The sequence below is a fragment of the Pollicipes pollicipes genome, unplaced genomic scaffold, assembly GCF_011947565.3.
Source record: "Pollicipes pollicipes isolate AB1234 unplaced genomic scaffold, Ppol_2.1 Scaffold_4740;HRSCAF=5597_pilon_pilon_pilon, whole genome shotgun sequence".
Lineage (NCBI taxonomy): Eukaryota > Metazoa > Arthropoda > Thecostraca > Pollicipedomorpha > Pollicipedidae > Pollicipes > Pollicipes pollicipes.
Window position 1 is genome coordinate 12115230 of NW_023596545.1, and position 140749 is coordinate 12255978.

Consider the following 140749-nt stretch of genomic DNA (forward strand, 5'->3'; position numbering starts at 1 on the left):
ACCCTCTGTGACACTGCGTCTTGATCAACATTGTGCCGCACACTTGACGTTAGTCTCGAACTGGAATGAGATACGAAAAAAAACTAGCCACAAAACTCCCTTTGTTTAGGCAGATTATGCCCCTTCAGATGAGTTTAAAATTAAGATATCATGGTGGACAACAAAGCATAATACAAGGTCTAAAAAAAGGGTTTAAATTGGTTTATATCGAGACGTTCCAACAGATTGGTCCCCTAACCATTGCAACCATTTCACACTGTCTGAACAACAGGAATCTCGATGGGAGTGAACAGATGGCAATTCGAGAACGTGTTATATATATATATAACAAATATTTGGACAAATAAGATCAAACGGCACAAAATATGTGACGTGGAGTGGGTGCATTTGGTGAAATTTTTTAGGCTTATTCATTGCATTTCATTTCAGCTTGAGGCCGAAGTCAGGAGTCTGCCTGCGGTATGACAATTCATGCTGTCAGTTAAAGCATCCAGGCTCACACATAAAAACACGAAATTCGAGAGCATGATATGTTATTTCAAAACACCCAATTCGAGAGCATGCGATGTTGTTTTACAGCACCCAGGAAAATGCGTGCGCATGCGGCATGCTAAACTCGGTTTTTAGCAAATTTTTAATTGTGCCTCAACGACCCCCCCCCCCCCCCACCCGCTGTGAAACGCCCATTGTAGCTTCTCTGTGCGTCCGGCCACAGGAATGTTCGTTGGAATTTGAGGCCATCGTAAAACACTTCAGTAGCTGAAGGAACCGTTGGCTTCGCGCACACATAGCGGCGACTCGCCCTCGGACAAGAACAGCGCAGTGAGGGCGCCGCTGGCGAAGAGGCGCCAAGCCCGCCGCAACAGCAGCTGACGCGCCGGTGAATCCGGAGGGTCGCCGGGGTATCTCCCCGTCCTTGCGGTGAAGCAGGCCACCAGCCGCACGCTGGTCATGCCAGCCATTCCGCTGGTCATCATGACGGCCACTTCAGGCGGCCGGGGCACTGGCCACCCTCGCCATCGGTGGACGACTCGCGCCGTGTCACATTATGCAAGGTGGTCTCCTCTGGAACCGGCCACGTGGGGGGTATGGCTGCCAGCGCCAGTGACACGCTTCCACGCCGAGCGAGGCGATCACGCCGATGGCGCATCCCAGAACCGTTGTGCGGCATGACTTGGAGTTTTGCGGCCGGTGTATCTGAATGGGTGTTTCGCTAACGGAATCGGATGCAGACCGTCTGTCTGATGAAGATGGCGTGATAGCGTGAGCTGTCGCTGGCTTGTTAACACCTGGTTGCGTATCAAAGCTTATACACTCCACTGGACTTCCACATCATCCGGTACATGAAAATCCCGATTACATTTGCCGCCCGCTGCACCATCGTTGCAGCTGATTCGCCGAGAGCCTGCGGGCCACGTGCTTGCCAATACCCACTACCCAGTATCAGCAAATGTGGCTGGGGTCGGCGAGTGAAGGACTCGACCCATGCACTCAATCACGGCGGAGTGTACATAGGTCTACCGCCTTCAATACGGCGAGCACGTGCTCGGTACGCACTTAGCATTATAGCGCACGAAAGCTGGCAGCTTACACTCACATTGAACAGACGAAGCCAACTGTGAGCAAGACAAGACGTTGGGACAAGAAAACAGACGTTTTTGCGCAGAAGCTGCGACGTTAGGTCGAGCTTGCTCTCACACAGCTCCGTCCTACTTGCTCGGGACAAAGCTGGGCTCTGAGCTACGCTGGCTGAGCTTCACTGGCTGATCTCTGCCGGCTGATCTCTGCCGGCTGAACTCTACCGGCTGAGCTCCGCTCGCTGAGCTCAGCCGGCTGGTCTCTGCTGACTGAACTCCGCTGGCTGAGCTCTGCTGGCTGATCGTCGCTGGTTGACCTCCGCTGGCTGATCTCCGCCGGCTGATCTTCGTTGGCAGAGGTCCGCTGGCTGAGCTCCGGCCGGGGCTGGCCCGGCCGGCTCGGCCAGACGGCCGCGGACCGATGCTCGGGGCCGGTCGGAGCGGGCGGGCTCGGCCGGTCGCGCCGCCAGCCGGCCAAAGGTCGGGGGTGGCCGGCGCCGGCCCCGGTGCCGGCTACGTCACCGTCAAGGACAGAGCGCGGCGGCTGAGCCGAGCTGCCGGCCGACGGGCGTGGGCAGAGGCGGCGTCAGGCGTGCGCCGAGAGGAGCAGGGGCGCAGGCAGAGGCGGCGCCAGGCGTGCAGTGGGAGGGACGGCAGGAGGACGAAAGAGGCCGTGGGAGGGGTGTGGGTGTGGGCAGAGGCGACACCACGTACTCACTAAAAGGGGGCGTGGGCAAAGGCAGATATTTCAAAAAGTAGCTTTTCAGCTCAACCCATCTTCAGTAAGGAAAGTATTGCTGCTTTGGCACGTCTTGCTTGCCTTCACGAAGACGTAACGCGATGGCTTAAAGTACCTCTGATCTACAGATGATCCAGGCACAAACTCGCAAACTTGAAGGGTGTGTTCAACATTTGCATGGGGCTTTGAACTGAAATAGCCACCTTCAAGATCATTCGGTACAGTTCACCGCCCTGCCCTTCTTAATACCTGGACCCCTCTACTTTCTGAGCTTCACGCCCGCGAAAAGGTGCAGACCACTTCGGGGAGACTATTTCAAGGTCACCCACGCAGCCATCATGCCATAATGATGTTATTCAAATCGCGCCACCCCTTAGCTATGCAGCGATAAAGGCCAAAAATATATTTGTCGATTCGTTCATATCTGTCGTTTGTAAACACCATTTCCAGGTATAACGACCGTTAATTGGCTCGCAATCACTACAATACAAGGTACAATGATGTAATCAAACAATAACGTATTGAGAGCTATATTTAAGATTTAAGATATAATTTATTATTTTCACAAAGTGTATTGCCTCGAGCAGTCTTTTCCACTTACGAGCATACCAATAGCTATAAGTGAGCTCTTTTCATCATACCTGGTGCTTTCTTCCATGCCTTTAAATGTGGGACATTCCCTTTAAAAAGCGTGGACTTACTCGGACTTAGGCATTCGGACTTCAGGATTGTAGAAGCCAGGGAGCCGGGCTTAACCTAAGTCTTCATCCAAACTGCGACCATGATAAAATGGTACATCTAAATGGCAAAATACGTCTTGTGAAACAGCTAGACTGGCGTAGAGCATCGTTGTTGGCGCTTTTATACATCATGGGATGTGTCTGGGACGAATCAGTTTGGGCTATGCAGGATAAGATTCAGCGCACGCCCCTAAAGCACTGCAAACCCAGTCAGTAAATGCTTGTAATTCGTCAGTTGTTTCAATGCTGACACGACAAGAAGGTATCAAGTCAGGCTGTGGTTAACTTAAATTGAGGTTAGAGTGGTTTATCTATATTTCAACCTTGTTCCATTTATCAGCCTAGACAATCTCTGTAGCTGTAGCCGAGGCCGTTAAAGTCTAGATCTTTAAAAATGTCCTATCCGAAGATAATTTGATCAGTCTGTGAGGAAACAAGTATCGTTATAATATTCATATTGTGTCATGTGGCCAAATTACAAAGTATGTTGGACACTTCATCAAACCTTCAAATTAATGTTATACAAGTGTGTGTGTGTGTGTGTGTGTGTGTGTGTGGTGTGTGTGTGTGGTGTGTGTGTGTGTGTGTGTGATGTGTGTGTGTGTGTGTTGTGTGTGTGGGCGTGCGTGCGCGTGCTTGTGTGCGTGTGTGGTGTGTATTGTGTGTGTGTGTGTGTTGGTGATGTGTGGTGGTGAGTGTGTGTGAGGTGTGTTGTGTGTGTAGTGTGTGTGTGTGTGTGAGTTTTGTGTGTGTGTGTGTGTGGTGTGTGTGTTGTGGTGGGTGTGTGTGTGTGTGTGTGTGTGTGGTGGTGTGTGTGTGTGTGTTTGGTGTGGGTGTGGTGTGTGTGTGTGTGTGTGGTGTGTGTGTGTGTGTGTGTGTGGGTTGTGTAAGTGTGTGTGTGTGGTGGATGGTGGTGTGTGGTGTGTTGTGGTGTGGTGTGTGGTGAGTGTGTGTATACCATAAACCTATATACACATATATACACATACATATTATATATATATATAACATAACATATATAACATGCATATACACACACATATACACATAGAGATGCAGTCATGCAAGGCACTGATGGAATCGGACCCAGACTTGAGGGCTGGGACACGGGCTTGAAGTCTTAATTACCAAGACTCGGATTCACATTCAGTGCAATGACGCATCGACCCGACCGGACTCTGACTCCTACCTGGGATCCATGCAATGTGACAAGAGTGGACTCAGAACTCGGACTCGGGCCCGTGACACTGCGACGAAGGTCGTACCGGTCATCGTGGGCACAACCTTTAATCCACTTTTTTTTTAACTCGGCCCAAGCCCCGTAAAGAACGGACGGCAGGCTGAAGGAAGGAAGCCAAATAAACCAACAGGGGGTTACCGCTTTTTACGTACGTAACTAAACACAGTTGTTTGTCGAACACGATTCCCAAAACATGGTCTTTTTCTATCGTTGCGTACTCGGTACACAAAAAAGACTAGCTCGCGTCAGCTCAGTCATGGCCTACATGCGAATATTTTACCCACGTGCTAGTTGTGTTCGCAAACTGGTCAGGCGACAAATGACGCGGCGCCACAACTTTTATCAGATTCGTGCAAAAGATTATCTCCAAATAGAACGAGAAACGACGGTCATGCACCCGACTTTATCATGCACAGACGAAGTTTCGTGTCGAGTCCATTATAGTTCGACGGATGACTGGCTATCTCGCCACATTTTTTTAGAACCGTCCGTTTTTATTTGCCCCTCGGTTGCGCGCATTACCTGCCGACTGCCCGTGCAATGTCGTCACCACCATGTCCTCATCGCCCAAGAATCCGAGCTACGAGGAAAACCCTTCTTCTTCCACGGAAAGCCATTATGATCCGTCGCACCTGACATCACCTGTCTCTGGTCCAACAGTGCGCGGTCTAGATTTCAGCGCTGCATCGCACGTAAATCCCCATGTCACAGTACCGTTCATTTACCCAAATAACAATGCACTGCCGCTGGGGGTACTAAATCTTTATCTCAAGGCTGGAGTTTGCTGGTCTGACAAGCCGGTTGTCTTCGTATTTCAGAGCCGTCTTTAGATTTTCTCTGTGCCCGACCTTAACGAAGCTGGAAAGTCTGCCGTACTAAGATCTTAACTGAGCTACTTATATTAAGATCTCTTATCGTACCTGTTGGTTCATTGAACCGGACTGCCACCTGCCAAAGACAGGTGGGGTCTGCGCCGTATTAACCCCTCAACCATGGATGAAATGTATCCCGTCCTTGGGCCCTCAGTCTGCTGACGTGTCTGTGGAAGAGCACTTCTCCCCGCAGCCCGCTACCTGACACCTGTTACTGACTCCTCTCAAACCCTCTTGACCTGTCAGAGCAACAGAAGCCCTTCCAGCTGCCCCCCCCCCCCCCCTCCCTTGCCGCCACTCGGCCGAGACAGGTCGACCTCGGCGCCGCTGGCGGCCGGCCCCGGCTCCAGTCCAGGTGGCGAGCCCGATCAACAGCCGCAGGCTCCGGCTTTGTGCCGCCCCGGGCGCCAGCCATCACCGCCGGCCGGCTGGCGGCCCGCCAGAGGGCACCAGAGGGCGTCCGGGGGCCCCCGGGGGGCGAGCCCGCCGGCGCCGGCCGTCGGGCAGGCGGCGGTGAAGGCGGCTTTCGGCAGCCGCAGGCGCAGGGGAGGGCGGTCAGTGCAGACGGGGAGACGCAGGCAGAGGGAGGGGGGGGGGGGGGGGGGGGGGGGGAGGCGGATGTGGAAACGGCAGTTAAAACGGCGGCAAGCACTTATCGTTTTCTCGGGAGCGGGAACAACTTTGAGTGGCATGGGGAGGGTGCGGTGCGCATGCTCACAGCTGTACCTTGCAGGATGAGCCTGTGCCTTAGTCAGTATCAGGGTTGCATTTCGAATTGTTGCGTATGGCACTGGACAGCACCAACGATAGAAATACGCTCACGAGTCGAGTAAATCCGTGGGTAGACACTATACATACACACATTGCAGAATGGGTAACGGGCTGGGGTATTGCAACGTTCCTGGCCATAACAGCACCTCTAAATCCGAGATACAGAAGTGGCGACATTTCAAGTGTTGGGTAACTGTGAGCATTAAAAACACTTATGTTAAATAATCTTTCTTTTATTGATGCCAGGAGAAATAAACAAATATTCCTGGTAAGCCCTTTTCAGGACACAATTTGTGTGCACTTAGTATAGCGTGAAAAGAAAACTACCAGAAAAAACACAAAAAACAAACAAAACAAAACAAAACAAAATGTCTGGAAAGTGAGCAGCATCGCTCTGAATGCTTCACGTGCAGGGCGATATGTCTGCATGCCTGATCCCTTTAGATTGTCCATGCAGAATGAAACGCGGTCGGGCATATTTTTTTACGCCTCATCTGTTTCCATGGGTCTCCAGATAGCGGTAGGTCCTTGGTAACATCCGAAGCTTTGGCAGCATCTGTCCAGACCAAATGAACGATGGAACAGTCATTGGCTCGTGGCATCATGTCAGTACATCGCTTCGATTGCGATGCGACGAGCGGCAAGCTTATAGTGTCTTATACCGCTTACTTCATACCATAAGTAAACGTTACATCCTGTGCGATTCATATCACGGCAGAACTCCTGGAGCTTTCAAACAGCACGCCGTGTCCGCCGGTGCTTGGGTGCGGTCCTGGTGCTTGGGTCCGGTCCTGGTGCTTGGGTCAGGTCGTGGTGCTTGGGTCCGGTCCCGGAGCTTGGGTCCGGTCCTAGTGCTTGGGTCCGGTCCTGGTGGAGCCTCTCTGGAGCATCGGGGCGTCTCCATCTCCCTCCGTCTCCCTCTCGGAGACGCCGCCGACAGGACGTCCGAGCCGGGTCGCCAGAACAGCGGCCACGTGACCGGAGACTTTTTCAGCCGGATTCGGGACTATCGAGCGGGCTTCCTCCGCGGAACTGCCGCCACCGGCACCAACACAAGCAGGGCGCCCGCGGCGGCGGCGAACGGAGCGGCGTCGGTGGCCGGGACAGCTCCCATCAGCGCATTCTGCCATGCCGGTGCAATCGTTACGTAACGCATCAGTCAGCACACCTGTTATCTATCGGCCAGAGTCCACAAACAACGGGGATCATTCTCGGTGAAGCTTTCAGGGGTCAGTGAGCAGTGGCTATTTAGGCGCGTGTGGCAAGGTGTCGTGTGGAAGGATCCCCCGCGCGCGGTGCAGGGGACACATGAATGCCAACACGCTGTCAGCTCTTGTGATCACCTACCCGCGGAGGAGCTGAGCAGATGAAGAGAAGAAGATAATTACTCTTGAAAAGTAAATTCAGATATTTTTGGGAGAGTAGGGGATTTTGTTGCATGATATAATTATGCAACCGTGGCACCCCAGAATGCCCCATTTCGCTACTCGCGCCTGTGACGTCACAGGACCGGTTTCGGTTGCAGCGGTGCACCTGACCTGACGAGGCTGGAGGGGAGTTGGACCGGTCACGTGTCAAATCTCGAACGGCGCCGGGGGTAGGCTGGCCGCGGTGGCCGTGGGCGTAATGCGACACCGGAAGCGGCAGGCAGTGACCAAGGCGTGCGGGTCACGTGACATAGACGGATTGCGATTGGCTCAGAATTCCTCTGGAAAATCGCTATTGGTTGCTTCGGTGCTGGTGTTGATGGGTGCGGACTGAGGACTACCCAGCATCCTCAACATAAACGTACAGACTGTAAAAAAACGGACGTAGGATGGATTGAAAGACAGTTTAACAAGTGATGCCGCAATGCCTTAACATCAACTTACATGCGCTGGGCGTAGAAATCGTCATGCTTATTTGCCGACTTTCAGCTAATCAAATGCTAAATCGACTGCGACTGACAGACTGTCACTAAGAAATGGCCTGTAGCTATTAATAGGCACAGCGATGGCTCCACCGAACAAGTTCAAGCCTCGGTGACGTCATGTCACCGGCACGCCGCTATCTGCCGCGATTGAGCTAAGCTTGATGCACTGCCCCGCCCAGCCAAGATCCGGTTGCGTGCATGGCCAGTCTTAAGACGAAACGTCGGGTGCATGGACATAGTTATGCTCCTAAGACATCTGAGCAGCTTTGCAGGCCACGCAATCAGCTGCATACACGGCGTCTCGGTGACACGGCCAGAACCGGTGCGAGCTCCGCGACCGGTCCTGGTGGCGCAGAGGACCGTACCATGCGATGTCATGGCCAAGAGAACCCTTCAGCACGGCGCTCAGTTAAGTATGCACATGTCGTCATCAGACGGCGGACCAGCAGCACCCTGGCCCGCCGGAATCCTGCTGGTACTACCACCTCTCCATACGTGAAAAGATGGGTGTGGCTTTCCATGCACTTGGAGAGGTAGAGCCTCCCACGACGTGTCTGTGCAGTGTATGTGTGCACATTGTGCTTTCAGTGTGCACGTTCTGTGCAACTGAATAGCTGTGTGCCGTGTAATATGGCAGCTCCGGACGTTGGGTTGAAGGGTTGGTTTAAACCTTAACTGCGTCCGTACCGTAAAGAAAAGTTTCTGCTGTGGCAGAGAACGTGGTATGACAAGTTCGTCAGAGGCCACACCAATTCCCATCACATTTTCCGCGCCAGATTCAGCTCGTTCGGGCAGTTCTGCCGCACCACCCTCTCCCGACAGGCTTCGGCGGCGCGCGGTGGCCGGCCCGCCACCGCGGCTGGTACGGGGCCGGCGGCCGGCCGACCGGCACGGAACCGCCGGGTCCGGCTGACCGCCTGGCCAGTACCTGGCACCGCCACCGGATCCCGATCGCTTCCGGCGCCGCGGATCTGGGGACTTTCGCGGCGCGGCGCCGCGTCACGGCCCGGCAGACTGGTTCTGCAGGCCGCGGCGCGCCAGGCCGAGGTCGTCCTGCGCATCTCGCTGGGCACGTGAGCTGACTGCCGCGACGACCTGCGGTGCGCGGCCGCCGCGCCAGCGGTCGCCAGCCGGCGAACTGCCGTCTATATTTAGCTGAGTCGTTTTACACGATCGGGTGCGGATGACAGACGTGTGTGACATTCCCGCTGCGGTGACAGGCGCCGGCTTCATGTGTCGGACGGAGCGTCATGTTTGCAGTGGTTTAGGGATGTCGAGGATTGCCGTCAACTGCCGATACACAGCGGTGCCAGGCTCGGCACTGCTATCCGGGCAGGCCGTGACAGCCACGAGCATCGCCGGAGCTCTTCAAGGCAAAGTTTTGCGCGCTGGAGCTGCTCGGTCGGAATGCCTATATATTTGACCTTGACGAGAGTAATGCGAATCACGTAGTCCTGTTTGACATCCGGATGATGCTGCGATATCAGACGCAGTCAGCAGGTCGGAGTAGTCACGCGCAGATTAAGCATAACCACGCCCATGCACTTACGCAGGTAACCGCGCGAGAGGCTTCGAAAAGGTGCTTATCTATCTGCTTAAACACACTGGCCGAAGCAAGCATTTGCCCCGACACGGACCACTGCACGAGCGGTATCCGTACATGCAAGCTTCACATCAGTGCAGTGTTGTATTGGAAGTGACGAACAAGCACGACCTGCCAAACTCACACATTTCTTGAGACATTGGCATGCGTCAAGAACTCAGGCCTAATTCTGGAGAAAGAAGCTTATTCGCTCTTCCTCGCGGCGCTCCTGTCGACCGCGATAGCTTCTCGAATCGGTGCCCACGTTAAATGGTCGTAAAAATCTCGAAATGCAGTGTAACACAAGGGAACATGTGAAGAAATGACAGGAACACTTACCCAAAGCTGTCGGTGCATCTCATAGCAAACATACCGCACCGATCTGGTGCGAGGTGGATTCAGGGTTCAGGCTTCACTTTGCCTAGTGAGCGGGCGCGGAATGTGCTGCAGCTGTAGATATCTGCCTGTCAAAGTATGTCACCGGCCGTGCTGACAGTGTTCGATACAGCCGACTTTATTTTAAAAGGAACGATCCGTTACAGAGGCCTTTGCTTGAGCCATCATCCCTCAAAATTGTGGCAGATGTTTTCCTTCTTTAGACATGGTTTGCAGGGAATCTGTTTTAGCGATTTGCCTTATTTAGGTACTGCATATAGGTCATGTAGGGACTTTTACAATGCGGTTCAAGCAGTAGCCGGAAGTGATACCTTCTAAAATCAGTTCGGAGGCTGAGGCATTAAGGTGGACCCAATCTGCCCAAAACCTCATTTCCCTTCAGGTTTTGGCCATTTTAATTAGTGTCCCTGGTGTTTTTTGTAGCTGCCAATTTCAAATTTGCTTTGGCTGAATAGGAATGGCTTCCCATTTCAAGAAGATGTGAAGCCATATTTTTGTAAAAAGTTTAGAATGGGATGCAATTCGAAGAAACAAAACAATCCTAGGAACTCCAGTCCTTAGAGCCACCATTTTAACAGAGCCACATTGTTAAAAATAGGTCTTATAGTCGTTCATCGAGGGTGGCTCCAGCCGCGGGCGGTTTTATTTAAAATGGCGGGGCCTGGCACGTCCGGGCGAGGTCCCAAGCCTTTAGTATACTACCACGATGTACTTATATATAAAATCAAAACTGGTGCTTCCTTGTTCTTAAAACTGGTACATTTGTTGTCACGATTTGATGGGTGTGGAATTTTTCATAAATACCGCTGGCACTGACCGTGTTTTGTCATACAATTGGCAGCCGAATGCCACCACAGTCACGATTATGCAACAGATGGCTTTGCCACAGTAGGGGGGGGGGGAGGGAATGTGGGTTTACTTTAATCTGGGTCACCATTTTTTGTTGAAATGCTGCCGCATTTTGCAGTCAATTACTTGTTATACAAGTCCAGGTGTCATCATATGAAAGCTCATCAAGCATTTGCAGACTGGCTGTGATAACATAAAAAAGCATAAGAAACTTACAGGACGCCATTCGGTAAACAATTAACACGATACCAGCAATGATTCGTCTTGGTACTTCATATATTCTCGGATAAATTTCTTCACTTTCTGCCCAGTATTTCCTTTTTTGCCAAGTACATCGAAGGAGCTCAGAGGAGCATTGGGAGCTCAAGTCAGTAATATGACGGGGGAGGGGGGGGGGGGGGCTGAAACCCCGGTGCACAAAGTGGCGCCCTTACATACAATACAACCCGGTGCAATCATTTGTGGCACCAGCACAGCGCACGAAGCTGTTGAACGTAGCGAAGCTGCCCTGCGATTGGCCCAGGCAGCAGTGACGTCACAGGTGACCGCCGCGCGGACTGTCCGTCTCTGCCAGCCGGAGAGCGTTGTGGCGCCTGCCTCCTGTCGCGGTCCCACGCGTGACCCCCACAAGCCGCGCGGCGAGGCCCGCCGCCCCCACTGGCCAGCCTCGCTGGCGTGGGCGAGGTCAGCAGCGCAATTAGGGGGCTGCAACGCCCCCCCCCCCCAGCAGCATGTCTCTCATCAGCCCGTTCACCAACAGCTCTCTCTCTCTCTCTCTCTCTCTCTCCTCTCTCCTCTCTCTCTCTCTCTCTCTCTCTCTCTCTCTCTCTTCTCTCTCTCTCTCTCTCTTCTTCTCCTCTCTCTCTCTCTCTCTTCTCTTTCTCTATCTCTCTCTCTCTCTCCTCTTTCTCTCTCTTTTTACAGCCTTTCCCAAGATCTCGGCCTGTCGCCCGCCAACTTTGCTTACGTAACAAGTGAGATCCGATGATTTCCCAGTTTTGAGTGCACACTGAGTGGTAGGTGCGACCAGCTAGCGCACACCCAGCGATCAGCCGATCCCGAACAGACTGTCAGTGCCAGAGCCCGCTCGTGGGACCGGCTGGACCCATCCGGCGCTGCGTGGTCGCGGCGCCTGCGGGGCCGGCTGTGGGCGGCCTGCGCGCTCAGCTAACATCCTGCGTAGGCCGAGGACGCCGCGGGCCACGAGGGAGGGGGAGGGGGGGGGGGGGGGGCTGCATGCGCGGCGGCGATACCTGCGCGCCGCCGGCGTGTTTGACTGCTCCACATCGTGTCGGCGGCGGCGCCGCTTCACAGCTCTGGACAGCCGGCGGCCAAACAGGCCCCCAGCCAGCCCTCCCCCCCCCCCCCCCACAGCTCGGGACAAACACACACTCGCGACTCGTCAAACAAAGCAAGTCAGTTTATGGCCGTGCAGTGGATAGAGCGGCCGGGTCGCTTACCGGCGGGGCTTTTGTCGGGCCGTTTTATTGTCAGCGGCGGCACCTGTTGGGAGTGGTGGCCAATTACGCCCACCTGCAGCCTGGATGGCGGATACACAGCCGGCACTGCGCACTACGGCGCCGGCTGGGCATTGCAGTCCAGCCGCGGAGTCTCCAGCGTCCTGACAGCACGGTTTACAATACATTCGCACGGCGACTGGCTGGCGGTTGTGACGGCCGGTCTGGCACGTTCGTGACGCCCGACCGCCGAGCGGCTAACGTGCGGTGGACGCGCCACAGACGTCCACTGTGGTGATGGCACCTGCCTGATACGGCGGTCGGTCATCCTGAAGCATTCAGGCGTCTTTCGTCGGTCCTCGGTCCCACCCGGTCCGGCATTGTCCGCTGGTCTCACAGCATCCCGCCGCGGCCAGCAGCTGGCTCCGACGCTTCAAAAGAGCGTCAAGTCTTCACCGTCCGCCTAGCAATATATCGTCGGCCTGCGACCTCTCTCATCTTTCACTGCCTGTGCACCGCTCGCTCCTCCTCTCGTTGTTCTCCATTCTCCCTGATCCGAGCCCATTATCCTCGTTCTTGCTTTATCTTGAATCCTCGCGACGCCCCACTTGTCCGGGGCAGGCTGCATGCGCCAGCCACGAGTGGGCGGATAGGCCTACTGGTGACAGGAACCCGACCGGGTACCCGGCGCGGAGTAACCTGGAGGGGTCCCTGCACGGGATAAAGCCCGGCGATTGGCCCATCAGGCGCATGTAATCCTGCCTCATTGTTATCCATTCTCGTTCAGCCCATGGCCCTGAAATGATCATTGCCGGTCGAAAGGGCTGTAATCAAAATAACCAAACCAAATAACCATCCTCCCCATCTCCTCCGCCGTCCCTGGCCTCCCACTCCTCCTACCACCGTCATCCGATGCCTTACACATCATTCAGCGTCCTTCAACCCTCCACTACTACTCCCACAGTCTTCCCATCCTTCCCGCCTTCTCAACTCACTTTGACTTAAAAACTGCATTGATTCTGTGGCGTCAGGTCTATGGCGTACTGCGCCACCGCCGGCGCCCGTGTGCCGCCGGCCTCGCCGCAGCGCCCGGTCCCCCGCCCGGCACCGGGCGGCCGGGCGGGCCGGTGCACCGTTAGCCGCCGCCGGGGGACAGGTGCAGTCGATGGCGCTGGCGCCAGGTGAGCGATGGCGCCCGGCCGCCGCCACCGCACGGTCAGCGCGGCGCCGCCGGGACTGGGAGGGGGCCGCGGCGGCGCCGGCGGCGGCGCCGGCGGAGGGCCGCCGGCGCGCCGTGCACGCGACGTCAGCGCCGTGCTCAATACGGGAGCGAGGCTCGCCGCCGGCTTTATGGTCGGCGGGGGAAGTGGCAGCCTTAGCTGCACGTTCAGACTCCGGCCTTCGGTGGGAGTCCGTCGGGTTTCCCGAGCTCAGCTCCAGACTGGTCGGACAGCGCGGAGACGTGACGTGTGCGGGCGGCTGAGGTTTGATGTGATTGGCTTGGCGGCTGGTTTTGCCACTGTGAGGGCTGATGGCGGATCTGGTGGCAGCGGCGGTAGCTCGGTATCAGATGATCTGATCGCTGATGATCTGCAGGCCCGATGATCACGGCAGCAGCTGTCGGCTGCATCAGCAGATGATCAGCGGCATTAGCGGCTGCTGCGAGCGAGCTCTACAACGTGGCAACACGAGACCGCCAAATGCTGAACAGGTGCAGGGGGGGGGGGGGGGGACGTGACAGGCCCCTATCACCACATGTAGAGTCTTCAGGATAGGTGCAAGGAGGGCACACAGGTCGCTTCCGGGGTCTCCTGCAGTGATTATAAGCAATTAGAGAAGACAAAGACAAAGTTTGACAGCCCCTTGCAGCCCGTCCGGCGGCAAATACGTCCCGTTACAGAAACGGGCGAAACAGGTGCTGTACGGGATGGGCGTATTAGGACGTGAGAAATTTTGATTGCACATTCTGCGGTGTATAAGACTTGACGGGTTGGACAGGCACATGGGTACCCATTTGAAATGGGTAGTGGGTTGGGATGAGTACAAATTGTGGGCAAATTACGGGAATGCGTACGGGCACGTGTAGGACGGCTACACAATGTTGCGTAGGTACTCCAAGCAACACCACATGATGTTACTCGTCGCCTTTTTTTAATCACAATTAGCTACATTTACACTACTTTTGTAATTATCACCGCAAAAATGCATGCATTAGTGCAATCTTTTCTGAAACTTCCCATAATTCGGAACGAAAATGATGGTGAAATGCGAACCGGTGAGTAATCGTTGGGTACAGCCTATTATTAATTGGAAGCGGGTGATAATGGGCACCTCCGATGAAAAGCGGGTGGATTGGGTAAAGGAAACGCTCTCCGCGAAGAACTCGTCTGCCGTTCAATATTTTTTACCCGACCCCTCTTGTTCGCTATTTCCGCCGGCCAGAAAACAGCCGCCTTTTCCGCCACAAGTGCCGTAACGGATAGCTCCCAGGAGGTTTACACACTAGTGTGCTCGCGATGGGAATACATTCCTGTTTTGGGGGACGCGGGCCGTCAGATATCTCAGGAGCAATTCAAAACCTCGCCTGCAGGGCGCTCATTCTCGTCAAGTTAAGTTGAAATGTATCCTTTGCATCGACAGAATCGCGAAGTTTCGGGCCGCTAAAAGAGCATGGAATTATGCGTTATACTTCCGAACGATCATCCTCATTTCGCGGCAGCTCAACTAATCTTAACCATACGACACGAGGCATTCCGGCTGTCCAAGTTCTCACCTTTGCACGTTCCCTAGTAGACTGGCCACAACAATTTACCAGCTTCATTCACATCTTGACAGTGTATATGGATTGTACAATGCAAGTCATGGTTAATGCTTTTCGTAGGGTTATGTGTTCTGGGGTTATATAGAGTTATGTATGTAACGATAGTACCGGTAGTACAGAGCTGGGCGACATCGCTTTTTGTATAAGCCGCATCAAGCCATCAATAGAACTGAGGATGATGCGCGCCTACCTTACGAGAAAGATCGTAAATCGCATCACTCAACCGCTTTGCTTGGAGCCAAAATGCGCCGGACTAACATCGATTGGGAATGGGCCTTAGGCACAAAACAAGCCCTGGACAGCTTCATATTTTTAAGCGGCTTACAATTTTTCCATTCTGCTGATGGCAATGACAGATTCGAACCGATTTGCAGAGACAAGTCGTGTGGTGCCTTATAAAATATCTCGATATGAGAACTGGAAAAACGTTTCTCCATATTGTCCAGTAAAAGCATTCCGGTACGATTATGCTTGTTAAAGCTATGTAGAACTGGCAAAATGCTTACCTCCGACCGTGACCTAAAATGCTCGCAGACAGTCTCGCACAAACAGTTAATGGTTACTTGTATTGCCGCGGACGTGATCCGGGATAATCGCCTATTGGCCGAGACATGGGTAAATGTCTTCCCAACCCATCCCAGGGCTGCACCAATGTTAGAACAAGAACACTTCGGCTTTGACCATTTTATCATTTAAGACCGATGTTAAAGATCAATCCAGAGCAAGCCTGGAGTGCGTATAGCAAATACAGCATTGTTCTTTGCACAAGCCTTTTGCCAGTTGTCAGCAGCGCATTGCCTGGACTTTTGGCGTTAGTGGTTCCATAACTCATGCGCACCATATGACCCATGCAGTCGGCATGCCCAGAGTCACACCATCAACATCAAAGTTCCAAAAACCGAGCGTCTGTTAAGAACTTGGCGCGCGCGCTAACTTCCCTAACGCCCAGCCCAAAACCTGCCTCTGGTCCCCTTCAGCTTCGCCGGCATTCGACGCGGCCGCCCTGCGTCGCCGCGACGCAGGGCGGCGGCGAACGGCTGCCGGGGATGGCGATATCTGGTCTGCTGAAACCCGCGACATCGCGCCGCCTGTCTCAGGCCCGGCCCTGTGCCACTCAGCCCCGCCCCGACACAACTTCCAGAGCCGATAGCGCGCGCAAAAACCGCAGCCGAACGCGGCGCGGGCGTGCAAAACCGGCGCGCCGGCCGGTAAGTGGGTCGGCGCCGCGGCGCCCAGTGGCGCCTGGCGCCCCTCCCCACCCTCCCCCGCCACCGCCGCCGCCGCCGCCGCCGCCGCCGCCGGGCTGCCTTTTTACCACAACTCCGGCCTCTCGCTCCCCTCCCCAGCCAATTCAGGCAATTTATTGCAATAATCATGGCTTTATGTGCGCCGTATCATGGCCTGGGGGAGCGTGGGGGGCAATCAATACCAGGAAGGGGGCGCCGCCGCCACTGTCGCCGTCCCCTGCTCGCCCCTCCCCGTACCCCCTGTCAGCGAGCGTCGAGCCGCGACACTGCCGCAGTCCGGCGCGCGCCATATTTGGCCGTTGGGTCGCCGAACCCTGCCCAGCCCCGCCCCCTCCCCCCAGGCAATCACCAGCGCGGCGCGCTGCCTCGGGCGGTGCGGCGGTGCGCCCGTCGAAGGGGAGCCGGCGGGCCGAGGGGGCACGCGGCATCCCCCGCCGTATTGATCGGCAGGCTTTCATATGTTAATCCAGGGGTCCGGCGGGGAAGAGGGATTGATTAAAGTGCCCCCCCCCCCCCAGACCTGACAGCCCTATGTGGCGCCGACCACGGGGCGGGGCGGGGCGGGGCGGACAACGCCTTGAAGCTCTTGCTGCCGCGGGGTCGGCCCGGCCAGCAGCCGCCGTCAGCTGCCGGCGACACTGGGCGGCGGCGGAAGGTCGCTGGGGATGGCGATAGTGACCACGGCCCCGGCCGCTGTGTGGGAAGCTGTCTGGACGGACGCGGCGGGGTAGCAGCCGGCAGCAGCACAGGTGACGCCGCTGCCGGGCCCGCGACGGCACAGGCGCACCCGGCAAGTGACAACTGACTCGCGCCGAGTTCAGTGTCTGACACGGGCAATAACTTCGAACGAACATTTCAAACCCTTTTCTGGTTTGATCGTGTGTGTTGATCTAGATGACCCATTCTTCAGAGCACGCGACGTCTCCTGACGGGAGAGATCAGACCTGTGACCCTGCACACCCCCCCCCCCCCTCCCCATTGTGTGCAAGCATCGGTCACACATCACTTTATTTTGTTGAAATGCGGTTACGCCATGCACTGTTCTTTGCAGTCAGCCCGTGAAAGGCTCATAGCTATGGCGCATTGTCTGTAGATCCCTCCCACACAGGTGGCTAAAGGCCGGCTTGGAGCCTGGTCTCTCTCTGTCTCCCCCTCTCCCCCCTCTCTCTTTCTCCCTCTCCCCCCCCCCCCCCCTTCCTCTCTCTCTCTCTCTCTCTCTCTCTCTCTCTCTCTCTCTCTCTCCTATCTCTCTCTCTCTCTCTCTCTCTCTCTCTCTCTCTCTCTCTCTCTCTCTCTCTCTCTCTCTCTCTGCCCCCGGCATAAGCCATCGAGCAGAGCTGGGTGCGGCATGTGACCCCGAGCCAATCGCGGGCAGATCACGACAGCAGTAGAGTTACTGCCCGGACCGACCGACTCACGGCTTCTAGAAAACCGCAGCCACAGGTCGCATTACATTAGATACAGACTGGATAGGCCTGTCGCACTCCCCTTTGCACTCGCGTCTTAGGCCATTGCGTTCGACCCGCTTCCGTCGGCGCCACCACTCGGAAAGGATCCGCGTCGATCCGTGATGAAACGATTCGGCAATCAGTATCTATCCTTTGTAAGTGAACCAGGCGTGTTCGTGGCCGCCCAGCTTCACGATGCATGCACCTCGCATCACCCCCCACCAAAGCGTTCTTTCCGTTGTACGCAGCAGGGACGGGCTGGCCCCTGCGTCAGGGGCGCCCCGGCCCCCTGCACCGCAGCCTTGGAGGGTGGCACGGGCAACCACGGGCACGAGGACGGGGCAGGCACGGCCGACGTCGCTGCACCGTTGTGTAACGCTGACCTCCAGCAAGGAACGGAAAACCGGCTGCACGGGGACGGGCCGGACGGGCACCGTTCGGCGGCAGCTTCAAAGCGATCCAGGGGCACGAGCCGAAAAATGGGGGTCGACGCCCACTTGGCCCGGTTCTAGTGGAGGGAGAAGAGGGGGAGGGCAGGGGAGGCGGAGCCGTGGCCGGTATCAGAGCGGGCGCGGCGTTCACGTCAGGCGGAGGGAGCTTCGTCGGATTAAGATTTATCCAGGGTTTAGAACTGATCTCCGAGAACGTCGGCAACACGGAGCTCTCGGCGCGCGGTTCCGTCGGGCGGTACGGGATGGCCGGGAGATCAGCGCCTCGCGGTCTCACGACGGAGGAGGGGGCCGATACCAATCCCGGCGGTGCCGCGGCCCCTGCACGCTGGTGCGGCCATCGCTGTCGCTGCCAGCGATCAGCGAATCGCTGTCTCAAAAAAACGTCTACGTGCCGACGGGCATCACGCCGCCGCTAAAAAAACAAAAACATTCGGACCGTTGATAAACCTAGCTGTAAGCTCACCTTCGTGCGCCACAAATCATGTCATCCTGCCCTGGGCCAAGTGTGACAACAGCAGTGAGCCCGCTCATCACCATCGGCAATGCCATAGCACAGTGCGTCCTGCTGGCACTGTTAAGTGCATGATGAGAAGCCTCCGTAGGGAGCTGGCCAAACGTCGACCGGTTTTCGATCTAAATTGAGGCTTCGCAGACAGTCTTTGTCGACTTTGGAAAGTACCTAGCGAAGCGCGTGGGTGCTCTGAAATCCGATTCGAGACCGGCTTCCGGCTCCTCCACACTAGTTTCGCCACACTTGCATGCACCCTTTGTTCTCGATTGTACCGAGGTGCCTTAATTGGAGCACTGAGGTTGAAAACGTCTGTTTTGATGGCGGTTTTTGTCGGCAGAACGTCCCATAAACCCTCGTAATCGTACGTGCCGGCAGCCGTCAGGCGACAGCAGATGCGCCGCGCCTCAGAACGTCTCTGGCACCGACCTCAAAGTGCGATGAGAGGTACGACTGGTCCGGAAGCAGCAGCGGTTCTGGAGCCGGCGCCGGCGGTCGGGCCCGGTCTAAATTTGAGCCCACTCCCGCTGCCGAGCACGATCGGCCGGGGGGGGGGGGAGGGGGCCACGCTCCGGGCCCGGGCCGACTTCAGATCTCCGTGCCAAAACCGCTGTCAAACCGAGGGCGATGTATCGATCCAGCGCGGTGATGCAATGTAAACGGGGCACGCACCGTCGGCCTGACGAAATCGACCGCGACGTCCGGGCCGCGGCGGAGTGCGCATCGCCGCGGTGGGTGTACCCCTGTCCGGCGGCCGGACTTTGACGCCCCACGTGAGCAGCCTCACAGAACGGACGTTCGAAGCCACTGCCAGGCAAGGCGTCAGACGCGGGACTCGTCAGCTGCGTTTGCGACTGGCGAGGGCCGTTTTTCGGCGACGCAAGAAGAGTGAGTTGAACAAACGATCCTAGCTGGGGCCAAGGCCTCGGCGGCGGCGGTGGCTCCCTGCTCAAGTACGGCGCACTAGCGGCGCCCTGTATCCGCTCCCTTGCATCAGCGGGAGGACCATCTAATGCCTTCGCGTTCGGGCCGCTCGTGCACGGGGTTGGCCGTCTGCCAAACCGACCGGCGCCCGGCGCACTGGCGCGGCCCAAACAAACACGGTCACGTTCGCAGCCGCGCTGCTGTACACGGGGCCATTTCGGACAGAGTACCTGGTGCTGTTTCGTGCCGGCGTGGTCTGGCGAGCTCGAGGCGCGGCGAGGGGCATGCGGCTGTGGGCGAGGCTGCGACGTGAAAGGACCTCATTGATGTGTGGGACGGGGTGACGGAATCACAGGCGCGGCCGGGTGCCGGATCTGAGTCATGCGCAGTAGCCTGCATCCTGTCTGAGCGGCGCATCTTTCAGCACATGCAGACGCTGGGGTGACCCAACTGCCATGTTCCGAACATGATCCTCGTGGCCGAAGTGGGGTGGTGTCAGCACACGCTGCTGCCATCTATCGGCCGTCAAGCAACTAGCGGATTCGTGCTGAACGGCAGTTGCGAACTCCGGGCATTCTCGCGATGCAGCAGGTTCCGAGGAGCCTAGACGAATAGATGAAATGTGACATCCAGTGTAGATAGTTTAGTTATTTCCTATCGCTCGAAGTTCTTAATGATGGGCTCTGTCAGTGTGTGATGGGAAGACCTGATCCACGCATGGAGTGGGCTACGCGAAATAGTTTTCTGTTTCTGCATGTTGTTTTCTGCTGTAATTAGTGCACGATGTTAACGGAAGACCATTCCTTGGTTCAAAATGATATTTTGGACCTTCAGACCATGAACTGGTTGGACAAAACTGCCGGCAAAATTCGTCCTTTTACTTACCTCGCATATCCTAACACATGATAAATGTTTCACCGGTCTCATTCTTGTCCATATACGCTTCAACTCTATCGTTCTTTCCATTGCGTTATCAAAGCAGTGATGCACTACTATCCTGGCAGGCATCCGCCCGGGAAACCCGGACCATGGCGACCCCTTCACCCTAACGCGAAACTTCATGTCTGATTTTAGTAAATCGACTCGTTCCTAAGGGCTCACTTTTCCGAAACATTGCGGATCCTATGACACTTGCACCTTGACATGTTCACGTCACCCCAAATTTCCACAGGCGGTAGGGCTACACCTGCGAACATAATGAAAATAGGGCCATGGTTTTGCGAAGTACGGTTCCCAAAGAAACTTAACTCTGCAAAACCTATGTGCATTTAGTTCCCTTCATGCATTAGGGCACGCGCACGCGACAGGACTTCACGTATGCCTTCCGTTACGACACGGTAGGATGCCTTCCTCCGCCCCATCCCCTCCCACCTAATGCTCCTCGAGACGCTGCTGGTCCGGACCACCCACAGCAAACGACGGCAGCAACCGCACATCCAATGTCATCTGGTGAAAACGGCACTTGTCTTGAGTTTAATGCCTGCCTCATAGTAAAGTGGAGGCTGATTAAACTGCTCTAAATGCCCTTTTGGAGCACTAGGTAGAGTCGAGATGTTCGTCCATTGCATTCAGACATGTGGTTGTGGTTTCGAAGGGATTCCGGGTCACACGGTTTCTGTCAACAAAGTTGTAGGTCGGGCCAGACACTCGCTTGATTAGTGAATTCCAAAAACAATCCACGATCCTGGAGTAACTTTGGATAAAGCTTGAAAATTTATCAGGGACTTAAGAGGATGTTACTGGACGACTTCAAATGAGCCCTGGATCCTGGATCTCCAGAAAGAAGGGTGCAGCAATCCGATCACGTGATCCGGTTAGGCAATTTTTAGCACGCAAGCACATTACAATAGGGCAAAATGAATTGTGTAGGATCTTGAAAGGTAATTTGCTCACGCAATAGTTCACGTTACCCCGGGCCCTCCGATCTCTTGTCAAAGCAGGCAGCAAAATGGTTCATTGGAGGCGGCTTGTTTGATCTGACCAAGGCGCGAAATGCCGTTCATCGCGAAATTCTCAACTTTGTCTCACAAATTGAGGTATGAATACGCTTTTTCCATTGATTCATGACAGCCTCTGGCCTACGTTCCACTGCATCATGAGTGAGAGTGAGAGTCTCCCAAGTGAGAACAAGCAGCACAAGGTAGCGCACATGGCACGAGAACTTGCTTGTTGCCAACCCGTACTCTGCCGGCTGGATTACAAGACTATTCAGGCCTGAACAGATGACAGCAGGATTTGCAGCCATCCTGAAAGATCTCTAAATACGCGAAAGCTAGACGTCCTTGAATTATAATTCCTCAGCTCCAAGGACCACCCAGATTCCAGTGTGAATTGTGACACTGTTGGGACCTGTGGGGTCCGAATCTCAGTAACTCTTGGTCTCATTGAGCTATTTTTGTGTTGTGACCATGTAACATGACACCAAACCAGAACTAGACTCCCAGAACTTTTAAAACGTCTATGTTCCGGAGGAATGCTATCAGGGTACACACATCGTTACACGTGAATGCTTCCACTTAGATCTAAAACACCGATTCACATTTCACAGTACGGGAAGTCCGTCTGTAACTCAAGCAACGTTTTAAATAGCAGCAGTGCGAGTGACTTCAGCTACTTCGTTAGATTTTTGCACTTTTTTGCAGTCTGCAACGTGTTATCTCGAGTACGACATACCACAGGTACCTTCGTGCAACCTCATTCCATCGCAGATTATTTTTCATAGCCTACGCTGCTACTTCGCCGGCCATGACTAGTTTTTTGGCGAATATTTTTTCAGGAGTGTCGGAAAATATGTCAGTCCCGAAGTCGTTCTGATAATGCTTCGCTTTCTTGGGATATAGAACTTGAGCAGGACTGTTTGCACGCTCTGTTCACCGGCTGTTAACATTTTTTAATGAAAAATTTTAGGTTGCCCGGTGCCCGGACTGCTGATGGGAAGGAAATGCATCCAACCCCGACAAACAGTTGCAGGCGAACTGCTCCGCCTGAAAGATTTAATTTATGGTGATACAATTCGTACGTTTGTGCCACTCATCACTCCGCAAAGTGAATAATTTCGTTTTCCGTTTCGGCGAAGTCTGTAAACTGGTACGAGCCAGTTGTCTATGAGCCAGTGTGCAAAAGTGGTAAAATTTGACAAGGACAATGTTACGCTGAGGCAGACGCGGAGCAAGCAAAAACCGCGGAGCAAGGAGCAGCAAACACTTATTTGGATCCCCAAATATTGCCCCAGGTCCCAAATGATCCCTCCATAAAATAATAAGGATCTAAGATTCCGGAAGCTCCTTCGGCAAAACTTGCAATTTGCACCTTACACCCCAGGCGATGATTGGGAACATCAAAAAGGGATTCTGGATCCAGGAAAATTCTGAATTCAGGGCTCAGGGACCTGATGCGGGGACTTCCCTCCTGGGATCTACGGGCAAATGCATCTGCATGCTGCCACCGCTGCCGCAAATGTGGTCATGAAGGATAACAATGATGGCATATTCCGTTCCTTATGGGCGCATTGGCGGTGTCGTTCTTCGAGCTACTAGGCATGCCTCGGTAGCTATACTAACAATATCAGGAAGCAGTAACGGTGGCTTCATTGCCAACCGCACTCTACAGCCGGTAACCGAATGCAGCCCCACACTTCCGCAGCGGAGGCAGCGGCGGCGTGGCCCTGACTTTCCATTGCAATAGCAAAAGGTACCCGCTTTTGGCAGCCTCAAGTGCAACCACAGATGCTTAATTTATCACTGCGGTGCTTAATTAGCATCCAAACGACTTCGCCCTTCGCAATGTGAAAGCTGTTTAGGATGCAGGTTTTCTTTTGGGTTTCATAATTTTCGGTCGGACTGGTCACAGTCGTAGACACAAGAGCTGTAATTTGTGAGCCAGTGTGATCTAGCCGACAAAGAGCTCCACATTTCCCACTCTCCCGAACGGATTCTCCTTGCCGCCCGGTCTCGTGGTGTTCACAACCGCAACGCCTTTCGCAGCAAACATTTACAAAGCAGCCAGATCTATAGATCACTCACTTGCCCAGGGCTGACCGCAGTGAGTGCCTACGGCCCCCCTCCCCCGCCCCCTATTCTGACTAACACTGCCCATCCCTCCCCCGTTCACTGCTCGCGCTAGAAGCCCATCTGAGCCCCGCCACTCGCACATGACATCACTTGCGAGGTGGACGAGCGGGAAGGGGGGGGGGGGAGATGGGGAGGGGAGGGGCGAGCATCTGACCGGTCAGGTGGGCGTCCGAGCGACTCCATCCCCCGTCGACCAGAGCCGCGCACCGGTCCGCGCGCGTGACTCAGCGCACGGCCCGCCCCGAGTCGCCTGCGGTGGTTCGCGGTAATCGCGCCCGCGCAGCGAGAAGACGGAGGCGGCGCTGGCCGCGCGCGGACCGCAGCACCGCGGTCGGGGCGCCGGAGGGCGGCGGCGGCGTCCGCTGCGGTCAGCGACGGCTCGCCGGAATGGGACGGCGCCACCAGCGGTCAGCGTCGGAAATACCGACGCTCGTAACTCGTAAACAGGTAGCCGCACATCCAGCGTGACCCGTGGTGACCCTGCTCGTGACGAGAGGCGTCAGGCGCAGGACGACCGCGTGTTGAGTGGCAGCCGTAAAACGTCGATAGGCGACCGGATGTACTGCGAGATGGCTCATACGTGTGTAACGACAGTCATAACTCACAGACAAGCCGCCGGACGTATCGCGGTCTGTCGTAATTCGAGAAAGGGCCCAGCCATGCAACGACAGTCGTAACTCGCGATCAGGCGACCCCCAAACAAATCACCACACATCTCGCAGTTCACAACCTGCTGCACTGCATAGCGACAGTCGAAAGTTATCAAACGGCGACCACACATCCAACTAAAGTCGTACCTCACCAACAGGCGATCAAACTTCCAACGACAGCTGTAACTCACAACCATAAAGCAGCAGCCGCTGCTTACAACCAGGCACCGCACAACCACCGTCGATGACCCACCTCACCCTACAGACATGTGACCTCGCGGCTCAACGCCGCAGAACATTACGAACAGGGGCCATGCGACTGCTTCCCACGGATGAGGAATACTGAGAAACGCTAGCCGGACAGAGCTGTTAGAGTGAGCGGCTTTCGACGTGGGAAGTATGCTAAAGTGAGGCTTTTATGAGAACGCCTGCTGCGGCCACCATTATGCATGCCATCATTACCATGCCGCAATCTGCGCCTCGCCAGTGCCTGTCTTATCGTGCAGTCAAATGGCTGCTGAACGCGGCACTATGCTAACATCCGTCGTTACCACACTGCTCACGCACAGGCTTCATGTCACGGCTTCCACAGGTGCGGCCTTGCTAGCTGCCGATCTCGTCGCTTATAACCAATGCATCACGGCAGGAAGACGTTGCTGAGTTGCTCTCACCTCTTGACGCAAAATGTCGCGCGTACATGCTGTAGAGGGCTGTACCGTACGCGCTCAAAATACAATGCCGTGTAATTTGACGGCACGCGATCACAGCGCGAATGAGCATGCTCGGATGGCGCATTCAGCAGTCGTACAAATTTACAACATCGTTAAATGGACTGCCCGTATATTCCACTCTCGGCGGTTACGAGCTCCCGACGGTCTACGGTCCCAGGCCTCTCGTTGGACACCAAAACCCACAAACTACCCTGAGGACGGCCACAGACCATCGCGAGTAACGACCAGTCGACCCCGCAGCCAATCAGCGCCGTATCCCTAACAGAGGCCCGAAGCAAACGGTCGCCAGTAATTCCCCTCAGATAATTGACATGACAGTAAAACGCATACGCTTCCCAAGCAGGTGGTCCCTGTCGGTTACTGCGCCGCCCAAGGGGCAGCGACAGGTGCAGCGGGCACAAACGGCCTCTCAGTAGGGACGGGGGCATACGTAGAAAGATAACGGCGATAAAGACACTTTCCTTATCCTCGATTTGGTCAGACATGATTTAAGTGGGCCCAACAGACCAGCCAGAACGATCAAAAGACCGATACATGTTTAAGCTCCACTCCTCGAAAGGGCGCGGGTGTACAGCACATCAACTGATAAGTATAGAGTGATTATCCTCAATGATAAAACCAAACAATTACCGAACTTTCACACAGCATACATATTTGGCAGCAAAATTCCACGTCGGGTACGTCCCTTGCCCCTCATTAAGCTAACTCTCTGAAAATGAGGCTGTCGCTCGCACAGGTAGCATGATGCCGTGCATACGATGATGATGATGATGCACACAACAAATATTCGTCGGCAGAAACACACCGAGTGAATGATAATTGGTGATCGATGACAACCAGAGCAGCGCTAAAAGCTTCACCAACTGCCGCAAATCGTGTTCACTTCTTCGCTAGAAAAGACTACGCACAACGGTCTTGCCGCATGCGGATTGTACTGCCATCAAATCGCTACATGGGATGGAAGGGACCGATCCCTCCCCCTCAGCACCCCTCCCCACAAGCCACACCCTGCACGTGGGGCCGCGGCGGCGCCGCGTGCGGTCGGCGGCGTACGTGACGCGCCGCGCCGGACATGCCGACGTCAGAGGCGGCGGCGCCGCGGAGTCAGACCGGCGCCGCGGCCGCCCACGCGGCGCGCCGCCGGCGGTCGGGCCGCGCCGGCGCGGCAAGGTCGCCAGCGACGGAGGGCAAGCTTGCTCGACGCCGCAGTCAGTCGGAATGCGGGTCCTCACCAGGAAAATTGCACGGTGAAGGACGGGCGTGGAGTTAGTTGTGCGGACGGCACTTCCCACGGTGTGATTTTAGTAATTTTGAAATAAATTTTCTGAGCGGTCGCGGTGTGGGGAGGCTGGTTACTGCTGGAATTCCACGCGGGGCTGGTTGCTGTCAGCGTCGACATCAGGCGAACGCCCCTGACCCGGAAGCGGTTCAGCTGAGATATCTTAGCTCTTGGAGCGGGGGGGGGGGGGCGGAAAGAAACGCGAGGAGCGGTATGACAGAAGCCACCGTGAATAAATAAACTCCCGTTTGAATGGGCCTCCCGCGGTCCTGGGAAAGCCTCCCACCGACGTTGGCTGACTCATGAATAGGACGCGAAGATCAGTCGGGCACCAGTGATTGACGCGGTGACGCCGACAAAAAGCCGTTCGCTTGGGGATGTTCCAGCTGTCAGAGACAGCAGCGCCACCGCTCCTCTGTGGGCCGCGCTGTCGCTTCCGGCGCGACAGGTCTGAACACGCGCAGCCGCTCGCCGGAGTGGGAGGAGAGCCAGACATATCTGGCACGCGGCTCCAGCCTGAGCTTCGCGCTGCTTATTAAATATGCCAGGTTAGCATGGCTATCAGGGAATCGAACGGCGCCTTTGTCGGAGCTGCACGCTGCCTGGCGGGGCTAGTATGCAATGAGTTCAACGAGGAATTTACCCGCTCCAAGCGACCTGTCACCGGTTCAAAGTGACGTCACATCGATTGGATCTGCCGGAAAAGCCCGCGTGACTTGCAATATCAAAATGCTGAATGGACGCTGTGCTAGGATTCCCGGGCGCGCATCAAGATACAAACAGGTCTCAATCAGACTTGGAAAGTATGAAGGATTCCCCCGCTGGGGAAGACTTTTGGCGAAACTGTGATGATGTCGATCGACAGCTGGTTTGACAGACAGCACGCCTGGTGAACGGTCCACGTCCCACGGAAATGATGGAATGATCAGTCGGGCTGACCCACGGAATTGCTCATCCCACGGGATGAGCAATGAGCATGTCGCTGACACGGAAATACGGACACAGTATAACCGTATCACGTTCTAATTACCTGCGCCAGACAAAAAAATATCTGCGAACATTGCACATAAACCGACGTATTTTCCAACCAGAACCCAAAGTAAGCAGGGCAGGGTAAGTTCTCCAACAGTCAAGTCCTTCACGCGCGACTGTAGAAACTTCGACCGATGCCAGCTCCCGCATCTCCGGCTGCCAGTCATCAACGCGCGCACAACATGCGCACAAAGGCAGCTGTTGAGGCGAGGCACAGCCACTGCAGGAACGACACGCCTGAATTAGGGGCGTCCTGACCCCGGTTCCGAGGCTGGGGGCCCGCCAGCTTGGCGTCGGCTCCGCCATCTGAGTGCCAATGTGCCAGTTGGTGTCACGGAGTGTTTACACAAAAACGAAGAGGGATCGGCCTGTTTTTCAGAGTTCAGAGAGACTCACAGAGCCGTGGCACGTGAAGCACCAGGAAAACGTCTTGTAGGTGCGGCGTGCACCGGCGAAATAATGGCGGATGTTGAGGTAATCAGCCATCATCACACTCCCGAGGCTTACGGCAACGCACCCAGAAGCTTTAGGAAACCCATTCCGACCAGTCTGATGAAACCATTGTGAAGTCCGCGTTCAATGCGAGAAGAGCAGGCAGCGGTGCACCGATCAGCGTCGGCGCCCATCAGTATGTAATGCAATGACCGCGCTGCCCGAGAATTGGCCGAATGCGGGTCTGACCAGGTCGGGCAATTGAAGTCGACGGAGCCGATGAAGTTGCAACAAGCATTTTTTTCGTGACGAGGAATCTGGCTTTTCGTGAAGTCTGGTCGTATTTCCCGGTGTTTTTTATATTCAAAATATTTTATTGACTCCCTTAACGTGGTAGGGAATGTGAACTTGGTTGGTGAATGGGAAAGTGAGCCACAATTTGCAATGTAACGTCAACTGTTTCAAAACACGGCCTAACACTCTTTTCATTGCGCGTACTTACGCATACAAACGGATGGTGCTACCGCGCGTCTTTTCATCCAATCAGCCTACATTCCATTCAGTTCCACGAATCACAACTGCTATCCGATGCAAGGATGGAAATAAATTTCCATAACGGTTCATGTCAATTCATTGTGTTTCAGCCCAATTCAACAGAAAATGCTAAATGAAGCATGCGTGATCATTATCTTCTGAACTGCAAAACCGAGATATTTTCGAAGGTTATTGGCCGCTATGAATCGTGAAGTAAAGTCCTGTTAATTCCCCTGTAAAGTGCTCATGGCTCCAGCCCCTTTCAATAAGGTCAACTCGCGGCGTATCCCAGACCGGTTTGAAAAGAGACGTCACTGGCCCCCGCCAGCCGATCCGTGGCGCGTCGGTGAACTGGTGTGCTGCTATCGCTCCAGAAGCTGCGGACGGTGCAACCGCCCAGGCCGTGCAGTCGGCTCCGTGCCTTTATTCCCTCTGCTTGCCGAGATCTGATAACAGTTCTTAAAAATGCGTCGATTCAAAAGGATACATACGTCCCGGAGGAACCGGCCGTTTTTATCTTAACTTATCTTTTACGATGTTAGTGATGTCTTCCATTCCCCTGGCTCTGTTGACTTTCCGTCAGTTTATATCTGTGTAACGTAGTGGACGACGCTTTAAATCTTCGTTTCCTGGATACTCACCACTCAGCCCTCACTTCCTGGCGAGCAGGCGGTCGCCAGGTGTCCTGGTCGGCCTGAATTCAGGCCCTGATGTCCACTCTTGTCTTGCAGCGCTTCGCAACTACCAATTTCACGCCTCCCTGTCTCATCCGTCAGGAAGGCAAGGGTGGCAAGGCGGTTTGTTCACATTGGGACGCTGCCGCTAAAAATGGCAATGACATATGATCAGCAACACTGCAAATGCTTTAAATCATGTGCACAAGTTCAAAATGAAGTGTTCTTGTTGCTGAACGCCACGTGAAAGTGCGACCGCGGGTGACAGCGGGGCGGCTGAGCGACGCCACCCGGCCGGGCGCTCACATCGAACGTGCTCTCGCCGCTCTACTAAAGCCTAGTTCACCCTCGGCCTAGCTCGTACTCGTGGCTTCAAACAATGGCTTAGAGCGTGTGCACTTCCGAATACGATTCCGCTAATGGCTTAGCACGAACTTTGCAGTATCACGTGCCATGCACCCATTCATTTGCCGGGAACTCTGGACTTAGCTGGGTTTGTCCAACGTGAGCTTTCCCTGAACGCCAAACTTCTTCAATATCGAAGTTCACAGAACACCGCGGTAGGGCGACGTTCGTGCACGGCCGACGGCGACAGGACGACACGTCCCCAGCGCTAGGCCGATCACGCGGACGACACGGGTAGCTTTGTCACTGTCATTGGGGTTAACGCCGCACTCAGTTGCTGAGGCTTTATGGCGTGCCAGGGTGCAGGCACCGCGGGAAATCGAACCTCGTACCTCTGGTTTCCCAGACGCGCAGTAGTTAACTCAGGGCGCGTTAACCATCACGCTGCCGGCACCCCACGACACGGGCATCGACCGGCGGTACATCTAGCGGCGGTATCCGCGGGCACCCACCTCGGGCGACGCCGACCTTGCGACCGGCATCCGCCACAGGCGACACCGACCACGTGACTGGCATCCGCCACGGGCGACACCGACCACGTGACCGGCATCCGCCACGGGCGACACCGACTACGTGACCACAGGCGACGCAGACCGCATGACCGACACCGGAGGCCGCAACACCGCACGCTGTTGGCGGCCCCAGCGCTGTCGCGCTGCAGCCGACCGGCCCTGCAGCGGTGTCCCCCCGAGCGGTACGGTCACGATCGATGTGGCGGGGGCGGGAGGAAGCGACGCGCGAGGAATGTGACGCACGCAAGCCGGCCCGCTTCAAGATCGGCAAGATCAGGGCCGCTCGCCGTTAAGGATACGAGATGGTGAGTAATCAAGGTCACGAGAGGACCCGGGCAGGGGGAGGACGTGTCGAGGCGCGACTGGTGTTGTGGGTGCTGATGCACTCGGACGCGTAGGATCAGTGTGAAGGTCAGGGAGGGCAGATATGGCGGGTGCGGATCTAATGGTAGTGTGAGCCCTTGCAGCACGTTCCCTGAGTTGATATCAAAGTCGCCAATCAAACAATGCGCCAACACACCTGTTTTAATCAGGAGCTGACGCACTGACAAACACTTAAATCCGTTGCTGAAAACAGTCCAATGGTCTCCGGAGAGCTCAGCCAACTGCTGACAGGTCGCTGGTTTCGCTAGCCACTCGCCAGCACGTCACGACAGGCATCCGCAGGCACCTTCCTGTCGTCATAGCCGATTACGACAGCCGAGCCTCGGCGCAACAGGACCGTCGTGGGGCCACGACAAAACTGGTGCACGTGCGGATCCATACAGCCAGCCAGGCTACCCGCTCCCAGCGCATCCCCAAGACACCTGTACACCACCGCCAGCCTGTCAGCAGAGGCGGCCGGGGCTATCGCGGCGCCACGCGACGCCCGACGGCCCGACGCGGACCGGTTTGAGGCGCTTACGTCGCCGGCGGCCAGATCTCCGCCTCCGCCGACCGCTGAGCGAAGCGACCGCCCGGTTCCAAGAACATGACCACCGTCTCTGACGCGGCGGGGCGACCCCTGGCGCGCGCGCGCCGCCGCTCGTCTCAACCCGGCAGCGAGACAGCGGTGCGCAGGTGCACCGAACAAGGGCGGCTGGCAGCCACTGCTCGTCGAGCGAAATTCCCCACCACTCGAAGCGTGCGCGGTAATCTGATCCCGAGCCGATGAAGGTTGTCCACAGGATAGGGGAGCGCAAGGGTAAGAAGCGTGGCAAAACTCCCCGGCGAGAAAAACACACGCGGCAAAAACCATCTTTTTATCAGCGTCACATGCGCGTGCCTCCCATCACAGCACGCGAGTCGAAGGCCATCAGACGGCGCAACTGCGATCGACAGGCGCCATTTGAACTGCGCTGTGCACTTGATACGCAGCCCAAATACCGGTCCGGTCACGGCGCCGCCGATAGTGGGCCGACGGGCCGGGACGGCAGACTGCGGCGCGCCGATACAGCGCCGCTATCGGGGCGCGGAGGAGGGCTGCACCGGGCCCTGCCGGGTCACGTCACCTGTCGAGGCGCCCTTCGGCCCGCCCGGGGGAGGGGAGGGGCGGCTCTGACGGCGGGCCCGCCGCCCGGTCAGCGTGTCCCAGTTTGCGGCGCTCCGCGGCCGTCGCGTGCTGTCAACCCAGCGCGGCGCCGTCGCGTCTCCGCCGGCCAGGCGGCCCGTCGGCTCCCCCGCCGGCCGCCGCGCCGCACCGCTCCGGCGAGCTCGCGGCCGCGGCGGCCCGGCCTGCGGCGCGACCGGCGCGCACTGACGCACACTGACGCTCAGCCGGCCCTTCCTCGCCGGCCGCTCTCACTTGACGGAGATGTTGATGATGGTGACGTCGTCGTAAGGCTTGTCCGTCTTGGGGCTGGTCTTGACGAGGCCGATGTTCTGGCACACCTCCATGCCGCGCGTGCAACGGCCGAACACGGTGTGCTTGTTGTCCAGCCACGGCTGCCGAGGGCGCTCTGGTCAGTTGGAGCCACGCGGCACACAGACAACGTGACGCGGACGGAAAACGGTACACAAGCGCTCTGACGGCGCTGGTACAAGTCGCACGCAGCACCGCGGTGTGCGGGGAGCGTGCTAGCCTGACGGCAAACGGGTGCACGGGGTACAAGTGACACTGCCGGCACAAGAAACACGCATTATGACGGTAGCTCGCCCACGGAGACACACATGAGAACACTGGCGGGACTATGCCGGTGTTCTCGCGGAGCTCACTCACGGAGACACACATGAGAACACCAGCTGAACATGCCGGTGTTCTCACCGAGCTCACCCACGGTGACACACATGAGAACACCGACTGGACACGCCGGTGTCCTCACGGAGCTCACTCACGGAAACACAAATGAGAACACCGACTGGACACGCCCGTGTTCTCACGGAGCTCACACCGGCTCAACATGCCGCTGTTCTCACGGAGCTCACTCACGAAGACACACATGAGAACACCGGCTAAGCACACCGCAACCCCTCCCCAATCCACCAGCGAGCCGCCAGCGAGCCTCCAGGAAAACCGGACCGCGAGCTCGGCGCCGCTTCGGCCGCGTCGGCGTCGCCGGCTCTGAAGATAGCGTATCGCGGTCGCGGGTTTCAGCGGTCAGCGCGGCGGATTACGCCGCCGCCCCGCCGTCTGACGCAACCCTGACCCGTCGCCCTTCAGGGCCGCTCCCGGGCGGCCCTCTAAAGATGGCCTTCTGGTGAAGCGCCGTAAGCCCGGCGGCGCTACAACGCGGCCGGAGTCGGCCCGTCGGAGGACCTCCGACCAGCGGCGTCCACTCCGACGGCCGGCCGCGCGTCGCTCGAGGGTCTGCAGGACGGCGGCCGGCGGCGGCGCTCGGGCGCCTCTAGCATGGCGGCCGGCGGCGGCGCTCGAGGGTCTGCAGGACGGCGGCCGGCGGCGGCGCTCGGGCGCCTCTAGCATGGCAGCCAGCGGCGACGCTCGAGGGCCTGCGGGACGGCGGCCGGCGGCGGCGCTCAGGCGCCTCTAGCATGGCGGCCGGCGGCGGCGCTCGGGCGCCTCTAGCATGGCGGCCGGCCGCGGCGCTCGAGGGTCTGCGGGACGGCGGTCGGCGGCGGCGCTAGAGGGTCTGCGGTCTGCAGGACGGCAGCCGGCCGCGGCGCGCCGCCGGCGCAGGGGACGGCCGGGGCGCGGCGGGGCATGACGAGGCATGAGCTGTCGCCGTGACGCGGTGCGCAGGTCGTGACCGCGGGCTTATCCTGCCCGGGGACCGCTGCGGCGACTCGGGGCGGCAGTGCGGCGCGCACGAGGTCGGGTATCTGCGGCCTTGCACAGTACCGGAAGGCGGTCTGGACCGAGAAGCGGTCGGAGATGTCACGGAGCGGGCCAAAGCTCCCTGAGTCTGGGAAAGCTCCCGTACGCTCCAGTTATGACATCGTCATTCAGCCACGCGTGGTCCGAGCCTCCGATGCTTGTGCGAACAAAAGTGTGCTTTGAGAACATTGCCACTCCGGTGGGCCTCAAGCAGCTGACACTGATATGAAAAGCTCACGCCGCATGCGGACTCGCACGCTGCAAAAACACCGCAATTGCGCAAACCTCCGCCTCGGCCTGTCTCAGCCGCGGCGCGCGTGCGCCGGCGCGTCAACAACAGCCGCCGGCGGCCGCTCCAGCGCCGACCTCCGGCAGCGTCCCGATCCGGTTAGCGTGCGCTCCTGCAGACGCGCCGGCCAGCGCACGTCCAGCTGAAGTACCTCCGACGGCACCCGCCACCGGCCGGGTGGCGGCCCGATGGCCGGTTAGCTCGCACTCCTGCAGACGCGCCACCGGCCGGGTGGCGGCCCGATGGCCGGTTAGCGTGCGCTCCTGCAGACGCGCCACCGGCCGGGTGGCAGCCCGACGGCCGGTTAGCTCGCGCTCCTGCAGACGCGCCACCGGCCGGGTGGCGGCCCGATGGCCGGTTAGCGTGCGCTCCTGCAGACGCGCCACCGGCCGGGTGGCAGCCCGACGACCGGTTAGCTCGCGCTCCTGCAGACGCGCCACCGGCCGGGTGGCGGCCCGATGGCCGGTTAGCGTGCGCTCCTGCAGACGCGCCACCGGCCGGGTGGCGGCCCGACGGCCGGCGGCGAGTGGCACACGAGTGGAGTTTTTTCGAGGCAACCCCCACGGTGAGGATCGGGGTGTAGCGGGGAAACTCCTCGCGGTCAGCAACCCAGAGGCCCTTCAAAATATCAACGTGAACGGGGGCATCAACAACGACTTTCGACTGGGAATGGCCGAGAGGGAACACCCCAGCGACGTATCGCCCGTCCCCCCCCCCCGTCCCCACAACCCTGCAAGTGGCACGGGGAGCCCGCGAGCCCACCCCGCCGGGTGCGCCGCCGCTTTCACACGACACAAAGACCCAACAAGCATGGCCGTTGTGCAACGGCAGCATTGTAATCAGACGGGGAGTGCGAGGGGCGCAGGGTGGTAATGGCGTGGGGGTGGGGGGGGGGGGGAGGGAGCGGTCGCGCAGGGGCGACACCAGGGCCTCACCCCCGGGGAGGAAAAACGGCACGGCTAACGACCCGAACGGGTTTGGGAAAACCGCCCAGATCAGCGTGCCGATAAGCGCTCCCATTTTCCTGAGGCTCTGCGCGCTACAAAACCAGGACGCCTTTCCTCTAATTATGTGGTGACAAGGAGGGGGGAGGGGGCGGGCAACACCCAGGTTCGCTCGTCAGTGGTGGCAGAAGCGCTGTGGGGTGACGCGTGGACAGGCGCACCCAACGCGCCAGCCGAATGTACGAACATTTTTCATCGCGATGTCGGTCCACAAATGCAGTTTGTTCCTTTAGATGACAGCAGTCCCAGAGCACCTAACCAACCTGAGCTGCGCCCACCCATCCTCATCTCGTAAGTTTACGTCTCCTGTGTGGCCCGTCCTCTAACCCACCCGTCTTCCCAATCGTGTGTGACAGTCCTGCGGTCTCCGCGCCGACACCGCCCTAACCCGTGCAGACTCCCTCCAACCGGCCCCTCCTGCCGACCGCTGCACAGCGGCGGTGGCGACGAGGACGGCGACAGCGGCGGCGGCGGCGGCGGCGGCGGCGGCGGTCGGCTGAGTACGGCACGCTCCGGAAATCGGCGGGATTCCGCGGTGGCGACCGGGCCCGCGGGCGCCGCCGCACCGGATGTGACGGCCGCTCGGCCGACCTTGCTGCTGACCTTGCCTGCCCCGGCTGACCCGGCCGGAGCGGGGCCTGCTGCGAGGGGCCGCAGAGGAGAGAGGGCTCACTGCGGCCGAGACGGGTCGGACGGCTCGGGTCCGGCGCCAGTGGCGGCGCAGGCCTCCGGTCGGGGCCAGGTCGGCCGCTTCGCTAACGTTATGCAATGCTGCATTTTTGCTGCATGGCGGGCGGAGAGGAATGCGGGCGGAGCCAGCTTCCCGCCAAAGTCATGCAACGTTGCATGGCTGTTGAATGACCGATGTCCAGAGCTATGCAAGACGGGTCAGCTTCCCGATAAGTTGAACGGGTGCATAGCTCCCACAAATCGACCTTGCGGTTAATGCGAAAGTCGAGAAAGTCCCAGCCGAGGTCGTGCCACGCTCCGCTTCCGCGTCACTTAGTGCACGCGGACGACCGCTCTAAATACATTCGCACCACGATCCCCCAAGAAACAAGACCGCTCCTCAGGGACGAACCCCTGGTGCGGACCACGCCCCGCGACGCCGTGAACCGGCGCCCTGCCGCCTTCCGGCGGCCCCGCCGCACCCACCGTCGGAATGAGCGTGATGAAGAACTGCGAGCCGTTGGTGTTGGGGCCGGCGTTGGCCATGCTGACTGTGTAGGGCCGGTCGTGCCGCAGCGACGGGTGGAACTCGTCACCGAACTCGCCGCCCCAGATGCTCTCGCCGCCCGTGCCAGTGCCTGCAACAGCGCGACATCGTCAGGGCGCCGCTGGCGGTGACGGTCGCTACCTGAGGGCACTCATGGACGGCGCCGCCAAGGGTGAGGGTGACGGGGCAGTGCACGAGGTGCCGGGGTCGTCATACGTTTGGGTTGTGAGCATCGTTCATCGCAACACACCGAACGGTTGACCTTGAGTGACCTAGCCAAACTCAACCGCAGCCAAGCATTCTTTTGGGATATTCACAAGTCCCTTAGCAGATTCGCGTCCAACTAAAGAGCACGAATTCGACCGCCACGCTCGTGACCTCTTCCATTCATACGATAATGACAACCAAAATTACATCTCTCTATGTCCTTCGGCCCCCACGGCGCTCTCACGCATTACCCCCACTTTCCCGCCCGCAGCACGCCAATCGAGCCAGACCGACTCCCATTACCAGCGCACGCGACCTCCGGGCGCCGGCCACCGGTCCGGGTGGGGGGGGGGCACCCCGCGTCCGGCCGGCGGCGGCCTCGTTCCCGGAACAGTGGCCAGCGGCGCCGCGGCCCCGCCGGCGCACAGCGCCCTCCGTCGTCGTCGCCGTCGCCGCCGGGGCCGCGGCCCACCTGGCGGCGCGCCCGCGCCGACGCCTCCGACGCGCCGACGCCTCCGACGCGACGACGCGGGACGCCGAGCGCCTGGCCCGAGCCGAGATAGCGGCGCTGCGGCCCGCGGCGGCGGTGCGGCCCGCGGCGGCGCTGCGGCCCGCGGCAGCGCTCCGGCCCGCGGCGGCGCTGCGGCCCGCGGCGGCGCTCCGGCCCGCGGTGGCGGTCTGGCCCGCGGCGGCGCTGCGGCCCGCGGCGGCCGGCGGTTCCGCCCGCAGCGGCGCTCCGGCCCGCGGCGGCACACTGTCTCTGTCGGAGCGTCTGTGCAGCGGATGTCCGGCAGACAGCCGGCTGGCCCGCCTGCAGCGGCGAGAGCGTGAAGGCCCGCAGCGAGCACGGCGCTACCAGGCGAGCTGCTGATATGCCTCCAGACGGCGGGACTATTATTTGGCCGGAGCTGCCTGCCAACATCAGGACGATTTTGGCGGTACTGCGTCGTGCCGCACGCTGTGTTTTCGCAGACAGGTCGTAGTTAGGGGTCGATTTTCAATGGCGTAAAGCCCCGCGGTGCGCAGAATTTCCTCCAATCTCCTGTGCGTGTCTGCGCAGCTTGGCGTGTTGGTGCCCAAAACACGTGCGCGGAGGCACACCCGCACGGCGCAGCTCTCAGCGTTCCGCCAGATCTCTCACGGCATTAGTGGGCTTACTGCTTTGTGTGTGGCGCAGAGGCTGATAGACGGTAAGTAATGTCAACTGCCGGTGTTAGATAGGCTATCCTTGGCCGTTGAATGAAGCACGGCAGTTGGGCGTGGGAGCGCTCGCACAAAAAGCCCTCGGAGGCCCTGACCCGAATAAGCGCCCTCGTGCCACGTGCAGAGGAACCGCAGAAAACGACACGGGGGGAGACACCGCTCTGGTTTCGTTATTTTCGAGGCGGCGCGATACGGGTCACCACCGGCCACCGCGCCGTCGCCGGCGGAGCCCGATCCCCGTCGCTCTCTGGTTGAGAGGGCTGCTGGCGGCCAGCGGCCGGGCCGCCAGGCTGGCGTGCGTACTCGACCACGGCGAACGCACACGTGACCGCCTGTTGCGCTTCAAACATCCCGACAACGGTCGTCCGTAGAGCGCACGCGTCGAGTAAGGTTGGCTCTGGGCTTCTCAGACCCGGTGCGAGGGAGGCCGCGGAGCGCTTTATGCAAAGCAGCACTGCTCCCCTGAAACGGCTCGTGACCTTACGCCTGTGAAAGTACTTCCTCGCGTACTCTTCGTACAGACATACACACGCTTCAGTGAGCGCTGTGCGGCAATAATAGCACACATGAATGTCAAACCACAAAATGCGGCGCAGTTGCGGCCGCAGGTACCGGGCAGTTGCTGGCCTTCGCCACGAAATGGCACATGTGCATGCAACGACGCTATCGTCCGAGGCGTCCGACCTGCCAAACTACTAATCTTCGGATCCCGCCGTAATCACCATCCAGGAGCTGCCCAGCCCCGAGCGACCCCATCTGATCGCCGCTCCGCCAGGTACAAGGCGGCCAAAGCCTTCGGTACCGGTTTCCGCAGACCCGCAGCGCCCGTCGTCCCTGCCGCCCACCAATCAATCCACCCCGACCGCAATCCCGGTACACCGCTCCACTACCGAGACCCCCCCCCCCCGTCCATCGCGACTGCCGCGCCAGCGGCCAGCCCAGTCCGACCCGTCGCCGGCGCCCTCGCGCCACCCACCCGGACGCGCCGCCGCCGCCGCCGCCGTACACAGATGTCCGTCGGCATTCCGGCGCGCTGACACACTGGCCCGGCCGGCGGCGGTGGCGTCCGCCGCCCCCGCCGTAGTACGGCCGCCCGGCGGGGGCGGGGCGGCCTGAGTCAGCCGTGCGGGGGCGGCCGACGGCCGAGTCGACGCCGCTCGGCCCACCTGAGTCACCATCGGCGGCGCCGGCGCGCCGGCGGCGGCGCGGCGCAGGGCCAAGGCCGGTCGGCGGCGGCGGCGGCGGCGGCGACGGCCGGCGCCGCACGCCCAAACAGACGGCGCCGCTGCCGGGGACGCCGGCCACGCTGACCCGTGCCGGCGCCAAACACCGGCCGAGACGCGACGGGCGGCGTCTCAGTTCAGTCTCAGTTCAGCGGGACGGAACTGGGGCGGCGGCGGACCGCAGGGGGCGGGTCCGGTCGCCTGCGGGGGTCGTGGACGGCGGAAGAACGTCATGACAGGCGGAGAGGAAGGCCGCATCTGAGGCATCATGAACACAGGAACGGGGGGGGGGGGGGGGGGGGTAGGAAAAGAAATAGGTGTCACGGAATCCACTTTCAGAGAATGCTTACCACTAACTCTTTGCGAAATAATAACCCCAAATGGGTTTCGTGCACCCAGGTTTCTAAACGTTCCTTCACCACTAGAAGACGAGGAACCTCTTCGCTGACTTGTCTGGTCCCAATAGCTACTTTAACGCCCAGCCAGTGGCATCCCCCCTCGCGAATGTCGATGCTGCCTGGAGCGGACTGAAACGGCTCCCGGCGGAGGATGCACCCTCGAGCTGAGACCAGCAGACAAACGGCCCCCGGGGGTGACGTGTCACGACCCCGCCACTCAACACCATGTGTGACGGGCCAGATCGCCTGACGGCGCTGTTGTCACAACAGTCAGCTGTGTTTGAGACGTCAGCTGACGTACGTTTTCGAGCGAGGCCTGTTCAGACGCCGGCCATTAAAACTCGGCGTCTCCATGGTGACGCGCAGACTCGTAACCATGACGATGAGCACGCACATCGTCCGGAGCGCATCGAATGAGGCCTGCTGGAACGAGCACAGCCGCCCCAATCTGGGGTTCAGGGGTGAAATTGCAAACGAAAGGGAAATCTCGGATGTTAGTGTTTGTAAAATGCGTCCGGGGGTGCGTCACATTCTCTAGATCGGTACGTAGACTAACACCAAAACATATGCCACGGGTGCCTAGCATCGCACACCCGATGATCTGACAGCTTCTCCATTTTCTAACTAGTTTCTTTTTTAAGAAACGCGACGCACGTTATCCCGCACCGTTTCATGGAACACCAGCAACTGCGTTAACCCTATCAGCGCTCAGGGCTATGCCGCAACCGGGATTCGAACCCGGGCCTGCACGCGGGAGTCCCAGGCGCTAACCAATCGGCCACCACACGGCCTTCTCAAGCCGATTGCCGTACACGTTGCGTCACGGCAAACGTTAAAATTTCAGCATCAGGAAGAAATTTCGTGACGGCAGGAAGGCGCGTCTTTTCTCTCGCGAGCAGCGTCCAAGACAAATATACTGAGCGACTCTGTATATGCAGTTCATACGCTGATCGGTACGCAGATGTCGCTGCGCGGCCGCACCGAAAGGTCACGCACTCCAGTGACCCAGAGCAGAGGCCACCAGCTACCAGGAGCCCGGGAGCCACACAGCCAACGACCGAGCTTCTCTGCACGGCTGTGCGGCCACGGACGCGGCACGGGTTGGCTCCCATCACCGCGCGGACACTCCCGTCCGCCACCCTTCCCAGTGCGACTCCCTCGCCTGGTGCATGCTGCATGTTAGTGTATGTTACCCAGGTCCAGGAGAGCACCGAGCGCCGAGTTCGGCTCCGGGCGGCGATGTGACCAGCGCCGCCGGATGAGCTACCCCCCATCCAGCACAGACCAGCGCCCGGGAAACTAACCGCCGGATGAGCTACTCTTCGTCCAGCACAGACCAGCGCCAGCGAGACTAACTGCCGGATGAGCTACTCTCCGTCCAGCACAAACCAGCGCCGGCGAGACTAACCGCCGGATGAGCTACTCTCCGTCCAGCACAGACCAGCGCCGGCGAGACTAACTGCCGGATGAGCTACTCTCCGTCCAGCACAGACCAGCGCCGGCGAGACTAACTGCCAGATGAGCCACTCTCCGTCCAGCACAAACCAGCGCCGGCGAGACTAACCGCCGGATGAGCTGTTCTCCGCCCAGCACAAACCAGCGCCGGCGAGACTAAACAAACAGTCCTGCAGCGGAGCCCGACCGCTGCTGAAAACGAGCCTGGCCTTCCGGTATGTTTGCTATAGAACGCACGATTTGGCCGGCAGCTGGAGCCTGACGCATTTATCATCCGGCCGTAATGGTCGTCATCCCCGTCACAGAACAGCCCCGTTCTAGAGCCTCGCTTCCCGGACCCTGCGCTCGTTTGCAGGGAACATCAACCGCCACACCGAGTCGTTTTACAACATGCAGTAGCGCGCAGCCGCCACTCGACCCGCGCCTCTCGGCGCCGGCCAGCCAGCGGCCGTCTTCAAACCGCTAACACCAGTGACGTCACAGCGGCCGGCGGGCGTTATCTCTCGCGCGTCCACCGGGCTTCAGTCGCCGCGGCGGACGACGCCTATCTCCCCGCAGGCCCGGCGGAGGCGGGTGCGGGCGTGTGGCCGCGCCGCGGTCCGTCGCAGGCCGCTGTCGGACGCCAGCGCCGCCGCGCCGCTATCGCCGCACCAGACGTGCCCGCCGGCGATACCACGGCGCGGCGCCGAACGAAAACAAACGCGCCGCGGCCAGCGTCGGGCTCATAGACACTGCGCGCGCCGGCAGACGCGGCCGCGCCCGGGGTACGCGCCGCCGACGGCGCCCGACGCGCTGTGATGGTTGGCAGCGGGGACGAGCCGGGTACCGCTAATGCGCCCCTCGCGGCGGCGCCGGCCCGTATTTATAGCTGCTTCGAGACGCTCGCCTCGCCCGCTGGGTGCATAAAGGCCGGCGGCTGAGGGCGCGACGCAATCCGGCGCGAGGCGGAACAGGCCCTAGAGGCACGGCGCGAGGCGGCGCGACACGGGACAGGTCCTAGGGGCGCGGCGCGAGGCGGAACAGGCCAGAGGGCCCCGGCGCGGGGCGGCGCGACACGGGACAGGTCATAGGGGCGCGGCGCGAGGCTGTCAGGCCAGAGGGCCCCGGCGCGAGACGCAACAGGCCCTAGAGGCGCGGCGCGAGGCGGCGCGACACGGGACAGGCCAGACGGCCCCGTCGCGAAGCGGCGCGACACGGGACAGGCCCTGGGGACGCCGGAGAGAACACAGTGCGGACCGGACACGGTCTGGAGCACCGAAGGACAGCCTGTGCGGACCGGACACGGTCTGGGGGACCGAACGGCAGCCTAAGTGGACGGGACACTCTGGGGGCACCAAAGGACAGCCTGTGCGGACGAGACACGTCCTGGGGGCACCGAAGGGCAGCATGTGGGGACGGGACACGGCCTGGGGGCACCGAACGGCTGCCTGTGGGGGCGGGACGCGGTCCGGGGTACCGAACGGCAATTTGTGCGGACGACGAGCTGCACAGCCTGATCAGGACCGTGTCTATCAAGGGCGGTTGTCGATCCAAGACGGCTGAGTTTCTCGGCAGGAGCGGACGGGCACGGTCCAAAAGTGGTTCGAGAGGGTAAGTCCTTCGTAAAGCATGCCCAAAGCCGGAAGATATGGATAGATGAGCCACGCCAATTCCGAGACAGCAGCAAGAGGCCACTTACCCAGCGGATCTCCGGTCTGGATCATGAATGCCTTGATCACCCTGTGGAAGATGTGGCCGTTGTAGTAGCCGTTCTTGCTGTGCACGCAGAAGTTCTCCACCGTCTTCGGGCACTCGTTGGCGAACAGCTTCAGATGTATGTCGCCCAGTGACGTGTGGATGATGGCCGTCTCGTGCAGCGCCGATGACGCTGAGGGCAGGCGGCAGTCAGCAGTCAGCTTAAACCGCAGCTGGAAAACCACAACGCACATGGATGGCTGAGCTATGCCGAGAAGGGAGGGGGAGGGGCGGAAAAGAACCGCCAGCAGCGAGGAAAGAAGGCAGCAAAAGCAGTGACCATCTAACAGGCGGGCCTGTAAGCTGCCAGCGTATCGTGTGTGCTGGAATGCATAGTCCACTAGCACGCTCATCCTAATGCAATGCAGAGCAAACACCACCACATGATCTCGACATGCCCTCAAGAGCGGATATAACGAGCCGTCTCAACGTCAACAACATTCCACCGCCGGCAGTTGCTATCGTCTTCCAGCCGTGCCAAAAGGCGCAATTCAACCACATCCCAGAGAAATCCCGCCAAATGTTAAACATAGCCACGTGGTAATGTCCGGCATTGGTCCGCCGGCGACGCGACGCTGCGGTGTGAGGGCCGCGTTCGCCGCCGGCATGGCCTCGCGCAGTGCTGGCCACATGGCGCGGTCGGTGCAGCCGCGAAGGCGAGGGCACCGGCGCCGCCACACATCTGCTCCGTTCGCGGCTCTCACACAGATACGGTTTCAGCCGGTGAACACCAAAACCAACATAAGCCGAGAGCGCAGCGTCAAATGAGCCCCGACGGTCAGGGCTGCTGACTGGGCCGACAGGCCAGTTCAGGGGAGACGTACAACGGAACGAGCCTGGAATGTGTCGATGGCGATGGTGATGGCGATTCCAGGCAGTGCACCGGCTCCTGCCGCTTAAAGGGAGTGTTCCACATTTGCATGTGGTTTTTAAGTGACGTAACCATCTTGAAGATCATTCGGTGCATCCACAGGCCTGCCCTTCTTAAGAACTAAACCACTCCTGTTTTCTGAGCTATACGCCGCAAATATGTGCAAAATTTTCGGGGAGACTATTTCAAGGTCACGCAGGCATCCATGCGGTCAAAATAACGCCATTAAAATCCTGGCATTCCATTAGCCATGTGGCGTTCAACACCAATAAAAATATGACTGCCGAGTCGTTCATATATGGCGTTCGTGAGCACAACTTCTACATGTAATGACCGTCAGTTAGCTCTCAATAAATGTTGTGCGAGGTATGATTACGTAATCAATCAATGACGTATTGAGGAGTGTGTTTAATAAACAGAAAAGGTTTGTTGTCTAGAGAAGCCTTTACTACTTGATAGTATACCGTGTATACCGTAATAGTTATAAGCGAGATTATTTCATCATGTCTGATGCTTGCATCAACATCTTCCAGTGTGAAACAGTCCCATGAACACAAGTGACGGGCCTTTATCTGCGGCGGTATCCTCGAAAAAAAAACACAATAATGACCCTATGACCTGTTAGTGCCCGCGTCTCAACACCAGATGCATGTCAAATAGGCATGTTTTGCAAGCGTGATCACCAAAAATTGCGGTCGAAAAGTCGGCCCCAATGACACCGACTAGCAGCAGCTTTCTTTGTTGGAGTTGGCCCGGCCACATGATCCCTCCGTTGATTTGCCGTCCTCCCCCCCCCCTGCCCGGCCTGCCCGTGTCAGACTCGGCAACTTTTCCCCGGCGGCGAGCTTTCATCAGCGCTCGAGGCGGCAGTGTTCCCCAGTCGGGCGGGCCATGTCACCGTCCTTGTCGACCCGATAAACGGCCGACGAGAAGCTCAGACCAAACAGCGCGGACAACTCCACCGGGACGGCGCTGAACTGCGCACTCAGCGCCAGGAGTTCCCCGTCGCGCCCCGCGGCGCTCTCCCTGCCCTCGGACCGCGGGCCGGCTGCGACGGCGCTGAACTGCGCACTCAGCGCCTGGAGTTCCCCGTCGCGCCCCGCGGCGCCCTCCCTGCCCTCGGACCGCGGGCCGGCCGGGACTGCCAACGGAAGACGCACTCACGGGACGGTCAGGGGAGGTCCGGGGACGCACGGGGTGGTGACGGGTGTCGGCGGCCAACTGTGCCGGACACCAGTACGAGCTGCTCCAGTCGGAGGACCAAGTCGCGTGAAATCGACGCAGGGGTGTATGCTCCGTTGCAACGAAACTCCGCTCAGGAAGGCGCCACGCGATCACCACCCTCGAAAACGGCAGCTCATCGCGACACCCAACCCAAATACGCCATCGCGATAAAGACCCGGCCTCGCGGTTGCAACCCCCAGCCCCAACCCGCCATCGCCACCCCAAACCCGAACTTGCCGCGCTCTGAGCCGAGCCCAGACCCCGGCGCCGTCAGTCGACGACGTCCCCGTCTGGAGACCGGCTAGCAGGCTGCACAGTCCGGCCCCGGACGCGGCGTGGGGCGCGCCGCTCCGGGCCCCCCGCCGAGGGAATCGATCGGTCGCATGGACGCCGGTCGCCGACCGGTCCCGCAACAGTGCCCCCGCCGCGGCTCGCCAGAGCACGTGCTGGCGGGGTCGATACGGACCACGTGGTCACGGCCGCCGGCGCCGGGGCCCGGTCGGCGCCGTGGCACGGGCCTGGGCGTGCCACACGCGGTCCGCTGACGACGCAGCGCGTCGGAGCACGAGCCTGCGAGCTCCGACGTGCTGGGTCGGGGCCGCAGGCGCCGCTCTTGCGGCGACGCCAGCGTCGCCCCGGAGCAGAGCCAGGGAATCCATACCACTGACGAAACACGGGATAGAGGTCTTGTGACCCCACCCGGTGGGGCCGCCGAGCCCAGCGCGGCCTGCCGCCAGGGCGTCCGGCGCGCGGACACGTGAGGCGGGGTCGGCCCATGTGGACCCCGTTGCCAGGCGGTCATGGCTGCCGGCACAGGCGCAGAGCTCGTGCAGCGGCAGCGCGCTGCTGACGCAATTCGTCCACCGGTCGGCCGCCAGAAATGCGAACGCGGCGACCAGATCGCGGCCGGCGCGTGGCGCGCGGGCAACAGATGGATCGCGGCCGGTGGAGAGGGACGGCACATCGCGTGCGCTGCGCCGCGCCACAAGTTACCACCCGGTGTTTGCTTATGTTGTGACGTGTGAAACAAACGACCGCGCTCGTCAGCGTCGGCCGATCCGTCGCGCCCGCTGGATCACGGCCAGTGGGCTCGCTTGCAGAGGCCAGCGGGTGGCCGCCGGGCCTGTGCGAGCGCCCCAAGGTCAGCTCGCGGCAGCAGGTGCACTCCCCGAACCCGCGCCCGGCTCGGGCCGGCGGCGAAGCGGACAGCAGACACGAATGGCACGAATCGACGGAAGGTGCTGGACGGGTGGACACAATGCAGCCAATGAAACCCCGGGGCCCAGATACAGGACAGGATACAACGTAATACATGCGATTCAACCGAGGCAGAGCGAGTTCGCCCATTCACTCTTTCAGGACACCAGTGGTCGCCATTTTGACATTGTTATCAATTTTGCCACCGTCACAGAACCAAAAGAGTTTCAGCTTTGTAAGCGTATAACAAAACGGTGCGCGCACTGAGACACCCCCGTATCTCAAACGGAAACGGGCCACCTCAGAACGGAAATGCTCACGCACCTGATTCGGAGGAAAACAGAGCTTGGAGAGGCACTTCAGAAAGCTGCAAGCAAATAGCACGCTCCGACCTTCGGGCCTGATGACGTCATACTTCCGCGGCGCGACAAGTGCAAGCTTTGTCGTATCGCAATTGGTCGCACAATCAAACCTTGATCAGCCAATCACAGGTCGCATCAACAGCGAGGTAGCAGCGTGCGGCCGCGCCACTGGCGACCTTTTCCGCCGCTATCAAGTGCAGCATCGGAAACGGAAAGTGGCCGACAGGGACGACAAAGACAAGTGGATTACGCCGAATCCCTCCAGCGAGTGTGCACCTGTGGAAGCGACAAGGGCACTTGTGGGTGCCGTCGTCAGAGGATTCTCCGAACGCCCGAAGTCCGGGGTGCAGGCACCTGGCGTCATTAAAAGCCTGAGTGCAGCCGAGACAAATGGCCCCGCCTCGACATGGTCTCTCGGCGAGCTCTGTCACCGGAGGTGGGGGCGGTCCGAGAGGCTACGTCAGAGCTGTTCCGTATCCTCTCCTCCCCCCCCCCCCCCCCCGTCACCGTCAGTCATCAGGCAATCCCCCCCCCCCCCCCCAGGCATTAGAAGCAAACACTACCATCGGTTGTGAGACACTGTGGTCATCACCTCGGTCCCCACTTTCCCCTGTAAACAATGCTGGAAATTGTCGGGACATTTCGCTAGGAACGGTATAGAACTTCGGCCAGGTGTTGTAACGGCACAACTCAGTTCTCACTCGCGTGCAGGCTAAAATACCGCTAGTTCCCGGGGCACGCGCCCCGGGCTGGAGATACTTGGGACCGTTACCCGATCCTTCAAAAACTCGCCAGCACACCTGTGCAGGATGTAGCAAAGGGCCCCCTGTGCCGATGTGCCCAATGAGCTGGTAAGCCCCTCCCCCCCGCGCAGTTACCCGCCTCGCGGCGTCGGGGTGCCCTAAGTGCAGTCAAACGGGCCCTCGGAGGCAGCCAGTCCCCTGCAGTCACTGGCGTCGCAGGCGAGTGCCCCCTGTGGTGGGACAGCCTCCATGTTCTCAGCACTGGGGATCCCCCTGTGTTGGGACAGCCGCCATGCTCTCAGCACTAGAGATCCCCTGTGTTGGGACAACAATCCGTGCTTTCAGCACTGGGGATCCCCCTGTGTCGGAAAAACCCTCCGTGCTCTCAGCACTAGGGATCCCCGTGTGTTGGGAGAACTCTCCGTGCTCTCAGCACTAGGGATCCCCCTGTGTTGGGACAGCCCCCCATGCCCTCAGCACCAGGGATCCCCTGTGTTGGGAAAATCCTCCGTGCTCTCAGCACTGGGGATCCCCCCGCGTAGCTACCTGTGCTCTCGGTGGTGGCGATCATGTCCTCCTTGGTCGGCTTCTCGTTCAGCACGTCCCGGTCCACGTCTACGCCCCGCGTCTCCATCGGCTCCCGCCTGCCCAACAAGGAACACCGGGCGACCGGTCAGGCCAGGTCAGGTCAGGTTAGATCAGGTTAGTTTAGGTCAGGTCAGGTCACGTTAGATCAAGTTGGGTCATGTCAGGTCAGGTTAGGTCAGGCTAGATCAGGCCAGGCTAGGTCAGGTTAGGTCAGGTTAAGTCAAACCAAGCCCCGTTATCTGAGAGAAAGCTCGTCCTCAGCGTGCTGCACATGAATCTCGCCGGGCAGGGGCGCGCCTGCCATCGTAAGCAAAGACGAGAATTTCGTCTCAAGCATTGCGGGAGGAAAATTGAAGCGAGCTCACGAACAGACACCACAACACCGCAACCACATCTGGACCTGGCATTGGGCGTCCGTTCCCCCATGGGCGGCTCCGTCAACGCGTGGACCAAACATTGCACCTGAGAATGTCTACATCTCGCCAGCCTCCGAACCCGTAGCACCCCCCCCCCCCGGAGTGGGGGGTGGGGGGGGAGGGTCAGCGCGTCCCGAACCCCGACCGGCCCCGCTGGGCGCTCACCGCGAAAACAGGTAGAAGCGGTTCTTCTTGAAGCCCGTGCAGAAGAGCGTGGGGTCGGCGTGAGCGCTATCGAGGGTCGGGTTGTCAGAAGCCTCCATCTCGATCGTCACCGACGCCTGGGCCAGCTTCTTCGGCTTGCCCTGCGGTCAGGACAGCAGTGATACCAGCCCGCGGCGAGCGGCTGGTGTGGCGGTCTGGGGCATCAGTCGGTGGTGGCAGACATGCCATGAAGAGCGCGGTATATACGACGGAGCGTTGGTTGCGTAGGACGCTTGCAGGTGTGCGTGTGTGCCTTGATTATCGTCTCAAGACCCGCAGCCACGCGTCATGTGCGTGACGGTTGGAACGGTTGCTCATCTATGAGCCGAGAGATCCGAACCACGCCACACGTCAAGACCCTGGTAAATGATCACCTACTAATGCCCGCGTGCTTTGTCGTGAAGGAAACCAAGCAAACCGATCCTCACACCCGAAATAGGAGCGTTGACACACCGTACAACTTTCAAATGCGCACTCTGTAAAAAAAAACGTCACCGTGACATTCATGCAAGCCCCCACAGCGCGATTCTCCTATTTCACTGCGGAACGCCGTGGCCCAAAAACCGATGCAGCAACGAATGACCGGCGCTGTGGTGGTATCTACAACGGCTCAACCCGTCCCACCGAAAACAGACTCGACACCACCGGCGCCGCACCTGGAACAGCGAGAGGTGGAGGAAGCGGACGTTCTCCGGCTTGCCGATGAGCTTGACCAGCCGGTTGGTGTGCAAGTTGATCAGCTTGACGCCCAACATGGTGGGGTACATGAGGAAGTGGCCGCTGTCGTCGAACAGCACGCTGCTGTAGCCGATGGAGGACGACTTCTCCAGCTCGCGCTCCACCGCCATCCTGCGCCGGGGAGAGACACCGCGGTCACCCAGCGGACGGGGGCGGCAGCGCACCGACGCCGACGAGAGGGGGCGGCGGCGACTACCCGAAGTTGGACGGCGACCAGACACTTCCATTACAAGTTGGCCGGGAACGGGCCGGTGGCGGGGCAGGACGGACAAGTTTACACTGGGGCGGAGATCGAATCGATGCTTGAATGACAAGCCACTTGGGCCACTTCGCGACCAGCTTCGGGAAGTGAAAGACGACTATGCCATTTTGAAACGGCACGAGGGGAACAATGACTTCAGTAGGCAGCGTCACGCAGCACACGGCGCCACGCGCGACTGGTTCACGATGAGACGGGCGGGTCCGACCAGCAGGAGGTCCGAGCCGGCTCACCTTTTGCCGAACTCCATGTTGGGCACCTGCTGCTTGGCCTGCTGCAGTTCCGTGTAGTGGGCTATGGACTCGTCAATCACGCGGGTCAGCTTGCCGGTCAGGAAGCGGAACACGCGGATCTGTGGGCGTCAGGCTGTTAAACCAGGTGTCCCGAACGTCCGACGGTGCAGTTTGGTGGCGGGGCTGGGGGCGGGGAGGGGGCTGCTGACAGCAGCAAACTGATCCAGTCGAGGGATGCTGGGTTTCAGTACTGAACAGATAAGTGGACACAGGTTTGCTATGCCCTCGCAGGAACGCAGGTGGCCGCAGCTGTATTGTGCTGGAGAAGCACATGCTTTAATGAAGCACCACTTCCCAGATTTTACGACGTCGACTTTACTCTGACAACGCGGACCACTGAGTCATCCCCTCCCATAGACACAAGGGAATTAAAAGCCGCATCTTTGTGACAGTGGGCAGCGGCCGGCTTGGACAAGATCATCCGGCCGGAAGTTATTGCCTCGGTCCGGCGGCGGCGGCGGCGCGGTCCCAGCGCGCAGCACAGAGCGCGGCTTTTATAAATAATGGGACGCCGATGTCGGCCGATAACAAGAGCGGGCCGCCGAAACAGCTCCGAGAACCGATCGACCAGCGACCCGTGGTGGCCTTCTCAGAACCGGGCTGCACGCGCCGCGAACTGTTAAAAACAACCAGAGAGTTTCCTGGAACAGAGACCTCACACTGTTGTCCGAGCGGCAACAAGCCATCTGCTCGCCGACGGCGGAAGCCCGCCGGAAAACGCGGCACGAGAACGCTTCGTGGAAGGGTTCTCCGTCAACATGCCGGCGTTCACACAGCTATCTGAACACCCCTTGCCAGAAGTGTTGTTTCCGGAAACACACCAAATATACCTTATTATTTGTTAGTACAAATAGACCTTATTGTATATTATTATTAGACCATAGACCACTTCCTGGTACGCGTTTCCAACGACTCCTCTCTTCAGCCAGTCCCGCTCTTTGCCGAGTCTGTTCCTACTTCCCACCGCTCCGCCGCAATCTCCCCTCCAATACCAACCTCCCGTCACCCCTCTACCTACTCTACCCCTCCACCCGCTTCACCGCTCGTCGTCCCACCTTTCTGTCGGCGCCGATGGTGGCGAAGAGCCGGCCGTCGGGGGAGAAGCTGAGCGAGCGCGGCACGGTTTTGCGGCGCGCAAACTCGAACAGGTCTGTGTCCAGCTTGGACTGGAAGCGCACGTTGCGCGGCTGCTGGTAGTCGAACCGCGGCCCCGTCCAGTACTCCAGCATGCCGGCCTCGTCCACCGAGACGGCCGCGTGGAACGGCACGTTGTACTGCCGGCACGGGGGTAGCGCTGTGGTGCCCTGCCGTCGGGCGTCATCGGAGGCACACGATACGCTGCCGGTGTATCGGCAGCGCTGGCGCACCTGGGGACTCTCCACGCACTCTCCGCACTCTCAGCACGGACGTCACGCGTCCTGTGAGGGCTGTGGACTCCCCAGGGACGCGGGGTGTGCTGGCCAGATTCAGCAGGCGCTGAGACACCGGACAATCACCGGAATAGCGTCGCGCCGCCCGCATCACGGCAGCGTGACTGTGAGGAAGGTTGTGAGCACGGTCGGAAAAAGCGGAAATTTTCGTTTTCGTTGTGCTTTTGATTGAACTCCTCCTGAAAACTGAGCGCGCCAAACAGTGTCCGCGCTCCGCTTCCCCTCCCCCCGCCACTCGCAGGGTGAGAGGAAGGCGACGCGATGTACCCCAGCAGCTGAGTGTTGCGTCCTGTCATAAAGGACAACAAATCCTATCTACAAAAGAAGCCGGGTTTGGTGCAAGAAGCCTACCAACGATACAAGCATATCCATCACCCCAAATAAGATCCATGGATTGCTTGGGTAACATCTATGCACTAAAGCGACACTAACATAGTGCAAAGTTCGGCTGGGTTCGACTGAACATAACGGGATCCCGTGACATACGCAGAAGCCCTGCGCCGCTTTTTTCACACCCTTCCACCCGCGTATCTCTACCAGGGACGCCCGCGATCCCCCGCTGAAAACCCACACTGACCTACACACCGCGGGACCGGTGCTGCCGCCTACCAGCCAAGTCCCGGCGCGGTGGCGCCCCGGGGGCAACACACGACGCGCCACCTTTCTGGTAGCAACACAGGTTCACGCCACACCCCGGGACAGCGTCGCTATGGCCTTGACCGTCATAAGACCACATGACAGGTTTACACAAGCGAGCGTGCGCTTCCCGCAACCGGTCTGCCATGCGTGAGACATGATCGGCGGGTGTATATCCCACTTCAGGACATCAGAATATGTGCGTGCTCCATGGATAGAGCAACTCAGCTGTAAATGGCAACAATTCACGCATTCGGATATGCATGCAATTATTAGGTGCCGAACCCATCGGAACGTCACGTAAATATCAGCACTTTGACACAATTACAGGCCAAACCATCACAAAACTCTCACAAAACTCATCATTATGAGGTCTACCGGCGCGATAAACAGCGTGCCATCAGAAAATAACCATATTTTTTTTGGAGCTTAACGCCCCATCGATTGTCAGGGCTCCTCGAAAACGGGATGCCTTTACCGGGTAATGGTATGTAGGATGCGGTGGTGGCGTGGCAGAGACTCGAATCGAAGGTCAGCAGGTCCAAAGCCGAGCACCTTAATCGCTACGCCGCCAACGCTCCGGTCAAATAAATCAGATGCCACAACGTAAACAGCTTGTCGGGGGATAAACAGCACGTCCCAGACCGCACCACAACCGCAGCGAGGAAATCAAACACAAAGTCGACATCACAATTTATCAGAAACACTTGATTGGACCAGGCCAGACTGTGACAGCGCCACCAAGGCCTCGCAAGAGAACGCCGCCCGGCGCGCGTGACCTGGCCGACCCCGGCTCGTCCCGTGACGCCGCCTGCCTTCTCAGCGCAGGCGGCCGCGTACCTTGATGAGCAGCGCCGGCTTGGTGTGCAGCTTGTGGAAGGTGTGCAGCGGCTGGCTGTTGCCCCGGCCGTCGTACACGTGAATCTGAGGGGTGTCCGCCTCCGAGCTGGGGAGAAGGTCGCCCTCCGTCAGCCAGCGAGCTCCCTCCGTCGGCCAGCGAGCCCCTCCGTCGGCCAGCGAGACCCTCCGTCAGCCAGAGTCCCCTCCGTCGGCCAGCGAGACCCTTCCGTCAGCCAGGGAGCCCCCTCCGTCAGCCAGCGAGCTACCTCCATCAGCCAGCGGGACCCCTCCATCAGTCAGGGAGCCCCCTCCGTCAGCCAGCGAACCCCGTCCGCCAGCCCGTAAACCCCCTCCGTCAGTCAGCGCGCCGCCGCCGCTCGCCAGGCGTGCGGTGGCCGCAGCGGAAAGTCGCTACTCCACAGACGCGCAAACCAGTCAGCAGCATTCTCACTGGTTCGGGGCTATTGTCGCATCGCTTGTTTTAATAAGCTGTGAGCACAACACAGCATCTCCACCTGGGTACGGCTGACCTGGGTTTCCGCCTGGGTCCCCTGCGGCGCCACCAGCGGGCCGGGTCACAGAGCCGCCCCGTACTCACATGGCGAGGGCAGCCAGGGCGTCGCCGGCCGCGTGCACCCACTCGCAGCAGCGCGGCACGAACGTCACCTTCATCATGTTGATCATGTCTGTCGGACGGGCTGCAGTTACGGCACTGGGCCGGGGGTGGCCGGGGGCGGACACCACGCGGTCACCAGAGCGTGGCTCGCTGTCGAAATACCGCAGACCCCCGATTCCAACGCGCCCGTCTTTTGCTGCTCACGCTACAAAGACGTTCCAGGAGACACAGCACCTCAAGACATCCAGCCGTCATATGCGCATAAACAAAAACACAAAACCAACTGCTGCTGAATAATAGCGTCTCAAAAAAGGAAGAACATTCGTGAGCCAAACGACCCTGCCAACTCCACGCAATCGGCTCACCAAAGTTGATAACGTCGAAGATCTTGACGCTCTTGTCATTGGAGATAGTGCACAGGAGGGTGCCACTGCCATTGCTGGCCATGTCTTGCACGCTGCCCAGGTGAGCGCGGAAGTGCTTGACGAACTCGATGCCCTCGTCCTCCTTGCGCCAGAACTTCACGTGCCCGTCACTGCTGGCTGTCACGATAAAATCCGTCCTGCCGCGGCGGGAGCGCCTCAGTCGGAGGAGGGGAGCAGCGCTCGCAGCCCGTCCCGGGGCGTGGCGGGGACTCCGCCGCCGACGACGTCAGTGCGTGTGCAGCAACGAGCACACTGTTGCCAGGTTAGTAGTAACAGTGCAAACAAAGCCTGGCACAAAAACAGCGCGGCCAACAAAAGAACAGCGAGTAAAAAGAAACAGACAGCAAGAGAACAACCATGAGAACCATGGTGTTTGTGGGAGTCGCGCTCACATCCACGCGCGAGATGACAGCGGTTGATATCAACGCCAGGATCTGCCCAGTTCAATTTTACCAACTCTTCAGCAACTTGACCATCAAAGGCACTGCCTAACATCCCTGTCTGCCCCGAGAGGTGCAGACCAACTGCAAGCCACGTGAAGAGCCCAGCTTGAGGAGGCTGCTCACTCACTTGGTGCACACCAAGTGGGTAACAATGTCCCGGTGCATGAAGCTCTTCTCGTAACAGTCGGCGGATGGCAGGTTCTCCAGGTAGACGTCCTCAAACTCAAGAACTGGAGACCGACATGTGTGATGTAAAACAGGTGCTCATGATGATGATCTCCAGGGCTTTTCCAAAGAACCAGGAAATAAAGCAGTGTATCAGGTGTGCAATAGTGCTGTTCAGTAAATAGTCATAACTTTGACTTCTGGTACCCCAGAAGATGCCATGGGATCTTGTAAAACATGTTGGTACCTAAGTCTGTACTAAGCAGATCATGTTCCCAATCCCACAATCCTCACTCTGTCACCTAAACATCATTAACAATTTCATCAGGAATTTAAAAAAAACTGTGCTTAATCTAAAACATGACAGGATGATTGACCCCTCCACCACCTTCTGAACTTCTCTAGAGGAAGAAGCATTGAAGCTTTCTGCACCACCTCAACTGTGCAGTAACATAATACCACACTGTGAAATTCTGTGTATGCCCCTGCATGCATTTAATTCCAAGTCCAAGTTTCTCTCTTCTGGTCCATGTGCCACCTGGTGTCATCCCATATACTATAATCCCATCCTCATATGAGGAAGGCTCATAAGAAATATCCATGTCAAAAAACATGAGCTGTTAAGGCTGATGTAAATTGAACTGACCTTTCTGTTTCTTAGGAGCTGCAGCTTCAGAAGGCATGGGTCCTATCCAGCCCTCATCCTCAGCTTCTTTATCATCATGGGTTCTTTTCTGAGATCCCTCTGGTTTTTCATCTTCATCCCTTGTATCTTCTGTTAACTTGTCAGCTGCTTCTGCCATACCTGTCAGACAGATTCAGATTAGCAATACATGCACAAAAACAGCAAGAAAATAAGCAAGACAAAATTGAACAATTAATCTATTTTTTGGGGAGGGAGACAAGAAAGGGTATAAAACTCTGTAGAAAATGGGAAGTTCAATGTCCTATTTGGGACAAGATTATGTCTGGTCCAAACATTTCATTGGCTTGTTTGTCATGGTTTGCGGACTGTCACTGGCCCATCAACAGAGCATGGTCATCACTCATCGCTTTATACAACTGGGTAAAGAACTGGTCAGGCCAATTTCCCACACTGCCACTTTGAAATAGGTAGCCAAATGGAAGTGGAAGCCATTTAGTTACAAGATTCCCTCAGACAGGTGTCCCTAAGAAATCGTTTTAGCCCACCACAGATCTGCGTGCATCGTCGCTACCACATACAGACTAAGACCTACCTGGGCTGAGTATTTCCACAAATAGCTCTATTGATTTAACTGCTCAAATGCTAAGCAAGCATCCTACCTAATCAGTGTTCACCAACTACGTAAGGCGATACGCATTAAATCCCAGCGAACATCACAACTGTGAAAACACCAACAATGTCGAGGCGCGTTGCGAGCTCGTTATGTGTCACACGTGCGCCGTTGAACGCCTTGAAAGTCCTTGCAAAATCCATAGACCTGGGGCATTTGCTGACCGTCAATGAGGTATTAGGTATATATATATTAAGTGTTAAGATCTTTGCAGTCATAAAATAAATAAACAATTCTATTTAATCCTAAAAATATTTCAAATAAGTGATTTGAATGCCAAAATGAAAACAATCTACATATATATTTGTATTACGTCAGCAAAATGAGTGCAAGATTGATCATTCATCGGTTATTTCACAATTCCCCCACGTCTGTCTTTACCGCAAAGATGGCGTCGGGTGAGTTCAGTGGAGGCGGGCTCCAATTATATCGTTTCATTGAAATGTTTCAAAGTGTTTAGATCACTACGAATGTCTGAGTTAAAATATTTACTGTTCCCTCCTGTTTTTGATATACCTAAGGCCGGGCAGTATAGCGGTGGTCGGCTAAATCGGGTCCTGCTTGGCGCGTCGTGAATGTCGCACCATGTGTCGTGTGGTAGGTCTCGTTCCCGAATGATACCTGTGAGCCGAAAAGATCAATTGATGTGCAGTTTGCGTGGTTGATGGGCCAGAGAATGATGGCGATATTTGGTTTTTGGCAGCCTGATCCCATATTTTGCAAGACAATTCTAAGAATCCATGGGAGTACTGCACACTACATTTGTGTGGCCTTGAGGCTCTATGGAGTTCATTGATATCTGGTGATGAAGTTAGACATTTTTGTGTTTGGCTGGGAGTGCCCTAGCTCTATCATTTTTGTAACTTGAGTGATCAGAAGTGTTAAGCAGTATTCACTCATGTTGAACCTTCAACTTATAAATATGGGTTTAAAGCTGACTAAATCACTCCATAATCACTGATTGGGCTAGATGGTATATCAAGTAAAGGCTTCAATTGCCTTGTATGATAGTTACTAGAACAGCATCTGCATCATCTGCCTTTGCATACCATTTTAAGTTAAAAGTGTTAAGATGGTGAAGCACAGGCAACTTTTCACACACATACCATTTTAAGGAAATAAAAAAATCTTGCTGAATGCTAGATGTAAGTATAGAAGGTGGTCACAAAATGAGCATTGCAGCCAGTGTGCCTCCAAACAATAATATTTCACAAATTGTAAGAGCTGAGAAATAGAGCTATAAATGTTTTCTCTAACATATATTTTTATAAGATATATTCAGTGATGTTTAACATTCACTGTGGCTGTATCACTTGGATTGAAGACATTAACTATACCTAGGGAAATGCATGATGTTGCCAAGAGCCAGCCAACATTGAGTGATGTTTAGCATTGACTGGCTGTATCACTTGGATTGAGGACATTAACTGTATCTGGGAAAATGCATGATGATGCCAAGAGCCATCCATTGGTTCATAACAAATATCAGTGGACTGCAAGAAGTTTATTATGGCATCATGACCTCAAAAATAAACAGGACTAAAACTATGCACAGCATTTAATACATGGCTCATTTTGCTCTACTTTGTCTGCACTAACTGTAATCTGGCTTTTGTTGCCAGTAGATTATAGAAAAGATGTGATTTTTTGAAGTTTGTGATGTCATTCCATGTGCACTTTGAAAATGAAGGCTGTGTCTAATCCACAGCTGCAGGTGGCAAGAAAGGGAAGAGGAAGAAGGGAGTCTCCCTGGATCTGAATGTGTTCCTCCAAAATGAAAAAGGCGCTTCTGATGGCAAGGCCATTGTCATCACCAAGACTGGTGGCAGTTCCTGGGCTGACCAGAGAGATGACTTTGGTAGGTCCACCTGCTAGAACATCAGCTTGTATTTATTGGCATGTCAAATTACATAAATCATGTGGATGTGTGAGATGTGTCAAATTGTCATGCAATCACAATTACAAATTAAGGCCTCCTTTATTGCTGAAGACATAAGCAATGCAATATTTCTGTTATTTTGAGCCACCATGTTTTATTTAAAATGGTGATGCTTTATTTGGGTCTAGAAGAGCTTTAATTTCTGTCATTTTGTTGCCTTTCACTGTGCATACTTGTGGTTTCACTTTGCTCTCATGTAATGCCACCTCTTGCTGCTGCCTCCTCTCCACCATACACATGCACCTACACTAATGTCTGCTCTACAACATAGGAACAGCTGTTTCAGGACACTAGCATTATTCCAAAGCCAAATTCACACTGTACCCTCCATCCATTCAATGTTGCGCATACTGCTGTCTCCACATGTTGTCAGCAGCATTTGTCAACATAACAATAGTTGCATCTGGACTGCTTGAGTCCAACCATCCTTTGTGACCCCTTTTGACTCCTTTTCACCACTTGTGAGGCTTTTTGACTCCTTGTGATAATATTTTGACTCATGATTCTTCTCATGCTGCACCTGTTCGCCATTACTGTGCCCCCCCCCCCCCCCCCCCCCCCCATCGCGTCTGGCATGTCGATGGCGCCCTCCGCAGACGCTGAGCCGGAGAAGACGGTGGTGCTGCCCACTGCGCCCTCCAGTGTGCGCGGTGGCATGAGTGTCGACCTCGACCGCATTCCCGTCAATGGGCCCTACAAGGTGTTCCTGGCCAACGTGTCATACGACGCTGACGAGGACATGATCTCCGCCATGTTCCAGGGATTGGATGTGAGTTTCGGATGGGACGTGTTCGCCCACTGCGATCTTGTGGACATTGTGTGGTAGGAAAATTGTGGGTCACAGTTCTCAGATTACATGGCAAATTTTGTTTCAGGCTCCATTGTCTTGTTTTGACTGCACTTGCCAGTGTCGTATTCCCCATGGATTTTTTTCTGCTATGTCACTGTTATGCCTTTCATGAGTTCATTCCCACATACAGATCATGGTTTGTGATGGTTGAACTTCACTCAGCACTGAGCATGGATAGACCCAGAAATCTCTCCAAACATTTGCACAACTTTTTTAGGAGCCTGATACCCAAGCCTGTGTCAACATAGCCAGTTGTTTGCCTTTACGACCTGGCGTACCATACGGTGTCTGAAACCCGAACCTGTGTCAACATAGCCTGTTGTTTTTCTTTACAACCTGGCATAGCATTCTGTGCCTGATACCAAGCCTGTGACAACATGGCCAGTTGGGTGCCTTTACAACCTGGTTGTTGTGTCCCCACCCGGCTTGGCTGGACGCGTGGCCTGACGTCGGCCCATTGCGCGCCTCAGGTGGTCAGTGTGCACCTGCCCTCGGACAGCACCGGCCGGTTCAGAGGCTTCGGCTATGTGGAGTTCAGCAACCGAGAGGACCTGATCGAAGCCCTGCAGATGGATGACTTGGTGAGCTGTTTGCTTCACTGTCAACTGCCAACACATTTTGATTGTTTGGATTGGCATTTTTGATTGGCAGTTCCTTTTGGTCAGTTGTGTGGCTTCTGTGTTCTGGGGCCGGAGTCCATTCTTGTTTGCTTGTAAGTGTAACATAACAGATAACCAGAGCCATCCAGAGATAACATACAGATAACCAGAGCCGTTCTCTGGAGCCCTCCTTTCCCTCCCCAACTAGCTGCCCGCCAGCCTGTGCCCCGTCTCCCCGAGCGCTCCTGACCGGTGCCGCCGCCACCGCAGGAGGTGGGCGGGCGCAAGCTGCGCATCGACCTGAAGACGCCGAGCGAGCGCGACCAGCGCGGCTTCTCGTCGTCGTACCGCACCGACGGCGACCCGGACCGGGCCGACAGCGACTGGCGCTCGGGGCCGCGCACCGAGCCGGCGCGCCAGGACCGCGACTGGCGCTCGGGCGGCCCCAGCCGCGACGCGCCCGACCGCGGCGGCGAGAGCGACTGGCGGTCCGGGCCGCGCTCAGGTACGCCGCGCGGCCGGCGCCGCAGCGGCGCGTGCGACGAGAGGGCCGCGCACGGAGAGCGCGGGGCCTGTGTGCAGGTGGCGGGAGGACGTGTGTGTGACGTGACGTGGCCGGGCTGACATCGGACAGGACGGGCCGTCCCTGGCGCGGCGGGGTCCCTAGCTCCTCCCCGCGGATGGGCGCGGCCGTGACGCAGTCATGGGTGCCAAGCAATGCCGAGCCGAGAGGCGCTTCATCAGCATGACTGGTGGAGACGGCGGAGTTCGGGCCGGTGCATTGGTACGATGACTCGGTGGGATAACATGGGGAGGCTTTTGGCTGCCGTGCGGTGTGGAGCTGCTGCCAACAACACTGTATTCGGCTGTGAGCAACTCGACGCGTGCGCTGTCACTGTTTCCGCTCGCTGTCCGCTTTTGCTGATGCCCGCCGCGTTGCCAGGGTGTCGTGTTCTCAGGCCACAGTTACGACGATTCCTACAGTGTATTCCAGCAGGTATCGCTCCCGTGGTCGTAAGAAAAGCACGCCTGGTTGTCGGCAGATAACCGCGGCGGCTTCGGGGGCGACTTCGACCGTGACCGGGGTGGCTACGGCGGCTTCGGCGGCCGTGGAGGTGAGCCCCCCTCCCTCAGGCACTCTGCGCCGGCTCCGTCGCACGCGTGCCGCGCCGACGCTGGCCGGTCCTCGCGCTACCTTCGCGCGTTTCAGTCCCAGCCGCTGGTGTCTGTCAGCTGTGCTGTGAGTGCTGTCAGCCCATAACAGACAGTATGCTGAGTGATTAGCTTAGCGCGGCGACCCAGCCGGCTGCCATGGGCCGCGCGTCACTGTGGAGTGATAGTGGGGCGCGTGCGCCGCACTCGGGGTGGCTTTCCACCACCATATGGAACGTCACGCTGGGGACCAGCAGATGTACGTATTGATCCAGGGCTGTTAGATGGGTCGTGACGCATTTCAGCTTATCAATAATTCGCGGTGGCGTGTTTAGGGACGTGCTTCTCGCTGATGGTTTGTTGCATGACACGTCGTCATGTTGCCCTGTAGGTGGCAGCACATGCATGCATGGGCGGGGTGTAAGCAATTTCAGATGTATGCCCGTATTAACGGCCAGCTTGCGGCCATTCGGACCGTCACCGAGGCGTACGGCCGGACTGAGACCTCCCCATGTGGCCATTCCAGACCGGGACCAGGGGCCGACGATGGCCAACCGCCCGGGCAGCAAGTACGAGGCGGTGCCGTCCTTCTCCGACTACGGCCGCGGCGGAGGTGGGTGTGACGGCGGGGCCTGGTCGGGTCGGTCGCCGCCACGCTGACCCTCCGGATCGGGATCCGAGGCGAGGCGCGCAGTGCAACTGCCGCAGCCAGGCTCCAGGCTGAACATCACGCCCGGTTTTGCGCGTTGCTGGGGTCGACGGCGCGCGTGTTTGATGCACTTTCCTCAGGCTGCTCGTGTGAAGTGGAACTCGCAGAGTGCCTCGTCTCGTCCTGCTGAGCGGCCGTCGTAAGGCGTATTTTAACGTAACGTAACCTGTTGTAGATCGAGGTGGTGGCGGTTATGGTTATGGTGACAGGCGAGGGGACGACCGGTACGGAAGTCGAGACGACCGCTACGGGGATAGAGGTATGGCCACGCCCTCAGTGGGGCGCTTACAGCCTTGTCCTGTGATGTGAAAACCTGATGTGTTGGAGCACTCCTATTCCTTGTGACTCGCATGCAAGGCAGTCTCGTCTTGATGGGTCTCTTGGTCTGCGGGCTTAGGAAGCCAGTGGAGTTTCTCAAGGCCGCGTCCGAATTTTCTATACGAACACCTTGTCGCTGCGGGACACTGCTTTTCCTCAGCTTCTGTCAATTATTTTGACCTCACCTAATTGACCGTAACGTAATCTGTTGTAGATCGAGGTGGTGGTGGTTATGGTTATGACAGACGAGGCGACGACCGATACGGAAGTCGAGACGACCGCTACGGGGATAGAGGTATGGCCAGATCCGTCTCTGCGCCAGTGCAACGCTTCCTGGGAACTTGCCATGGGGTTGGCGCCTGATTTCTGAAAGTGGCCTCGTCGAACCCGCTGGTCGAAACATTTGAAATTATGTGTCACGGTATGTTGTTTGCGGCTGGGCTATTGGTGAGGCTTTGTCACGTGCTAGGTTCTGGATGAGTCACTAGCGGAATGATGACTGGATGGACGCCGCTTTTCTTGAGCTGCCGTTGTGGTTCTTTGGCCAAGGGTGTGATTGCTGAGTTTAAGGTATTTTGCGCTATCGTTTAGTGCTTGTATGGCTCTCGTTGCATTATAAGCTATTGTGCGATACGCTATTTGCCAGACATTGTAACGTTAGGAATGCTGCGCAGCCGATTGCTTTTTTAAGCATAACACGTCGTCCTCGAAAGAGGAGAACTTCCGTTTCTTTTCTTTCTTCACAAGATGACGCATCAGGATATCAGGCTCGGCCCATTCTGCGCTGTATTTTACGATGCCGCATGTGCATCACCAAATCAAGAAGCTTGGGTGATTTGAGTTCTTCGAATGCTTTGTTCTTTTCATTTTCCTTCGTCGTCCCCCCTCCAGAAAAAAGAAGCCGCCCCAGAAGACAGAAGTCTGAAATTGTCACGAACTTATGTTCCGCTCCTCTTTTGTAACCCACCCATTGTCTCAATATTCCGTTGAACATCATCACCAGGCTGCGTCTTAGCAATAGCCGCAGGACTCTCCGATAAATCTAACGCACCGTAACGTAATCTGTTGTAGATCGAGTGGGCGGTGGTTATGGTTATGACAGACGAAGGGACGACCGTTACGGAAGTCGAGACGACCGCTACGGTGACAGAGGTATGGTGAGACCCACGTCTGCACCAGCTCGCCGCTCGCGCCGAGCGCCGTGGTCCATGCTCGCCGCGCGTACGCTAGAGAGTGTCCTCGTCGACATTCGTATCCGGCTAGAGAGCGAATGCTGTTCCGTGCCAGCGTGTGGACCGATGAGCGGCTGACCCGCTTGTTTGGGCGCCTACGGACGCCGAAGCGAGGCCTGGATGCTGACGCAACGCTACGTAATCTGTTGTAGATCGAGGAGGAGGCGGTGGCTTTGGCTATGACAGACGAGGCGACGACCGATACGGAAGTCGAGACGACCGCTACGGGGATAGAGGTATGGCCCGACCCACGTTTTCACCAGTGTAAACAACAGCAATTTGCTTCTGGATGCCAACTGCCGTGATAGCGTCGTACGTTCGTGTTTCGTGGGTCCTTTCCTCAGTTGTGGTTCATGCACTCTATGCGGTTAAGCAAAGCCTTACGCCAGAGAGTGTCTAGAGAGTAAGCATTGGAAGTTGCGGGAAGAGATCGCCTCCCTCACGCTGACTGATATGTTTGAGCTATGCCACTGATTTCGACCGGTGCTTCAGCCGATACCAGCCATCAGAGGCCAGCGGGAGGCGCCGCTCTCTTGCGTTGCTCTGTCGCGTTGCTCGGTATCCATGCGACAGCGCTCTGCGGCTCTGTCCGTTGGCCTCACTCGGCTTAGTTCGTACGACGTCGGCTGCGTCCCGACATCTAGACACTCCTTTTCAGCGGGTATTTCGAGCGACGTTAGCGTACCAGGCGAGCGTGCCTCCCTGAGCCATCTCCACTCGTGCGGCGGTCTGCGCCGTCGGGGCGCCGCCAAACGAACGCCGCACTCTATTTGTGTCGTCTCCTACGCGCCGCTGCTGAACTGTTTACATAGCACAAGTGGGTGGCCGTGATGCAAAGCGACCGTGATGCCCTCGCCGTCTGACAGCTAAGGCCGCCGAGACGCGGCGGAGCGCAGCGCTGGCACCGGCCCGTCGGCTTACGCGTCGTTTGGCCCGTGCTCGCAGACCGAGGCGGCGGCGGCGGCGGCTTCGGCTACGACCGACGGGGGGACGACCGCTTCGGCGACCGAGGTAGGCTGCCGGTGGCGGCCGACGCGGGTGTGCGGCATGGTCGCTTTAAACAGAGGGACGCGACGCACGGGCGCTCAAAGGGTGTGGTTAGGGAATGCGTGGGGAGTGTGATGAGTGAATGCACGGAGGATACAGGGGGTGCCAGTCATCGCTCGGGCTGCGCACGCAACGAACGTGGGCGACCGCTGGCGTGCACGGAATGATGATGATGGTGATGTGCACAGTGTTGATGACAAAACGCACGTGTTTTCACTGAACGGGGAAGTGCACGTGCCAGCTCATACTTTGGCGAGTTGATATTACAGTAAAGGTAAAATTAAAATTGCCGTTGTGGCGTTGTCCTGTGTTGCTCTGCTATTAGGCTGCGCTCGCTTTCATTGCCTGCGTGATTTGGAAGGCGACTTCGATATTTGTTGCATTTGTTTTTGCGTCGTCACGCAGAACTGCTCAGTGTATTCGGGTGCGTCGTGCTATCTCCTTGAAGAATTTGCACTGCGTTCAGTCGTTCTTCAACGCGTACAGTAAACAATGTCTTCGTGCGAAAGGTCAGTTGACGTCAGGGGGAGAATGGACCGTGCCGAGCATTGCGGCATGTTCAACTTTTGCCGCCAAATGTTGTGGTCCACCTGGGATTTCACCATCAGATGGTAGAGGTCGAGGCTCACAAACACTGCTTAGTATTATCCCTGATAACGGAAATCCATCCATTGCCAGAGTTGGAATTAAATCTAAAAAAAAACATCATACCATACAGGTTTTGGCACAGATGGGACTCTGCGGGCGTTTCTGTACTCTGATCGGTGCTGGTCGCGTGTCCTGTCCCATCCCGCCTTCTCTGCCCCCCCCCCCGCGCGTCTGACCTCTGACCTGGCCGCCGCGTGTGACACGGTCTCCCGTCTGCCCTGTTCCAGGCCGGGATGACAGGTAACTGCGCCGGCGCGCCGTCCGAGCCGGGGCGGCGGGCCGCCCGTCAACTCTGCACTCGGCGGCCGGCCCGGCTGGTGCGGCTGCATCGGCCAGCGCGTGACGTCCGTTAACTAGTCGATCAACGTGACTTGGCGCGGACGGCGCTCCCCAAACTGCTGCACCACCGCCTCTCCCCTCCCCGCGCTACCCACGTTTAAAGGGATGTGGCAGCGCGGGGAACGGCATCCTTTGAGCAACCTGGTACACGCGATGAACTTAAATCAGCCATCATCAGTCGTAAATAAGATTCCCCTCTAGTTATAAACGTGGATCACAAAAACTCGCCATTGGTGCTGGAGATTTGCCAGTAGGCTTGTGACGGTCGCTTGCCGCGATTAGGCGATTCAGCTGTGCTCTGCAGTCACGCCTGGCGGTTCTGTTTCTCAGGGACGGTCCGCGGTATGGTTCCAGGGACGGCCCGCGTGATAGCAGGGACGGGCCGCGCTACGAGCCGAGCGACGGACCGCGCGGTGATTCCAGGGACGGCCCCCGCTACGGAGGCAGGGACGGACCAGACAGCGCCGAGGGCTCCACAGGTGAGCTTCGCCTCCGCGCCGCCGGCACCGCTGACGAGCGTGTTCATCCGAGCGGCGCTGCTGGCGCCGCCGGCCGGCCTAGTGAGTGACGTCACGCCCGCGTGCCGGCAGCCGACGGCGACCGGGCGGCACCGGCGCGGCCCAAGCTGAACCTGAAGCCGCGCTCGGTGCCGGCCGAGGAGATCGGAAAGCCGGCGGCGTCCAGCAGCATCTTCGGCGGAGCGCGGCCCGTCGACACGACGGCGCGCGAGCGCGAGGTGGAGGAGCGGCTCAAGGGCCTGTCGACGGAGCGGCCGCGGCCGCCGCCGACCGACGGCGCGCCCTCCGGCTCGCAGCGGCGCGCTGAGGCCTCGCGCGACATCCGCCTCGCCGACGGGCCGCCGCCCAAGCCCAAGGCTGACCAGGTGAGCCTCCGGCGCGGTGCTGGAGGGAGGCTGGAGCGCGGCTGGGCTCGGATGGGTCCGCCGCCTGTCGAGTGAGGCCGGCGCGACGAGGCTGTAATGAGCGTCCCGTGTTGTATTGATGGTGCTCTTGTGTGTCGCTCCGCGTGCCTGCCCTCTGGGTCTGACGATGCTGTCGTTGCAGGACGAGCGGGCGGCCAGTTCCGGAGAGACCAATGGGAAGGCGGAGGGCGCCGAGAGGTACGTGTTGCGCCGCCCTGAGGACTGGACACGGCCGTCTGTCGCGTCCGCCCCACACGGGCCCGCACGCCCCTAGCGGTACCGTGCGTGACGCGTGAATCAACAGACCTGCTGAGACGCCGCTGTCGCTGGGGCACGCAGGGTGGCGATGTGTCTGACGTCGTGAACTCCACATACGGCGTCAGTCTGGCCTCTGTCAAAGACGGCGTGCATCCGGTGTTGGCGAGTGAGCGCTCGCTTACGCGTGACCGTGTCGACCTTCGACCCATCGACCAGCCTGCGGCCGCCTGGTGCCAGCCGACCACTTCTTGACGTCTGCGTGTGTCCTTGTCCTTGTGTCTGTCCACACTCTGTCGACAAACCGCTCCTTGATATGTACATGTCTGGGATGTCGATGCGTCTGTCCCCACGCTGTCGACAAGCCACTCCTTGACGCCTGCGTGTCTGGGGTGTCCTGATGTCTGTCCGCTCTGTGTCCACTCTGTCGACAAAACACTCCTATGTCCACAAACCACTATATTTGTCCACGCTGTCGGCAAACCACTCCTACGTGTCTGGGGTGTTGGTGTGTCTGTCCCCACATCACCAGCCCACCACTCCATGACGTCTGGGAGGCTGTGTAACGCCGCATAGCGTCGCGCAGTGTATGGCCGGGCCGTGCGGCTGGAGCTCTCGCGCGCCCAAGCGTCCGCCCTGACACGGCCTCGCTCGACAGGCGGGAGCGGGCGCCGCGCCCGCCCAAGGTGCTGGACGAGAAGCCGGCCGAGTTCGCCCAGCCCACCATGTACAGCGCACTGGCCGAAGAGGACGACTAGGCGGCGCGGCAGAGGCGCCGACACGAGCGAGCCGACCGCGCACGGGGCGCGCCACCGCCCGCGCGGCCACGCGCAGTGGGCGCCGACCGGGCCCGGCCGGCGCGCGCGAGACGGGCGGCGCCCCGGGAGAGGAGGCAGCGCCCCTGTCGACCAGGCGGCGCTCCGGTCGACCAGGGTCGGGCCCGAGGGGAGCCAGGGCTCGGAGTCAGGAGGGCGCGTCGCGTCGCGGGGAGGCGGGAGAGGACGGAGTCGGGGCCCCGAGTCGAGGAGGCCGGCTTCGAGTCAGGGTCCGCCGGGCGTCGCGCAGCGGGGCGACCCGGCCGCCCGCCAGCGCTGGACGTCCGTCGGCGCTACTTGTGCTATAACGCCGCTTGCGGGTGGAGCGTAACAGCCCGGCACGAATATTCTCTAAATTGGTAATCGGACGAGGGTACTTTTGTATTCTTACGTTGTTTGGCAAATATATGTCCTAGTAGCGTGGCGCCATGTTTCCATGACGACAGTGGTGCTGTAAAGACGATGACGATCTGTGCTATTGGTAGTGGCGCGCAGCGGGCGGATAGCTCGTGAGCATGCCACGCAGAGGCCGTTCCGTACGCCGAGATCATGACGTCCACTCTAAGTGGCTGCGAGGATGCACGGCCGGGATGAGGGGGGGAGGGGGGGGGGGGGTTGCGAGTCTCCTACCATTGCCATCTTTGCCCCCAGAAATACTGATCGCGAAGTCTTCAGAGTATTAATGTGGGGTAGTGTCTCTGATACCGGTTTGTGGTGGACATAGGTCGAATAGCAGGCCCAAGCCAGGTCAACATTCCATGATGGGTCTAGCAGCAGTCACAAGCGGCTTTGTTTTGCATCCAAGACAACGTGATTAGAGGACGAATCGTCAGCCAGTAAGCAAGGCGACTCGGGAAATATTCGCGATGTAGAGTGATGATAACGTGCTTGTCGTTATTTGTGCTAAAAAATCATCACTGAATCCTGGTCGAGGACATTGAACATGACGGAAACAGTCAAATCAAAGTCAATTTTCTGACAAACCTCACCGCTAACTCCAATTGAAATATTTCACACAACTGGCCACACGCGTCCGAGCTCACAAACGTATGCATTTTGTCGTTTCTTTTGTTTCTCCGTTCCCCAGCTTCCTCAGTATCCTTCCGCGGACGGCGACGCCGGCCTCTGGCTGCTGGATATTGCCATGGCGCGTGGGGCTGGGGTCAACCCGACTGACCACTGCGTTCAGCGAGAGATCTAACAGGCCTCCGAGTACGTGGGCCTTCACTGGACGGCAGCTCTGCCGCGGCACAGGCGACGCGGAGACGTACTGTTTCGTGCGTTGGTGCGGCCGGTCCGTGGCCGAGGCAGGGAACACTCTGTCTGCCAGGACGATGGCTTAACATTTTGCCCACTCGTTTGGTCTTTTGTTTGCTCCTTATTCTGGCGTCTCGTTTTCTTGATAGAATGCGCACCATACTTCGGTGTAGGCAACTTTTAGCTTTGCTGCCATTTGAGAATGGCGAAGAGGGCGGGTCTGTACCATCTACCACCCACCCCCTCAGCTCCAATACGGGCACCAGACATCCGTGTCTTCGGGTCTGTTACGGTGGGACAGGCCCCTGACATACAATGCGTTTCAGGCGTTTCAGAAGTGTTCGCCATATTGAACACACTAGGCATGGCGATGCAAACGCCATGAAGTAGATCCCTCATAGGATAGTTTTTGCACCGACGGATGTTCGCGCCACGCGGCGATTACGCGCAATGTGTGGCCGAACACCAGCCATGGTGCCGGGGCTGTGATCCGCGCGACGCCCACGCACGCGCAGTCTTCTGCGACAAAGTGCGTGGAGGCACCTGCGTGCGGCCACGTGCGTTAAGGCAGTCCGTGGCCAACATTACACCTAGGGGATCGTATCCATCCGGGTACGCACAGTTCGCGTGCGACCAGGTGTGCATAGTCACTTTCGGGTTACGAGGTGTAGTTCTGACCGATCAAACCCCTATAGTTGGCACACCGTAAGTGTATGCAGTTGTAGCTGGCTGAGATGGATATGCTTAGGGGTAGTCCTGCATGTTTCTGGTCACGCTCTTGGAGATGTACCGTGACCTAGGTGCAATCACCCCAAAACGATGTGGGGACCTGAGACATGCTGACACTCCAGTCCCACACAATAACCGATGGAGGTGTTGTGGTTCTATCCACATTGGTGCAGCACGTTTGTAAGTTTCAGACCATGACGAGGCAAAACAACGGGAGGGAAATGTATAAGAACTTCGGCTCAGTTAAATCTACAATATACCCTTTTCGGTATTGCATTATAACAACTCAAAACAGTTGACAAATTGACACCTTCGGCATTTTTTCACGTTTTGATGAAGGACAGCAGGCCCAGCCAGCCAGGTTTGCTTTGCGGCATCGATTCGGTTGGAAACACGATAGGAAACGAATCATCAACCAAAACTCTATATTTCTTCGGACGGGGTTATGTAACGCTCTCACGCAAAAGCAAAAACACCTATAGCAAGGGATGAGTAATCCAGGCGCCCAGCGCGGAAAACTATTAATGCCATACAGAACTGCAAGCTTTCGCCAACACATAAACATCTTCGACCAAATTAAACCAGCCCCGGGTCCCAGACACCCCGTCGTGAGTCGACTCCGCGCTCAACTCGGCGTCAAAGCTCGCTACCCTGAGCAGGACGGCGCCGCCCGCCGCTCGCGCCACGTATCACCCCCTCCCGGTCCGCAGACCAGCCTCCCAGCGGCGACCACCCGCTCAGTCGGTGCCGAAGTACTTCTGGCCGAAGTGGTTGGGCGTGACCGGGTGCATCTCCGAGGTGAGGATGCGGAGGTTGGGGAAGCTGGCGGTGACGAGGCGCGCGGCCGCCGGCGTGCAGAACAGCGTCAGCAGGATCACGTTCTCCTCCTGGATGCCGTGTTCGCGCATCACGTGCAGCGCGCGCACGATTGTGTTGCCTGTGTTCATAATGGGGTACATCAGCAGCACGCGCCGCTCGGCCACGTCCTCGGGGAACTTGGCGTACACGACGCGCGCCTCGTGCGTGTCCAGGTCGGACGAGACGAGGATCTTGCCGATGCGGATGGAGCGGCAGCAGTCGCGCAGGCCCTGTTCCATCGCCTCGCCGCTGCGGACGATGCTGACGCCGCAGTTGCCACGCTGGTAATGCAAGCCCTGGTACTGGCGGCCGGTGGGCGTTGTCACGCTAGCCGGCGTGTAGGGCAGCAGGTTCAGGCCCTCCTCCACCACCAGCCGGATCAGCCGGTCCGCGTAGAATTTGAAGTCGCTACGCGAGGTGGTCTTGTCGCGGATGATGGTCTGCAGCTCGCACACGTGCTTCTTGCGCGGGATGACGGTGAGGTTGTCGCTGATGCCGGCGGGCGGCGCGGCCCGCATCAGCGCCGGCGGCAGCTTCTGCTCGGCGGCGGACTGGGAGTCCGCGTGCGTCATGACGTCCCTCGGGGTGACTAGAACGCCTGAGAGAACACAGCCCGATATCGGCAACTTCCGGCCACAAGGAGCGACGTAGGTCGCCTGCCACTCGAGTGCGCTCGGAACCCCTCCGCCGGCGGCTCTGTTCAGCGTCAGTGGTGCTCGCTGTCGGCGTGGCCGCTGTCCCGCTCTCGCTTCAGGATCTTCTCCAGGTCGTGCTGCTTGCCGAGCACGGCCAGGTTCTCAGTCTTGCGTCTCTGCTGCCGCTCCACGTCCCGGATAACGCCCTCGTGCAGCCGCTCCCTGCCAAATACTCGCGCTTAGCACCTCAGAGAATGTGACGGGTACGCCGCCACGCGGGAGCTGAGAGGGTAAAACCTAGTTATGCTCTAATGCTCCATCTGCCCAGATAAACTTCTCACAAGCTGTCTATCATCTCAATTGTGCTTTGATGCATCAGGCATCAGTCATTTATGTCAAAGTCAAACAATGGTTGGTAATCTATAAAAAGGTGCTTAACAATACTAATCATGCTCTCCTTTTCAGAATGCACAACTTATGACAGAACTGAAAGTTTCTCTGAATCTTGGAAAATACTATGACTGCCATTCATATTAAATTTGATGCATGGGCCCTTGTTTATTTGACTAAACAAGATTACAATAATTCTAGCCATAAAATTGAAGGGTCAGGGGTTGCATCCATTTTTAAATTTCATTGAGCTTTTCTGTACTCTTAAAATGTGAAACAACAGGAAAATGTGAAAATGTACAATGTCAGATGATGACCCTACATGGTCTGTTGATTGGCCTCTGCTGCAGCTGCTCTGCAGACTTTGACAGACCTTTCAGTGCTATGTTTTGGACACCAGAATGAGTCTTTCAATTTAAATGATAACAAATTACATTCTTTTATCACATTTTTAAAATGCAATACCCATTCACAAAATCCCTGCCCCAAAATTTACAAAGTTAATACCAGTTGACATCTTTCTTCAGCTCTGCCCCCACACAGAGTTGCTGAAGTCTGCCACACGTTGTAGTGCATCAGCAGCAACAACTTGAATAGCCAGAATCACCTGATTTATCCTATGCCAAAGTGGGCATGTAAATAATGAATGATGGCTTGAGTTATTTGACATTGATGAAAATTGAGTTCTTACACAACTGGTGCACACCTAATTTTCAGCAGCACCAATTCAACAGCTCATATGTAACATTTAGATCATCTTATAATTATGTAAAAATTGAGTCACAAACAAATAATCTGTCCTATCTTGATGCAACATTACTTAATAGCTACACAGCTAACCTCACCTGTCAACCTGCTGTTTTATGTGAACATAACTAATAATTCCTATAGAAACACCACAAGATGCTGCCAGAAACAATTTTGATGTTAATGACATATCTTATTATGCATTACAAGCTGTGCTGTGCCTGTAACAAGAACCATAATTAGTCACACCACCACAATTCATCCAATGTGCGCAAGGAGTAGAAGCAATATCTACCTTTGCACTACACATAAAATAATAAGCAGAAAGCTAACTCAATACACTTTTCACCAAACAAATAGCCAGTGGGCACTGAAAGAAAACCACTCAATGTCCCAAGATGACTTCCACTCCCAACAAAGAGACCAAATCTTTATGATAAAATAAAGAACCAATCCGAGAACAACAGAGTAGCGATACTGTACACCCACAATGCTTGCGCAGGGCAAGATCAATGCACGCAAAATTTGCGCACAAATGTTCCTTATTCGATGGCAATCTTTTGAACCAATCCGAATCTTACCTTTTCGAACCCTTAGTGCTGAGAAAAACGATTGGCCAGAATTGGCAAGAATCGACAATCGCGCCTCGCTCGGCACGCTATGGAAAGGATGACACAATTGTCGTTGCTGCGTCACGAACGTTTCACACCAGATTACCATATTATTGGCAGCACCTCCCCTCATGTGCGCACAGCATCGCCGGGAAGACCAACGCCATCCTCGACAAAGTTGGCACGCCACATACCGAAATACACCAATTGCTGGTGCACTTTTCTTTTCGAATGGCCCAAAACAAGCTGCGCGGTCCAAGGAAAAGTCGGCGAACCTGCGAAACGCAGAAGGCGGTCTGGAAAAAGCCGCGTCGAAAGCCTAATACCTTTCATCCAAGTGTGCTTTTTGTCTGTTCATTCAAGTGCGTTTGAATGAATAAGCAGTTGAGCACCTTTGAATTGCGTAACTGTCTCGAGTGCTCTCGTGCCCAAAATAGGTCATGATCAGAAATGTGTGAAAGCCCTGTATTCAGGACCAGACAGCCATTGGCGGGGACGGCCAACTTCTTCAACATTACGCCACTCAGTGCAATGCTCGACAAACTTGAGCTGGATCTGTCTGGGCATTCCGTTTTCCGTTGCCATTAGTTCATCATACTATTTCAAACAACACGTGACATGTGCATCCAGCGAAGGACTGCCACTGGCGGTGAGAACCGTGCCCAGCTACGGCAAGACCCACATGCAGAGCTCCAGACAACCACGGCACGTGTATTGCACCAGCTCTTCTCAGCGCCAGCGATATCCTCCACACAACCTCCTAGAAGAGCGTCTGACCATTGGCAGCGCAGGCGGAACCATCCCCGCTTGCCTAGCCACTTCCGGAACTTCTGCACGCTGCATACTAGACGGGAGCGCCGGTGAACGCAGGAGGGGCCGGTGCCCCACGCTTCGGTCACTTAGTCGTTTTCCGACGGCATTACCTTCCACGCCTCCACCGCAAGGGAGGGGGGGGGGGGAGGGACAAGATCCCACGTACTCCTCCACGTTGGCGGTGGACGGTCGCTCGACCGGAGCTTTCGCTCACGAGCAGGATGTACACACATACACACACATAATGGACTGATCACGTCATCGCCTAAGAAACCGCCTTCCATCCTCCTCAGTAGCGGCAGATTCCGCACGGCCGGCCCCTCCTCAACGTCCAGCGCGGGCTGGGCCGCGCTGCCCGACTAGGCAAGCCCGTCCCCTGCCTCCGCCGCACCGGGTCTGTGCCGCCGCCGACGTCAGCACACTGGCTCACCGGGACCAGGCCTGGCGCTCGCACCACCCCCGCCGCGCGGCGCGACTACGAGGGTCGCTCAGCCTGTGCCTTGTCGGCGCCGTCGGCGTCGCCAGCCGGCGGCGGCTCGGCGTCGGCCGGCGGCGGCGGCCGGCCTGCCTCGGCCGCCTCGGCCGCCTGCAGCGACCCCTCGAACTCCTGCGGCTCGACGGTGCGCTTGTGGCCGTGTGGCGGCGGCCCGATCAGCGACACCACGTCGTCGTAGTTGAGCGTGTCACGCGACATCAGAGCCTCGGCCATCTGCGGCGACGGCGCTGATGTTACCCGGCGTGGGGGGGGGGGGGGGGGGGAAAGGGGCAGCGGCACTGTGAAGGCGTCCGGGAAACGCGGCTGAGATACACCACGGTTCTTTTCGTGGCTGTTCGCAGCTCTTTTCGTGGTCGTGGTTTTCACGTTTTTTGTCAACACATAGAGTAGACAAAACATGTGACAAAGATGAATCACAGATTCGCACACGCCTGCAGGCCATGACACAACTGGCAACAGACGCTGCACCGTAACACTCTATCACTCAGACTGCTCTTTGCGCGGCCTTGGCATGAAACGCAACATCCGGAGACACAACCCATTACCCATGTCTTCGAAACACCGAAAACGTTCTCACCTTCCCAACCACAGGCAAAACCGTACGATAACAGGTTGAACGCGGCCGGTACGCCACAAAAGCTCCGCGCGAACCTGCGCGAATTCTCCCCTCACCCACTGACCAAGTTGAGTTGGGCCATGTTCTGCTGGAGCACGCTCTCCGTGTGTCGGTAGGCGCGCGCCACCAACGCGCGCACCTCGGCGTCCACCAGGGCGGCCAGCTTGCGGCTGTAGGGCCGGCGGCCGGCGCCTGGCGGGTCGAACGATACCAGGCCCACGGCCTCGTTCATGCCGTAGGTGCGCACCTGAAGGGGACCGAGGGCGCGGGGTTAGCTGGGGTCGTCGGGCGTTGCAGGGAGTTTGGTGCGTACAGAGTGATAGCTCGGTAAGCACAGGTTCACGGGTGCGGGGATTATCTGCCGATCTCAGTTATACTGTTTCGGCATTCTGAGTCCGGCTTTAGGCGCGCAAACTTCTAGTTCCCTAGCCGTGCATCCGGCCAAGCCAGTCAATTTCGGTCCACAAAATTGCTTCATCACTGTGATTTAGCTTCAGAAAGGCAAAAAAAGGCTGGATGAACATTGGTCAAAACGAGCCCGACCATATGTATGAGCAGCTCCCACGACCAAACACCTCCTTGTTTGCTTTAAGTCACCACTTGCGGTCTACGAGGCCAGCTTCGTAAAAAGGCGACATTGACCACTTCCCGTCCGTCGGTTACCGCCACATCCATTCGTCGGACAGTGCCGCGGTCGCCACGTGCGCTGCACGCTGACACTAGCCGTGCCCTGCTGTGGATGTCGAAATCTGATACCAATCCTTACCAAAACGCCCCCAGACTGGGACCGGTGTGCGGTCCGCAGGGCGTGACTGATTCATGCCGCATTGGTCTGGTGCCGCTGCTACACCGACAGCTGCCCTGATCAGGGCCTCGCTAGGGCCGTGTTGTGCAGCTGTTCCCCAACCGGGCAACATCCCGTTTCCGACGTCAACAGCAAATGCCAGTTTTGTTCAAAATACATTATCCCCGGAAAATTTAGACACCTACATGAAAGTTGCTGAGCCACCTGGTCACGCAACTGGCAACAACTGTGCGCAAATCGAAACAGCACAACGTTTGAACAGTTGCCCTTCTTGCTAAAAGTGACATGAGGCTGCTAGCAGTGGTCACGACTCACGAGGATATTATATTCTTTAAGGCAAGACAGCAGGGGCGGTCGCCAAATTCAGCGCTTTCTCACCGCTCAGAGGACACACGCTGGGCCTGCGGCCCTGATCGTAATTGGCACCCCATACGAGGCTGCATGTTTGATCGAGGCCTGCAGCCCTGATCGTAATTGGCACCCCATACGAGGCTGCATGTTTGATCGAGGCCTGCAGCTCCCACCGTAATTGGCACCCCATACGAGGCTGCATGTTTGATCGAGGCCTGCAGCTCCCTGATCGTAACTTGGCACCCCATACGAGGCCTGCATGTTTGATCGAGGCCTGCAGCCCTGATCGTAATTGGCACCCCATACGAGGCTGCATGTTTGATCGAGGCCTGCAGCTCCCACCGTAATTGGCACCGCATATGAAGCTGCACGTTTGATCGCTGATGTCTGTTAAAAATGAGGTGCCATTTGCCATGACGCATGGTGATGAATGGTTGACATTGGCGGCTCAGCCGGATGAATACACTCCACGAAAAGCACAATATAGGTTGAGACAGCCGCACACCTAACAAAACGCTAAAATGCCAACTCGAAGCCTGTGTGCTCGCATGAGGGAAAACTCGAATGCGCGAATGTACAACACGCGGCAAAAAAAAAAAATCGCAGCGGCGTTCGACGCCCAAACGCGCTCCGAAGACACAGCGGGTGCCGACACTAACCTGGGCGTACGCCATCTTGGTGACCTTGTCAAGGTCGTTCTGCGCTCCGGTGGTGACGCGGTCGAACACCAGAGCCTCGGCGCAGCGGCCACCCAGCGCCATGCACATTCTGTCGAACAGCTGACGAAAAGGACGTCGGGATATGCGTGACCGATGCATGCATGCCATGTTCCACATCAGCCACCCCACATCACCCGACAGATGAAAGAGAAAGAATGGCTCATAACTTATTGGTTTTCATTGTTACATCATTTTTTTGCAATCTTATTAATATTTAGCTGCCCCTCTCGGACACCAGAGGCACGAGGTTCGAGTTCCCGCGGTGTTTGGCCCTTCTTGCCCGGGTATGAGGCGGGTCAGACCATATAGCCTAAGGAGTTGCGTGCGCCGTAAAGCCCCGATTAAAACCACGTTTATTACTAACCCGAAGCATCGAAAAGGTTCTCTCACTTCATGCCAACCAGAAGTATGAAAAAGATCCTTCAAACTCCTGTCATCATGTTAACTAAGACCAATCGCCCGCCTACGATTCTGCGGTAAGGCGGCTCACGAAACCTTTTACCATCGACACGGCTTGCAGAGGAATACTAACCCGCAACCAATGTAACAGAAACGGTTTAGTGGGTTTGAAAGAACCAGAAAACGGAATGTATGGTGCAAAAGGGAAAAGTTATGGCAGCGGTGGGATTCGAACCCACGCCTCCGAAGAGACTGGTGCCTTAAACCAGCGCCTTAGACCGCTCGGCCACGCTACCCGTGACTGCGCCGCGCGCCACACAACAATTCGACCACAGGGTGCCCAACGGTAAGCCATCCATACGTAACACATACGTCACGATAGTGTCAGCTGGGAACCATGCAATATCCTCATCTCCACCCAACGCAGCTGGTCACAGTTAGAAATGAGGTCAGACCGAGGGCCAGAGGTGCGATACGGGCCGGGGCGGGGCGGGGGCAGGGCAGGGCAGGGCAGGGCAGGGCAGGGCAGGGCAGGGCATGGTAGGGCGGGACGGGACGAGTCGGAGGGGGGGGGGGGGGCAGCTGAGCCCCCCCCCCCCCCAGCCTGCTGACGACTATAAGGGCATTGACTAGAAATCGCAAAAATGTTTATCGACCCCCCCCCCCCCCTTACTTGGGAGGACCTTCATCGCCCCCGCAGCGAGGACATGCGACACGCATACTCCCTCGGTTCCTGAGCAGAACGGCTTTTGCCATGTGAAATGAATGATCAGTTACATAATGTGGGATCGTCCATAAACTACGTTGCGCATTTTGGCCATTTTCTAACCCTTCCCCGGTTACGCACTGGTTACACTGGGTAAAGCCGTTCCTCATCTCCCTGTTACGCTGTGTTCACGTAACGTCCCAAAATGTCAACGTCCGTTCGGCCCAAACTGAGGTCAAGATGGGCGCCGCGACCACTTGCAGTCGATGCACCCGAAACAAAATCACCAGCTGAGCTAGAGGTGCGAAACGGGGACGAGCCGGTGCTTCTCAAGAGCGAGAGGCAACAATTTAAAAAGACCTAGGCATGATTTGCAGCCATACCTGAGCACAGCGTCCCACTCCTGAGAAGCGGGAGTGGGACGTTGTACTCCATATGACGTTATGCAACCATTACCCTTGTTACGGTTCCATTACGTTCTGGGACGTTGTGCTCCATATGACGTTATGCAACCATACCCTTGTTACGGTTCTATTACGTTCCATCAGAACCTCCTCCATGTGCTCGGTATTTAATATGTGGACGGCCCCTGCTACACACTACATGAATAGCGCGCAAAGCAACAGTAGATGACAGCTGACTCAGACAGGAAGACCAGCGAGGGGAGACAGCATTCTCGTCAGCATTCATACTCACTACTGATATACATGAATAGGACGACAGGGTGGAACGGATTTGTTAGTGACTGTCCATCTGGAGCTGAAGAATGTTCTTCTGCCGTGGATGGTTTTTGTTCGAGCATTCCAGGTAGTTGAGAAAGGTTCGACACACCTGACCCAAACATCGGTCCTGCCCTAGCAAGACAGGTACCTCACAAATGGGGCACCCAGTGTCGCCCTATCCCCTTCCCCCTTCCTTCGGTCCGCCGCACCCTCCCCCCCCCCCCCGTTCCCTTCGACGCTCCCCTCCCGTTCCCTTCCCACTTCACCCCGGTGTCCCTTTCCCCCACCCTCTGGCATCCCCCCCCCCCATTCCCTTTCCCCATTCCCTCCCGTGTTACCTCCAGCATTCCCTCCCCGTTCCCTCCGGCGTTCCTTCCCCTTCCCTCCGGCGTTCCCTTCCCCGTTCCCCAGCCCCCACCTCGTCATTGGTGTACAGTCGCTGGTCGGAGGGCGTGTACTGGGCGAAGCCGAGGGCCTGATTGGTGCGCGGCACGATGGTGACCTTGAGCAGAGCGTCCGTATGCTCGAGCAGCCAGCCGACCAGGGCGTGGCCCGACTCGTGGAACGCCACCACGCGCCGCTCGGCCGGCGACATGACCTGAGGGCAGCGCCGGGGTCACGGGGTTAACACCGCCGGCTGTGCCGAGGTCACGGGGTTAAAACGGGGTCACGGGGTTAACACCGCCGGCGGCGCCACCGTCCGCATCCCAGCAATACTCGGGAAGACAGGGTTGGCCTGGCACGTCTGCATAAAATGACAGCGAAGCAAGTTGCTTTCTTCGCGCTGTCTTAGAGCACGTTCGATTTCAGCAAGACTGGTTTCGGGCCCTGCCTATCTCAAATGTGTGGTTATAAGCCGAGGTGATGGCACGCCGCGTACTGCACTTAGTCCCGTCCAACCAGGATGGTCACGCGGCGTACAGCGGAATACACCATCTCCACCATACAGAGGAGTCTGTGGCAAATGGTAGTGGCGCTTCGTATCTACAAGAAATGTACATTTTCAATGAAAAGCCCAATGGTCACATTGAGATACGAAGCAGCACCGCCTGAATGCATCATTGGGCACTGGCTTAGTGCCGACAAAGTTTGGCTGCTGGCCACATTGGCACCGACTTATGAAACATTCGGTTCTGGTGAACATGCTCTGGTAATGGCGGAGTCCCGGTGTAATCACCCCACGCGAAGTTACACCGCCGCTGATGGCGACTGAGCACCGGCTGCTAGTCCCCTAGGTACCGCACCTTCACACCTCTAACGACAGCAGCACCCCGCACCTGCGGGCTGCCAGTAAGGATCACAACAGACATGCTTAATGGCATTCCTGTTGTTTTTTCCTGCCCTGCCTCGTATCTCAGAGCAGCTATTAGTGATAACACCCCCACCAACATCCCCGATGTCGTGACTCATTCAGTCTGAGCTCTATGTCTACACCTCAGGTAATCATCTCTAACTCAGAACATGTACATATACATGCCAATCCCGGCCCGAACCTGCCAATCGTCCCCGAGCAGTGCCACGCCCGAGGCGTACCCGGGTACGCCGGAGCGCCGAGCCCGACCGTGCCGCGTCTGCGTGCGAGGCCCGCCGGCTCGGCGTCGCACCGTACCTGCGAGCGTTTCTCGGTGCTGCCCACCACTCGCTCGATGGCGTACTCCAGCTCGGCGCCGCAACCGTGCCTGGCAGCGTTTCTCGGTGCCGCCCACCACTCGCTCGATGGCGTACTCCAGCTCGGTGCCGCGCCGTACCTGGCAGCGTTTCTCGGTGCCGCCCACCACACGCTCGATGGCGCACCGTACCTGCGAGCGTTTCTCGGTGCCCGCCCACCACTCGCTCGATGGCGTACCGTACCTGCGAGCGTTTCTCGGTGCCGCCCACCACTCGCTCGATGGCGTACTCCAGCTCGGCGCCGCACCGTACCTGCGAGCGTTTCTCGGTGCCGCCCACCACTCGCTCGATGGCGTACCGTACCTGCGAGCGTTTCTCGGTGCCGCCCACCACTCGCTCGATGGCGTACTCCAGTTCGGCGCCCGTCACCCGCTTGGCGCCGTCCCGGGCCGCCTTCAGCGCCGCCTCGTTGCACACGTTGGCTATGTCGGCGCCTGGGGGCGCGTGGCGTGGCGTCAGGTCACAGGTCAGGTCAGTGTGGCGAAATCAAAACCATGCGCAATCAGTTCTGGAGAGGAAGGGTACGGCTGACAAGGTCCAAAACAAAACCCGACGATCACTATTAAATGGGCCACACGTTGGGGAAACGCGTGTCGTCTTGAAAGCATGCGAAGACAGCGAGTGGAGGTACTTAAAACAGAAGACCTGCAGTCAAGCTGAAATAACAGTGTATAACACTTGTACCTTAATACTATGAATATAATATACTGTATAATATAAATACTATAAATAATAAGCTTAATAAATACTTAATAAGCTAATAAATGCTTAATAGTATAAATATAATATATAAATAAATGACTTAATACTTGTCTAATAGTTTTATAATCCTGGACATCCATGTAGAATAAAAAAAAAAAAACGTTAGGGCAGGGAAGAAACGCGCATACCAGTCGTGGATGGTGAACTGGGTGTCATCAACAGCCAGTTCCCTAAGTCCCAGAAAACGGCATAACAAAGGTATGCCGACCACTGCTGGGAGCCGACCGCTTGAGGTCAAAGGCTGACCCATGTCGTCACAGACTGACCCATGTCGTCAGCCCGGACCACGGACTGTCCCATGTCAGCCCAGGCCACTGACCCCCCAGGTCATGGCCCCCGCCCACAGACTGCCCCATATCTTCAGGCCGGGTCACAGACTCCCAAGGTCACACGCCGGGGTCACTGACCGCTGAAGCCGGGCGTGAGGGTGGCCAGTCGGGACGAGTAGGCCTGCACCGGGTGCTCCAGCACGATCGAGGTCAGGTGGTGGTCGAATATCTCGCGCCGCTCAGCCAGCGTCGGCAGGTCGATCAGGATGTGTCGGTCAAAGCGGCCCGGACGGAGCAACGCCTGCCGCCGGGCCAGGTCAGGTCAGGTTAGGTCAGGACAGATTGACGATCAAAACGCCCCGAATGGACAACACATGTGGGTGGGCCGTGTCATGTCGGGTGACGTAAGGGCATGGGAGGTCGCGGGAGGTCAAGGCAGGTCAGAACCAAACAACCGAAGCCAGGGAAGGATACTGCACATCAGGTGACGTGACGTGGGGTCAAAGGTCAGACAGGTCACGTCACGGCAGACGTGGAGGGGCAGAGGAGCCTGCGCTTCAGCACAGCGTAGCTGGCGGCATCACGACAGGGCAGAGAACAGCCAGCTAAGCCAGGGGAAGACAGGAGAGGCCAGGTCCGGACAGGGCTGTTCGGGCCAGTCCATCAAGTATAAAAACCGAGGTCACTTATGGATGCATGGCAGTGGGCAATACAAACCACTCAGGAACCAGGGATGCTCTTATGTCACCCGTACGAATGCTAACGACATCAACCAGGTAGGCATGTGTTCAATTGTAGCATACAACACACACACACACACTTTCGACACTAGAACGCAACGTTAACAGAAAAGGTCCCGTTTTTCAACACGGTTATCTAGCAAGATGTCCATGTGCAACAGCTCCGTGAAGCCGGCCCCGAGCCGCGGGGTGGTGGGTCGTCACCTTGTCCAGGATGTCGGAGCGGTTGGTGGATGCCAGGATGACCACGCCTTCCTTGGTGGCCATGCCGTCCATTTCCACCAGCAGCTGAAGCCAACAAAGCACCCACCGTGAACTGATATTCACCAACAAACGCTGAAAGCCAGGAGACCTGAGAGGACGCTGGGACGTCAGGGCCCCTGATAGGACCCGGACGCTAGAACTCATCAACAGAAGCGTTTTAGCGTCATGTCGCAGTCGGGCACGACCCTCCCAACAGCCAAATTCCACTTCGTTAAAATCCTACTTCACCTAGACCAGTAGTTGCTTTATATCATGTAGTATAAAATACATCCCAGCTGGTGGAAGCGCTATCTCATCTGATTCGGTGTCTTCTCCGTCTTGCCTGATCCAACGTCTCACCTTGTTTAGTGTCTCCTTCTAACCTAGTTAGGTACCTCCTCTGTCTTGCCTGGCCTGGCGTCTCACCTGGTTCAGTGTCTCCTCTGTCTCACCTGGGCTAGTATCTCAATCTCATCTGGTTCGGTGTCTTTTCTATCTCACCTGGACCAGTGTCTACGTCTCACCAGGTTCCATGTCTCCTCCGTCTTACATGGTTCCATGTCTCCTCCGTTTTACACGGTCCAGTGTCTCACCTGCTTCAGTGTCTACTCCTTCTCACCTGGTTCAGTGTCTGCTCCTTCTCACCTGGTCCAGTGCCTGACCTGGTTCAGTGTCTCCCCCTTCTCACCTGGTTCAGTGTCTGCTCCATCTCGCCCGCGCCGCCGCTGAAGTTGCCCGCGCCCTCGGCTCGAGCCCGCCCGATAGCGTCAATCTCGTCAATGTACACGATACACGGCGCCCGCTTCCGGGCCTCCTTGAACAGATCCCTGCCGGAGAACACGTCCATGGTCAAAACTCTGCGGCGCGGCGTAAAAGCTGAGGTCTGGTTTTGGTACAGGAGCAAGCATGCCATGATTGGAAACTTTAAATTGGTTGGACCCAGCAGTCGTGCAATCGCATTGCTATTTTAACACTCGTTCAGAAGAGCTTGCAACAACATTCCATGAGCACGAAAGATTGCGCCGCTATGAGCGGCGTGCCAAACGGTGCATAAATGATGACAAACCGACCAGTAGACAATAACCGCCACTTAAAGCGCAATACAATGCGAATGCGGCACGCAACGGAAACAAATACCGGTAAGTGGCTTCAAATCACTAAACATCACCGCTTAAGTTCAGGAGCGAAAACGTCATGTGCACACCGGGAGACAGCAGAGCCACCACTCTTAACCGGCGGGGAATGCCGTGTCCCCAGCAGCCAGCGCCGTCCACGTGACACCGCCCGGCCGGAGGACGCACCTGACCCGGGCGGCGCCCAGGCCCCCGATCATCTCGATGAACTCGGAGCCGTTCATGGTGAGGAAGGGCACGTGGCCTTCGGTGGCCACTGCCTTGGCCAGCAGCGTTTTGCCGCAGCCGGGCGGGCCCAGCAGCAGCGCACCTTTCGGCACCTGGCGAACATCCGGAGGAGGGGGCATTCACGGGCGGGGACGGGCAGCAGCCGGCATGGAACAGTTCTAAAGCGGGCCCGGATGAAGTCCTGGTGACGCTATTGACAGCATTCTATTAATGAGTCCTGTACCGATGTCTGTGTGCCATTGGGGCTTCACGACGCACTCAGCTGCTGAGGCTATATGGTGTCGCCTGTCTCCCATCCTGGCAGAAAGGGCAGGCACCGCGGGGAATCGAACCCCGTACCTCTGGTTTTCCAGACGCGCAGTAGTTAACGCAGACGCGTTAACCCCTAAACTACCGGCAACCCGCCTGTATCGATAACAGCTACACGCAAGGAGCATTGCACGATGTACTACATCAGGCTCTGGAGTAAACAGTTGGTACCGCGTTACCGGGCCCGTGCACACGTACGTACGTACACAGCACACCACAACTCAAGATTCCGGTGTTCCAGAGTTGTTACTCCGTGCTTCGCCGTAACTTGAATGGTATTTAAATAGGGGGTGGTGGAATTAGAGCGCTAAAACTGTAATGCTGGAGCTACGATATCACACCTACAGCACTATAAGAGAGAGAGCCGGCACTGTCATTATATCACTAGGACCACGTTACAGAGCCACAGCACGGAGCCAAACTACTAGAGACTCACCCTGGCGCCCAGGCTGCGGTAGTACTCTGGCCGCTTCAGGTAGTCGACGAACTCCATGACCTCCTGCTTGGCCTCCTTCAGACCGGCCACGTCGCTGAACTTCACCCCGCGACCCTCGCCGGCCAGCGAGTCGACGACCGTGAACTTGGCGCGCGACAAGGAGCCCTGGCGGCCGGCCGACAGACGGCGGGTCACCGGTGGCGGCGAGGGTCGGGGAAGGAGGGGTTAGAGGACAGGGAGGGGCGTCACGGCGACGCGTCCGATTTCCGGGAGAGGGCCGCCAATGAGTGATGTCGCTCTGCCGGCGCAGAGTACAGGAGAGAAGTGGAGAGCTCGGTGCGCGGAGGCAAGGGTGCAGCGGAGACGTCATTGTCTCACAAGGTGGAACGGTGCGGCATGTCACGACGACGCGACTTAACATGGACCACCGCAGTTCCAGAACGCCATCTTCGGAGGACTGCACAAGACAGGCTCACAGGCCCCAGCGGACCACACGCCAATAAACACAAACATCGTGTGAGCCGGGTCTCTGAGCCCGCCGCTTCGCTGCCGCCGCTTCCCTGACGCCGCTCCGCACCAGCGGCACCTGAGCTGGCTCGACGCACGGGCCGCGCGCGGCGACACCCTCACCAGCGCGTTCATGGAGATGGGCGAGCGGCCCTTGCTGACGGAGAGGGCGTACGCCAGCAGCGAGACGATGATGATGGTGGTGAGGAGGCGGCCGGCCGCGTCCGAGTACCGTTCGTACACCACCGGGATCCGGTCCTCCGGCCGTACCCCTGGGGGGAGGGGGTCAGGCGATGTCCAGAAGGGCAGCCAGTGGCGTTCGAGCACCCCGTACACAGTCAGGCCATGGCCCTCTGGCCGCACAGCTTGAGGGGAGTATGAGCTCCTACATGCTCCAACCAACCTAAAGGGCGAATACATGGTGATCTCTTGCGGTGGAAAAAACGTCTGACTGGAAACATGAAGTCTATCCTTTGCGTGTGTCTACATTCTCCGCACACGCAGCCCTGTTTTCTGTAGCTCTTCACAACACCAAGATTAAACCACAGACTGATTCCCCGCCCCCACAATAAAACCCGACACGCAGCCTGCAAGTCTGATGTTCGCCAATGCCCCTGTTCCCAGCGCCGCAGCTGACACCAAACCAAGCCGTCCGTCCGCCACGCTCACAGCTGACGCAACAGCACCACCCGGCGCCGTCGCGTCACCAGCCCACGACGTACCGATCTTGGTCTCCGCCTCCCGCAGCTTCTCCTCGAACTGGTGCACGTCGGGCACGTTCATCTGGAAGACGTTGAACTCGACCCGCTTGCCCTTGATGATGGCGCCGTCGTGCAGCACGATCGTCACCTGGTTGAGGTCCGGCCGGACGATCACCTCCTCGACCTCGCCGCGCGCCAGCATGTGGTGCACGAACTCGTTCCACGAGACGAAGCGGAAGATCTGGCGGAGAACGGACGCAGACTTGGGTTAGTGTCAGGCGAGACGTCCGCCCGGGGCTGATAGGACACTTCGACATGAGATGCCCGATATATGTTGAACCGTCGTTAACATCAGAAAACCTAAATCACGAAGACTCTTGTTATGAGTTTATCCAAAAATGACGACAACAACATAAGCGCCTTGGCAGCACGAGTTCCATCGCAGACAAAGTGGCATACCGATGTATCGGTTGCAGCCAGTGATGTAACCGGATGCTGCCCTTCGATCACCCTTCATACTCATCAAAAAAGCGCACAGCAAGAGGAGCTGCATTCTTCCCTCTCACCTGATCCGGCCTGTTACTGCTCGGGAACAGCATGGACACGATGGTGATGACCAGTAGATGACGAGCATCCAGAGCGCGGTCTTGGCCAGCTGAGTGGTGGTGCTCTCTCCGTCGGGCTTCTTCTTGTCCGGGTCGTCCTCCGGACCCTGCTGGTAAGGCAGGGCGCCGCTCCAGGTGTGGCACAGCTCCGTGGACAACCACGGGGATTAGTGAGGGGGGGGGGGGGCGATAGACGGCAACAACTACGGTGATAAGTGAGGGGGCTGGGGGGGGGGGGGGGCGATAGACGGCAGAGTGCTCTTCGCAAGAGAATGCACGCTACATGTGAACTTTGGGGAGACCTCATGTGGCTGGAATTATACTACGTTGGATCACTGCTTTCGCTTTTACGTTCCACGTTTTCACCACAACCAGGCGCAGGGGGGGGGGTGGGAGTATACAAGGAGTATACAAAGGAGGCGACACACTTGGTTTAGTAACAGCACCTCTTGAAAGAGGTGAATGTGAGCCCCAAACCACTCTGGCCAGACCCCTGCACAAGTGCATAGCGCCAGAAGTCTTGTAAAAGTTCAGTCGCCTTGGCATGTCCCATTCCATACCTCAGCCTCAGCAACAAGTGCCATAACACATAAACAACAGGCCGACATATGCAGCAGCCTCTCACGCGCCTCCCCTGCACCGCTCGTCCCCTCCCCCCCTCCCCCAACACCGCCTCGTCGTCCCCGTCCGCCTCAGGAACCGGCCCCGGCTCCCTCACCTTGTCGGGGCCGGTCCGGCTGGCCGGATCGGTCACCGGACGGGCCGGCGGCGGCGGCCGGCGAGGTGTGCAGGGCGCGCCGGCCGGCGGCGGTGTCGGCGACGGGCCCGGATCGGTCCAGCAGGCGGCGGAGGGCAGTCAGCTCGCGGCGCAGCAGCCGCTCCGGCCGCTGCCCGCGGAGGCAGACGTCAGCGGCCGGCAGAGCGCAGCGAGAGAGGAACGGTGGAGGACGGGTGGGAGGAAGACAAGGAAAAAAGCAGAGGAGGAACAGGGTGCGCGGAAGAAACGGACTGTGGTATGTGAGGACACCAGATGCATGACATGAAATGGGAGAGCGAAAAGAGGGTAAAGAATACGACGAGAGATAAGAGGACGCTGGTCACACGGGGAGATGAGACATCTAAAGAGATAGAGATCTTGAGATAATGACGCGTCTTAAGAGACGGACAACGTCATCAGAAGGACATATCATAAATATGCATCTGCCCATGCAGGGAGATACACAGCTACACCAGCAAACTGTCTGAAGGAAAGGAGCGATTAGCGACAGTCCAGAGCAAGTATCATACATGTCAAGACACGGACAGTACGAGCTCAAAGCGCGATAGAAATTCTAATTGAAGTATGGCTAAAGTGCAGAGCTACCCAACTGGGAGTGACAGAGAGCAACTGTGACAGAACCATAAACAGAGAGGTGATGTGGGTCAGGAGTATGATGGGAACTTACCCCAGCAGACAAAAGCTACGGGTACAGACAGAACAGCAGGGTGAAGAGAAACTGGAGTCACAAGCATTTGCACATGCAATGGCAAAAAGACGATTGGCAAACAAACAGGCTACAAATGTGACAGTGTTATTGTACTCTAAGGACAACAAAAAACACCCTTTCCATTTAAGCTCTGATTGGAAGCATATGTTTCAAGCTATTTCGTATTATGTCCTATTTAACAAAGACTGTTTTCAGGTGCCTGATTTCTCCACGGCCTCGCATCTGACGGCGACGACGCCACTCACCCTGCCCCAGTGGGGTCGGAGCGAGCTGACCAGGCGGGTGTAGCCGCATACCAGCAGGGGGCCACCGCTGGACGACAGAGGGGCGCGCGGTGGGCCGGCCGGCCGCCACAGCCGCCCGGCCAATAGGCACGCACGCAGCATCTGCAGGGTCGGCTGGCTCGACAGCATCGCCATCTGTGTGGAGAGAGCCACACTTAAGGCTGTGGGTGCCAGTAATTGAGATACAGCGAGATGCCTTGTGAGGGAGGCATGAGACACATGAGAGGAGTTTTATAGGATACCTTGCAGAGACCATACAAACAGAGATGACATTTCCTTGGAGTACATTAGGCAGAGATACACTGGTGCTCTGATTGTGGACTTGAAGTCCTGCAGCTTGAAAATTGGCTGAATGGGTTTGGGGGAGCCTGATGATCCAATTGCCAGGAAACTGATGATTTGCAATTGCTCAATTTTGTAGTAAGTGACATAAATAGCCAAAGTAATATAAAATACTATGGTAAGATTATATATATATATATATATATATATATATATATATATATATATCATGTGATCAGGAAACTGCACAAAAGAATTGAGCTGTGTGTGATGTGCAGGTGGTATACATGACCCAATGTTAATGAAATGGGGGGGGGGGGGGGGGGGGGTAATATTTTGTTCAGACCTCAGTATGTGAATGAAATCAGAGCAAAGAGCTTGCATCCACATGTCTGCAATGCCTACTGCAAAAATTCATCCACTGTACCAGACATATCATGCTGGTGCACTGAACCTCAAGCATGCATCCAACAAACTCTAACCAGATAAAATTGCACTGGATTTTCACATAATTGTTATGTAAAAATTTTAAGAGGATGTTGCTGTATGCTGGAAAATTTTAGAAATGTTGTTTCTTGTCATTACCTTGGCAACATTAAACTTACTTGCAACATACAACAATGAAACCTGTAGTTCACATGGGCATTGCTCCTTTTTACACTTTTGTCCATTTACTAGGTATGGAGGAGTATACTTCATTGTCACCAACTTGATTGCCTGTCTGGATGGCTCAGTTGGTTAGATCACCTGCCTTTCCATCCATCCACTGGTGGTGGGGTTGGTAAGAGTAGCTTTAGGCACTCCTATTTGCCTCTGATGAATATCATCTGCAGCCAGTGACAGCATTGCACTTCAGGGCAGTTGGTGTTAAGAGGTAAGGACAGACCCTGCTGAGCGTTGCAGCACGCTAAACTCTCACCACTTAAGTCTGTGGTTGCCTAGAATTGTGCAATCAGATGGTAGGGATCAGGCTCACACAACCAGAACTACTTTGTGTGAGCTCTGATTCCAGAAATCCATCTATCCAAAAGGTTCAGATCAAATCTTTAAAAAACTTAAGGTTAAGTTCTCTCACTGATGATCACAGCAATGCAATAAATGCTACACTTTTGCCTTACAGGTTATCAAGGGCAAAAGCCACTTTTCTGAACAAAAATCACAAATCTGTAATGATCTGGGATGACATTTCAGCCAGCTTTCACAGTCCCTCATAAATCAAGTGTACTAACATTTTCTGGAGTTGCAAACTGCTACCCATCCTTCCAAATTGTTGAACCTTCCAGAATTGAGTGCAAAAGACAACTGTCATGGTTACCTGAAGTAAAAAGCCTTAGCCGCAGCGGGCAGTATTTCACACCAAACGATGAGTTCGAACGAACGGATGAATTGTTTACATAACACAGCCTATAATTGCCCCCTCCCAGCACAAACGTTCGCCAGTGTGATGTACTATGCTACACACATGAAAATCCGCACTTCTTCTCGCGCACAAAACACCCATGGCTCACCATGGGTGTTTATAGATGTCGTTATATTTATGTTCCCATGTATCGCACATACATCTCACGCAATCAACCTCGGTGACATAACACACGGATGCTAAACATATACGAAGCTTGTCACTGCTACGCCGTTTTCGACCCAACATTTGCTACCATATATTTTCCATTTTATCTGCGCCACGAATAAAGCGGTCCGACAACGCTGAATCCCTTTCATGAAACGAAAACATAGCACACCACGCAGCAAAGCCATCCTCCTTCTCCCTGTATATTTTTGTTGAGATGAAACACTCCGAGCAAACATGGGAACAATGATTCGGGTGACAGCACCTACATTAACGCTCCTACTGCCGAAGGCCTTGCGGCCGGTCCGCCATGAATCGTGAGCCGTGAGTGGTGGGATAAGTGTTATAGGATTCATAGCCCTATGATAACATAGGTTTCAGTTATCACAGTGGGGTTGTGTTGATTGATCTCAGTATTTTAGCTACGTATGCCAATAAACCTGCGAAGTGCTGATTTGGTGCGCTGTCGTCGTTCCAACTTGCCCGGCGGGCATTTTACCCACGTTAATAGGTTGCATGAGTTTATAGACGATTCAAGAGAGGTCTTAGGTGCAGTTTACCGTTTCCGTATCTAGAGATAATGATAATGACGTGGTGGGTCGACCCGCGGAGCAGTCGCCATCTGACTGTAGAATAGTATTGTCCCTCATGTCCGCACAGTATCTGCCGTTGGGCGTCCTTATGTAAGTTCTGCTGTTCTGGTGTCTCGCCTGCGGCTCACCGACACACACGGTACGTCCAAAGTCACTTCTGTATTTGGCATTCGTCACAAGCACTCCCCACAGCCCGTCCCGCCGGCACGTCCACCCTCGCGCCGGCGACTCTCGAAGTCTTCTCCTTGTTACTGTCTCCTGACCCCCGCGACCTCGTCCCTCGCACGAGGCGCCAAGGGCAGGAGGAGGGGAACGCTAGACCCTCTAAGCGGCGCTCGCCACACTACGCAAACATTCGCTGGCTTTCACGCAGGTGTTCTCTGACACCCTACACTTATAAAAGCATGCAATGACTTCGCGGCGGTTCTGGCCGTGCGGTGTGCATAGACAAAGGTCCAGTCTGAATGTCAAATGCGGTGACCCACGAACAGTGCACCTTCTGCGGTGGAACTCGCTGCAGCCAGCAGGTTTTGCCAGTCCAGGTACGTGGACAAATTATGAAGCCTTCCTCGACGTAACGTTTGCGGTGTGTTTGGCACCACAGCAATACGTGTGAATAACACGAAACTCATCAGGCGAAGCGGCCGCATACTTGCCTGGAACGGGTAAACGCAGACATGGTATGGATTAGTTGTATTTACTTCACGTAGAGTGGGCGACATGATAGGCATCCGTTGGCAGTACGAATTGACGCAGACAACCACGTTGGGTTTTGGACAAAGCGCAGATGCATTGGCACGGCTTGTCACTAACTGCGAACAGCAGGGAACTTCGTAGGGACAGCCAATTTTAAAGTGGCAGTGGTAATATGGCAAGTGACCTTCACATTGAGGCACAGTTCGACATGTATGTATGCAAATACCGGCATAACGTCAAATTGAGCTATCTCCTACATAACACGCAGTAGTATATGCCTGACAAACATGCAACATTGACGCATCCGAACGACAAACAACACGTACCGCACGCTCACCTTGTCGAACGCGACCGTCATTACTTCGACTCCCAACGTGTGCAACGCGAATGCGACTGTATTAAGCAGCTAAACGGAATCCACCAAAGGGATGCAGCCACCCTTGACACACAGGAATTGAGACTGCGAGCTTAATGCCGCGGTAGCCCCACACGCTTCTCATTGGTTCGGTGACTGGCCCCGTGCTTGCCGCTTTATTGCACTTGCCGCTGTGAAGTTCGGCACCCAGGACTCGTCGCAGTGGAACAAAGCACGGACATTCGCGTACACGCCACGTACGCATCGTATTTCTATGAGGGGGCTGTACGTCCACGCTTATTTCATCTGTGCAACTACATTTTTTGTCCGCTTCATCTGTCTCTCGTGCTCACGCTGGAAGTGCAGGCGATATAAGGGCATGCATACCATACCGACCAGGTGTGGAGGCAGTGCTAAATATGACATCTTGACGTGCCGACATTCTCACAGACACGACTCACACGATTTGTGTGACTGTTTCGGCCTCGACTGCGATCGTGTGTGACCGGTGTCCAGTTACCGCGGATGTTATCGGCCCCAAATGTCCCGCCAGGCCGTGGGGCCAGTACTGACGTCACTGGAGCCAAGGACTCGCGGAGCAGCGCCAATGGATCGCGTCCTGGGTGTCGCAGGCGCCTGCGAATGACGTCACTGGTCTACAGGCCTACAGGAGCAGCTGTAAGTGCAGTCGTGAGACGTCAGATGGCCGGGGACGGCGTCGTGACAGGTCTGGTGGCTGGAGGTCCGGTCACAGATGTTGCCGTTGGGTCGCAGCAGCAGCACCTGTTGGCATGCGACACTTAGTCACATGCGCATTTTATCGGAAGCGTGCCAAATCGTAAAATGTAAAATGCGAGCTATCACCCGTGTTTGTGAAATAAGCACGTGGCCCAGTGACCAATTCATTGCTCGCTTGATTCACTAATGTCATGCTCTTCGTTTCCGTTGACGCATTGCACCGCAGTGTTTCAACCTGCTTGAATACAAATGTTATTGGGAAGCAGTTAAGTGTACATATGACGTCACTCGTCCTGGCGCCTAGCTCATGGTTCGCCTCCTGCCGTAGCCTGCGCCTGGCCCGTCCCCACCTTATCCAGGTGCGAGCGGTCGCCGGGCAGCGGCGGCGGGCGGCTGCGGGTGTGCGTGTCGGCGCAGAGCCGCTCCACCCGCAGGGAGGTGGCCTTGACCTGCAGGCTGTCGTCGAGGCGTGCTAGGTGCGCGCGCAGCCGGTGCCGCGCCGCCCACAGCTGGCTCAGCTGCTGCGCGAGGTCCGACTGCGTCTCCTGCGGCGGCGGTGGCGGCGTGTGATGACGTCACGGCGGTCAGTGTGCTGGTCTGGTGACCTGACGCGGGCACTCGACAGACCCCGAACCACCACTGTTTAGCCCGCCGAGGGGTGTATGTGTGCATGTGCTTAGTGGCGCGGCGACTGCTTGTCGCAAAGCGTGTGATGACGTGACCCATAGCCGAGGACGGTTCAGCCCGGTAGACGTCCCTCCCGTCGCCGACGTAACGAACTGATGATATTCAGGGTTTATGGGCGCATAGCTCGCGCCCCAAGTCTGCTGCGATACAGGGGGTCAAACACTGCCGCCCAGAACACCCCACGAGCCTAAGGCTGGGGATCAGAGCTCGAACTTTGGCTGCCGAATCTCGGTAACTGTTCTCGCCTGCCTGGTCTGACTACCCTCCCTGGGTGAAAAACAAGGATGCAGAAAGGATCGAATGTACTCCTGGGTCTCTTACGTCCATGGCTGTGGAAGGTCTAAGGCCTCCCAATCCCCACGTTACATGGGTGTCCCACCTGTACATTGGTGGCCTCGGCGCGCAGCCCGCTCCAAGGCGGGTCGAACACGCCCTCGCCGGCGGGGCGCTCCATGCGCCACTCGAGGCGCGTCTCGGCCAACTTCCGGTAAGGGTCCTTGTCGCGGACGGCCGCCTCCAGGCAGCGGATCTCCCGCTCCGTCTCCGCCATCTCTTGCTCCACCTGGGTACGGCAGGGTGGGCTGGTCAGCAGACACTGGACGCTATCCCCCGCTCCGCTGAAACAGGCCGACGCCTTCCGGGCTCGAGATCGAGGCGGCGAAAAACGCGCGCAAGCGTCATCTCCAACTCAAACCTATTGCGGTGCTGCGTGTGAAGCTTGGATGACGCATCGTTCAACAAGCTCACTTTTAATGGCAAGTGCCCAAGCATTTCGATACCGTGCTCGGTTGTGTTGACACTACACGCTGCAATTACGCAAACGGCTCTTCTGAGCACCGCTTCCAGGTAAAGTGATGACGTGTCAGAAACGACGTCCTACACGTGCTATGCAGGGGCGCCAACACTCGCAACACGCAAAAGCGCACGTGTGCAGGTCACAGAGCTGCAGAAGCTTTAAGAGCTCCCCCCCCACACTTACCTATTACCCGTTAAAAGAACCTGAAGCTGAGAAAAACAGCGTATGTTGAAACACAGTCCAAAATCTCAACTGCTTGCTAACCCCTGTTACGGCACGCTCCCCCCCCCCCCCACACCTGTTTGTGCTGCCAGGCCAGGTCGTCGTGCGCCTGACGGAGCTCGTGCAGCCGCCGGCGGGCCGCGAACTGGACGGTGGCGTGTCGTGAAGCCAGCTCGGTTCTGCCGCGGGCGGCTGTGTCGACGGCGGCGGCCCGCAGTTGGCGGGACTGCTGCAGCTGGTGGTCGGCGGCGGCCAGACTGGCGCGCGATGCGTCCTCCCAGCGGGGCACCGTCAGCGTGCTGGCGACAGTCGCGCCGCACCCTGTGTGCTCGGTGGTTCTTAACATTTGTAAACACCGCCATTTGCCTTCGAGCGGCGGTGACGACACACCAATGGAGGCACTGTGACAAGTCTCGCACCAAGCCGAACCATGATCAAAATATGCCGGTCTTCTACCCATCCTTGAGGAGGTAACAAAAAAACAAAACAAAAAACCAAAAAATATTGCCACATTACACACCAACAGCGTTCGTGCCCACGGTCAAGCTTGCGCCTTATAACTGGAAAATGGCCGAACTTTTATTGATTTATCTGGAGTACTTTTATTGAGTTATTTGTAGTTGCATTTTACGACGTATTGTAGTGCTTTTCTGGCCATTCAGTGTCGCGGTCTCCCAAGGCGATGGTAGGGGAGGACGTCGGAACACTAGACCTCCCGCCAGGCCCAAACCGACGACTCGGCAGAAGGTCGAGGGCGAGCGCCCCACAGCTACGCTCCGCCGTCCTCCACAGCCACACGCCAGACTCATCAATCTCCGCAACCCAGACACCGTCACCGTCGATGGGCGTCCAGTCCTATCAGAGGTGTGGTTGCCAATTCAGTTGGGAGGGGGGGAGGGGGGCTCCGACCCCCAGATTTGATTTGTAGCTCACCCTAAATTTTTGCGAAGGAGGAGGACCAAAGTCGGAGAGGAAACCGTTTGATGGCGTAATGCGAGGTGGCTTACGTCATTTTCACTGCGCTAACCCCCCCCCCCCCCCCCGCCCTAACTCAGTTTGCGAAAGCATGCCCCGGGGTCCCATCCTTACTCTTTCGGCACGCGGGAGCAGTGTGGCTTGAAGCTGACGCCGGGGCTGTGCGGCGTCAGTGCCAGCGCGGCCGAGTCCACGTGCAGCGCCCCCTGCTTGCCGGCGATGTCGTCCAGCAGAGCCTGGCGCGCCTCCGACAGCCGACACAGCTGCTCGAAGCACTGCTCGCAACGCTCCCGCAGCTGGTCGCGGAAGCCCGTGACGGCGAGGATCTCCTGACGACGGACAGGCAGCCGGGATGTGTGGTTTAGCAATGCAGGCTATTTGACTGCAACAGCACGAAAGAAGCGTAGCTACGGAAATCACAATGGAATCTGTTCTTTTCTCTCATGCCTTCTGCAGGTACCAGTAACGTTCTACTTCTGGGCCGACGGCGCGAACTGCAATCCTAAGAATCCTGGTGAGCTTACTATTGCTTCTATTGCTACAACTGCTGTTCGCACCTCAATGCTGGTCATTTACGCTCCCGAAACGGAACATTCCACTTCGCCAGACGCCCCACCTTCCCGTACCTGTTTCAAGGCCTCCTCCACGTCGTCCCGCACCACATCCTGGCGCAGCCGACCCTCGCGCTGAGCCAGCGCCTCCTGCGCCGTCTCCAGGTCAAAGTGGCGCGCCTCCCGCTCGTCCTCGGTGACGGTTTTGGCGCGGGACAGTGCTGCCACCTCGGCGTCAACGGCGGCCACCGCTTGTTCCAGCTGCACCTTCCACTGCTCCACCTGGCTCAGTCTGGGGCGACATGGCTGGTCCTGTTACCAACGCTCGGATGTGTTACAGAGGTATAACGCCTATAACACAAGTAATCACATCAGAGTAATTACATTCACAGTTCTGAGTGTGATTAAACGCCAACGTGCCGTGGAACCCGAACACAACACACTCGCGGTGTGTATCCTGAACATGCATCGAAGGCCTGAATAATGTAGCTTAACGGCATGCTAAAGCTCCTCCAGATAAGCTGATGGCGATTTGGGGTTTTCAGGCGCACCGACTACACTTGGTCATTTGGCGCCCAAGACGACTTCCGACGGGCATGATCGTGAGAATGCAAGATAACACGATTGAGAAAGCTATCGCCCTGCTGAAGGCACATGCGTTTCTCCAGGTACCACCATTCTTGTGACAACAAAGCTCTCACTGAGAGGACACGTCCCTTCAGGACCGAAGCCGCACCTGTCCCTGAGCGAGCTCCTGCCCGAGTGCAGACCCGTCCACAACTGAGCAGGCCCCGCCTCACACCCCAGCACACCTCTGATCGGGCCCCACCGCCGACCCACCTGTCCCTCAGCAGGCCGCTGTTCTGATGCTGCTCCCAGACGGTGCGGATGGCGGCCTCGTTGGCGGCGCGGCCGGCCCGCTGCCGTAGCTCCAGGCTGGTGTCCACCTCGGCGCGCGTCGTCTCCCCCAGCTGCGCGTTGTGCCGGTGCCAGTCAGCCACGCGGTACCGCGCCGTCGGCTTGTGCTGCAGCTCCGCCATCGTGAGGAGACGAACCACGACGCTTCGGAGGCGTGGCAGGAGTGGGAGCGTGCGCGGCTGGGAGCGGGGTCGCGCCGACAGGCCGTCCGCTCTCCGCGAGCACCAGCTCGCTGACTGGACGGCGGCGGCTGGACGCGGCGGCGGACGACGGCAGCTCGCTCCTCACTCACACCCGCCCCGCTCGCCGGAGGGCGCTGAGCGTCTCCGTGGTGACCCCCGGCGGACTCATGGCCGGAGCCGGTGTCGATTCGCCGCCAGACCGCCAGCCAGCCCCGCTTCCGGACACTGCCTCGCCCCGCCACGCGCGAGCACGGGCCGCGTTCCGACGCAGCGCCGCGACGTGTGTGGTCGATAAACGGCGGACGGGGGGCGACGCGGCCGACGGGCGACGCGGCCGACGGGCTCATGCGGCCCGCACACGCACGGCCCCCGGGCGGCGGGGCCGGCAGGGACGGGACAGAGCGGCACGGCGCTCGCTCCCCCAGGTTTGTGGTTAACGGGGGAGGGGGACTGGGGCGGTTACGGTCAACTGGCTCTGGCGGCTGAAGCCTGGCGGTCGCCGGGCCCCTGTAGTGTGGCTGCAGAGGCCTGCCAGGGTCGTGGGGCAGTGGTATCAAAAATCGGCCCTGACCGAAACTTTGACGCAGCCGAAAGGTTAACTATCAGGGTTCTTGTACAACTTGTCCTGTGCTTACCTAACGTGTGAACGGCAACGGCAAGTCTGAGCGATGCCCATCTCGCTTAATGTTCTCGACACGTCCTATTTCCACACCGCGCATCCCAAGCTCGCGAAACACCGGCGAGTTGCTCCGTCCCGTTCCGTACAGACCTCTGCTCCCAGCAAAACACAGCCGCCGACGTATGAGCCATATATTCAACGCATGTGTAATGTTAAGATCGGGGTACGCCAACCGCGCGGCACCGAGACATATGAGACAGCCGACAATCGAAGCACACACCGCACGCCACACCGCGCTAGCTCTATGGAATGATTAGGGGCGCGCGGCGGCGGCGGCGCGCGCGCTCGCGTGGCGCCGGCGCCGGAATGTGGCGCCCCGGCCGGTGCCTGACTAGAGGGGCGGCGGCCGCGCGCCGGCCGTTCAGCTGCCGGCGCGCACCGGGTTGTTGCGGCGAGCCGCCGCCGGGGGCGCCACTGCAGAGCGGATGCGCACCGCGTCCACCACGTCCAGCAGGTTCTTGGCGTCGACGGCCAGCACGTGCGCCGACTGCAGCATCTGCCTGCGGACGGGGGGCGGGACGGCGGTCAGCGGCCGCCGGTTGGGATGGCACTTGTCCGGTTCGTCTTCCGACCCCACCACAACCATGGCGCTCGTCGTCGCGGAACATGACGGCAGCATCGACACGCGAAACCCCGGCACGGCTGGTGCCGAGCTTCGCGCTCTCCGTTCGAAGACTGCTAGCTGTAGAGCAAGCGCGCTACCAAGCAGGCAGTCCACGTTCAGTCGGAAGTCATGATGCTGGTCAGCGGCAGCCATGGCGACCGGTGACTGACATGTGACATGGTGGCTGACTGACATGTGGCATGGTGGCTGACTGAATAGTGGCATGGTGGCTGACTGAGGATGCCGCTGGGTCCTTGCCACAGGACAGCAGACACCGCATATCGGGTTTGGACTTCACTCCAGCAAAGCTGACAGCGAACCTTGTACTGGTTCTGCCAATTACGGCAGCACTTCAATGCCAATTTTGAACCAGCGCGATATGGCAGCAGTTGCGAAGCGCAACACGAGCTGCCGGCTGCCGACTTCCGTCTAGCACGAGGCGCACAATAAGCAAGACCAACGTTGCGAGTAACAACGCCAACAGTCATAACACCGGTCCACATAGAACGACCCGTGACCTCCGCCGATCACCGCCCTCGGGTCAAGCGGTGATCGGCGGCGAGAGACGGGCATGCGCGTCCGAGGACCTCCGCTGGCCGTGGCTTACTTCCTGTACTCCTCGTCCAGGGTGGTGGTGCTGTAGCGCTGCGCCTGCTTCATGGACGTCACCAAGTCCTGCATGTCCTTCCCCAGCACCTTGTGCGCCATCTCGATCTGAGCCGAGCGCAGCAGGCGTCACACGAGTGACAGGTAACAGGTAACACAGTGTGCTGCCCGTACCCCCTTCACACCTGATCTGCGACTCTTCTCGACTATCTACTACTTTCGGCGTGAACGTCTCCAACCAGCGCGCTTGGTCTCCGCGTCAGAGTTAAGCGTTGAGTACTACACGAGGGAGCAAGAGGATCAGCAAAGCGTTCATACCGAGAGGCAGCGAAACGAAATGAATTCCGCAGCTTGGAGAACCAGCCAGGTGGACCAAGCCCCAGGGCCACACTCAGCTCCCACCAGCCCGCGGCACTGGGCTCAGCGGGCCCGGCCACCGACCAGCGGCGTCCTCCGCTGACGCCACGCGTGCGTCACCACACGCCACCACCCTCTCAGCCAACGGCAGTGGCGCTCGCCTCCGACATTCACCAGCTCGCGGAGCCCGCCGAACGCGCTCCTCTCCTCCCGACATCCCTGCGCACTGGTATCTGCGCCCCCCCCCCCCCCCCCCCCCCCCCCACCCTCCCTCCTCCTCATCACACGCCAGACCACAAACACCGGCCGACACACATCACGCCCCTACCCTCTCCAGGCCGCCCCACCTCTCTGTGCGCCGCCGGCGGGAAGGCCGCCACCTCCTTGTCGACGGCGGCCAGTAGCTCGCGCAGCTCATAGCCGACGGCCTTGACCAGGTCCAGGTAGCGGGCGGCCTGGCCGGCCTGGACGCCGCGCGAGAGGCCCATCACGGCGCGCACCACGGCCGTCGTGCAGTCGTACACCCGGTCCCGGCTGCGGTCCAGCTCGGCCGTCGGCGTCACCTCCATACGCTGGCGGAGCGGCCGGATCAGAGGTCAGGTCACGTCAGGCGGCCGCGCTCAGCGAGGCGTGCAGGCACGCCGGCAGGCGAACGACGTACGCCGACAGAGGGCGAGGGAGGCGGGACAAGTCGCAGACCGCTGACGGTAGAAGCTCGGCAAGCTGGCTTAGGTCGGGACACCGACCAATGGCCGTTAAAGCCGGACCAATGATCAGGGCGGGTCGGAATGACCGACACTCTCCGGTGGCTATATGAACACAGATCTGGCTACCGCTCTCCACCGCTGGCAACACATGAGGACTCGAGGCGAGGTCAGGTTCCCACCGTCGTTAGCACAAGCCGGGCGACATCCGTCTTCCCGCTCACACGGCTGACAATCAAACAAGCATCAGATCATCATCAACAAACAACACGTCACATCATTAGACAACGAGCCACGCACCAGACGGCACCGGGGAGTTCAGCTCGCCGCCCCGCCCCTCCTCAGGCGAGCACGAGCCCCCTCCCGCCAGCGAAGCGCGTGTCGCCCACCTTGACGACGATGGGCCGCTCTGTGGAGCTGCTGTTGGAGGAGGGCTTGGAGCCGTCGGTGGCCGGCTCTGTGGACGAGTGGCAGGGCGAGACGCCGCGCGCGCCGCCTCCGCCGCCGCCGCCTCCGCCGCCCTCCACCGACTCCGTGTCGGAGCGGTCTGAAGACGTGGCCAGCGAGAGCCGCTGGCGCTGCAGGCAGGCAGGCGTGGCCGCTCAGGCGCAGGCGCAGGCGCAGGCGGCGCGGGCAGGCGCAGGCGCGGGAAAGCGCGGCGCGCGGCACACTTACCGGACAGCCAGGGGCAGGACGTCGGCGCCGAGGGATCGTCTCGACGACAGGGAGCGCGACAAGCTACAGGGCGGCGCTGGCAGCAAAACTCCGTTCGCAGCGATGTGGGCTTGGGCCTGGTTTCATGAAGCGAGAGTGCGAGTCCACGCACTTTGAGCCGCGTTATTTGGGCTCATAGACCACCTCCATATCTGTCTCAGTCTGACCGACAGCCATCAATAACTCCAAAATCGACCCACCAAGTAAAATAGGCTTGCTTCGTGCTCGCCCCTGCTCCCGTTTCCTGCTCACACGACGCAGTTGACAAATGCATAAGTTCGTAGTTCCACCCACGCAAACAGACTCTGGTTGCATGAGCAGGACTGCGAACCTCCGCACATTCAAATCGCACCGTAAAACTATCCAGCTTTCCAAAAGCACGTCATTCATTAATAGTACGCAACGATGCAAACGAGTCATGTACGGTATGTGAAGCGCGCAGAGCTGTGGCTTTGCTTTACGAACCTCCACCCCGGCCGGGCCGTTCCGCACGGACGGGCGCTGGCCGACCGGTGACCGCCCGGCGCCGCGGCCGCACGCCGCTCGGTCGCGCGGCCACCGGCGCCTGTAGACCGCTGCGGTCGGCCGGCGGCGGCCGGCGCTCGCCTGGGCCGCCCACGAGCGCACAAAGCACGTGAAGCATCGGGCAGGGAGGCTCCACCGGGCCGCGGCCCCCAGTCAGCGCAGCCCCCGCCGCGTCCACCGGCCCGTCGTCCGCCGCTGGACGGCGCGCCGCATGCCCCCGACCGGCGCCGACTCCCCAACGCCGCCCGTCTGCTGACGGTGGCGCGGCGCACGTACCAGTTCGTTCTCCTCGCTGTTGAGCCAGAGCCGGTCCTCGGCCATCTGGCGCTGCTGCCGCTCCAGCCGCTCGCGCAGCTCGCTCTGCTCCAGCTCCAGCCGTCGCTCCAGCTCCTCAGGAGGCAGCGGCGGCTTCTGCCGACCACACAGCGGACGTCAGCGGGCATCGGCCGACCGGCGCCCGGTTCGCAGCCGCTTGGGAGGCGCGAACTTCGATGCTTACCGAGATGATCTTCAGACCGCGAGCACCGGTGTGCCAAGCGGTGCGTAAGCCTCACTTCTGGCTCGCCGCAAAACTACCGGGACTGCAATCCTTCTGCTCAGCACACACTACCGAGAGGGCGACAACGCGCGATGCAAACTGAACCCGAGCCATGCAGTGCCAACTGAATACACCAAAACAACGTGCTGCGAATAGTGCCGGCGCCGCGACTGCGGCAGCGAAACTAGACAGCGCTACTCCCAGCAGCGCTACGCGCTAACGCTACCTTCGCGGCCAACGCGAGGCTGCCGAGCGCTACCGCAGCGAAACGCGGCCTTTCAGCGTGACCAAACAGCCCGCAACTGAACAGACAGAGGACGAGGCGGCGACAGGCGGGAAGGCGGGCGGCGACCGGGGAGAGGAGTGAGGACGTGCCGTCGTGCCGAAAACCAAACCACGCCACTCGTGCGGCGTGCGGCGTGCGCCGGGCGCCGGCCGGCCGGCCGGTCAGGCGCCGCCGGCCGGCGCCGGCGGCGCGCGCGCGCGGCCGGTGCAGTGCTGAGATCGGAGCTGCACCAAACCTGGCGACGGGCCGGCCGGCCTGGGCGAGCGGGGCGCCGTCGGGAAGTTGCGCGGCAGCGAGTGGCTGCCAGCGCCGGAGGCGGACGCGGCGGGGGCGGCCGCGGCTGCGGCGGCGGCGGCGGCCGGGCAGCGCCGCGCCAGGGAGCCGCCCGGGGGGCGGGCGCGGGGCGAGGACGGGGCGGAGCCGGCCGGCTGCAGCTCCACGCTGACCGTGTTGAGTGCGGACGCCGGCGCCGTGTAGCTGCCGGCGTGGGCGCGCGTCTCGTTGTCGCGCATCAGGCGTGCCAGCACCTCGGGGCTCTGCGCCACGATGTAGGTCTGCAGCGGCGCCGACGGCGAGGCGGCCCGCTCCGGCGCCGGCTGGCGCGACGGCTTCGGCGGCGGCGGCGGCTCGTCAGAGTCGTTGGAGCCTGCCGCCAACGGACGCAGGGTTAGCCACCACTACTCCACGGCACGTAGGCTGGCCAGAGCCCACGTCTCACGGTCGTCGCCGACGCACAAGATGTAAATGCTGGTCATTCCACGCCATCAGACAACGGAGCGAAGGTTTCCACACACCAACACTTCGTCTCCGAGCACAGAACAGCCGTCTCCGGGAGCGTTCCAAACCGAAATCCGTAACGTCCCAGCATCAGAGCAACTGACGTCCCCCCCCCCCCCCCCCAAGCGGAAGGCGGGCCACTCACCCCAGGACATGGCCTGCACGCGCCGGTTCTCCCTGCGCATCGTCTCCTCTTGGGCGATCCGCTCCTCCAGCAGGATCTCACTGCAACGACGCCCGCAGCCGTCAACAGCCGACGCGGGACGGCGACCGTCGCCGACGCGACCCCGCTAAAGATCGCGACACGGCAGAACGCGACGACGGGCTAGATACGACCACTCCATCCGGGACCAAGCAGAGTTGTCCGGGCACTGCAGTCGTGGCCGCACTCGTGTGCGGACAAAACCCTGGGCACGCCCCGCTTCCCCCCCTCTCTCCCACACAGATCAGCAGGAAATCAGCGCACCACCAGACGTCGCGGCGATCGAAGTGGTGCCGCCACGCTGTCGGCGGAGTCACTTCACGCCAATGCCGCTGATAGCGTTGCGCCGGCACTGACAGGTTCGCGCGTGCCACCACATCAGTTAAGGCGACAGCAAGAACCCGCACAAAAAATAACAAAAACTCATCATCACTGACAGCGATAGTGGCACGCAGAGCCTCCTGGTGCCAATCTGGCGCCGCTCGCAACAAAAACCAGCCGACCAGAGCCGATGCCCCATCCCGCCGTGGCGGCCGGCGGCCACTCACTGGAGCGCCTGCTTGAGCGTGGCGAAGCTGGGCCGCTTGGCCGGCTCGTAGTGCCAGCAGCCGAGCATCAGCGAGTAGACGCGCGGCGGACACCGCGCCGGCAGAGGCAGCCGCTCGCCCGCCTCGATCTTGCCCACCACCTCGCTGTTGGGCACGCCCTGGAACGGCTTCTGCACGCCCAGCGTCAGGATCTCCCACATGCAGACGCCTGTGGAGTGGAGGAGGCGCCGCGTCACAGGTGCGCCGCGCGCACGGAGGAGCGGCGTCCCGGGCGGCCCGGCGCGTCCCCCATGGGAGCGGGCGGCCGTCGGAGCGCGGAGGGAACGGCGTCAGAACTGTACACGTGCTGGCATCGGGACAGACAGCATGGGTCAGTATGCCCTGCCAAATTCATACCGACGCCAGGATACGGGACGCAAAACGCCGTCTTCACGCAAGCCAACCGTCCATCCGCCGTTCGTGTCTTGTCTCTCCATTAACGTGAACGCCGCCAACGCGCACGCAACGCCCCGGCTGCTGCAGCCGCCGTCAGCACGCAGAGAACAACGCCGACACGACCAGGTGACACGGACCACCGGCATCGCGACAGCGACAGGCCGTCAACCATTCCCGAATGGCCGGACGGCGACTCGTTCGAACAAGCCCGACCGCCGGCGCCGGCCGACGCCGCCCGCCCGTCCAGACATCCCGCCCGACCGGCGAGCCGCGTCGTCTCACCGAACATCCAGACGTCGCTGGCGGTGGTGAAGCGGCGGAAGTTGATGGACTCGGGCGCCATCCACTTAATGGGCAGCTTGCACTTGGACGCCTTGTAGTAGCTCTGGTCCTCCACCCAGCGGCTGAGGCCGAAGTCGGCCAGCTTGACGTTGTCGTGGCTGTACACGAGCGCGTTGCGGGCCGCGATGTCCCTGCGGCGGCGGGCAGCGCTCGTCAGGGGACGACGACACTCGGCGGCGGCTCGGTGGGTGACGCGCGCTGGTGCGCACCAACACAAGCCCCCACGACTTCGGCGCCACAGTCGTGCAGGTAGTGCGCGTGGCCGTGGCCCATTTAGGTCTTGCTCACATCATCAAACGCCACCGCCACATAGCATGTATGAATTCCATGGCGAGTTCAATCGCAAAACTGCTAAGACTGATCAAACTCCATGTTCACGTACGTCGAAAACGGACGCTACGGGACAAAGAAGACGCCTAAAGGAGCTCACACGGTTAGCAATACCCCAAAATACCAGCAGCGCAAAGAGTGATGGCAAGAGCCATCGCAGAGTGAGCCCAGCCACAAAACCACACACTGCATCCCACCAGCGCCAGCGCCAGCTCACCTGTGCACAAACTTCTTGCTCTCCAGGTAGGAGAGCGCCTGGCTGAGCTGGTACGCGTACAGGACGAGCGTGTCGAGCCGCAGCCGGTGCCGGTTGTCGCGCAGGTAGGCGCGCATCTCACCGTGGCGGGCCAGCTCCATCACGATCCACACCGGCGACGTGCTGCACGTGCCCACCAGCTTGATGATGTGCGGGTGGTCGAACTGCTGCATTGTGTCTGTCGGGGGCGGAGAGGCAGGGAGAGGGGTGAGCGGCGGGCGCCGGCTGGTGTGAACCGTCGAACAGCGGGTGGTCATGTTGTCGTCGAGCCCGCTCTGATCCCAGGCAGCGCCTAACTTTTAACGCATCGAAATCGCACGTCACACCGATTAAAGTTAGCACTAGCGATCTAATATCCGCCAGCTTATTTTCGGCCAGACGGTGTTTGACAAAATGAAAGAATGCAGATAAATGCCGGTGATGTGGCTTCTCGCGAAGCTCACAGCACACACGCAGACACTCCCGTGACGTCACTCAGTCGCTTCAGACCTCCGCTTCCCTCAACGTTTCACGGGGACAATTCCCCAGTCGCGCACTGGCAGCGGCGTTTCTCCAGCCGCTCTTGCCTCGCCGCCAACGGCGGCAGCGCACCGATACTCACAGGCCTCCTCGAGGAACTTGTGCGCCATCGAGCCCTCGTTGTCGACCTTGCATGTTTTGATGGCGACAGGCGTGGTCTGGCTGCTGGAGGTCCGGTACGTGCCGCGGTATACATCACCGAACTGGCCCTCCCCTGCCGCCATAGGTCACAGGTGAAGGCCCATAGGTCTCGGGTCAACAGGGCAAAAACGCCCGCTCTTTGCGGAGTTGGTAAGCCCCGCGAGGTTTCACCCCAAATATCGGGGGTGGTGCACATGGCTTGGAGATATTTTTCTTCAAAACAGACATCACGAGCAGTCACCACTGCGCATGCGCGGATCAGTCACCACTGTGCATGCCTGCAGAAAGGATGGCGAACCAAATCCCCTAGCAACAGTGAAAGCAAACAAAACACGACGAATCAATGTCGACCGCAATCAATCAAACGTAATCTGACTGCAAGCGCCAGTCAGAAATAGCCCCGCCGCTGCACGGCCGGAGAGCTGCAGCACATGGCAGTGCATCCTATCCCACGCCGGCGTGCTCCAGCCCCGTACCGCGGCGTTATCCCGCCGCCTCCCCAAGGTGACCGTCTCACAGCACTCACCCTCCACTCTTACCGACGGCCTCTCGCCGGGCCACGCTCCTGCCAACAGTCCCACCCCACCGATCACTTACTGGTAGTCTGAAGTCCGCACCGCACTTTTACGTTGCTTCTCGCTCAGCCGCACCCTTACCGAAAATTCTTCACCTCACCGCGCATTCACCAACGATCTCGCCCGTCGCCGCGCTCTTACCGAAAATTCTTCACCTCACCGCGCATTCACCAACGATCTCGCCCGTCGCCGCGCTCTTACCGAAGATTCTTTACCTCGCCGCGCATTCACCAACGATCTCGCCCGTCGCCGCGCCCACACCAACGCTCCCACCCGCCGCCGCGCTCTTACCGATGATCTCCACCAGGTGGACGTGGTCGCGCGGCAGCTCGTAGTCGCGCGCGCCGACGGTGCTGTAGTCGCCCTCGTCGTCGACGATCTCGGCGTAGTCGTCGGAGAGCGCCGAGCGCGATGGCCGGCCCGAGCGACGGCCCGACGGCGAGCCGGCGCCATCGGAGCGGCCCGACCGACTCGAGCCCGCTGCCGGCCACAGGGGCTCAGGTCAGCGCCAACCAATCGGCAGCGTGGTGAGGGCTGTCGGGCACCATGTGGAGGCACGCGAGCGACCAGCGGGTCACGCGGAGATGCAGTCAGGGTTGATGGGGACTACAGTGCGAAACCAAGGTGCCTGCTGGGAAAACAAGGTGCGGCATCGCTCCGCCCCACTCCGCCCAGTGACGTCATCCCATCCGCAACGATTGCCGGTCCAGCTCGCAGCACGCCGCCGTTCACTCAGAGCGTCCCCCTTCCGTCACAGGTCGCCTGTCGAGCTGCGGGGCTGAGCAGGTTCGGACGGCCGGCCGGGCACACACCCAGCAGAGCAGAGTCCGGGCCCGCGCGCGGCCGGGCCGCCACCGTGCTCGCCGGCCGGGCGGAACCATAACACGGCTGTGTGTCGGTCCGGTGCAGCTCTGCACGGTGCGCGGCCACCGCCGGCCGCCGTGCACGGCACCGGGGAGGCGCGCGGGACGGGCGGCGACATCGCGCCGGCCGTCACAGCAGCGGCCCACGCCGCCACACGACCCGGACCGCGTTCGGGCCCGGACACTGCGCTCCAGTATAAGCATGCGAGGCACACCGGCCGGCCCTGCGGGGAGGCGGACGGGTGGGGCTGACGGCGCGACTCTACGGGCCGAGGAGCGGGGCCGGGGCCGGGGCGTGCGTGCGGGTGGGCGGGCGGACCGGGCGGTCGGCGCGCCACAGACCTGGCCGACAGCAGGCGCAGGGGTGTCTCCAGGGCAGCACTGACAGAGAACGGCGCGGTTAGTGGGCGGAACCGGAACCGGACCGGACTGTACTGTACGGGAACAGATAAGACCAGACCGGACCGGACCAAGCCAGACCAGAGCAGACTAGACCGGGCTAGACCAGACCAGACCAGACCAGACCAGACCAAACACGGACCGGACCTCCATCACCGCACGGCGCGCGGTCACGAACAATACACCTCCCCACACCGTTAAAGGCTGGTAATGACTTACATTGAGCTTTCCGCCCACACATGGGAGAGACCATCGAAGCGAGCTCGCTGCAGCCCCCCGCGCCCTCCTCCGCACCCCCCCCCCCCCCCCTCCTCTCCCCTATCCACCGGTCTACCACCGCCGCCACCGCCACCGCCCTCGCGCTCCCGCCTCACCGCTCACCTTTCCGGGTCCAGAGGCTGCTGGAGGAGTTGTTCACCAGCCGGCAGTAGCCGTCCACCAGGTCGGCCATGTTGTCGGCTTCTCGGAGCGAGGCGCACGTCAGAGTGAGCGGCTCGGCGCGGCCCGCCACGCGCAGCTGGAGCGCCGCTGTGCCCGGCGACGCCTCGCACGCGCCCTGCAGCGTCTGGATGCTCTGTACCTGATCAAAGCTGCTCAGGTGCGTGGCCTGCGGTGCGGGGGGGGGGGGGCTGGTCAGCTGAGGTGACGGTCGGGTGACGGCGCGGGTGGGGTAGCGTCAGGGACGCCAATCACGAGATGCGGCTCTCAAGTATGCATCCGCTGACACGGAAGCCGGCACGGAGCGCGCCATCGAACGCGACGACAGAGCCACGCGGCCGGCGAACGGGACCGGTCGGACCGACACGGGCGGACGGCGCGGAGCCCCGCGTGGCACAGCCCCACGCGGCGGCGCGCAGCGCGCCGGGGCGAGCCACACTCGGCGCCGGCCGGCCGGGCGCGGCGACTTCCGCCGGCCCACCCGCCCGCGTCACCCGCCGCGGCGTGTCGCTCGTCGGAGCCGGGCATCGTTATCCAGCCGACGATAAACAGAGCCGTGGCCGCCGGCGATACAAACACCGCGGCCGACGGGCACGGCGGCGGCCGCGGCTGACCGCAGCGGACCACAACTGACTGGCGTCGGTCGGGTCCGGTGTCAGACGCCGAAGGGGGGGGGGGGAGGGGCGGCCGCGACTCACGGCGACGATAGGTCAACGCGCCGATGCGCGGCGGCCGCACGAGCCAGCGCGCCACCACGTGGCAGGGAGAGGGACCGGGTGACCTCGATAAGGGACAGACGCGCTGCGCTTCCCCCCCCCCCCCCCCCAGGTGTCCCCTCCAGAATCGGGCGTGAATCCAGGCGGCATGGGAATCGGCACCGTGAGTCCCAGTCAGAATCGATTCCACCTAAGCGGCGTTCAGCACAACAAGCCTGGCCCCTGTCCGCTAATCCGCTCGTTTGCACTCCCATTTCGGCCCGACGGCAGCGCGGGCAACCGAGCGCAATAATCGTCTGAGCCGGGCGGGCGCTCCGGTGCCGGAGCCGGTCCGCGGCCCGTGTGTTCGCGAACAAGTCCCTGGCGGCCGCAGCGACAAACATCCGCTGGCGGCGACCGCACCGCTGGCACTGCCAACATCGGGCATGCACTCGCAGTGCACTCACCGACTCTTCCTTGTCCGTCGTGTAGGAGATCCCAGAGTCGGGGCCTATGATCAGGTCTACCCGTATGGACCACGTCTGAAACACAACACGCCACGCCCATCAGCACGGCCGCCGCTGAGTCAGGCGCGCGCGCGCCGCACGCGTCACGTGACCAGGCGCCAGCGGCCGGCGGCCGACCGAGTGACGTGATCACAGAGAACGGCGGGCGGCCGGCCGGCGGGCGGCGGGGGCTCTGCGACACGACGCAGAGCCGGCAGCGTGCCTCCGACCCGCTGGTCCTGGTACGGGTCTGGCGAACACTGGCACCGGGAGGAGGGACGCGGACGGGGGTGGGGGCAAGCTGGGAACGGCGCATCACGGAACAGGCCATGGTCACACCACCCACGTTCGTTGAGCGCTGCTGGTCGCTGGTCACCACGCCGCAGAAAGCGCACCCAGCATCGGCGACAACAGACAACACATGACAGCTGCAAACGTGACGTGACAACATTTCCGGCACCGACAGCCCGCCAACACTGACAACATGCCACCGACACTGGCAACAAGTGCCCAGCCCCGACACCACACCGCTCGCAACACGGCACAACGCGCCCGCCGCCGTACTCGTTCTCCCGGCGGCCGTGCGGCCGGCGGTCGGGACCGGTGGCCACCATCTGGGCGGCGGCGGCGTCCCACGCACGCCGCGCCCGACGGAACACGGCGGCCGCGCGAGCGCCAGGCGCCGCTGCCGCCAGGTGAGCACCAGCTGGCACGGCCAGCGGCCTGCAGAGCGGCGCACGACCTCCCAGAGGGCGCTGACCGGCTGCCAGAAGGTCACCGGGCTGTCCTTAAAAGGATCGCGGCCCGCTCCGGCAGCGGCACGGGCAGCGCGTCGTTTTGGCGGCCAACAACCGGCTGGTGTGACGAGCGAGACGGGGCGGTTCTGAATCACATGTTCAGCCCCGATATCGAACCTCGAATCTCCCCATGCACCATCCTACAGTGCGAAAAAAGCCACAGCGGACGAGTTCAGAGCGCCTCGTGGGCCGCACGGGTGCCCGCAAATTCCCAGCCAGCTGGGGCCGGCTGGCTGCTCGCGCCTCCCGTCATGTCGGCCGCGCCTAGCGCTCGCTCCACCCTGACAGCCCCTCAGGCTTCCCGCACGTGGCACCGCCGCCCCCTCCCCAGACGCAAATGGTCGCAGCTGGCCGCAGCAGCACCCGTCCGCCGGCGGCGCCGACCGCCCCGACCGTGTCTGCCGCTCCACCCGGCCGCCGCCGCCCACGCCGCCGGCTCCGCGGGGCCGAGTGGAGGGCGGGACGCCCACCGCGCGGCGCCCGCCGCCCCCTGCGCCGCTGAGGCGCGTTCCCAAAGACCCGGCGGCACCCTTCGCGGCAGATAATAGCTGCGTCTGATCTCGCCCATCCACGGCCGGCAACAGTAGCGTCCAGTTTACCTTAAGTACCTGCCACACCTCGTCTGACGCAACAGCCACAACCACCGCAGAGACCCAGCCGCTGTCGGACGCCGCCCGCGCACGGGGCGCTCGCCGGGCAGGGCCGGCTCATGCCCCGAGGAATGCGGCCGGCCGCCCCGACCGGCCCCGCACGGACGGACGCCGGCGCCAACCACCCTCGCAACCGACAGCCCGTGCCGCTTATCGCACGAGCATGCCGGCACGGCCGCGCGCCATCCGCCACCGCCGGCCCCCTCAAAGGCGCCGGCGGCGTCGCGCCGAGCCGCGGCCGGGAGGCCTCCGCCGCCGGGCTACAGCCGCCGGTGTTTGTTGAGTGGCCGGCGCAGTGCAGCGGCGCAGTAAGTCAACGCCCCGGACGCGACGCCGACTGAGCGGCGACAGGCGACCGGACGGCGCGCGCCGTCCGGTCCGGTCCGGTCCAGGCCGGTCCGGATGAGTCTTCGCGACCGGGCGACCTACCCCACGGCTCGGCGAGAACGCGCGGCGTCAGGCGGTGGGCTGCGCGGCCGCGGAGGGTGCGCCGCGCGCCCGCCCACCGCTGCCCGAATATGTCCGCCCGCCGCCGCTCCGGCCGGAAACGGGCGGGCGGCGGGTGCGGCGGCCGGCGGCGATCAGCACAGCCGCCGAGTACCAGCCGCCAGAGGCTGGGCGGGGCGAGGCGGACGAGAGAAACCGCGCTGCACCAGCTCCCCTGTCGCGCTTCGCAGACACTTCCGTCGCGCAGGAGCGATGAATCACCGACACCGGCAGCGCCGCGGGCGGGTCGCACGGACCGCCCGCCCCCGGTCTCCGTGGGACACCGTCACCGCAGCAGGAGGTCGCTGATCCGGGCCGTGCCGCCCGGCCCCACACAGATCGCCTTACACCGGCGGAAGACGGCGGCGGCGGCGGCGGCGGCGGCGGCGCCGGCCCCGGCCGACAGCGGGTACCTGTCAGTCGACGGCGATTTCAGCCCGGGTGCTCACTGCCCCGCTCCCCGCGCCGTAACCGGCGACCGGCGTCCTCGGCCTGCGGCGAGCAACCGACCAGCGCTGACTCCTCCCTCCTCCCCGCGGTCGGCGCACGGGCGCGCCGGCCGGCGACTGACGCGGGCGGCAAGTGGGCCGCCGCCGGCGCCGCCAGCGCCACCTGACGGCGCCAGCTGACGGCCGGCCGGGCGGCGGCGGCGGCGGCGACCGCGGACGGGTGACGGCGGCCCGGCCGGTCGCCCGCCGACTAGGGCGCCCGATCGTACGCAGGAGACATGGGACCAGCCGCTCCGGTGGCGGGCCTCGGCAGCGCAACACAGCCACAACAGCGTGTGCTTGAGTTGCAGCGGCGCCCGCGAACCTTCAACCTGCGGTTATCGAGCAGCAAGCCGAAAGCCGCGCGCGTGACAGCCCGCGGCCAACAACCCTATTCTGAAGGAAACAAATAAAAACGCGCCCATCGACCACCATTTTGGTTGCGGCATCACGTCACGGATCAGACGGAGCTCGATCTGGGCTGTGTGGGCCGTGAGCGAACGATATGTGACACACTGATACGCCATCGTCACCGATGCACGAGCTCACACACGCATTGACAAACACCGGCCGGCAATGGTCAGCACACAGCCGGGCAGCCCCCCAGCCATCGGTCCAGGAAGTGTACAACACGCCTGAAGATATGGCGGCGCGGGCGACACTGTCCGACAGCAGCGGTGTTGGACCTGGACCACTACTGATGGCCAGGCGAAGTGTCGGGACCGGACCACTACCGATGACCAGGCGAAGTGTCGGTACTGAACCACTACCGATGACCAGGCGAAGTGTCGGTACTGAACCACTACCGATGACCACGCGAAGTGTCGGGACCGGACCACCACCGATGACCAGGCGAAGTGTCGGTACTGAACCACTACCGATGACCAGGCGAAGTGTCGGGACCGGACCACTACCGATGACCAGCCGGCAGCGTCGGTACTGGACCACTGATGACCAGGCGGCAGAGTCGATACTGGACCACTACCGATGACCAGCCCGCAGTGTCGGGACCGGACCACTACCAATGACCAGCCGGCAGCGTCGGTACTGGACCACTGATGACCAGGCGGCAGAGTCGATACTGGACCACTGATGACCAGGCGATAGTGTCGGTACTGGGACCACTGATGACCAGTCGGCAGGTCGGCATGCGACCACTGATGACCAGCCGGCCAGTTTATCGGCCAATGGACCCACTGATGACAAGCCGGCAGTGTCGGTACTGGACCACTGATGACCAGCCGGCAGTGTCGGCAACTGGACCACTGATGACCAGCCGGCAGTGTCGGCACTGGACCACTGATGACCAGCCGGCAGTGTCGGCACTGGACCAATGATGACAGCCGGCAGTGTCGGTACTGGACCACTGACGAGCAGGCCGCAGTTGTCCGGAATCGGCCCAGCACCGACATCCCAGTTGGCGCAGAGTTGGCGCCGAGCCCGCCGAAAACTGGCCGGTGGACAAGTCTCTGCTAAAGCCGTTTTAAAGTATGACGCCTTGCCGGCTTACTGAACTGCGACCTGATAAACACTGTGAAATCATTCATGCGCGCGAAGCAAAACAAAAACAAAACTGCCATAACAGGCGACGTATACCTCAGAGCACGATTTCGTCACAAGTTTGGAACCCAAGTCTGGGATCATCGCCAAACACTCACTGCCCCCGTTGCAACTCATCCAGGTCGACCCCCCTCCCCCCGCGCCCCCCCCCCCCCCCCCCCCGCCCCCCCCCCCACCCCCCCCCCCCCCCCCCCCCCCCCAGCAGCAGCACCAGCCATGCCATCTGTCAGCGCCCGACACTGGGGCGATGAGCCAGCCAGGAGACCGAGTCATACGGCAAGGGAAACTCTCCGCAGATGGGTGGAGCCATTAGTGAGTCATCGGGTTAGCTCACTGGCCAGAGTCGGCCGCGTGCGGTCAGTCGACCCCGCGTCGTCATCGCGCCGCCTGCGCGCCACACTCGTCACTGCAAGCACTCGCACGAGCCAGCACGCTCGTCCTCTAACTAATGGCAGCGGAATCAACAAGCCGCACCCCTGCTGTCGGACACTGTTTGCCAGCACCCGGCAGATTCGTCACGACAGTCGGCGGCGAGTGGATCTCAGTCGAGAGCCAGGAGGGCCAGCGGGACCGCCTCTGCCGCCCTGCTGACCGCCGGCGCTGCTGGCGCCATCTGCGCCGCGCGCGGCCGGCTCGGAGTGGCGCCGGAGCCGGCCAGAGCCGTCTGCGCTCTCCTGGCCCGTCGGGGGCGCCGCCCCGCCGCTCGGCCGACCGCACCGTCAGATCGCGTGCGTCCCGCGGCCTGAGACGGCTCGTCACTCCACCAGCCGGCGGCAGCGACCCTGACCTGCCGCCGGCTGGCGACCACGGGTGTCGCGTCTGTCGCCGTGCCTTCCGAGCCGACGCTGACAGGGCTGACGCGGCGGGCACGGCTGGGCGCAGTGCCGTACATACCCCGGATAAATCGGAATGCCAAACCGGAGAGGTGTCCCACCGGCCTCCGGTGGGTGTTGACCCGGCGCGACGCTGGCATCGCAGCACGCGCTGTCGCCGACCAGAAGCGTCCCCTAGCACACCGCCTGGAAGGCGCCGGTGGCGGGTGCACGCAGAGGTGCGGCCATGGGCGGAGCCGGTCAGCGCCTCTGAGGAGCGACCGAGGTCGTGGCCGACGTGAGTCAGGCCTGCCCTCTGCCGACAGGGGTGACCACCGCAACCTGTGAGGGATCGGCGGCCTGCTCGCCCGACAGCAGGCCAGAACCGGAGCTGTCTGCGAGATAGCCCGCATGCAAAGTTGGAGCCGGGTCCGGCCAGACAATGAGCGACTTCGCCCCAGGCGTCCAGACGACGCCCTATCCTCATCGGGATCCGGCGGTAGCCGCTCAGATCCGGCGGCGGCGCGCCGGCCGGGATCGCAGCCGTCAATCCAATCACGGGTGTCCGGTCGCCGGCGGAGGCTGGCGCGCGAGAGGCTGGCAGGCCGCGCCCCACTCGGCTGACTGTGTCTCACTCATCAGTCATCACGGCGCCGTCTCAGCTTGGGAGCTGGCCCATCCACGAAAGCCCGAGGCCCGGCAGCTCGGCGGTTGGACGTCTCGACCGCAGCCACAGCCCTGCCGTACAAGGAAATCCTGGCGATTGAGGACAGGGTCGCCGGCTAGTTGTCTGTCGTCACGCTGGAATGCCTGGCTCCCAGAAGCCTCCAGTTGCCTGGCACAGGATTGGTAGATACGTTGCACGGTTTCATAGCTGGGCTGCGACCGGCTGTCATGGGACGAGGCCGACCCGTCCGCTACCCAGCCGTGGCCGACGGACAAATCCACGGCAGACCGCCCGTCAGACGACCGCCACAGAGCGGGGAGCCGCCGCCAAGCGCGCCGCGCCCCGGGTCGCTTTGTCCGCCGCCGAGATCGTATCGCCCGCCGTGACGAGGCGGTAAGTGCGACACCGCGCAAGACTCACGTCCGCGCCAAGGCCCAAGGCCGACGGCGGCGCGCGCTTATTGGCAGGAAAACCGACGCGCACCCGGGCGCGAGGCGACAGCCAGCGCGTACTGCCGTCGGCGGCGGCCGTCTGCGAGGGCTCGATGCTGGACGGTGTCGGGGTCACGGGGTCACGCGGCCGGCGCCGCTCCCGCCCATCCCCCACAGGGACGGCAGCGACGGCCGGCCTCCGCCGATGCGGCTGTGGGGAGACGACGGCGAGCAGCGCCGCCGGGCGGGCGAGGCGCGCCGTCGGGCACCGATGGATTTAGATAGGCGATAGCCGTGAGCACAAAGCTCGTCCCGACCGCACTGAAGCTGGACACGGCTTTGGGTACAGAGACACATGCCAGGGCGGCTGTGGGAGCGGGCGACTGAGGCACACCGCGTGTCCACGACACGTCCGGCCACACAAGACGGCGACATAACACGCGGGCAACACACGCCGACTCGCACCAGTCACACACAGGCGTACACAGACACTTGACCACACCCGGACGGGGACGCGCCCGCACCGACCGAGAGCCCGCGCACCGCTCACTTCACCCGGCACCGTCGACCGAAGACGCGCCCACCAGCACGGCGGGTAAGCAGCCCCAGTCCGGCCTCTGCCGGCCGTGGACGGCCAGCCACTGGCCCACACCGCAGCCGGCGGCCAGCGGGACGGAGCGGCGGCGGGAAAATCGGCCCGACGGCTGGATATTGTGGTGCCGGACGCGGCGCAGCCGAGCGGACAAAACACGCCGCGGTCGTGACGTCAGCGGCGGACGGCGCCGGCGACAAGGTGCACGCGACGCGCATGGGACCGCGCCGGCTGGTGTGCGCACAGAGCGACGCATGGCGCGGCGGGCGCCGACCGGCGGCAGCCCAGCGCTGACCAATCGGGACAGAGCCGGCGCACGCCACGGCACCAGCCAGCGGACGGCGGCCATCGGCCGGCACGGACTGCTCACCTCAGCACCAGTCACCGCGGCACCAGCCGGCACGGACCGGACACCTCAGCACCAGTCACCACGGCACCGGCCGGCATGGTCTGGACACCTCAGCACCAGTCGCCACGGCACCAGCTAGCGGATAGCGGCCATCGGCCGCCACGGACTGCACACCTCAGCACCAGTCACGGCACCGGCCGGCACGGCCTGGACACCTCAGCACCAGTCACCACAGCACCGGCCGGCATGGACTGGACACCTTAGCGCCAAGCACGACACTGGCCGGCACGGGCCGCACACTGGACAGCCGACACTGGACAGGAGACGCGACCATCGCGGTTACAGACCGGACCGGCCGATCGCCTCCGGCCACCGCCGTCCCGAGGACACGCCCACACGCCAGCACGGCCGTCAAGGCCCACTTCACCGCGCCGGATGCCCACTTAGCCGGCATCCTGGGGCTTTCACCACAGCATAACGTCACACTTCCCGGCGACAGACCCGCCACGCGCGTGCCACACCAATTCAGGACGTCCGGCCTCCACAGCGGGCGCCACTGCCAGCGGCGTCCGACGCACGCACGCACGCACGCACGCACGCACGCACAATACATACACATCCGCATATGAATCTCACACAACCATCTCAATGAAACCGACCCTGCCGCCAACAGTCCACGCTCATAGCCAGTCCACGCTCAACAGCAGCGGTGCGGACAGCGGCCGGGCAGCGGTCGCACAGCACCTCGGCACTGGAGTCCCACACAGCCAAGCGCTGCAGTCCCCCCCGCCAGAGCCCCTGCCCTTCCCGGCATCGACGCCAGCTGCACCGGCAGCACCGCGGCCGTCGGCCGACTCACCCCCAGCGCGCAGGTGTGAACCGCATCCTGGTCGAAACCGCACCACCGTCTTCAGCACTTCCAGGTACTTGAACATGCACTCGGGTTCGCTCATGTGGGCTGCACTTTTGAACTGGTGCTGCACCAGCTTGCGAAGCGTCTTTGGCTAGTGTTTGCGATCACGGACCTCGGCAGGAACTTCTCCCAGCCCACTGTCTGTTCGAGGTAGTCCATGTTGGAGCGCTTGTCGAGCGCGTTGGGCCGGCAGGTCCTTGAAGAAGCGGCGGATGTCGAGGCAGCCCAGCTGGACGGCCATGTCCTGCTCCACCGGGCAGCGCTCCTGACTCAGGTAGTCGTCCCGCACCTGGAACACGCAGTGGGCGTCGGTCACCGGCGCCCCTGACCGCTGCGTCGGCTGGCACACAGCGATGACGTCACTGGCTCACACCGGGCCGCAGCGATGACGTCGCTGGCTCACACAGACTGCGGAGGCCTCGCGTCCGGCGGCGCGGGGGCCGATTCCGTCACACACACCGCACGCACGACTGTACGCTACGGTACGACCACACGGCTCCCGTAACAGACACGGCCCCGAACGGGACAGGCGTTCTTTAGACTGGACTGGACAGGACTGGCTTACAGACTGTGGGGTCGGCCTTAACAGCCTACAGCTGCCGCGTGCCTGTGCTAGACGCCCAGTCACGCAGGCTACAATAAAAAAAAAATCACTGACACCTGTAACCGACATGGCGCCGTTGACAACTTCTACTCGAGCCGGGGTACAGCGATGCACTTTCTGACCAAAACATCCCTTCCGGACCGCGCGTTTGAACATTCCAAAGACTGTGTCCCCTCACTCGGGCCGTTTACCGTCCGCGGACGTACCCGTGAAGAGCAAACAGTGACAACATCCCGCTCAAGGCAGCTGTGCAAATCCTGAAGACTAGCGCTGAGCTGGCCCGCGCGAGCCGGGGCGAAGCGACTGCACACTAACATGACAGGAACCACACCGGCCTAATCGCGCCCGTTTTGGGAAGCTTATCCCCGAGACGCAATGGGCACCCGGCCGCAGGCGATTACCCAGACGCCGCTCAATAATCCCGCACGGGTTCGACGGCCAACACCAGCCCAGCCAGCAGACGCTGTGGAGAAGCCTGAGCGCTGAGCAGCGCGGAGGCCACGGTCGTCGTGGAGCTCGTGCGATCTCACGGGCTGTGTCCGAACGGAGGCGGCCCTGCTGACCCGGCTGACGCTGTGGTTCAGGTCACGGCCCCCCGACGCGACATGACCCCCCTCCCATTCTCCCGGAGGTCACCATAGCGAGCAGGAACGCCGCGCCGACGAGCCGAGGGGGACCGCAGCCCCGAACGGACGCAGGGCGGGGCAGAGCTGGACCCCGGTGCTTCACGCTAGAACGCACCAAGACACCGCAGCCCGCTCCTAACGAGACAGCTCCAAGACGCGCCGCAGACAGCGCCGAAGCGCACAGCCACGCCAGCGCGGCGCCCTCCCAGCGAAGCGCCACAAGTGCCAGGGGTGAGACACCGACGCGCCACAGCCGGCCGCGGCGCTCGCCTGCCCATCGGCGGCCAACTCTGATGTCCGGCGCCGCTGCAGCAGGCAGCCAAACGGGCGGCGGCCATGGCTCATCCGGGCCGCTCCGGTGGCACTTAGGCGGGTCGAGCGGCCCATCCACCGCCGGCTAAAGGTCAGCTCCAGCCACGCGCGCGCGCGGGCGCGCGGAACGGCCCGGCCGGCCGGCGGCCATCAATTTCGGGGCCGTCGGGCTGCTCGCAAGGGACGCCACCAAGAACGGCGCCGCTGGGACCGGCGGCGGCTGCGGCCGGCTCGCCGCGCGCTCGATACGGCCAAGGGCGGCGCGCGAGACTGGAGGCTTTATTTCTCCGCGCCTGTGAGCGGCGCGGCCGCGGTATCTCCCCCGCGATCAGGACATGGCTCACGCGCGGCGCCGCCAACGTGCCCGCGAGCGCGATAAGACATGGGGGAAGCGGGGGGGGGGGGGGGGGAGGCTATCCCAGTTCTGTCGCTAACTACAGGAGCAAAATGAAAACTGAATTCGCAAATGTGTGGTCCTGCAGGGGCTGGCAGCAGTGCGGCCTGCTGTTATTGCCGCTAGGCGTCGGACCATGAAGACTCAGAAACGTCCGGCGCTTGTGATCAAAGGCTCGTGATTGTGATCGATGTGAAAGCTCGTCTTACTCACAGCGGTGATCGATGAGCTTCACATACCAATCACGTGGCGATCAGTGATTACCCTGGCACCCGACGAAACCTCAGTCCTCTAAGGTAACGCCAGTTTCCGCGTAAGAAGATTTATTCCCGTGCCGATAAAAGAGCCGATAAAACCTCACTTCCAGGGCGGCGCTCAACCCCGATCGGACGCTGCAGCCGATACCTGCTGGTAGTAGAAGTGGAAGGTGGACCCTGTCCTTTTCGTAGAGCACGTGTAGGTCAGACGGCAGGTTAGCGCACACAGCAGCTCGAACCGCCAAAGGTCTGCGTTGCCCTCCTGCTTCTCCAGCACCTGCAGTAAAAGGCGCGTCGTTTGTTGGCGTGTGCTCAGGTACTCTGGTCTCCCGCGTCAGACTACCGTCACGCCACGATCCTAACCGACAGCACGGCGCGGCACCACGTCACGACCCTAACCGACAGCACGGGACGGCACGTCACCGTCGACACGTGCCACGTGAAGCTCCCAGTCCCAGTATGCGCTTACTAGGACGCCATCGAATGTTAAAAGACCGCCGCCTTGATGCAGTCAAACATTTGAACAAGCACTGAGTTTATATGGTTCAGCTTGAGCGTTCGCCATAGGGACGACCTTGTTCTCATCGCTAACGATGTTTGAGAAAAAACTGATACGAAACAAACCCGTCTTAAGAGGGAAAAACCCTGAAGGCCATCACATCATCAAGCAATCAGGTCGACACACAGTCAACACCAAACGTCTCAAAATGCGGCCAAACCCGAGCACACAGCAGGGTAGCACCGAGCCACCGAATCGCGCCGCTGACGTATTATCGCTGCGGGCATGTAACTACGACGCCGACACCCAGGCCGTTGGAAGCCGGTAAGCTCACAGAAGGCCGTTTGTAGGCAGCGCGCCACCGGCCCCCAGCCCGACCTCTGACGATGTACTGCATCTTGTTCGACACGGCACGGACCCAGCGACATGCTAGGCAGCACGAGCCATAAACAACTGCGCGGTGGCACAGACACCGGAGAAAACATACATAGCGCGTACAGGTGCGCGCGAGTCAACATCGGGAGAGTACCTCGAACATGGGCGTAGTTCTGGTGAAGCCAGCAGACCTGGCGCGTCTCCGAGTGTTGACCATGCGCAGGGCGGAACAGCCCTCGTAGACGCGGGGGGCTCCGGCGCCATCCCGCGTCACGAGCAGGTCGATCACGTACTGTAACAGATCAACCATAGGTCAGGTCACGTCCTGCGCGACCACAAGCAGGTCAATCACCTATTGCTAACAGGTTGAAACCGTAGGTCAGGATCACGTCCCAAACAGCTCAACTAGCTCCGGTCACACACCATAACAGCTCAACCAGAGGTCAGGCCACAGCCTGAAGAGGTCAACCAGAGGCCAGGTCACGTAATGGCAGGCCAACTAGAGACCAGGCCACACGCTGCAACAAGCCAACCAGGGGTCAGGTTACGCGTTGTGATAGGTCAACCAGAGGTCAGATGACGTACTGTTACAGGTCAATCAGGATCAGGTCACGTGCTATAACAGGCCAACAAGGATCAGACCCGGTACTTGGAACGGGTTAGGCCCGGACGTGGTGGTAACGCGGCGCGCTCTGGCCGGACGTACCATTACAACAGCGGAGCCCTAGTCGGCGGATGAGGCCGGCCAGCGCCGTGTCGAGCCGGATCAGAAATGACAACGACACGCAACCTAACGACATGAACGTAACGCAACGTCCATCAGAACGGGCGGAGGACACCGCCGGCAAGCCGCCTCCTTTAAACCGCTGCGTTTAACAGCGCAAGGCAACACCCGGCAGCACACGGGCGCGCCAGACGAAAGGCAGCAATGTTTGCTTGCAGCCTGCAACATACGTCTGGGACAATGGCTCGTGCTGGCATGTTGACAATGGCTGCTGTCGGCTTGGCCAGCGCCCGGCCCAACGCGAGCCATCAGGGCGCCAGACGCCCTGGCGTGGCTCCACTCCGCGTCAGTCCGCGGCGGTACGCTGATTTGCAGGAGGTCAGTTCCATTGCGGGATGGATGGGCCGGCTGGGGCGGAGACGGTCCGGACCGGCACGACCACGGGCGCCGGCCACTTGGCGCGCGCCGCGCGGCGGCGAGCCGGCCAGCCGCCAGCGCCTCACCCCGCCCGACCGGACTGCTTCCGCGGCCCTAAACCTGCCACAGTTCAACCTAGTCGCGCACATACGCTTGGGCCATGGACGACCTCCGCGCATTTGGCTGCCGTCCGGGCGGCAAAGCGGCCCAAGCCTGCCGCTCCACTGCAATCGGCCGGACGCGGCCAATCGCCGTCCAATTCGTGCCCAGATGGAGCGCCGGCGGGCCGCAGCCGGCGCCCACCCGTGCCACGCCGGCCGCTCGGCGCCGCCTGCAGGCAATGACCCCGCCGGCGGGGCCACGACCACCGCGACACTTCTGCACGATTTGCACGACGGTCGGCAGTCGGGACGGCGACCGGGCCGGGGCGCCCGACCTCTCGCGGGGAGGGGGCGTGCTGCGGCGGACCCCTTTCTGCGTGGCGGCGCAGGCGGCGGCGCGACAGCCCGACGCAGTTCTACGCCCCGTTTTGATAGTAGGACGAGTCACGCACGGAGCCCGTTCTGGGGCCGTGCTGACGGCACCGGCTACGTGCAGTCCCACTGAGCATCTGCGTGGACGGAGAGGGACGGGCGCAGCAGAGTCCGTGGCCGAACGGCGGACGACACCGACTGCTGACGGCCGAGACCTTTGCACGGACGGACAGCTGCGGACAGACGCACCAGCGGCCCGCGCTGGACACGCTCGCTGCCCGCAGATCGTATGGGCGTACAGTCCGGTCTGGCCAGGCTGGCCCCACTCGCGCCCTCACCCTTTCCAACCACCTCCAACATACCCTCAACCTATTGGCCTTAAACCGGCGAAAATAATTGCGGTACTCTCTGCTGTCGCATTTGTGACAGTGTTCCTTTCCAAAGAGATGGATGTCTGCTTCAATCAAACCAGCGGTTCAATCGCGTTAGCTCTGGATGGATGATTTCGCAAACATAAGCCACCAATACAAGATAATCAGCGCGAGACAACATAAAAACTGACGCCGATGGGCAACACGAGACAGAGACGATGGACAATGACTAGCGATTTTTGGGGACGGTGCAAAGTCGCCACCACCTCAGAACGCAAATCCAACCGACAAAAACGGCCCGCCGGCTGCCAGGCCACGCTCTGCACACCACCACACTCCAGCGGCTCCCAGATATGAAGCACCACTACAAACACCGACAGACGACGTAATCGCAGCGAGGGAGCAAAGCCCAGCGGCTTTGCATAATTCAACCCGATCGGGCACACCCGCATCCGTCTCCTCCGCGGCCGACATAAAGCCTGCTGCACGCGGACGGCGCGCCACGCTCGGCGGACAGCAGCAAACAGGCGGACAGCCGAGATAGTTCAGCCCGACGGTCGCCAGGCCCGGCGCGGCCAGTCCGCGGCGGCCGCGCCGACCGGGGCGGGGCCGGCGGCCGTCCGGTCGCGGCGCCCGACCGCTTTGACCAGCCGTCGTAAGCGTGTTTGCGCGCGGCGGCGGAGGCGGCGGGCGGCGGCGGTTTTGTTTACGGCCGCGATCGGAACTCAGCTCGAGCCGGGGCAACGGGCCTTGCACGCGCACGCGCCGGCCGGATGCCCGGCAGTCACGAAACGCCCGGCCGCGGTCCTGGACGCGGCAGGCGCCAGTGCGGAGAGGCGCAGGGCGATATGGCGGGAAAGGAGCGGGGGCGCGACGTGACGAGCGCAATCGGACGCTGAGTGCGGCCATTTCGGGGAATGAACGGGGCCAATCGCACCGTTCCCGACCCCCCCCGCAGACGAGTCCATGGCACGGCACACGGTCCGCTGTCTGGAGAACCACCAGAGGAATCGAGATCCCCAACCCGTACACCTCACTGCCGCCCCCCCCTCCACCTCCCACCTCCTCCCCATCACTCCCCTCTCTCTCTCTCTCTATCTCTCTTTTGTTTTCTCTTCTCTCTTATCATCTCTCTCTCTCCCTTCTCTATCCCTTCTCTCTATCTCTCCCATCTTTTCCTCCCTCCTTATCGCTTTCTCTCCTCTCTTCTTCTATCTCGTTCTCTTCCTCTCCTCTCCATATCCCTCTCCCTCCCCTCTACCTCTCCCCTCCCTCCTCTCCCTCTCCCTATCTCCCTTCCCTCTCCTTCACCTCCTCTCTTCTCTCTCTCTCTCTCTCTCTTCTCTCTCTCTCTCTCTCTTCTCTCCTCTCTCTCTCTCTCTCTCTCTCTCTCTCTCTCTCTCTCTCTCTCTCTCTCTGCCCTTCCCCTCTCACCACGTCGTCAGATCAGCGCCACTGCCCCGAGCCATCAGACCTCATCCAGACGGACGGACGGTGCTCTCCGCGCCCCGACCTCGACTGACCTTGACATCGGTGCTCTCGGCGTACTTGACCATGTGGAAGCCGTTGGGCAGGTGGACCTTGAGCGTGGGCCGGTCCTTGTCGGCGAGGCGGAGCCGGCGGCGGCGGCGGCGGCCTGCCGCTCGGCGCCGGCCGCCCGGCCCGCGCCCTCCGCTCACTCATCGTAGCGCCGTCATCCAACCTGCGGGCAGAAGCGACGGTCAGACCCTGGTGTCGCGCGCCACCTGCGCGCCAGACGTCAACAGCGCACCAGCTGAGCGGCCGGCCGGACACGGCGCCGGTGTGGCGCCGTCGGGATGGCAGAAAGATGGGGTGCTAGGTCAGGCCCAGCACGGCGCGGCAGCGTTTCAAGTGACTTGTGCGACGCCGCCAGGCTGCGCCGGGACAGAGGTCGGTCGGGACGCACGACAAACTCCGGCGGACCACAGCGTGTTATCCAAGTGGACTGCGTCAAGTGCTGTGCTTGCAGTAGTGGTCGCGTCAGACATTCCAGGGACAAGGCAGGCGCTGTGCTTTGGACTTACGTTCGATCGCTTTAGAGCTTGGTGTACTGTACGCTACAGACGACGTGCGCTCCCAGACGAAGTTTTTTGTTCTCTTCCTCTGTTTATTTATCCGACAGTCAGGCTCCTCCGTTCGACACAGCAGCTGGCCGGCGAGCCGACCACCGCCCGCCGCCCGCCGGGCGATAACCAGGACGCGTCCGAAAGCACGGCCGCCCTCCATCGCTGACTATCCATCCCACATACACGGTCGGCCCCTCCCAGCGTCCCTGCAGAGGGCGGGCCGCGGCTGCCCGGCCACCGCCGCCGCCCGCCGGGACCGCTGCCAGGGCCAGGGCCGGCTGGCCAGCCACACCCGGCGCGACAGTACGGCCACCGTCGCCGGCGCGGGCCGCACGGTTCAGGCGGCACCGCTGGCTGGGGTCGCGGCCGTCTCCGCCTGTTCAGCATCTGGAGCCAGGGAGTCCTCGCCCGTCATCGGCTCGTGACACCGATGCTCTGTCCGCCTCCGGCTCGAGCCAAGACATCTCCACCCACCACTGACTCAGAGTCTCAGCCTGGCACGGGCTTAACTCGAGCGACCTCCTCGCGTCCCCAAACAAATCCATGAACCCCTGGTCAGCGGGACGGCACGTCGCCCCGCGCACAGGCACCGGTCAGCCAGCCCGGTCGACCAGGTTCCCGCAGCTCTGCCACGTCCGCCCGAACCCAGCCGAGCCACGCCCCGCCGGCCGCCAGCCACGCCTCCACGTCAGGGCCCGGTCGGCAGCGGCGCTGTGGCCGCCCGCGGGGCGCGGGGCCGGCCGCCGGCCTCTGCCAACCGCCGCCGGCGTATTCGGTCGGCTGGACGGACGACGGCCGGCCGCTGCCAGCGGCCACGGCAGGCGTCGACGGATGGGCGCCGGGTGACGCCCGACACGGCGCTGGGAACTGATGGGGAGGGTGGCCATGTCAGGGACAGGGGAGGGACAGGGACGGATGGGTGCCGGGTGACGCCCGACACGGCGCTGGACTGATGGGGAGGAAGGGCCGTGTGAGGGACAGGGAGGGACAGGGGCGGATGGGCACCGGGTGACGCTCAACACAGCACTGGGACTGATGGAGAGGGAGGCCATGTCAGGGACAGGGGAGGGACAGGGACGGATGGGCAGCGCCGGGTGACGCCCGACACAGCACTGGGACTGATGGAGAGGGAGGCCAATGTCAGGGACAGGGGAGGGACAGGGGCGGATGGGCGCCGGGTGACGCCCAACACAGCACTGGGACTGATGGAGAGGGAGGCCATGTCAGGGACAGGGGAGGGACAGGGACGGATGGGCAGCGCCGGGTGACGCCCGACCACAGCACTGGGACTGATGGAAGAGGGAGGCCATGTCAGGGACAGGGGAGGGACAGGGGCGGATGGGCGCCGGGGTGACGCCCGACACAGCACTGGACTGATGGAGAGGGAGGCCGTGTCAGGACAAGGGAGGGACAGGGACTAATGTGCGCCGGGGTGACGCCCGACACGGCGCTGGGATTGGTGGAGAGGGAGGCCGTGTCAGGGACAGGGGAGGGCAAGGCGAGGGGACGCGGGCAGCGAATACAACGTCAAGGAAAGGGAGAACCGCTTGGTGTCTGGAAACGGTCAGCGTCTGGCACAGCGCGCAGAGGAGTTCAGAGATACGGACGATATCAGAACGAGAGGCGGTGCTCGGGACATGGACATGAAGGGGAATGGGACGGGCGCCATGACGACTTGCTGCTTTTTTTCCGGCGCGGCGAGCAGAACAGACAGCGACTACATGGAACCATGCTGATCACAGCTTCTGGGCGGAGGCAATGCCAATGATAACGAACGTGTCGCGGCATAGGGATGTGAGACATAGCTTTCATCAGATCGGCCCAAAGGTGTTGTTGTAACAACACAAGGGGCCCAGAGCAGAGCCCACAAGCGCCCAATGCCAGCCCACTTGACGGACGTCCGCGGGTTTGTTTTTGGCGGCGCGTACTCGGGGCACGTCACCTGCATGCCACTCAGGCGCGCCGCTCTCGGCCGATATTCACCTTCAGCACAAGGTCTCGGACATAACCGACCGCGCCCGATCGTCCCAGCGATTACGGCCAGATAAATGAGTAAAAACGGCGGAGGACACCCGACAAAAAATCACCAGCCCACGCTCGCCATGTAAACACAGGCCCGGGTCGTCCAAACGTCGGCCATAACAGCAATCATCGCTGCGGGACCGTCGGCGGGACGCCATCAGTAATGGCTCGACGCGACGCCATCAGCTGACCTTGCCGCGCCGCCAGCTGACGGCCGCGTGACGTCACTGAGCCAGTCCTGCCGCGGCCGGAGAAGGCCGGCACCCTTCCCGACCCCGCGCGCGCCCCGCGCTGCGTGGCCGCCGGGCGCCGCCGCCGCACCGTCCCGGAGATCCACACGACGTCCACGTGCGCAACGACCTTGACGGGGTCGGAGGCCATCTACGAGCCCGGGGCGTCTCATCGGGATTGAGTCGCGCCGGCGCGCGGAAGGGTGCGACGCCCGCCCGCCAGGCGCCGGCGCCGGTGCGGACCATCTCGGCGCGGCGTCCAGCGCCCTCGCCGCCCGTCCGCCGGCCGTCCCCCTGCTCCAGGATGAGACCGGTCCGGAGCCGGACGTGCCGCGGCCGCCGGGTCGGACGGTCCCCGTCCCGGTCCGGCCCCGACAGCACGAGACCGCGTGTCGAAGCCCGCGCGAACCAGCGACCGGCGGCCGACGACAAGCGCTCCGGCGGCGGGACGATCAGCCATGCAGAACGGCTGCTATCAGCCAGGCCCGGCCACGACTGGGGCTTTCCACGGCAGTGCGAACGACGCGAGCCAGCGCTCGGAGCGTCTCTGGAGCATTCCCTGCGCGGAGTCCGCGCGGCGACACGGCGACCGGCGGCGGCGGGCCGGGCCGTTCGCTCCGCGCGCGAGCCCCCCTTCGCCGGCATCCGGGCCGCCTGCTCGGTGACCCCGGTACCAGGCCAGGGCGAAGGCGCGGCCGGCATTCTGATGGCGCCGGACGCCCGGACTGTCGAGCAGCTGACGTCCAAATACGGAGCGCACAGAGCCGAGCCCCACCTGCCGCCGCCGGTGTCGCCCAACGACCGGGCCGTCGCCGGTGCCGCGGTTGCAGCGGGCATCACGAGCCGGTACAGTCCGGTATGTCCCGTCCTATGAGACGTGTCGAGCTGCGGCGGCACGGCAGCGGTCCTGCTCTTGGGTTTTAGGTGTCTTCTAGGTGTGGAGGGGCTCTCGACAATTCCCAGACAGACGCCATTCGTCTCTTTTCCCACTTTCCGGCCCTTTTCGTGATTGTTTTGTCTATTTACTTTCTACTCTCCCATTTCCAGCCGCGTCACTAGCCAACGACAAGGCCAGCACCTTAAACCGCAACCGCACCGAGGCACTGGACGCGACCAGAGCCACCGACTCTACTACCCCTCCATTTCGACTAGTGGCCGTTTTTGACAGCCCAATCGCGTCGGCGCCGTATTTCGTCTTTCCGGCTGCCCTAATAGGAACTTACACGTCGCGGCCGATCCCAATCAGTGACGAATCGCACTCGATCCACGCCCGATCAATGCAGCTAAAGGTTTTAAGGGGCCGGCGCGGGTGTTTACAAGCAGCCTCGCGCCGATTCGGCCCACCCTGCGCCAATTACCGCATGCCCACAACCGCTGGGGAAACGCTCCCTTCAATCGGCGTGTCGACCGATCCGGTCCCGATCCGGTCCCGATTCCGGTCCCGATCGCGGGCCTCCACGCGCGGTCAGGGCGGCGAGGGACCGGTGGAAAGCGGTCCGCCGCGGTTCGCGGGGTGATCTCTGGCCCCCCGGAGACGCGGCCGGCCGGCGCGGTCCGGGTAGGAAGCCGGACGACCAAGCCGACGCCGCGATACGCGCAGATAACCACATATCTTCACATACACAAGTGCAGGGATGGCCTAGGCATGTGCTGCACGTCACATGACGCTGCGCATAAGGCTGCAATGGCCGCCATGCCTCCAACCTCCAGCTCAGAAGCCCTAACCACCGGCCCCCCAGCACCGCCGATCCGCCCACGATATGCATATCGCGGGGCTGGGTCATGCAAGGTCATAATGGCTAGGATTTGCCAGGGAAGCACATAAGAACAAGTTATTTATGTCCTGGATTGTGCTGATACGTTTGCCCGAATCACATACCGAAACATAAATATGGTTGAAAAACAGGACATCAAACGACTACACTGACATCAAAAGTGCGCGCTTTTTGCCAGTGTTGCCACGAACGGAACTAAGTCACAGGACCTACGACATTAAACACCCACGTTTTAAGACCGTCGGAGGCGTACCAGAGTTCAACCACCATCTGTCACTCCGCCTCAACAACAAGCGGCCGTTTCTCCCGTCTTTCGCCCGCTTTACGACCGAGCATTAAGTAACCCCGCGACCAATACGTGAAATCTTCCCCTGCGGCGCGGCGCGGGCTCAGCACCGCCGAAATCCTCGAGGAAATGGACGCCATAAAGGAGAAAGGCGGCGACCCGCCACCTGACAAACGACCCAGCCTTGGAGCGTGGCGACGCGGCGTTGCGTGCGCCTCTCTCGGCGCGGGGGGCGGCGCATGTCAGCGCCGGTGCCCATTAGTCGCCGGGGCCGCGCTCGAGTTTCGTGCCGTGCCTTCCGGCTGTCGGCCCGTCGTCAGGTCGACACGCGGCGCCGGCGGGGGGCCGACGGCGCCCGCTGGGCCCGGTGCTGTCGCGACCGGCGGCGGCGTGCCGCTGGAGATCGCAGTTCGAGGGCGTGATGGACAGGCGGTGGTTACCGAAACGCGGTGGTGACAGGTCGAGTCCAGAGAGGACAGGGAGCAACCGGACAAGCAAGTAAACGCGGAGAGCTAACAGGGGTACAGCGGGCTGAGCTAGGGTCTCGCGCTAGAAGCGAAGCCAACTGTTACTGGACACGGGCGCGCAGCCCCCGGCCGCTGCTCTGCTGGCAGATCGCTGCCAGCAGACTGGAGTTAAACTGATTACGGTGCTCATCTGAATAACCATCTCGATTTGTTTACGGGCCCGTATAACTGTTATGGTGAACTGGGTCACAATCTCCCACTCCCAGACCCAAATAACTTCTGCTGTTTACGCTCTCTTGCACCTGCAACACACAGCTGAGCACCGAGTCGACTCCAGCCGGGAAAAACCAACAACCCCCGGTAGCGTTTCGCTCCTACTCCATCACCGCCACGACGCCAGCGGTCACCAGTGCTGCGTCAGTGCCCGTGACGTTCGACTGAAGAGCAGGGACCACCAGCGGCCACATTCAGCTCCCTATCACGCACCGACACGGTGCACCGCATCACGAGACAGCGCTCCACATCACGAGCGGCTCCAGCGCCGGGCTGCGCAAGGCACAGCCCCGCCAGGGGGCGTCCCCGGGCCAGTGCCGGCCCACCTCCCATTCATCGTGGGAACAGCTCGAGGCAAATGCCGCCACCCACCGATGGGCCTCCGACAGCCCGGTGGCGTGACCTCTGGCAGGCGCGTTGCCCAGTAAGTGCCCTCATCCCGCTTTTCACATCCTCATCCCGATAGGTGACCTCCGGTGACTGGTGCAACACCGGCGGCCAATTAATTGCCTCTCATCCTTCCACTTTCTTCGCGGCATTCGACCACCACGACAGCTGTCAATCGACAGATCCGCTACTCCACCGCAGTCCTGCAAGCCGGCCGACTGGTGCCTCCCAATCCAGTGACGACCGGCCCTGTCGAACTCGCTTCGCGCCCGCGCCCCGCCGCCGCCGCCGGCCCTGGACCGGCGGTGACACCGTGACGTCACGCGTGGCGAGCGCGTCGTCACCCGCCGATCCGTCAGCGGACATCGCCGCCGCCGCCGATCCGTCAGCGCGCTGTCGACGGCGGCGTCGCGGGCCCGATACGTCATCGAATTCCGCGCGCCGGCGGCAGCGGCGAACACGATCCCGACCGCGCCACCCGTCGCAGAACAAACGAGACCTGTGCTCAGCGCCGTGCTTGGCGGGCGCCCGCTCACCGACGCGTGTAACTGGCGAGGTCAGGGCAAGGAAGACGCTCCGGTGCTCCTCCTCACACAGGCGGGCTGCGCTCCGTCGGCCGATGATCGGCCCAGGGATCCCTTCATCACGAGTTGGGCCCAGCCATTACTCCACCTACAGCACGCCGACGTTAGTTACGACACAGCGTGACATGGACGTGGTCCCGATTAAATCAAACCATCACCAAACACGCCCATCAAGCTAAGTGTTTACACTGTACAATGCGCAATAAAGTGACCGCTCGATTAGCTATCAAAGCATGTAACCACTGAGCCCATTACCGTCACGATATTTTCTAGCGATTGACAGTTGAGCCTTGTGAGTGCCACACGGCCTGCTCACGACGGTTAAGTTCAGAGTTGATCTGGGAAGCGCGTGTCGAAGGGCCTCCTTGGACAAGACATCAGAAAACAGGGCTAAACAACAGCCGGGCCCAGGCCGTGACGCTCAGATCACGTGGTTCACGTTAACGCGGGAGGGGGGGGGGGGGGAGCTCTCAACGCGACCTCAATGCGCCCGCGCCAGGCTTCCAGTGAACGCTCACCGCAACCCCGAGCGCCGGAAGCCACGCGTCAGCGACACCTGAGCGCCCCCCCCCCCCCCCCCGACAGCCCCTCAGCACACCGCCTCGCCTAGTCTCATCCCTCTCGAAGTAACCACAAACGGGTGCTCCCCACCTCTCCGCGCACCCCGCGTGACCCGCAGGGCGCGCCCCGCCGCCCCAGTAGCGGCGCCGCCCGCCGGCCGGCAGCCCGGGTCGGGCGTCGACCGCCGGCAGCCGACCGGGCGGCTTCCCGCGACCGGCCGAGCCGGCGCCGGGATGAACTAATCGGCCTTCCCGGTCGTCTCACACCTGGCTCCGGCCCGGCCCGCGCCGGGCCCGCGCCGGTGCCAGCGCTCCGCCGAAGCGCGCGCTGGAGGCGGCACGGCGCGAGCAGACGAGGCACACACGTGTCGGCGCGGGCTCACAAAGGCGGCGCGCGCTTATCGACGGAGGAGGCGGCGTGTCGAGGGCGACCCTGGGTTGCATCCGAGAAGTTCAAACCGGTCACACGTATCATGGGATCAGAACTGCCGGCTGACCGCACCGTGCAGAGATCGAAACGACTGCTGCACCACCTGCCGACGACCATCCTCACAGGCCCGTCCTCCTCGGCGCACACAGCAGCGACGCCAGCCGAGCTAGGCAATGCATACACATGACGATCTGCGCCTGAGCCATACATACATCGCATGGACCCGCAGCCACACGCCAGTACACGAGCCGCTGGAGACTCCAGCCGCATGAATACTGGAGGCGCCGCTGCGCCAGGGTCGCCCGGGCGCCGCCGCCGCCGCCTCACGTCCTCCATCAATCTCCGGCGGCAGTGAGGGCGCGGCCGGCGCAGCCAATGCGGCGCCGCGCCGGCCGCACCGCTCCGGGGCGGCCCGCCGGCGGAGGCGCCGCGCCAGCCTATGCAGATCTAACGACCCCGCCACCGATTCATCGGCGGCCCTAATGAAAACGAGCACGATAACTGCCGGATCCAAAGCGGGTTGTTTGCCGCTATCCGAACGGGTTCGCGTTAACGGCCGAATTCATCGGCGCACGCCGCCGCGCATGGAGCGCACGCCCACTTTGCGCTTCCACAGGCGTACGATCGTACCCCGTGTTGCCGTTGCGCGGCGTCCCGCGGCGCGCCCGGCTCGGCGGCGCGCCACTAATCACCGCCCGCTCACAATAAACCGGCGGGCAGCCGCGCCGCGCCGGCCAAACACGGCACAACGGCAAAAACGGCTGGCACGCGACTGGCTCAGGCGACCGGAGGCCGGAGCGGCACGTGGCAGGACGGCGACCGCCGGCAGGTCGGGCTGGGGCCTGGCCGCTGGCGCGGCGGCGCCGCCGGTCGCACGCCGGCAAAGGGCGGCGGCCGGCGCCAGGTCAGCTGGCGGCCGGCCGGCGGGCGCGCCGGGCGGGGCCGCCGACCGCCGCCCACTGGCCGGCCGGCCGCCGCGCCCTGTGGCCACGCGGTCCACCCTGTCCGTGCGCTCGGCCGGCCCCTGTCGGGGTCGCGCTGCCGCCCGGCGCCTGCTCGGCGCGACCCGCCGCCACCGACCTGGCGACGTGACCCGCGCTGAGGGCGGGGCCAGTCAGATCGGTGGCGGCGTCGGATGGCCATCGCCGCTGCCGACGGCGGCGGCCGCGGCACGCCCGCCATCCCGGCCAGCGCGCCGCCGAACTGGGTTAGCGCGGCGGCGCGCCGGCGACGCGCCACCGCGGCGTCGACGGCGCGCCGGGACGACCCGCGGCAGCCGGTGGCGGCGACAGTCGCGCGCGCGGCGCCGCCGGCAAAAAGGGCGGAAGACGCGCGCCGAGTCAACACGCCGCCGTCGATGACAGAGCGGCCGGCGGTCGCACAAACGAGCCGCCAGAGAGCGCCGCCGATGCAAAAAAGACGCCGCCGCACACACAGCGCGGAGACAGCGCACACAGCCGCCGCGGCGGGCGGAGGCGGCGGCGGCACACGAGCGGCGCCCGTCCGGCCGCCGGCCAGCTGGCCCGGCCGGGCCAGCCTTGAGCAGTCGCTCACGCACGCACATACATTACCGTTTAATCTAGTGGGAGCCAGCGGGTGGCGTAATGCGCACGGCGCGGCGGCGAGCGGCGAGCGCCGCCGCGTCGACAAACACGACGGCGCCCGAGGACAGGAGCCGGCTCACCTGCCCACGGTCACCACGCCGACGCACGCCGCCAGCAGCATCGGCGCCGCGCGGGCACTCGCGAGCACTCGGGTCGCCCGGGCGCGCTGGGAGCGGCGGCCGACGGCGGCACGCTCGCTCGGCGGCGGGCCGCGCGGCCGACAGCAGCCCCCTGACGTCGATAGTCGGCACCGCCCCGCGCAGTCAGCTGGCGGGTATATTTACCCGCGTCGGCGCCGTCGGCCGCGCCGCCGCCGCCGCCGCGTTCCGAGCCGGCAAAGGTGGACGCGGCGAGTGCGGCGGCGACCTGCGCATTCCTGGCGGGGCCACGAGGCGTAACGACCCTGTCCCACTGAGGCGCCGACCGAGCGGGGCGCTTCGCCGAGAGCCACGACGCCGAGCGGGCGTGGAGGCAACCGCACATGGGACACGCCGCAATGAGTGTCCCTCGGATGCCGGGCACAGCGTACAGTAAAAGAACGCGGAAGAACCACCGCGACGCGACAAGCCCAGACAAAACTGCCGGCGGGGCGCGGACGCTGCCGCCTGACGGCCTCGCCGAGCGGCTCACCAGCTATGTGAACCTCCGCCTGTTCCCCGTCGACGACGGCGCCCTTGAGATGTTTGTCCTCGCACACCCGGCGCGCCAGCAATAGCGCGTGTTGAGGAATCCACCACCGTTATGGCGGCGGATTTTACGGCCAAAAACACACCGATCCCACGGCGGTGCGCCCTCCGGAACAAACACGGCGCTCAAGGCCCGCACGCACGCGCGCCGACGTCCCCGATCGCGACCCACCTGTCCCGCGCCGCCCGCCATCGGCTGGCGGCCGGCGCCGCGGGGAGCGTCGAACACCTGCCGCCCTTCCGCGCCCAGGTAAGCACGATTGGTCTCCCGACCTCGGCCCGGCCGCACGCACGACCAGATCTGTCTTCGGACGGACAAAGGAGGCGATTACACGCCGTGGGCGGCGCGCGACCTCTCAGCGGCGCAGAACGAGCGCCAGCGGCGCCGCTGGACGGCCTCCGCTCGCGCGAGCGACAGCGAAGGGCACGAACTTCGGACCCGGCCGTCGGCGCGGCCACCGTTCACGCCGCCTCCGTGACGCCGCTGCACTCCGATGCATTCAGTGTATCCAGGTCAACAAACCAGGAAAGCGATTGTCAGACCTCAGCCACGGCGTAAACACGAGCAACAATGGAGCCGCAGACGGTGACCTGGCGCCACCGTGACCGGAGTGCCGGCCATTGAGGCGCGCCGGCCAACCGTGCGGTCGCGGTGTCAGCCGGATCACGATCGTCTGCCGACAGTTCACGACCGTTCACGACCGTCTGCTGACTGTTCACGACCGTCTCCCGACTGTCTGTCGACCGTTCCCGATCGTCTGCCCACTGTTCACGACCGTCTGCCAATCGTCTACCGACCGTATGCCGACTGTTCTCAACCGTCTGTCGACCGTTCTCAATCGTCTGCCGACCGTTCGCCGCAGCCACGGCGCCCCGGTTACTGTCGGGGCCGACGCCACCGAGGCCGGTGACTGCTGGAGACGCCAGGGTCGAGCCGCGGTGTCCACACGTGTGATAAAAACGCAGCCTCACCTGTACAATGGAATGTCAGCGGCGTAAGACACAGTGTCTTCCACCACCGAGTGTCCAGCACCGAGACCTAGGGCTGGTGAGCCTCGCTCTCAGGCGTCGTGACGACACCGGCCGGACAACCCATCGCCATCCTCCGTCTCAAGACGGAACCAATCCTCAAAACGGAGCTAATTTGACCGGTCCCCAGCTCTCGGCCAGCCGCCGTCGTCTCGGCGCCGGCTGCCCGCCGCCCGGCTCTGTGGCGCTGTCTGACGCCCGGGTCCGCTGTCCGCCACGGCTCTGTCGCGGCGTCACTCCCCTCGCCGACCGCGCAGGTGACGTGCTCACGTGCCGCATCTGACAGAGGCGTGTGCACGACGCCGGACGCCGGTTGGGTCCCACCGGGCCGTGACGCGGCGGCCGAGAGCCCCGAGCGCAGCGCCGCGGCCTGAGCCCGAGCGCAGCAGCCCACCATGTCCAGCCGGCCCAGCTGAGATTCCAGCAGCGCCGCTCGCGGCTGCCGCGGCCCGAGTCTGCGCGCAGCAGCCCGCCATGTCCAGCCGGCCTGACTAATGAGATTGCAGCCGGGCGTGCCGGCCGCACCGAGTCCGCCGCTAGCAGATCCCGGCGCGACCCCGGAGACGAATCGGCGAGAGGGGCAGATGTGACGTCACCACTTCCGGGACACAGCTGGCCGCTGCGGCCATTGGGCAGCCGCGCGGCCGGACGGCCGATGTGCGAGATACGAACCGAGCTCCGCCACTGAGAGGCCAACGCCGAAACTGGCCCGGAAATGCCGCTGGCCAGACTCAGCGTCCTCGCTGCCGCCGGCCCCGCTTGTGGGCTGCGTCGGCGGCCACACGTCATAAGCATGCACACTCAAGACCCCCTCGCCTCGCTGACCGACTGGCCCGGTGAACTGGGTCTGCGAACTGGGTCTGGGTCTGTGTGCTCTCGCCACCGCCGGTCCAGTTTGTGCACTGCGTCAGACTACAAACTGACAAAAGCGCGTTCAGACCTAGTTTTCACTGCCGATCTGCTCACTTTGTGGACTCCGCCGATTGGTTTCGTCAGTGCAATGCGTCAGACCCCCCCCCCCCCCCATCCTGCGTACCCGTGACATGGCAACTTGGTGACTGCCCCACTTAGTGACCCTGGAACCACTACCAATCCTTGCCTCCCGCCGGTGCCGTTCCGCGACCGCGTCATTGCTACAAAACGGTCGTCGACGACCAATCTCGGTCTCTAACGGCCAGCCAACGGCCAGTCCCATGTTCCCAACGGCCATCCCACTGTCTCCAACGGCCAGTCCCCGAACTCGAACGGCGAGCCCCCAGCCCCCCACCGGTCCGTCTCGATCCAGACGCCCAAGTGGATGCCTCCACCGCTGACAAAACCCGCGGCGCACCACAAAAACCGTCGCCGGTCCGCGCCAACCGCCCGGCAGCCGGCGTCATCAGAGGCCCGCGCGCCGGCACAAAGCCGCGGCGTCACCCCGCCACCGAGCGCCCGGCGCTCCGCGCACCGATCTGCGGCACGCCGCAGCCGCGTCAGACAGCCGAGGAGGTTCGGCGACCGACGCGCCGCGTCGAACGTCGGCAGCCGCGGCGCTCCATCACGCGGCGCGGCGCGCCGGCCGGCTCGGAAGCGAGTGGCGGCGCCAGAGGCCCGCATCAATCTGGCTGAACGATCGCGCCTCGGCGACGCACCGTTTATCACGCGCGGGCAGGGTGCGGTGCGGTGCGGCGCGGCGCGGACTCCGCGCCCGCGGCGTCGCACCCGGACGTGCGCCTGCGACGTGAGCTCCGCGGAGGCGCGCTCCGTCCCCGGCTGCCGGCGCGACCCCGCACACCGGTCACCGGAGCCTGCCGGTGCTGAGGCCCACCATATCCGGCGCTATCACGACAGCCTGCACCTACAGCGGCGCACCCAGGCGCGCGCCCGTGCTCGCCGCCCACGTCGTCGCCTCATAAACCAGTGGCTTGGCAGGCCCACCCAGCTACTTCCCGTCCGTTGTCGGCGGCAGCGCCCTGCCCAGTGGCTCAGCTCTGGCGCCGGTGTCTGCACTCGTCAGCGGCCGCACGCCCGTCACCGGCACCTGCGACCCTGACGTCACACCTGCGGCCGTCAGCAGCACGAACACACTTGTCATCGGCTTCCACACCCGCTGTCACCGACACCCAAGCCCGGCGGTCCCCGTCCCGCCACACGCTTTGTTGTCCCCTCATCACCTGTACTCACGCCGTCCCACCCGTCCCCCCCCCCCCCCCGTCGTCATCAGCATACCCAGCCACCTCCGGACTCACGACGAGGACGACGACGACGGCGGGCAGCGGCGGCAGCGGCGGCGACGGGCGCCGGCGCACCAGCACCGGGTAGAACTCGTGGTCGGCGGGCTCCGCTGGCGGCCGTCGCTCCCAGACGGCCGAGAGCCGCTGGCCGGCCGGCCGCCAGCGGCGCTGCAGCACGGCCGGCATGGAGAGCCGGCGGCCGGGCGGCGCCGGCGGCCGGCCCGCCGCCCGTCGCACCGGGCCCCCGGCCAGCCCCACCGAGGCCAGCATGGCCTCAGGCGGCGACCGGCGCCATGGCGCGGCGCGCGCCGCTCGTACCCCCCGCTCCCGGCGCGCCCGGGGCGTTCACGGCGCGCAGCCTTCGTCTCCGGACCGGCGCGCGAGACGCGTCGGCGTCCGCGGCGCTCCCACTGTCCGCGCGGCACCCGCTGTCAGCACGCCCGCTCGTCTCGCTCCGCTGGCAGCGGCGCCTCGCCGGCGCGGCGGCGGGCTGCGGTCGCGCACTCCCGCCGGGTCGCTGCCGGGTGGCCGGCTGCGCGCGCTGCACCTCCTCTGCCCGGGCCGCGTCGTCTCAGAAGACTGGCGGCGGCCGGGCGGCGCGCGCGCGCGCCCAGGTGTGTGCGCGGGCGGACGGGCATGTAGACGGCGCTAGTGTCGCCGGCGGCGGCCGACCGGCGCACGGGCACGGCGGAGGCTGCGTCCGCGCCGCCGCCGACGCTTTGTTGATGTGGCGCTCGGCCGCCGCCGATGTCAGCGGCTCGGAGCAGGTGCACGTGCAGCAGTGCCGCGGGGCGTCACCACCTCGCTGCCATCGCGCCATCCACGTCGCCAATGAATGGAAGCGAATGATCCCGCTGGTGGCCTACGGTCGGCAAATCTGGACCTGTCCGCAGATACCGACCGCGATTTATCGGCTCGGCCACGCTCACGCCAGCCATTCACGCCAGCGGCTCGCTAACGGCGGCACTTGCTCCCGTTCCGAGCGACGCCGTTTCATCACCCGGCGCGAACAATGGCTCGACAGCGGAATTAGCCGTCCGGCCGTGTCACATTTCCCAGCTCGCCAATGGCCGCCGCGTGTCACAACTGACGGCGCGGCCGCGACCCCGCCCCGGCGCCGATTGTCCGCGCCGGTACGTCACACGCCGGCGCCGCCCGGGGCGCCCGCCTTGCGTCACCGGCGGCACAGTTTCTGCGGCCGTGGGACGGCGGCACGGCCGCCGCCGCCGGCCCGCACGCCATCCGACGACACGCCGGCGCTGTCCCGCACTCTCTGTCGGCTCCGGGTGTGCACCGCTGTCCGACGAGCGGCGTCCACGATGCTTCGCGTTCGTGCCGCGGGCAGCGGGCGCCGGCGGCGATCTCGACCGTCCGACAGCGGCCGAGCGGGGTCCCACGCGCCGGCGGCGCCTTTGTTTGGCCGGGCGCGCACGCACCATTCCATCACGCTACGTTTACTAAGCGGTCCACTAATTGCCGGGTCGGGCTGACTTTATGAGAGCGAGCCGCCCGCTTTCCCCGCTTCGGCGTCGGCTGGCCGTCTCGCCGCCCCGCCAGCTGCGCCGAGCCCGTCACGTGACGCGCGCGGCTGCTCGGGCCGGCCCGTGACGCGGCGCGTCGCAGCGTCACACGCACGTCACGCTCCCGCCGGAGGCGTCACACCGTCACGACCGTAACGGCCGCCGACGAGCCGAACTTCCTTGAGCGCCTTTGGACGGCGAAGCCTCGCCGGAGCGTGCCGAGTTTGGGCCGGGGCGGTCGGTTTATCGGTGAGCTATGGCACCGGGTGTCAGCCATAATCCACCGCGGCAACGGAGGCCGAAACTTCGCGGCCCGCCACTGGCAGGGTGGCCTGGGACTGACGTCCGCGAGACGCGGCTGCCTTCCCCACGGACGGCAACGAACTGCCGCATCCTGCAACCTTGCTCTCAACGGGAAACCCGGCACTTGAGGGTGCACTGACGGGATGGATCGCTATTTCGTTGTCGGAATGAGCGGTACCAGCTACTTACGTATCATCACCCGCCGTAGCTTGCAGCTGTTAATCAACAGTCTACAAGTAACGTCTTCTGCCAGAAGAGTGACAGCTTTGAACTTCAATGCAGCACATCGCATTTGCATACCGGCACCTCCAAACGCCTCTCAGGCACTGAAGAGTACACCACGTATTCATGGGCCCGACTGGCCGCGGGCGGCGGGCGGCGGGCGACACCAGCCGGCCCCGGGCCGCGTTCCCACAGCCGACCGCAGTGTCGCAGCGGCGCCGCGTCGGGGGTCGACCAGGCCGCAGCTGGCGGGGCGGGTCGGCCCGAGCTGACCGCAGCAGGACCACCCGCCCGTGACCCGGCGGCGGTCGGGTCACAGGGTCAGTGACCCCCCCCCCCCTCTGGCAGTCACCTGACGGCTGGCGGTGCAGTTTCGGTCGAGCGTGACCGTCGCTGGAGCCGATTGATGGGGCGCTTCGAAATCGCCCGCGGCACTGAACCGTCTGGGCCGGGCTTAAAGGGCAGTGGCACCGACAAAGCGGTCTCGACGCCCCTCGTGCACCCAGAGGTCAGAGGTCAGCCAGCAGGCGCCCCGGGCTACGCCCGAGGCCGAGTCGCCCAGCACGATCAAACGGTGCCGATCTGATCCGGCGCCAGCACCTGGCTGCGCGCGCGGCGTGAACGGATTGACTGAGCCAGACCCCGATTCGCAGGCGCTGCGAGAAAACGGCCCGGCACCTGGCCACAGAGGACAGGCAGGGACCCGTGACGGCAGACCAGACGCCGAAGCGAACCAGAACGAGGAGGCAAACTCGCCGCTGTCCTTGGCCGTGCATCTGCAGTGGTCACCGGCAATACGGTGACATCAGAGGCGACAAGGCACTGTCGCGACGACGCCACACCCCACCCACGTTCTCCGACCGGGGGTCTAGACCAGACTCGGCGGCGTCTAAGCGGCCGTCGTCCTGGGACTGGGACAGCCCCTGCGTATTCGCGCCACATTCGTCCTCCCCGCGCCCCCTGTCGTCGTGGCGTTGTCATCGCCATATGACGCAGCGGGGTCAGCCGATGATGCGTCCGCCTTCCTGGCCGCTTGCTCGTGACGCCGTCTCCGTGACCTCTCCTTTGTTCCCAATGAGCGGCGGGAATTCGTGCCCACATTTTCGGAGGTTGCCGATGTCGCTCGAGTTCACTGCACTTTGCCATAAACGTTAACTACGAAGTTTCCCGTTGGTTGGAAAGGTTTCGGAATTTTGATAAGCGGTTCCATTAGTGTAAAGATACGACAGAAGATGAAAACCCGGTTTCGGGGCCGTTGGAATGCCATATTACTGGAAGTTAGGCAAATACTGACCCAGCGCTCCTGACGGGAGCGTAAATAATTGTGTCAAATGACTCTCAACACCCCAATATCAAATTTGTGAAACGCAATACTTACTGCCCGGAGCCAAGCAACGCACAGCAGCGTTTCACCGGCGCATCCCAGCCTCCAAAATGAAGTCGTAATGTGATCGCCACAACACAACGGCGAGTAATAACTGCCACACTTGTTCCTGCGCGCCAGCGCGGTAGACAATGATCACACCAAACCAGCCGACACCACGCGCCGGCTCACCTTCCGCTACGCCCGCTGTCAACACGACGCCACGGCGCTCGGGACAGCATCCAGATCTGACCCCCAGCCGACCACTGGGCCCCGTTCCTGGAAACATATTCAATTTCTCACCACGTTTGGAACGAGCGCGCATTTCCCGCGGCGCTACAAACGCCGCCCAGCCCCGATGTTCCGCCGTTGCTCTATTTCCGCCCCGTCTCCTAAGCCTGTTCTCTGCGCTTCCGCGGTTAGCCTGCCAGCGCCGTCGGCTCATCCCGCCCCTACACAAACACAAACACCCCGCGGGTCGGCCGGGGGAGGCATCGGCGCGTGCTGGGTCACCGCGCCGCGCCATGGGCGTCCGTAGAAATTTCGTCCTGTGAGGGAGGGGGAGGAGGACGGCATCTTAACATCCGCACAGAGTCAGTAAGGGAGTCGTAATTTTTTCCCTCGGAATCATCTTCCATGTGCACAAAAAGGCCACCCTCCGCCGCCACCCCTCCTGAGCGCGCCCCTGCCCGTGTTCCTTAGGACCTGAGGTGCCCGGCGGCCTGGCAGCGGCGCCGGCACCCGGACAGCCGGGAGCGTGGGACCGACAGCCACCCAGAGCCACCGGTCGGCCGGGCCGGCGGCAGGCGCGGACGGAATGGGAACGGCGGCCGGGCGGCGGCGGGCGGCGGCCGGGGGTCGGTCCGCGACCGGCAGCCGGCACCGGGTCACACGGAGGAACAGGCGCGCCGCTGGGACGGCAGCGGCGCAGGCCGGACTCCCGTCAGACGATACACCCGGTCCGGCTGGGGCGAACACAGTGCTGGGGCGACACACGGAAGGACCGCGGGCAGACAAGCAGAGGCGGATCGCCGCGCCGACTGGCAGCCCCGCAGGACAAGTGGGACGAGCCATGGACGCACACACCCACACACACAGCACTGATCGGTCCAATGGAGAGTACGCGGGACAGTTCGGGCCGCTCGCGAGCAAACAACGGTCAGACAGCCGGCCAGACACACCCGACAGATCCTATCCGCAACGAAAACCGGCAATACAACGGTCACCACAAGCTTCATCGGACACCCGACCAGCGCACGGCCGGGAAGCCGCAGCTCCCCACCCCCCCCCCCCCGGCCGCTGACCGAAGCCCCACACGTTCATCCGGCCCGGTGTGCCGGAACAACGCGCCGTCGCGCCCAGCAAAAAACAGCGCTCGGCGCGCCGTCCCGCGCCGCCGGCGGCGGCCGCCCCCTCATTAAGCCGGCCGGCGAGGCGCGGCCCGGCCGTACACACGGCCATCGTCGTCCCACCGCGCCGTGTAACGACACAGACACCGCCGTGAAGCGGGGCCAGTGTAACGATACCGAGACCGGCCCGCCGGCCGGGTGGGGCCGCTCTCCGCCCCGCCGCTCCGACACATCCAGGTGCGGACGGCTGGCCAGCCGGCCGGCCGGCGGGCGCTCTAATGACTCATCGGCAGGTTGATTCAGTCGCCGGCAGCGCGGCCCCCAGCCGCCGGGGGGCGATCACGACACCCACGGGACCCGTACACGGCGTCACCGACGCCGGCAGCTGATCAGGACCGACCCCGGCGGCTCCGTGGTGACCGGCCGCGCCGGGCCCGTGTGACGAGTGCGGAGACGGCGGGGACGGCGGCGTCGGAGACGCGCGGCGATGGGGAGGCGCAGGCGCTTCGCGTGCGGAAGGGACGTCCCGGCGGCTCCCAGGCGCGGCGCGCGTGACTGACGGCAATATGGTGCCCTCATCACGTCGGCGGCCAACCGGTGCGCGAAGTGATCACGGGCCTCACTCTCCGGGCCGGCAGGCCAGCGTGGCGGGCCGGCACCCGCCTCGCTCTCTTGTGAAGACACGGCTCGGCAGCTCGGCGTTGTCATGGTTACAACGCCACGCACAGCGTAAGCTGCACAGCAGTTCATTCACGGCATCCGGGCCGCCTCTGCGGCGGTTGGTTACCGCAGGCGTTCACTCGCGCTCTCCAAAGCGTACTGGGGCTGGCTAAGCTTGATGGACGGCTCGCCTCTCTGCGCTCCTCTCAGCCTGCGTCCGGGCGGTAGGTACTCACACTCCATTCCTGAGCAAGCGGCTTCACCATCAGCGAGCTGAACATGCCGCCCGGCCTCATCCTGCACCGACGGAGAGTGAGGCCGACCTCCGAGGGTACCGTAGCCCCCGCCTCGGTCTTCTCACGGGGCCCCGACGAGTGAGTGCAGTCACGGGCCCTCACAGCACGCGCGCACCGGTGCGACCACTCGGCACGAGCGGAAGCTCCACGGGCACACGTCCCGCCGCCTCCCCGAACACGAGCGTCCGCTCCTCCCAACGGTCTCTCGCCAACCGCGGGCCGTCGCTTCTCGATTAGCGGCCACTCACCGAGCGTCCGCCTCTCACCGGTCGGCCAGAGGTGCTCGCCGGTCGGCCAGACGTGCTCGCCTGCAGTGCCACCGCCTCTGAGAGCTGCGCCCCAGCGCCACCGACAGCCAGCACTGGCGGCGTCGGCGCGGCGCCGAACACCTGCCCGCCCGCTGTCGCCCGCAGCTCCGCGACACGGACGAGGACGGCCGCCGCCGGAGCGCCGCCCGCTGCCGGTCCGCGCGCCGGACCACCACTGCCGCGCGGCGGCGGCGGCGGCGGCCGCGATGAATGGGCGGGCGGGAGGCGCCGCCGGCGACCCGAGCGGAGCGGCGCCGCTCGGCCGGCCGGCTGATCGATGGCGGGGGAGTGAAGCCGGGAGCTCCCCGACGGCCACCGGCGGCGCCGCCTCTGCACCGAGCGCACCAGCCGGCGCCGGCCCCGGTGCCTTTCGCTGCCTGACCCCTCCTGGCAGGAGTCTAGTCTAGTCTAGTCTAGTCTAGTCTAGTCTAGTCTGGTCTAGTCTAGTCTAGTCTAGTCTAGTCTGGTGTATCTGTCTGATCTGATCTGATCTGATCTGATCTGATCTGATCTGGTCTGTCGTCTGCGTCGTCCGGCAGTCCACGGCAGGCGACACAGCGTCCACCGGACGTATGCCGCCGCTTCCGTCTCGGCCGTCGCCGCGCCGTCGCGTCACCGATGCTGCTGTCCAGCTCCGCTGCACGGCCCCCGACCGCGGCCGGTAAACCGCGGCCGGACAAACACGGCGGCGAGACTTCAGTCGGCTCCTCTAGTCCAGCCCGTCTGAGCCCTCGATACCGACCGACCTAGACCGGGGCAGGCCGAACGCAGGGTCGTACGTCGCCCTGCTCCGAGGGGCGAGCGCGCGGGACAGGGCCGTACGCCGGGCCGAGACGGTTGTTGGATTGTCTGCCGACGCGCGCGGCTGCTCCGGTAGGTCACATCGCGGGACGCACTGGCGCTGATGTCCGCGCGATCCTGGTCCTGGTCCTGGTCCTGGTCCTGGTCTGCCCTCGGCCAGCTGGCCTCACGCGGGTCAACCTCTGCCTCGGGCAGCTGGGACGGGCACCGGCCAGACTACCAGCTCCTCCCCGACAGGTGCAGCAG

The 140749-nt window shown here is 60.8% G+C and overlaps 5 protein-coding genes, 1 non-coding gene and 1 pseudogene across 13 annotated transcripts; 1 reads left to right on the plus strand and 6 right to left on the minus strand.

Moving 5' to 3' along the window:
• Positions 1 to 31508: 31508 nt before the first annotated feature.
• Positions 31509 to 54677, minus strand: LOC119098930 (peptidylprolyl isomerase domain and WD repeat-containing protein 1). Its single transcript, XM_037221976.1, has 14 exons — positions 54522 to 54677; positions 53930 to 54088; positions 53246 to 53348; positions 52616 to 52812; positions 52233 to 52320; positions 51635 to 51740; positions 49784 to 50002; positions 48669 to 48787; positions 48095 to 48287; positions 47400 to 47539; positions 46777 to 46874; positions 41778 to 41966; positions 35553 to 35704; positions 31509 to 31777 (listed from the first exon to the last, which is right to left on the minus strand). Exons 2-14 carry the CDS (start codon positions 54084 to 54086, stop codon positions 31634 to 31636), a joined length of 1905 nt encoding a protein of 634 aa, XP_037077871.1. The 5' UTR covers positions 54087 to 54088; positions 54522 to 54677; the 3' UTR covers positions 31509 to 31633.
• A 304-nt stretch (positions 54678 to 54981) lies between these two features.
• On the plus strand, positions 54982 to 65847 carry LOC119098931 (TATA-binding protein-associated factor 2N). Of its 8 annotated transcripts, none has more exons than XM_037221977.1 (17): positions 54982 to 54997; positions 56308 to 56457; positions 57135 to 57307; positions 57859 to 57969; positions 58258 to 58492; positions 59031 to 59102; positions 59666 to 59752; positions 60024 to 60107; positions 60381 to 60461; positions 61238 to 61318; positions 61551 to 61634; positions 62344 to 62409; positions 63321 to 63333; positions 63763 to 63911; positions 64023 to 64315; positions 64497 to 64552; positions 65268 to 65847. In XM_037221977.1, exons 1-17 carry the CDS (start codon positions 54988 to 54990, stop codon positions 65365 to 65367), a joined length of 1845 nt encoding a protein of 614 aa, XP_037077872.1. In that variant the 5' UTR covers positions 54982 to 54987; the 3' UTR covers positions 65368 to 65847. The 8 variants fall into 8 exon arrangements, with proteins under 8 accessions (XP_037077872.1, XP_037077873.1, XP_037077874.1 ...); XM_037221978.1 differs by having other exon boundaries at positions 63787 to 63911; XM_037221979.1 differs by lacking the exon at positions 61238 to 61318.
• Positions 65848 to 67818: 1971 nt separating this feature from the next.
• On the minus strand, positions 67819 to 68946 carry LOC119098933 (uracil phosphoribosyltransferase homolog). The gene has a single exon (XM_037221986.1). The coding sequence runs from the start codon at positions 68838 to 68840 to the stop codon at positions 68148 to 68150; it is 693 nt and encodes a 230-aa protein (XP_037077881.1). The 5' UTR covers positions 68841 to 68946; the 3' UTR covers positions 67819 to 68147.
• Positions 68947 to 68974: 28 nt separating this feature from the next.
• Positions 68975 to 85785, minus strand: LOC119097929 (paraplegin-like; annotated as a pseudogene).
• TRNAL-AAG (transfer RNA leucine (anticodon AAG)) lies at positions 75065 to 75146 on the minus strand. The gene has a single exon. It is a non-coding gene; the product is annotated as a tRNA-Leu (tRNA).
• Positions 85786 to 90908: 5123 nt separating the features above from the next.
• LOC119097930 (tektin-2) lies at positions 90909 to 95720 on the minus strand. The gene is made up of 7 exons (XM_037220873.1): positions 95689 to 95720; positions 95325 to 95391; positions 93953 to 94209; positions 93188 to 93404; positions 92676 to 92890; positions 91663 to 91885; positions 90909 to 91130 (listed from the first exon to the last, which is right to left on the minus strand). Exons 1-7 carry the CDS (start codon positions 95718 to 95720, stop codon positions 90909 to 90911), a joined length of 1233 nt encoding a protein of 410 aa, XP_037076768.1.
• A 378-nt stretch (positions 95721 to 96098) lies between these two features.
• Positions 96099 to 113210, minus strand: LOC119098934 (focal adhesion kinase 1). Its single transcript, XM_037221987.1, has 14 exons — positions 113149 to 113210; positions 106213 to 106287; positions 104994 to 105219; positions 103642 to 103830; positions 102717 to 102848; positions 102077 to 102293; positions 101470 to 101660; positions 100753 to 100960; positions 100148 to 100227; positions 99672 to 99871; positions 98678 to 98812; positions 97552 to 97740; positions 96806 to 97030; positions 96099 to 96209 (listed from the first exon to the last, which is right to left on the minus strand). The coding sequence occupies exons 1-14, from the start codon at positions 113179 to 113181 to the stop codon at positions 96099 to 96101; spliced, it is 2211 nt and encodes a 736-aa protein (XP_037077882.1). The 5' UTR covers positions 113182 to 113210.
• Between the last annotated feature and the right edge of the window lie 27539 nt (positions 113211 to 140749).

Coding starts and splice junctions, on each gene's coding strand:
- LOC119098931 (XM_037221977.1), top strand. Junction 59,103..59,665: donor CGGCTTCGGCGGCCGTGGAG/GTGAGCCCCCCT, acceptor TGGCCATTCCAG/ACCGGGACCAGGGGCCGACG. Junction 59,753..60,023: donor CGACTACGGCCGCGGCGGAG/GTGGGTGTGACG, acceptor AACCTGTTGTAG/ATCGAGGTGGTGGCGGTTAT.
- LOC119098933 (XM_037221986.1), bottom strand. CDS start 68,840: ATGACGCACGCGGACTCCCAGTCCGCCGCCGAGCAGAAGCTGCCGCCG.
- LOC119098930 (XM_037221976.1), bottom strand. CDS start 54,086: ATGGCAGAAGCAGCTGACAAGTTAACAGAAGATACAAGGGATGAAGAT. Junction 52,813..53,245: donor ACCCACTTGGTGTGCACCAA/GTGAGTGAGCAG, acceptor CCGCCGCGGCAG/GACGGATTTTATCGTGACAG. Junction 47,540..48,094: donor TCCACCTCTCGCTGTTCCAG/GTGCGGCGCCGG, acceptor TCCTGACCGCAG/GGCAAGCCGAAGAAGCTGGC.
- LOC119097930 (XM_037220873.1), bottom strand. CDS start 95,720: ATGCCACTATTCAGTCAGCCACCATGCCACAT. Junction 93,405..93,952: donor AGCGGCCTGCTGAGGGACAG/GTGGGTCGGCGG, acceptor ATGTCGCCCCAG/ACTGAGCCAGGTGGAGCAGT. Junction 92,891..93,187: donor TGGAGGAGGCCTTGAAACAG/GTACGGGAAGGT, acceptor GTCCGTCGTCAG/GAGATCCTCGCCGTCACGGG.
- LOC119098934 (XM_037221987.1), bottom strand. CDS start 113,181: ATGCCGGCCGGTGCCGTGGTGACTGGTGCTGAG. Junction 100,228..100,752: donor ACGCTCAAGCAGGCGCTCCA/GTGAGTGGCCGC, acceptor GCGTCGTTGCAG/TGAGATCCTGCTGGAGGAGC. Junction 99,872..100,147: donor CGTGCAGGCCATGTCCTGGG/GTGAGTGGCCCG, acceptor CGTTGGCGGCAG/GCTCCAACGACTCTGACGAG.